The sequence below is a fragment of the Gorilla gorilla genome, chromosome 7 (genome assembly GCF_029281585.2).
Source record: "Gorilla gorilla gorilla isolate KB3781 chromosome 7, NHGRI_mGorGor1-v2.1_pri, whole genome shotgun sequence".
NCBI lineage: Eukaryota > Metazoa > Chordata > Mammalia > Primates > Hominidae > Gorilla > Gorilla gorilla.
In genome coordinates this window covers 74,099,976-74,244,154 of record NC_073231.2, presented here as the reverse complement: position 1 = coordinate 74,244,154, position 144,179 = coordinate 74,099,976, and the positions used below count along the sequence as shown (strand labels likewise).

At 40.4% G+C, this 144,179-nt stretch overlaps 2 long non-coding RNA genes and 1 pseudogene across 4 annotated transcripts; 1 reads left to right on the top strand and 2 right to left on the bottom strand.

The window, feature by feature from the left end:
* Positions 1–31,055: 31,055 nt before the first annotated feature.
* Positions 31,056–47,077, bottom strand: LOC101151828 (uncharacterized). The gene is made up of 4 exons (XR_010134993.1): positions 46,890–47,077; positions 45,293–45,415; positions 31,922–32,077; positions 31,056–31,394 (listed from the first exon to the last, which is right to left on the bottom strand). It is a non-coding gene; the product is annotated as an uncharacterized lncRNA (long non-coding RNA).
* Positions 47,078–47,457: 380 nt separating this feature from the next.
* On the bottom strand, positions 47,458–52,480 carry LOC134756414 (asparagine synthetase [glutamine-hydrolyzing]-like; annotated as a pseudogene).
* Positions 52,481–69,679: 17,199 nt separating this feature from the next.
* Positions 69,680–108,883, top strand: LOC109027948 (uncharacterized). 3 transcript variants are annotated; one of them, XR_010134992.1, is made up of 5 exons: positions 69,680–69,852; positions 93,835–93,941; positions 97,120–97,231; positions 98,874–98,920; positions 108,361–108,883. It is a non-coding gene; the product is annotated as an uncharacterized lncRNA (long non-coding RNA). The 3 variants fall into 3 exon arrangements; XR_010134991.1 differs by having other exon boundaries at positions 69,682–69,852; positions 93,835–94,123; XR_002006991.4 differs by lacking the exon at positions 69,680–69,852 and adding an exon at positions 93,578–93,725.
* Positions 108,884–144,179: the final 35,296 nt, after the last annotated feature.

Below are 144,179 nucleotides of genomic sequence, written 5' to 3'. Positions count from 1 at the left end.
TAAAAAATGTGAACTTCAGTATATATACAAGAGTGGTTATTCTGAAAACTTGAATGTGGGAGCACATAAAAAAGAAATTCATGTCCTGAAGAATAACACTCCTTTCAAAAGAGGAAACAAATAAAATAGAAATATTTTATAACAAATGTTTTATAAAGAAGGGCAAAACAACTAAATGAAATACAACCTAATGCTAGTAGCTGGCCTCGGAGTAGAAGATTAGAAGTGCTTGTTTTTTTCTTTTTTATACCTCTGCAGTTCCAAGTTATTTTACGGTAGACATATATTACTTTTATAATCAAAAAGATTTTTTAAAAAATGTTCAGACGGACTCACAAAAAATCAAAACATAATTGCAGCATACAAGACATACTTAAAGTGATTCAGAAAGGCTGAACATAAAGAGACAGTAAAGGTATACCAGGAAAATATAAACAAAAACTGGATACCAAAAAAGGTATACCAGGAAAATAAAAACAAAAACAAATACCTGGTAATGTAGAATTTAGACCAGAAAACATTATACCTGGTAATGTAGAATTTAATACCTGGTAATGTAGAATTTAGACCAGAAAACATTAAACAAGACAAAAAAAGGCTAGTATTAATGCTGAACGCTACAATTTACAAAAAGCTATAATATCCTATGCACCCAAATGACATAAAAACAAACTTCAAAACTCAGAAGCTACAAGACAAGCAAGAATAGACAAAAACTTACGTAATATCATTTTGTTTTCCAAGTAAACGTGGCACACTAATAAAAATTAATCATGTATTAACTCATAAAGAAAACCTTAGGCCAGGTGCGGTGGCTCACACCTGTAATCCCAGGACTTTGGAAGGCCGAGGAAGGTGGATTGCCTGAGGTCAGCAGTTGTAGACCAGCCCGGCCAACATGGAGAAACCCTGTCTCTATAAAAATACAAAAAGAATTAGGCGGGCATGGTGGCATGTGCCTGTAATCCCAGCTAATCGAGAGGCTGCGGCACGAGAATCACTTGAACCCAGGAGGCAGAGGTTGTAGTGAGCCGAGATTGAGCCACTGCACTCCAGCCTGGGAGACAGAGCAAGACACCATCTCAAAACAAACAAAGAAAAGCTTTATAAGTCTCATCATAGTAAGGATAATCAAAACTATTATCTAATTACAATGTAATAAACCAGAAGTTCATAATAAAATTTTAAAACACCCTTCTATCTGGAAATTTTATAACTTAATATTACATAATTCTTCGGTCAAAGTAGAAACAAACTGAAATTTCAGAATTTCTAAAAAATATTTATACAAATATGACATTTCAGAATCTATGGAACATAATTAAAAGTAACCAGAGGAAAATTAATAACATTAAATATCAATTAAGTCAATTAAATGAAAGAAAAATTAACTAGATATCCAACTCAAAAAGTTAGAAAAAGAACAAGAAAGCAACTACCTCAAAAAAGTAGAAGGCATAAATTGGTAAAAGCATAAAAACATTAGTATAAATAATTTTAAATGAAAGAAGGTTATGTGTAAGGATCAAAAAAATAGAAAAAGCACTAGCTCACCTCACTGAAAAAAAAAGACTCCAAGCACACATACTGAAAATAAAAAGTTCAATGAGAAAGTAACCATCAAATACAGAATATTAAAAATTATAACAGATTACTTGCATGCATGCCAAAAAACTAACAAACACATTGAAAACCTCAATGTAGTAAGTAATTTTCTAGGAAAACTTAATATACAGAAACCAACCCAGCAAAGACTATTAATCAAGTTGTGTAAGTATATCACATTTTACAGAAGCAATAGCAAAAATAGAAGACCTATCCCTACCCCTATGAGAGCACCAGGCCTACAAAACATCCCAAGGGAAATATACCAACTTCAAAGAGTGGATAATATCAATCTATTTAAAATGTTCTAAAGCATAAAGAAGAAAAAGAAAACTCCAAGAGTTTGAAGTGAGCATAACATTGACAACAAAATCTAATAAACATTGTTTATTTACACACACACAGAAGAAAATCATGGACCACTGGCACCTGCAGTGATGCAAAAACCTTAAATAGAATATTAGCAAGCAAAATACAAGAGCAGCCTTCTAAAAATATATCATGACCAAGTGGGGCTTATTGAGGAAATTAAAGAGAAAATTAATATTGAAAACCCATTAATATAAAATTCATCATATTCAGAGGTCAGGGGTGAAAAAAATCACTTGATCTTCCACAAAGATGCTAAAATTTATCCAACAAAAGTATAAAACTCTTCTAATAAAACTTAATGAACTATAAAGTGAAGCATATTTCCTTAACACGAATTTGTGTTTACATATATATTTCAAATGCAGTACATGTATCCTGGTTGGTTATGCCTTAAAAAAAAGGAATTTATAAAATCATTCTAGAAATTATGCAGAAATTTAAATACCTATAAAATATTAGATGATGTTAGTAAAATACTGCTAATTTTCTTAGTTTTGATAATAGTGTTATAGTTACTTAGGAGAATGTCCTTATTCTTAGGAAATGCATACTGAAGTATTTAGGAACCAAAGTATAATGATACCTGAAATTTAGTCTCAATTATCCTACAGAATAAAAGTATATATGAAAAATATTAATTGTCATATTTGGATAGTGGTTATAGAGGTGATCATAGCACAATTCTTGCAACTTTTCTGTGTTTGACAATTTTCATAATAAAATATCTGAGATTAAATAAAATGTATAAATATTGTAATGACAAAAGCTTTTCAGTATAGTTCCATTAACTATTCTAGTTAGACTCTTTTGTTTCCAAAGATCAAAATCCCACTCAAGTTAACTTAAGAAAATATTTTTAAAGATACAGGTGAATCGGACCTAAAATTGGAATCTGACACTCAAGGGACATTCAGGAGGCTCTAGGACCTGCATGTTCTCCCAGTGGCCACTAAGGGACCATTCATTGCTCTCACTGGGTCTTCACTTTCCCCAGTGCTTCTACTGCCTTCTCACTTCTCCCATTAGATTTCCTTTGCTATCTGCAATTTCAGCTGTCCTCACCTAGCAAAGTTATACATGGGCCCTTTCACCCATCAACCTCACTCCTGGAAATCTAGCTCTGACATGTTGGCAAAAAACACCAAATGATATCTATACAAAGCTATTCATTGTAACATCATTTGCATAAGCATAAAGGTGAAAACAACCCAACGTCCATCAAAAAGGGACTGATTGAGTAGACTATTATACATGCATATGATAGAAGACTGTGTATCCATAAAAAGTAATAAGAACAACATATACTGATAGGGAATGATCTTTAGGTTATATTGTAAAGGGAAAAAAGGCTTGTATAGTATCCTACTTCCAGTATTTTAATTTTTGTGTAAAAAGGAAAATAAAAATGTAAATATACATATTTATTTATATTTTCATAAAGAAATAATGAAATAAGTAAAAAATTAATTTTAAAAAATGCTTCACTATAGTGGGAGGGAGAAAAGAGGCTGGAGGAGCCAGGGACAGAAGCTTCCCTAGATGTAGATTTGGCCAGCATTCCTGGAGTCTGGGCCTGTAACTGGCTGTGAGCATTGCGCTGGCCAAGCAGAGCACAAGATTAAGCCCAGACTGAAGGGAGGAGAAAGAGACTCCAACTCTCCATGGGAAGTGTGACAAACAATGTATGGACAGATTTTCTAAAAGCAGGACAACCAGACTTGATGTGCTTCATAACAGGGCATACTAAAAAGTATACGACAGTAGCTACACAAAGTGATCTTGCCTAAAAATTTATACTTGAATGTCTAATCAAGCCTCTAACTCTCAGTTTCTAGGCAATATAAGGGATAGAAGGAAACGTTTAACTTTTAAAAGGTTAAAGAAGCAATCAGCCAAATTCAGAATGTGAGAAATTCTAGAGGACCAAACAACCAGAGAGAGCTGTCAGAGAATAACTGAATATAACATGAAGGTGTGGTTTGAATTCTAACTCAAACTAAAAAGACATAATTGAGACAATTGGAGAAATCTTAATGTGGACTGGGTATCAGACAATGTTTAAAAATTACTATTAGTTCTGTAAAAACATTTAAAAAATCTTTATCTGTTCAAGGTTCATCGCAAAATATTTAGAGATGAAATAACACGTTATCTAGGATTTGCTTTTAAAATGTAAGAGAAGAAAGCAGAGGTGGTGAATGAAGTAAAATGAGCAAAATGTTGAGGAAACTGCTCTTGAAAATATTTTTTTTGCATCCTTCTGCTACCACCATTAACTTTCCAAGCATCTTGATGTTACTTAGTTTAAACTCCCTGAAGAGTAAATACAAGTGAGTCAGCTAAGCCATAAGCCACTGGCTGGGGTCTGTGGTTGAGCTATCTTTGGGTTTACTGTTGGCTATGGACTGAATGTTTGCATATCCCCAAATTCATATGTTGACATCTAATTCCTAATGTAAAGGTATTAGGAGGTAGGGCCTTTGGTAGGTAATTAGGTCATAGGGGTGGAATCCTGAAGAAAAATGGGATTAGTATACTTATTAGGGGCTGTAGAGACCACAGTTGCCCCCTTCTACCATGTGAGGACACAGCTAGAAGGTTTATGAACCAGGAAACAGACCCTCTCTAGACACTGAATCTACCAGCACCTTGATCTTGAACCTCCAGCCTCCAGAACTGTGAGAAATAAATTTCTGTTGTTTATAAGCTACTCAGTCTATGGTATTTTGTTATAGCAGTCCAAACAGACATTGCCCACTCACCCTGGGTCCAAAAAACTCGGAAAAGTAGGTTACAAAGTAAAAAAACTTAATCCCCTGAGCCTGTTTCTTCAGCAGGGCTTGAAGACTAGGGCGATTCCATAGAGTAGAAGAAACAGAGGGGAGCAGACACACTAATCAGCACCTCTAGTGCTATCTTCCTGAGGATGGGAAGAGCCGATTCTTTAATGGATCAGTTTCACATGCATTTCAAAACCAACAATAACATCTTTTTGACTTATCAACTTCTCTTGAGTCCCACATCTATTTACCTACTATCTCCTTTGATTGCTCATTGTTTCAAGAAATAAATGAGAATCAGAAGTTACTATCATTTCTTTATAATCAAGGCAAGTGGCCAAGTGATTTACCCAATGCACAGAGCAATTGGTTCTAGGTGAAATAAATAAATTGCATTTTGTATATCAGCTACACTGCATCTTCAGGGAATTGTGCTGCATCGAAAACAATTTTCAAGCAACCTAATAATTATCTGTAAGCATCATCTCCCCTTTAAAAAATTTTTAAGACTTTCCTGTGGAAAATCTACATTGTCATCCCAGATGAGTGTTGGAATAGCAGGAAATAAGATGGAGAATCAGAGAAAAATCTGCTTATGAAAGTCCTTAAGAAGCAGACTAAGGGATTTAGAATTTGTGGCTTTGCTGAAAGGGATCACCATGAAGGTCAAATTCATAGAAAAGGAGGGTTAATTCAAAAGACAGAGAGTGACGAAGGCCAGGAGACCAGCTAGGAAGTTCGGTAATAAAAGCCTATTCTACAAAGTGGGAGCTGAAATGTAGAGGATGCACAACATCTGAAAGATATTCCAAAGGGAGAAATCATTTATTTTAATGGTCCTGGAGTTTAGGAGTGGAGCAGAATAAAAAGTCAAAGATGACTTAAATGTTTCTGATTTGGAAGACTAAAATGTATTGATATCCCAGACAGATGTGAATGATAAGAATGGGAATAACAGAAGGAAGGCAGCCATTTAATAAGTCCCTGATAAGTAGGAGTTGAAAGTACTTTTAGGGTAAGGAAGACACCTTGTAGCCAGCCATTGTGGCACTTGCCTGCAGTCCCAGCTAGTCAGGAACCCAAACTCCTAAGGCACTAAGGTGGGAGAATTGCTTGAACCTAAGAGTTGGAGACTGTAGTGCCTGGGCAACAGAGTGAGGCCCAATCTTAAAAATATAAAAATAAAAATCTTGAAAGCAATGCATATATACATACAAAATTCTCCAGTTCCTTTGTGATATGGTTTGGCTGTGTCCCCACCCAAATATCATCTTGAATTTTAGCTCCTATAATCCCCACATGTTGTAGGAGGGACCCAGTGGGAGGTAATTGAATCATGGGGCAGGTTTTCCCATACTGTTCTTGTGTTAGTGAATAAGTCTCAGGAGATCTGATGGTTTTACAAAGAGCAGTTCGCATGCTCACACTCTCTTGCCTGACGCCATGTAAGAGGTGACTTTGCTCTTCCTTCACCTTCCACCGTGATTGTGAGGCCTCCCCAGCCATGTGGAACTGTGAGTCCGTTAAACCTCTTTTTCTTTATAAATCACCCAGTCTTGGGTATTTCTTCATAGCAGTAAGAAAATGGACTAATATGCTTTGTACGTACCTATTTAATTGTAAAAAAGGTGGAATTCAGACAATTTTCATTGTTTTGTGAAGATAATCCTGGACACAGAAAATTAATGTTAAAGTTAATTTATTAATACCACATAGAGCTATATACTGGGTGGGCTGAGAGTTTAGAATATCTGTAGAGTTATTTAATCATTCTTGAATTTCCTTCATGTCACTGCTTCTAAAAGCTTTACTAGTTGTCTAATACTCTTAGCCATGGGAAATTTAATACAATTTCCTTTACTTTAAGTTATACTTATTGTTAAAGGTTTTAATTACCCCTACATGATAAAATTTAACTGATAATGGAAATCTTTTCCAGGTTTGAAAGCGCATATTTGACAGACAAGTTATTATCATGGTTGATACTAAAAAACAGCAATCTAAATCCACATGGAAGCCAATATATCATAACCTAGTGTCAGTATCTTCAAACAGTGATAATCCAAGGGAATTGTAGGCCATTTGCCAAGAGAAATCACCCTAAAGGTATACCTAGCTCTCTACTTTTGAAAACACATATATCTTGTTGTAATTTAACCATCATCTAAAAGTTAACGCCTTTAAATTGAGGATGGGTCTCTCTAATCCAGTAGCTTTCAATCTTAACTGCACACTGGAATCTCATGAAGAACTTTCAGAAGTATACTAATATCTAGCTCTCATCTTCTTCCTCTTTCTACTCTAATTGTTCTGGAGTGTGGTTTGAGGATCAAGATTTTTAGAAGCTCCCTGAGTGATTCTAATGGGTAGACAAGGTTGAGAATCTCTGCACCATTTTCCTAATGATTCTCTGAAAGTTCAGATTTCCTTTCACTTTTTAAACATTTCCTAAAGTTATAATAAAAGCCTTATTAGAATACACCACTGGTATGAAGAGAAATAATGTCAGAGGTAATCAAACAAAAAAATAAAGCAAGGGGTTATGAGGAATCATTTTTCTAGGAAGTAGGAGAGCACTTGAGGGAGAAAATTGTTATTCTGGGAAATTATTTAAAGGCTTTTTATGGTGAAGCATGGTGGCTCATGCCTTTAATCCCAGCACTTTGGGAGGCTGACGTGGACAGATTACCTGAGGTCAGGAGTTTGAGACCAGCCTGGCCAATATGGCAAAACCTCGTCTCCACTAAAAATACAAAAAAAAAAAAAAATAGCTGGTGTGGTGGCAAGTACCTGTAGTCGCAACTACTCAGGAGGCTAAGGCAGAAGAATTGCTTGAACCTGGGAGGTGGAGGCTGCAGTGAGCCAAGATTGTGCCACCCTACCCCAGCCTGGGCAACAGAGCAAGCCTTCATCTCTAAATAAATAAATAATTAATTAAATAAGGTTTTTAGATGGACAAACCAAGAACAAAAGACTAATTTGGGAAATACTGAGTCTCAAAGTGGTTGAAATTTTCCAGCATAATGAGGTAAAAGATGTTTCTTTTTGGCAGAAAAGCCATTTCCTATAGGTTTTGTTGTTGCTTGGTTCCTTGCTTGGCCAACAGGTATGGTATTCTTAAGTGCGAATTTTGGTGATTTCTTCTTACAGTGGAGAAATTGTTGTTTATTTGTTTGATTTCTTTGTTTACAGAAGGACTTTGGGAAAAGAGAAAGAAGATATAGGGAAACGGCCTTTGAATGGCTTCTAGATTCATGCCAGTGGGTCAAATCCTAAGATCTGGAGAGAAACTTCCATGGTAGGGTTTGGTTGCCTGAGCTTTCAAACAGCAAATTGAATTTCCTTCTTTTCCATGTTGGAATGCTCCCTTGATTGTACATTTAGGCTTTCAATAAATCTTTGCTAATAATCACTACTACCTATTGTCTAGCCTGTGTTGGTGTGGTCTTAGAGAATGAAGAAAGGGAGCCGTGCTCACGTTTATAGCAAATTGAGTCAGCCTGCAGTAGCAGATGCAAAACATCAAAAGCCAGGAACAGCTATTGGGTGGGAGGTGACAACCAGCAATCCTATAAAGACTTTATTGAAACTTTCTGCAGTTTTACAGGAAGAAAGCTTAAGGTGTTCTGTTTAGAGATGAAAGTAACCAATAACTCCAGAAAGTATAAATATTCAAGGAACATGTGCCTTTATCTCATAGCCTAGATCATAATTCTAAACTTATTACAGCTGAGAACACTGGCACTCCTCATTATCCATGTTGTTTCTCTTCTTCCTGAGAACTCCCCTAAAAAATATCTTCTGCTTGCCTTACTACTACTATGTTGGGCCATGTGATTGGAGTACAATTAATGGAAAGTGAGTAGAGGTATTGTAAAACACTTTCAAAATTGACTCCTAGAACTTCTTGTATAATCTTTCATGTTCTTTCTCTTTGCTCATTAGGCAGCTGAATGCAGAGGTTCCAGTGCAGAAATTTGAAAAGAACTTAGAGGATGATAAAGCCACTAAATGAAGGAGACTGAGTACCTCAATCATTAAAGAAACAGTTTCCCCTCACTATTTAGGCTGCGAAAAATATAAAACACTTATTATGTTAAGCCCTGAGATCTGTGGGTTTTTTGTTACAGCAGCACTAGCAGCTAGTTTTACTTAACCTTACAATATACTAAGTGACTACCCAAATCCAAAAGTCCCATTCTGTACAGCCATTCAAAAGAAAAGAAAAAACTATTTTAAAATTCATTTGGAACCAAAAAAGAGCCTCAATAGCCAAGGCAATCCTAAGCAAAAGAACAAAGCTGGAGGCATTACGCTACCTAACTTTATACTATAGGGCTACAGTAACCAAACAGCATTTTACTGGTACAAGAACAGACACATAGACAAATTGGTCCAAATAGAGAGCCCAGAAACAAGGCTACACACCCACAACCATCTGGTCTTTCACAAAGCTGACAAAAACAAACAATGAGGAAAGGACTTCCTATTCAATAAGTGATGTTGGTATAACTGGCTAGCCATAGGCAGAAGATTAAAACTGGACCCCTTTCTTACACCATATACAAAAATCAACTCAAGATGGATAAAAGACTTAAATGTAAAACCCAAAACTATAAAAACCCTGGAAGACAACCTAGACAGTATCATTCTGGACATAGGAATGGGCAAAGATTTCATGACAAAGATGCCAAAAGTAATTGTAACAAAAGCAAAAATTGACAAATGGGGTCTAATTAAACTAAAGAGCTTCAGCACAGCAAAAGAAACTGTCAATAAACAGAAAACCTACAAAATGGGAAAAATTTTTTGCAAACTATGCATCTGACAAAGGCCCAATATCCACTATCTATAAGAAACTTAAAAATTCAGCAAGCAAAAACAAATAACCCCATTAAAAAGTGGGCAAAAAACATGAACAGACACTTTTCAAAGGAAGACATATATATGTGGCCAACAAGCATAAGAAAAAAGTTCAGCATCACTGATCATTAGAGACATGCAAATCAAAAACACAATGAGGTGCCATCTCACACCTGTCACAATGGCAATTACTAAAAAGCCAAGAAACAACAGTTGCTGGTGAAGCTACAGAGAAAATAAAATGCATAGTTGGTGGGAAGGAAAATTAGTTCAGCCACTGGGAAAAGCAGTTTGGCAAATCCTCAAAAAGCTAAAAAAGACCTACCATTTGACCCAGTAATCCCATTACGGGGTACATACCCAAAGGAAAATAAATCCTTCTATCATAAAGATACATGGACATGCATGTTCATTGCAGCACTATTCACAATAGTAAAGACATGGAATCAACCTAAATGCCCATCAGTGGTAGACTAGATAAAGAAAATGTGGTATATACACAACACTGAATACTATGCAGCCATAAAAAAGAATGAGAATATGTTCTTTGCAACAATATGGATAAAAGTGGAGGCCATTATCCTCAGCAAACGAATACAGGAACAGAAAAACAAATGAGAACACATGGACACATAGAGGGGAACAACAGACACTGGGGTGTCTGGCCTACCAGAGGGTGGAGGATGGGAGGAGGGAGAAGATCAGAAAAAATAACTATTGGATACTAGGCTTAATACCTGGATGACAAAATAACCCTCATGACATGGGTTTACCTATATAACATACATGCACATGTACCCCTGAACTTAAAATGAAAGTTTAAAAAACTTAATAAACTTTTAATAATTCATACAAACAACGCTTTCTGACCGTAATAGAAATAAAATAGGAAATCAACAAATAAAGAAATGCTGGAAAATTCCCCAAATACTTGAAAACTAAATCACATACTTCTAAGAAACCCACAGGTCAAAGAAGAAATCAATAGGGAAATTGGGAAGTATTTTGAACAGGTGACAATAAAAATACATTTCAAAATTTATGAGATAATGTTAAAGAATTATTTAGGGAAACTTTTAGCACTTTAAATTATAGTTATTTCCTTAGGAGATCAATAGTGCATTTCTTCAACTCTGTTTCTCTCTTCCTCATTATTTTCTTTCTGCCCACATGAGGAAGGAAACTATGGTTTGATCTTTGTTCTCCTACTAGTTATAATTTGTCCACTAAATTAACATGTATTGAGAAACTACTGTCGGCCTATAGTGCTGGCTCAGAGTAGGAGCTTGACAAATATCTACTGAAAAAATAAATGAGGAAATTTCAATTGGGAGACAGGGAAATGAAAGAAATAAAGAGAACTTGCAGCTCCATTGTCTATTGCTAAATCAAAACATTTTATATTTAGATTCATACTACTCATAAGATTGATCTTTATTTTCCTTTCTTAACAGCCCTTTCAAAAGACTAACTCATAGAATCACAAATCTAATCTAACCACATCAAATGTGTAAGTCTCCTCTAGCATCTCCAATAAGATCTGTCCAACTTCCTCTGAACGCCTCCAATAAAACTATTCAGTATATGAATTGAATAGTCAATTCAGTCTATGAATTTTCTAGACTCATGGTAGCACAATGCTTTGCATTTACCTTTCCAAACTGAATTGTAATTCTGATAAAAATAGAAACATAATCTCTGGCACAGGGTTTGAGTTTTTCTAGCTCAAGTGACCTGCCTCTGTAACCCACAGTCATTTGTAAAAAGTCAGACCTACCTTCACTCAGTTACTTCAACCTCAGAAGATGGGATGTATCTCCAAAACTTTCATTTTCTCCCTTTTGAAACTTATTAGAAAACACCTTATTTAGATGCATCACCTTCAACATGTTCGCATTTTTATCTTCTACACACTCTTTATATGCAAATTCCATGAATACACACATCTGAAAGCATATATTAACCCCTTTAGAAGGTAAAGCAATTCCCAATGACCATGGAAAAAATGATTCTGATCACATTCCCATTTCCCCTTTATTGTTTGATGAAGACTCCTCTTTTGAGTCAACATTAACATGGTTCCTGTTCATTTCTTTTGACCATTTTAGTGTACTCTTCCCAGACTTCTGCATTTCCACTATATCTTCCTCAGATGTGCATACACTATCCAAGAACTTACATAACAGAAAAGTGGTGTTTGTAGTTGGATTTCCATTACCTTTTTGATGATTCCTTCCATTTGGACTGCATCATTTGTTGTCTGTATTCCAGGATATCTCTTGCCAGTGTCTGCAAAGAACAATCAACTACTACTGCCACATCCTGTTCTGGAGCTAAAACTTAGACAACAAAGTTTATTATATTTTAAGTATATTTTGGAATCTGATTTTCCACAACACATTACTTGATTTGGTAACAATAATCAAATTTTGTTCTTAAATCCTTGGCACTATTCAATATTTTGCATACTCAGGTGAAGTTAATTTCATAACTCTTTTGTGTTCCATGTCTGGTAAACTAATATTTTAAACGACATTGTATCAAACATATAAATTCAGTCCTCTCCCAAAAAGGCAGTGTGTGACTCTTACTAATTTTTATTAGAACACAATAAACACTGCCATTAATATAGCATTTGAGGCTCCTGGGTAAAATCAACACCTTGTATTTAGAATGACAAGTCAATAATCACTGCCATCTGCAGGCAACAAAAAAAAATCTGGTTTATACCAACTTGTTTCATCAAAGGCAATTTCAAGTGAACAAAATAATTATATTTCCAGGGAACAATGCACTCATAGATAAAAAGACACTTGTCTATTTCCTCCCCTCTACACTTCCATTGGTGCAAACAGCATCCAGAGCAATCAGAAGAATAATATTGAGCAAGAGCAGTTGCATTGGCAACCATGAGGTCACAATTTGTGCTAAAAAATACAGAATGAGAACTTGAGGAAATGCAAAATAGAGGTATCCCCAGTAGTATTTTTTAGCATCACAAGATTTTAACTACTCTCAGTTTATAAGTCCAATTAATTAATTCCAACCCCCTCTGCAACTCTTTCTGAGAAAATCAGTAATTTAACTTACCTGATAAGTCAAATTGATAACCAGTCACCTGTCTAGTGTCCATACACATCTCAAGACTGTTATCTTGACAGACTGGATAAAGCAATTTAAACCTTATTAAACAAAGGTTTCATGTATTCCAATCCACTACGTTTACATATATAAACACACTGTGGAAAAAATACTACCACATCTCAGCTGGAAATGTGTTTTGATGCAATGCTTTCAAAAAACAGTACTTTTTAAAGATGTCCTTGGGTAGTCTAACAGTTTTTCTCAATGGGAGCTGCTCCTGGCAGTCAGGAGGAACAACTCTTCATTGTTCTGTACATTGCTGGATGTTTAGCATTCCCGGATCCCACCCACTAAGTGGCAGTAGATTGTCCCAGTCATATATGTATGGGAACAAGAAATGCTCCCATATATTTCAGAACGGCCCCACAGGAAACAGTGCTGCCCTCTCTCCCAGTTAAGAACCTTTGGGAAGACTTCCCAAAAAAGTTGAAGGATTTCATCATTTCCCTATTGCATGGTCAAGTATTCTTTAGAGAAATTCTAAATCAAAGAAAAGAGAGCTAATTCTATAGGATAATTTCTAATGAGCCATAAAAATGCTCATCCTTGCTTCTACCTCTTTCTAAATGATGCCTAAATGATTTTCTAATCTAAAATTAGAAATTTAAAGGAAAAATACTTATCACAAAATAAGATAAATAAAATAAAAAGACTTATAAAATGTTAAATTTTGTATGACAAAAATAGAATACAAAATAAAATACAAATATGAAACTAGAAACATAATTGAAGGGTTTAATAACTTAAACATACAAAAAATTCCTATATAGCAATGAGAAAAAAGCTAATGTCCAATAAAAAACTGAACTGAGGAATTAGCTAGCAAACAATAAGAAAAATGGCTAATAACATAGAAAAACCATATTCAACCTCATTAGTAATCAAGTATAAATAATATGCATATAAACAATTAAATATAAATATATTCATATGTTTTACCTATGGTGAAAATATATTTAAATGAAAGTACTCAGTATTGGTGAGGATTCACAGAAGTGTGAGAACAGGGACAAAATTGATGTTGCCCTTATGAAGGAAATTTAGCCATAGCTAGCAAAGCCTTAAAATTTTGCAAGTCGTGTGTGTGTGTATAAATATATATATATATATATATATTTGAGACAGAGTTTCACTCTTGTCACCTAGGCTGGAGTGCAGTGGCATGATCTTGGCTCACTGCAACCTCCACCTCCCAGGTCCAAGAGATTCTCCTGCCTCAGCCTCCCGAGTAGTTGGGACTACAGGCTTGCACCACCACACCCGGCTAATTTTTTTTTTTGTATTTTTAGTAAAGACGGGGTTTCACCATGTCGGCCAGGATGGTCTCGATTTCTTGACCTTGTGATCTGCCCACCTCAGCCTCCCAAAGTGCTGAGATTACAGGTGTGAGCCACTGCATCCAGCCTTTGCAAGTCATGTAATTCATCAACCCCAACTTTGGGCATTTAGACTAGGAATATAATTGTGGCTGCAGGCAAAAATTTGGCTAAAACATTGTTCACTGAATCTCTTTTTCTTATATTTTGTGTACATAGTAGGTGTATGTATTTATGGAGTACATGAGATATTTTGATATAGGCATATGATGCGTAATAACTAAATCAGGGTAAATGGAAGTGTCCATCGTCTCAAGCATGTATCCTTTATGTTACAAACAATCCAATTATACTCTTAGTTACTTTGAAATGTACAATAAATTATTATTGACTGTAGCCATCCTGTTGTGCTATCAAATACTAGATCTTATTCATTCTGAGTATATTTTTATAGCCATGAATCATTTTTTATAGTAAAAAAGCAGATTTACACATATATTTTCAAGAATAGGGAAATTTAATGAATAAACTATGATATATCTAGAAAATAAAATATTATAAATTTAAAATAATGCCTTTCAAAATTATTTAATGACATGGAAAAATATTCTTCGTATATCATTAATGGAAAAAAGCAAGGCTCCGCATCCATGGAGATTGGTCCCAGGATCCCAGTGGATATCAAAATTCAAGAATGCTTAAGTCCCTGATATAAACTAGCATAGTATTTCCATCTAACCTACACACAATCTCTGAGATACATTAAATCTCCTCTAAATTACTTATAATATGTAACACATTGCAATTGCTATGTAAGTAGTTGTTATACTATATTGGGTTATATTTGTATTATTTTCTATTGTACTGTAAAAAAATTTGTCCAAATATTTTTGATCTGTGGTTCGTTGAACTCATGAATGCACAACAGCAGACACAGAGGGCCGACTGTTTGTAAAATATGACACTCTTTTTGTAAAACTTATATATGCATGTGTTTATATTATCAGAGATAGAGGGGATATATTTGTCTTATAGAGAAAGACTATCTATCTTGCTCTTTGCAAACTTAAAACCTGGCATGGTGCCTGGAACAGAGTGTACCAGGTCAATCACATGTATAAATAAATTGGTAATAAAGGACATTCCCTAAAATGCTATTGGTTATTGAGGCTGAGATTAATTATATTTTTCTTTCTTCTTTTTGTTTATATTTATTTTGGGGGTTTTATAGAATGAGCATGGACTACTTTTGTAACTTCAAAAAAAGCCTAAGTCCTACAGAAACCTTTAATTTGGTTGGAAAGAAATATGTGGATCTTAAAGGGAAGGATTTCAGTCATGCTACAGCAAGTTTGCCTCTGTTGGTCATGATCAACTCTTTCTTAGCCATACTTTGAGCTAATTTAAAAGCCTACTCACCTGCTGGTGTTTTTCTCCCATAGAAATGTGATTCCAGGTGAGGCATGGTGGCTCACACCTTTAATCCCAGCATTCTGAGAGGCCAAAGCAGAAGGGTAGCTTGAGCCCCAGAGTTTAAGACAAGCCTGGGAAACATGGTGGAACTCTGTCTCTATAAAAAATAAAATAATTAGCCGTGCATGGTGGTGCATACCTGTGGTCCCAGCTACTTAGGAAGCTGAGCTGGGAGAATCACTTGAGCCTTTGATGAAGGTCGAGCCTGCAGTGAGCCGTGATCGCACCACTGCACCGCAGCCTGGATGATGGAGGAAGGTACTGTCTCAAAAACAAACGAAGAAGAAGAAGGAGGAGGAGGGGGGGGGGAGGAGGAGGGGGAAGAGGAGGGGGAGGAGGAGGGGGAGAGAAGGAGCAGGGGAGGGGAAGGAGGAGGAGGGGAGGGGGAGGAGTAGGAGGAGGGGAGGGGGAGGAGGAGGAGGAGGGGAGGGGGAGGAGGAGGAGGAGGGGGAGAAGGAGGAAAGATGAAGATGACAAGGAAGAAAAAGAAGAAAAGTGAGTCCCCCCCAATAGACTTCAGAAGTAAGATAAGACAATAAAATTCTGAATCATCCCACCTTACACAGTAAGCAGGGACAGAGTAACTAAGGAGAAGAGCCCCTGGGGACACCTCAGAGAACAAGGTTCTAGTGCTAGCTGTCCAGTAACTGATGGTGAAATCATTATTTATAGACAACGACGTTAGGCTCTGATTTTCTCTTTCACTTTGCGTTTGCTTTAATACTTGTTTGAAGCAATGTGTGTATCTTACGTCAACTAACGACAATGTTATAATTTAAGGGACAGTTTAGTTGCTTTGACATTTCTGGCTCCATCACATCTCTTGTGTAGAAGGCAGTGGCCTACTACAACAAACAAGCAAGAGTGCCACCTCGTTGCAGCTCACTAAATATACACATGGTTCCTGAGCGCTGGAAAAACAATAAAAAGTTGAAAAGAGGTAATAATATTGCAGAGATTGGCCTAACATGCCTCAATAGCTTCAGTGCCCTGAATTGCAAAGGTTTCCTTCCACCTAGAATTTTAGCTTTCAGAAATGTGACAGTTTTGGTCAGCATAGAAAAAATATCAACCTGAATTGCCGTTATCGCTACCATAAATTACTAAACACGAGGCTCTTCTGGAGATTATTGATCTCTCATAACACCGTTTATAACATAACCCAAATTACCTGGTTTCGGGGAGCTATTGCACTTTCCTCATTACTTATTCTATTATGTAATTAATATTTATTGAACACCTTATTTTCCAGGAACTGCACTATACTTTGGGAACATAAATATGAGAAAGATACATTCTCCAGCTGGTGAAAAACTCACACTCTATGTTAAGTAAAATTTCTAGAAGGCCATTGGTTTGAATTGAGCTCTTGCCCTAGGCCCCAACAGACCAAAACAAAATGGAATAACCCATGCTAAAGTTCCACATCACCAAACTGAAACTAAGTTGTTTATCTGACCTTCTGAGCAATTAAGAGAAAAAAAAATAGCCAAATCTTCAAACAGGCCAGTTTTAGCCAATATGATAAGGAAGTCCCCTCTGCTTTAACCCTTACAAGGAAAGTAACCTGTTGTTAACCAATCTGCTTTTTGTATTATGTTGTTTCCAGGTTTATGCTCAAGCTTTTAAAAATGGACTCTTCCGGCTGGGCGCGGTGGCTCCCACCTGTAATCCCAGTACACTGGGAGGCCGACGCAGGTGGATCACGAGGTCAGGAGATGGAGACCATCCTTGCTAACACGGTGAAACCCCGTCTCTACTAAAAATAATTTAAAAAATTTAGCCAGGCATTCTGGCATGTGCCTGTAGTCCCAGCTGCTCAGGATGCTGAGACAGAAGAATCACTTGAACCCAGGAGGTGGAGGTTGCAGTGAGCTAAGATCGTGCCACTGCACTCCAGCCTGGGCAACAGAGTGAGACTCCATCTCAAAAACAAAAAGAAAAAGAAGACAAAACAAACAAACAAACAAAAAAACTGACTCTTCCATCACGCCCAACAGAGCACCACTCTATTTTTTAGATGAGATGCTACCTGACTCATAAATCACAAATAAAAGCCAATTTGACTATTGAACTAAATTTGTTGCAATTTTCTCTCTTAACATTTACCATGAGATACTAACCTGAATGATCTGTTTTCAACTGGGCATCACCATCATCCCTTTTAAGGTCTTCTCCAAGAATCCATTTACCTCGGACGTGGAACTGCCCATAGAAGTCACTCAAGATTTGGAAGACAGAAGAAAAAGAGAAGTTTTATCCTCTAGAGGCAAATTCATCCTGACTGAAGCAAATGAGAGCTTCAGAATGGCTCCCTGGTGAGCTCTTGAGAACCCATCTGTGTCACTGCTACACTCTGAGACAGTGGAGGACCTCTTAGAGATTCCTAAGACTTGCAGCAGCTTGCTGGTAAGTTCCTGAGGAGCCCCTGCCCTGTTGCTTCAGGATGAGATCTCCAATGTCTGCTTCCCTCCCCCTGGCTTCCCTGGCCTTCAGTACTCCCTCAGTTTTTCCAATAGTCAAGTAAGGCCTTAATTCCTAATAACAAACCCTTTCTGCCCCCAAAACATGGAGCGTCTTCTGTTTTCCTGACCTACCCTGACTGACTCAGACACATAGCTAGATAATTCACATAGCTATAGTGTCATGAAAACCAGACTAAATCAGATTTTATGAGAATTGAGTAGCAGGAAAGTATCCCAGCTTCAGAAGATTGAGGGAGGCTTCCCAGAGAAACTGGCATCTAAGGTAAGTCTCAAAGATGAAAATAAATTATCTGGGTGCAAAGAAAGATTCAGAAACTAATGTCTTTAGAAGAAAAGTTAGGTTTTAGAAGGACTGGATAACCCAAAATAAAACTCTATTTAAAGGGGAAAACACACAAGACTAAAAAGGTTACCAAACTTACAATTAGCGTGTTGGTGAAGAATGAAACGACAGGTTTCTTGAATGATTGCCATTCTTGTAAAGCTCATTACACATTTGTAGAAATCAGTGTGGCAAAACACAGTAATGCTGTTGGTGCTTCGTCCACCCTAAACCCTTACCAGATTGGTACACCAAGTTCCCCAGCTGCTGTGAGTGATAGCCACCAATGGCTCACAACTGTACACTTCTCTGAAGAATTGCTATTCACCTGGAAGTTTCTGGAGGACTTTGCCTTCCTCCAAAGGCATTCGCAACTGAGGGCTGATATACACGCCTGCAAAACCTGACCCCCTCACCTTAAGGTGATGCCAACTTTGTGATGCCATTCAAACTCTCTGGGGGAGCAGGCTGAGGCTGAACTACAGCAGAAACTTCATCTTTGCTTAACTTTTCCCCTGTCCTAACTATTTTCTGCTTTCCTCACTTTTTAAATTTGTTTTTGTTTTTTGGTTTTTGGGTTTTTTTTAGATGGAGTCTCTCTCTGTTTCCAAGGTTGGAGTGCAGTGGGGCAATCTCGGCTCATTGCAACCTCTGCATCCCGGGTTCAAGCGATTCTCCTGCCTCAGTCTCACTGAGTAGCTGGGACCACAGTCATGCACCACCACTCCCAGCTAATTTTTTTTTTTTTTTTTGCATTTTAGTAGAGATGGGGTTTTGCCATGTTGGTCAGGCTGATCTCGAACTCCTGACCTCAGGTGATCTGCCCACCTAGGCCTCCCAAAATGCTGGGATTACAGGCCTGAGCATCTGTGCCCAGCCTGCTTTCCTTACTTCTTGATGTGTGGCAGAACTGCAGACAGTTGGGAGTTGCCTGAGCATGCAAACAAAGCATGGTGAGTTATGAGCTGGAGAGATAGGCATTTAGCCAAATCATGCAAGGACTTATTGTAAGCTATGTGAAGAGAGTGTGAACTTTATCTATGAGTACTATGATCTTCCAACATTTGTCCACACCATCAGTAAAAAAATTTAGAGCATAATAGATATTCAATTATTAATGTACTGACATGTCATACATTTTGTAAATGATGTGCAGAAATAGAAATTTTAAAGGAAAAATGAAAATAGAAGTTCAGTTTTCCGTGCATATCAACAGATCACCTTGCACCCTGCCTTAGGTGACATGCACCACTGTGGGGACCATAGAGGCAGACAGGAGGGTTGGTCAGCTCTTTATTCCAGACCTATGATCCCATTAGGCTTCTTGTCTTTAAACTAGTAATATGGACTGGTCATTCTTTACTGAGATGGGTCTCTAATGCCTGCTCTTGTGGAGATTTCAGGTAATCTATTTCCTCTATTGATGGGCATCTTGCCTGAGAAACACACACACACACACACACACACACACACACACACACACGCATTTCAAGCAGTTCTTTACCAGGGATTTCAGTGATAAATACAGATGTAAGAGATGGGATTATCAGGTTCCCCCTGTCCCCTCACTGGCTTTTTCATTCCCCCCTTAAAAAGGCATTGATCTCACCACACCTTCTGAACAGGACAATAGAATATATCTGAGGCCATTGAAAACCATCCTGTTTGCATCTGTCTTCTCTGTTCCATGCCACTCCTTTCTCCACACTATCTCCAAGTCTTTATGTCCAGTCCCCATTCCCAATGCCCCCATTTTGCTAGACTACAACTCTTCCCTCAGAAGTAAGCAAGTCCCAAAATATCTCTTGGGTCACACACATTTTCACAGTCTCCTGTTCCATTTGTGAATCCTCACTCATCTGCTCATTTCTGCCACTAGGCAGAGGTGTGTGGGGAGCTTTTGAACCTCAGGGTAGCAGAGGACGGCCAGAAGGTAACCCTATTCCTGTTGTGTCTTCTTTTTTCTCTGGTTATCTCTTAGGATCTGACAAAGAAAGCCTCGGACATTTCTCACAACAGGCAGGAATCTCCCATCCGTAGTGCCACAGGGTCTAGGTAGGAAATTGTCACCCCTACCACCAGCATCGCCTTGACCTTACTAACAGTTGTGGGTACCAGTACAAGAGCACAAATGGAATCCCACATATCACATATCTAAATGAGCAAAAGTTACAAATCAAGCAAACGCAACTGCTCAGTAAAATATGTTCTATCCTACCACCTTGACAAATACATCGTCCTAATGACAAAATTGAAAAATATGAGCGATTTGTATGTGACTGGAAGTCAGTATGGTCCAAGGCTGCACTGTTTGTGTCTTTCTCAGACCTTGGGTTGCATTGCAAAGCCAGCTTTCTTTCATACTCCTGACATTAAAATACACCATGCCCAGTGCTCCTTCCTGATCTGTGACTCACCTGGCTGGTGGTGGGGAAGGTAGTCTCCCAGCTAAGATAGGGAATATAAGATAAATTGGGGTGTAGGAATGTGAGATCTGAGTTGAGCAGTAAAATTTGTGATAACAGCAGAGGACATATGGAGGTGCCCAATAGGAAGTCAGATATAAGTCTGAAGTGCTGACATTTTTTTTCACATTTAACACCAAACCATCTGATGAAGTTTTAGTTCTAGGGGCAAATAAAAATGGATGGGAGAATGAGATTGACTCTATTTCTATTGCTCTATCAGTTGTTCCACAGAATAAGAATGTCTTCCTGTCTCTTTCTGCAGAATAGAGACATAGTAGATGTCTTTTGAATAAGCACAAATGGTACATAAATCAACATCTTTATTCACAGCCTTTTACTCTCATGATTCCAAATTAAGCTCCATACTATTTTTAAGTCTAAAGCACCATGTTTCATGACCACTGGGAATTAAAAATTTAGTCAGAGCCAAGAGAATCAAGACACCTGTATATGACAGGGCATATACATAACATGGGGTTCAGGACATGCTATTCCAAAATATAACACCTTGGCACACTGAAAACTGTCAGAAACAGGGAAGTCTCTGAGTTTCCCCTGCCCCCCTTCTTCCCTGAAGTAGATCATAAAACCTAGGACGGATTTTTTTTTTTACCTTTCCCTGAAGTAGGACATAAGACCCTTATGGAAGAATTGTCCTCTACACCCAGAGGAAAGGAGTGTCCTTATATCTAAACATGAAAGATCACACAGGAATCTGAGCAAACAGCCTTTTAAGTTTTCCCCAGTTTGTCACCATCAGATCATATCCTCTTTGATCACATTTCTCAACTCTCCACTATTCATCAAACCTAACATAAAAATATACTGGCTTAACCATTTATTTGGGTCTTCATTTCTTATGAAGTATCTCATGTCACATAAAACTTACATTAAATAAATTTGGCTGGGCACAGTGGCTCATGCCTGTAACTCTAGCACTTTGGGAGGCCGAGGCAGGTGGATTGCCTGAGCTCAGAAGTTCAAGACAAGCCTGGGCAACATGGTGAAACCCCATCTCTACCAAAATACAAAAAATTAGCTGGACATGGTGGCACATGCCTGTATTCTCAGCTACCTGGGAGGTTGAGGCAGGAGAATCACTTGAACCTGGGAGGTAGAGGTTCCAGTGAGCTGAGATTGTGCCACTGCACTCCAGCTTGGGTGACAGAAAAAGAATCTGTCTCCTAAATAAATAAATAAACAAATAAATAAATGTGTATGCCTTTTTCTTGTTAATCTGTATTTTGTTGTAGGAGCCTCAGCCATGAACCTAGGGTGGATGAGGAAAATATATTTTCCTTCTTTACATGTACAGCCCTTATTCTCCAATGAGTAGAGCAATGCCTGACAAGAAGGCACTGAACACAGGATTGTTGAAGGAATGCCTCAATGCAGAAGTGAAATAAAACTGCACAAAATTCCTTCTGGTGTTTAACAATGTTCTGGTCCTTATATTAAGAATAGGAGTCAACAGAGGGCTACTGATTGTGTGAATTATAGAGTATGTGTAGATTAATCTATCTAGATTAATGTTAGCACCCAGGACGTGGTTTGTTTGACCTGAAAATTCTTAAACATTTTAATCAACATTTTCTCACAAAAATCTAGATTTCTGGATTCTCTCACAATAAAAGACCACCAGTGTTGCCACATGGCATCAAAATGTTGGATCTGAGCAGCGGACTGTGCCTGGGCTTCCTTTGCCATTGGCCACAGCTCCCCACCCCTGCCCAGGAGGCTTCACATGTCCACCTGCCTGGTTCTTTGCAGCATGTCAGTGTGTAATTTCTGTTTGGATGATAACGTATGACATTACATATCATATGGTCCATATGTCCACTGCTGTCATCACAAACTTTGCTGCCAGTTCTAGTCCTTTCTCATTGCTACAAAGAAATACCTGACACTGGGTAACTTATTTGGCTGACAGTTCTTCAGGCTGTACAAGCATGGCACCTGAATCTGCTGGGCTTCTGGGGAGACCTCAGGGAGATTTTGCTCATGGCAGAAGACAAAGGAAGAGCAGGCAGGTCACATGGCCAGAAAGGGAGCAAACAGTGGGGGTGGGGTGGGAGCAGAGCCTAGATTCTTTTAAACAACCAGATCTCATGTGAACTAACTCAGCAAGAACTCAATCAGCAAGGGGATGGCACTAAGCCATTCATAAGAGATCTACCCCCATGACCCAGATACATCCCACTAGGCCCACCTTCAACATTGGAGGTCACATTTCAACATAATTTTGGAGGGGACAAACATCTAAACCATATTGAGAAGTGACAGCATGCTGGCAGTCCTTGCAGCCCTCGCTTGCTCTCGGCGCCTCCTCTGCCTGGGCTCCCACTTTGGCGGCATTTGAGGAGCCTTTCAGCCCGCCGCTGCACTGTGGGAGCCCCTTTCTGGGCTGGCCAAGGCCGGAGCTGGCTCCCTCAGCTTGCAGGGAGGTGTGGAGGGAGAGGCGCCAGCGGGAACCGGGGCTGCGCGCGGCACTTGCGGGCCAGCTGGAGTTCCAGGTGGGTGTGCGCTTGGCAGGCCTGGCACTCGGAGCCGCCGGACTGCCCTGCTGGACCCGGGCAATGAGGGGCTTAGCACTCGGGCCAGCGGCTGCGGAGGGTGTACTGGGTCCCCCAGCAGTGCCGGCCCACCGGTGCTGTGCTCGATTTCTCGCTGGGCCTTAGCTGCCTCCCTGCGGGGCAGGGCTCGGGACCTGCAGCCCACCGTGCCTGAGCCTCCTCCACTCTGCGGGCTCCTGTGCCGGCCCAAGCCTCCCCGATGAGCCCCGCCACCTGCTCCACGGCGCCAAGTCCCATCCACCACCCAAGGGCTGAGGAGTGCGGGCACACGGCGCGGGTCTGGCAGGCAGCTCCACCTGCGGCCCCAGTGCGGGATCCACTGGGTGAAGCCAGCTGGGCTCCTGACTCTGGTGGGGACTTGGAGAATCTTTATGTCTAGCTAAGGGATTGTAAATACACCAATCAGCACTCTGTATCTAGCTCAGGGATTGTAAACGCACCAATCAGCACCCTGTGTCTAGCTCAGGGTTTGTAAAAGCACCAATTGACACTCTGTATCTAGCTACTCTGGTGGGGACTTGGAGAACCTTTGTGTGGACACTCTGTATCTAGCTACTCTGGTGGGGACTTGGAGAACATTTGTGTGGACACTCTGTATCTAGCTAATCTAGTGGGGACATGGAGAACCTTTGTGTCTAGCTCAAGGATTGTAAAAGCATCAATCAGCGCCCTGTCAAAACAGACCGCTAGGCTCTCTGTAAAATGGACCAATCAGCAGGATGAGGGTGAGGCCAGGTAAGAGAATAAAAGCAGGCTGCCAGAGCCAGCAGTGGCAACCCACTCGGGTCCCCTTCCACACTGTGAAAGCTTTGTTCTTTTGCTCTTTGCAATAAATCTTGCTGCTGCTCCTGTTCACTCTTTGGGTCCACACTGCCTTTATGAGCTGTAACACTCACCGCGAAGGTCTGCAGCTTCACTCCTGAAGCCAGCGAGACCATGAACCCACCAGAAGGAAGAAACTCCAAACACATTGCAGCATCAGAAGGAACAAACTCCGGACACGCCGCCTTTAACTGTGACACTCAGTGCGAGGGTCCGCGGCTTCATTCTTGAAGTCAGTGAGACCAAGAACCCACCAATTCCGGACACAATATTACTGCCCAAAGAGGAACTCACATTTCCCCCTCCTTCCACACTGGCCCTCCCCAACCCTTGCTTTCTCCTGTATTCCCTATCTCAGCTTGGGAGACCACCTCCGCCACCCCTATCCAAGATGAATCACAGTCAGGGTGAACCACTGGGCATAGTGTATTTCAATGTCAAGAAGATGGAAGAAGGCTGGCTTTGCAATGCAGTCCAAGGTCTGTGACATTACATATCACATAGCACAATACGACAAAGATGTGTACAAGGTTATTAGCTGGGGTTTTGGTTTTAATTTATGACCACAAAAAGTACTAAACTACAAATTAACAGATGCACAGGATTTAGATGTTAAAACTGACATAAAAATTCCCCAGTTTGTGGAAGTCAGTTGAGTATCATCTTGCCCCACCTTGTGGTCATTTGGGAGCATACAACCTAGATAACTCCCGTGCTAAATAGAACAGATAATGTCTTACATTATCCTTGCTCACAGGATAATGTAATAGCATTGCTATAATGTTGCCTTTGGTGTGTTGAGCAAAGCTCCCAAGCTAGCAGTTCACTGAATTTGATCTGGTCAGTTGGTACAGAGCCCCAGAAACCCAGCCACTTAATCCAATAATGAATCATTCTTTTTAACTGCGTTTTCTTCTCACTCCCTGAAATGGACCAACACATATGCTGGGTTCTTCCCTGCCCCTCCGCTTTCATACCTGCTGCTCCATTACTTCCAACTTTTCCACTAAAACTACTGCCTGTGAGTTCTTTACTGGTAGGAACTAAAGGCACTTCTTGCCCAGAAAGAAATGTCATCGTAATGGTGACTCACCAAGTTCTACGAGTCACCTATCTACATATAAAAATTGCCTTATAATATAGAACTATTTTCTGTGCTATCCATTATGATAGACGATTTCATTGGCCACATATTGACCATCTTGTTGTTTAATGTTTGGGCTACTTGTACATTGTTTCTTCAACCGTAGAACGGGGATGGTACCAACAGTGGGTGCCTCTCAGAATTGTCATAGAGACTGAGTATGGTCTTACACCAGTGTTAGGTGCACAGTAAGTCATCAGCACACTTTAGCTGATATTATGTGTAAACTAAGTGCTCAATACGCATTCTGTTTTTTAGCTACATTTGCATAAACTGTGACAAGTCAGGGTCAGTAGAGTGGGTGATTATGAAAATGAGTTTATGTAGATTTTTGCTACATTCAAAAAGCAAATAGCAGATTTGAGGTTGTTCACATCTTTCCTTACCTTCTGGAGTATAAAGGATCTCACTTATGTAAGAATACACATTGTGCAGGTATCTTTAGGCTAGTGGATCAAAGAAGAGGGAGACAAAAGGTTCACAAAAACAATACATATACAACTTCATAGTGGCCTGTACAACAGTCATATGATATCTACAAGTTAAAACTGCTCACCAAGTACCTATAGCAAATTATAGAACTTCTGTGCTTGGATGATTTTATGAAATAAAGATGTCATCTCTTCAATTTAGCATAAAATATTTTCCCCACACCACTACCTTTCAGAAAAGGCATAAAATTGCCTCCAGAGAAAAACATGTGTTGTGGCTGCCACTCTGTGGTTTTGTTTTATATTGTAGCCCTCAGATATTAAATAAACGTTTTATATAGCCACAACCAATTTCTAAAATATACTGACAATTTCTAGGTATGGCTTTCTTCCTAGTATTATTAAAAATTCACCAAGTTGCAAAGAGGACTATGAATTAATTTATTGGTATCAATTATTGACTAAGTGGGGCCTGAAATCAGGTAAAAACTCACAGAGATCAAAATCACAGCTAAGTCACAGAAGAGCTAAATTGCACCACTGATGCATACATATACATGCTCATGACAACTTTAAAAAATTAAAATAGTATCTTATGCTTAAATTTATGGGTGTGTTAAATAACTTATGAGCTACCCATAAAATAGACCACATACTCCCATTAACAAGACAAAAAAAATAAGGAGTTGTATTTTTTTCAATGTACATAATTATATTCTATAGTCTATCCCTTTGAAAGGTAACACAGAGTAGGGGTTAAGCATAAGGTGCTGAAAACCCTGAACCTGGGATCCAATATCCCACTTCTATTATGTGTTAGCTATGTAATCTCAGGCATGCAACGTAACACCACTGTATGCTGCTTTCCTCATCCACAAAACATGGATGAGCTCAAAGGAACAAACTTCAGAAGCTGTTGTGAAGACTGATTATAGCTTTTAGAGCAGTCCTTGGCACTCAGGAAGGGTATCCAATTAATGTTAACACTTACTCTGTATAACCAAAATTATAGTGGTATGAGCCAAATTGGCTTTATTGCTAGAAATCAGCCCTTCCCCTTCAAACTGTTCCATTTCTCACCTGTGATCAGACACTGATTCCCCCATTTCTTTAAATCTGCCTCCTTCTCCCAAAACACTGATGTCATGGCTGCTGGTGACCCCTGAAGGGCAATTTTCTGCTGGAGTTGGAAGCCCTCAAATGACTGACTTCAGGATGTCAAAATTGCTCCTGAGTAGGATTTCCTATATTTCTTCTGTTTTATTCTTTTTAAATATGTTTTGTTGTCGCAGTTATTCTATTCCTGCTAAATTATATATTGGACAGATGGGGAGCAGATTAATTTTTTCTTAGTTTATGAAGGGCCATCTCCAGCCCTGAAATAGACTTGCACATAAGTACATGACCCAAAGGTCCTAAACTCTGGGCTTGGTGTCCTTGCACAATGGAATTCCCCAGTTGTAACCCTCAAAAAGGGGTGAATATATTTCTTGCATAGGAGAGTGAATTCAATATTTTGTTACTGAAGAGCAGATTAGGGGAGTCACTAGTGCTGTTCTTCAAATATTTTATTTTCCTTTCTTGTACATGCTCCCTTGAAGTTAGGTGTGGCCAAATGACTTATATCTAATGTGAACAAAAGTGATGTGTCACTTCAGAGTGGAAGTTTTAGTTTCAGTAAATAATTCACCACTTTCTCCATCCCCTGCCTTGCTGATGGTGGAATTATGTCAAGGTTGTGCCTCCATCAGCCTGGGTTCCAGAGTAGGTAAAACTCCTTCAACAATGTGCAGCCCCCCTTTAGGCCAAGGGGGACATACAGTTTGAGCAAAAAAAAAAACCAAAAAAAACAAAAACAAACAAACAAACAAAAAACCCTTTTGTGGTAATGCACTGAAATTTGGGGATTGTTTCCTCAGTTCACCTAGCCTATGCCATTACAGAAAATGATTAGCCTCACTGCAGTCCCTGGGAGATTCCCTGAACTCCCTGTTCTTGCTCCCAATAAAAGCCTTTTCCCTTAGTCTCCTGATTCACACCAGAGACCCAGGCTATAGTTTCAGGCTGATATTGCAAGACAATATTTAGAAAAGAACAGCTCAAAGGCTCTGCAGTCAACCTACCTGGATAATTTGAGGTTCCACCACTTACTCATTAGCCAAGTGACTGAGCGACATATTTAATATGTGTAAAATGGCGGTAACAGTGTTTACCGGTTCCAGTTACTATGCCTGTGTAAGAAACTACAAAATTTAATGTTGTCAAACAAGCTTTTGTTTGTGAATGAAGAACTTGACAGAGCACACAGCAGGGATGGCTCATCTCTCCTTCCCATGCGTGGGCTCCCAGTAGAAGACTCAAAATTAGCAGCTGGAGTCATCTAGAGGCTCACTCCTGACAGCTGGCACCTGACACAGCTGGCAGTTGTTAGTGGCTATTGTTGACTGTCGACTGAGCCCTTTGCTAGGGCAGTCAGCCCAAACTCACATACAGCCTCTCCATGTAGTCTGGGCTTTTTTATAATATACATCAAAAGAGAGAAAGCAGAAGCCAGATCACCTTTTGTGACCTAATTTCAGAAGTCACATAGCATCACTTCGACTGTATTCTACTAGAAGGCAATTGCAAAATTCTGACCAGGCTCAAGGAGAGAGGAAATAGGCTGCTTCTTCAGAGGGGTAGCCAGGATCTGGAAAAGTTCATGGCACCAGGAACACTGCTATGGCTACTTTTAGAAAAGAAAATCTGCCACACTTCCTAAGATTGGAATGAGCTAAGACAATAAAAGTACTTAGAAAAGCTGCTAAGTACTTACTTGGTATTGTTTTTTCCACTGCACAGTCTAGAACCACATGTAACTGCCTCCCTGCGCAGCTTCCACTCTGCTTCCTCATAGCCAGACTTTCCCTTCCTAGGGACCTACTCCAAGGATCCTTTATCACTGATTCTAGACCAAACTAAGGCAATTCCAAGACAGGAGGCATTCAGGAGCATGCTCTGACTCTGTGGCCTCAAGATGGTCATATCACAGTCTAATTCAAGGTAATTTCCCACAAAGTATAATCATTTGGAGGCTGGGCTATGATAGGCTTAGGATTCACTCCTTTTTGTATTTTCCTTGTAAAGGACTTAAGATTTCTGGCCTTATGTTAACCAAAATAATCTACCCACAAATATACAATTGTCCCTTTATAGGAAGAGATCTTCAAGAAAATGTTAAAACTTTAAAAGTAGATTTTGGTGGATTTTACTTTTCATTTTTTTTTTAAATAGAAGTGTATCATTCTGTCAAAACTATATGGTACCTTTTAGCAGATTTTAAGAGAAAGTGAAATGAACCTCCAAAGGGCAGGTCATTCACAATAGTTCTCACATCAGACTGAAATGGCAGAATGACATCACCTAATAATCTTTTAATTTTGCTTAAAAGGACTGGACTATTGGTTGTTAGAGATGCTGTGTAGATTAGTGTCTCCTTGGCACTAAATTACCAATATCCAGGAAAACAGCCTTGGCCAGTAAGTGAGCTATTAAGTCATGTATACAACAACCCAAGGGCCACCATTTCTTTGAAACTTCTACAATTTAAATTGCAAAAGAAGAGAAAAAGCTATCTTTATTCTTTGTGCCAAAAACCTGTGTAAATCTTGTGTGTGGCTTGAAATTCAGGAAGTTGCTGCCATTATACTTGACCTGTAGTTTGCTGCTATGAAATTGCCTTAACTAAGTATCTTTACTATGAAACTTCTGGGTGGTAACTAAATATGCCAGATCTCAGTCACTAAAGTTAAAAATGTAGAGCCAAACCCCACTCCCTGGAAAACTGGCAGTCTGGGGTTCATGTTATACCTTAATCTTGTCGTATACACTGTGTAATCATTATCAACCAAATTTCCCAAGTATTTTCGATGTCATTTACCATGGCTGTCTGAGGCTCTACCAGGAATAAATGTGCCTAGAATCAAATCATTCTAGGTTTAGGCAATTTAAGCAACTGCAAACACAAGATAATCATTAAAAGTCATCTACTAGGGCTGGGTGCAGTGGGTAACATCTGTAATCCCAGCACTTTGGGAAGACAAGGTGGGTGGATCACTTGGGGCCAGGAGTTTGAGACCAGCCTGACCAACATGGCAAAACACCATCTCTACTTAATATACAAAAATTGGCCAGGCACAGTGGCACCTGCCTGTAATCCCAACTATTCGCTAGTCTGTGGCACAAGAATTGCTTGAACCCAGAAGGTGGAGGTTACAGTGAGCAAAGATAGTGCCACTGCACTCCAGCCTGGGTAACAGAGCAAGTCTATCTAAAACAAAACAAACAAACAAACAAACAAGCAAACCAAAATCATCTAATACTAATGACATTTCCTCAGTTTCTTAGAGATATTCTTAAATTGTAAAGGCCTACAGCTAGCAAAAAATACATTCTTCTTCCAATTTTATTTATCTGTACACCAGCAGTTCCCTTTTCGAAAGTTTTTAAGAGCTAAGTTCACCTTTATATTTCAAAATGTTGTCCCTAAACAACAAATTACCATTCAAATGAAAATCTTCTACCTGTTCTTTGAATGTGTTACTACGCTCTCTTTCAAGTAGGTTTAGACTTTTACCAGAAATGCTTAGTTAGCTTGGTTGTCCCTCTACAACAGCGATCAAGAAACTATGGCCCATGGACTGTATGTGGCCCACCATCTGCTTCTATAAGTAACTTTTAATAGAACATGGCCATGCTCATTTGTTTACACATTGTCTATGTAACTGCTTTTGCACTATAAGGGCAGAGCTGAACAGTTCCAAAAGAGGTCCACAAAGCCTAAAATATTTACTATCTGGCTCTTTATTTAAAAAAAAGCCTGACCCCTGCTCTAGGACAAGTCTCCAGAAGTGACTTTGGCTCAACATAAAAGAAAAAAATGAACTATTATCTTGCTAAATAGAGCTGTCATGAACTCCTATACAAGACTCAAGTCTCAAGTCTGCCTAGGCAGCTGTTAGGAATGCAGACAGAACAAAAATAGTGTAGTCCTTTGATGACTTCCCTAAGATGAGGCAAGGACTGGAAGGAAGCCATGTGGGCACACGACGCAAATGTCATCTAAAGCAACTCTGCCAGGAGAGTGCTGTGAGTTCTTGTAGACATCAGAGCATTTTCCCTTCTCCTAGCTTACCCTCTACTTTACTGTGATACAGCAAAAAATTTCTAGTTACCTCTTATGAGGAGACTGTATGAACATAAATGACTATAGCAATGTTTTAGATTTAGGACTTTTATTTTTTTCACATTCAAGTTAGCCTGAGTTGACTTTCATTGTGCCCCTATCTACCCATAGTCCCCATACAATAAGAAGAAATATTTGCTTTCATATTACAGCATAAAGAGCACCTAAGCTTTGGCAGCTGACTTGTAGTGGGTCAGTGTGTGGGCAGAAGGGTCAGTGGCATCGATCCACTTGGGCATCCAGTAATGGCTCAGCCAGTCAGCCTGGCCTGGGAAATGGTGTTCAAGGATTTGATGGTAGTAGTATCCTTTGGTTTTAGGAGTATTGAAGGGAAATTTCTGGGCTGCATTTGCCATCATTGCATCATCAACCTGTAAGAATAAAAATATAAGAGCAGAACAGTTTTTTTAAAATGGCATGGAAATACTTGTATTTACTCTAGTTTCACAGAACAGAAAACGTAAAGATATGACTGTAAATTGCATGAGACCCTTTGAATCACCCATCACTTAGAAAATGTTAAAGTATTCATAATATGCATAGCTGCAGTGACTTTTAAGAAACATTCATATGCATATTTTTAATTCTTGGTGGCTCTGTTTTTTAGTAATTTGTGCCTAACAAGATCTGGCACCCAGAAGGTGCCCAAAAATGTGTTAAATGAAGGTCAATGATGATTAGTAGTAAGTCTCCTCTCTCTTTCAATTCCAGATGGTACTTTATAATCCTTCATGCTACTTAATTCTGATATAATTCTTATAAAAGAGATAATTGTTTCCAGAGACTATGAATCTCTCTTACAGGGACAAAGCATTCAAACTAAATACAAAATGAACAGCAATGACAGCTCTGCATCCAAAGTGTCCTATTCCTGAAAATGTTTTTAAAGACAATATACCTGATGTTCAACATATTTCTGTAAAATCTTAAACCAGGAATTCTTAACTGAAGTTATTCCATCACTGAAGACTTCTTTTGGTCACCAGAGAATCTCTTTGAGTATCAGATTGGAGTCCTCAAATGTCTCTCTCAGGAGATGTTTTTCTATCTCATTCTGACATGAAAAAAAGGAGCATCAGTAAAAGTTACTGATTATTCTGATGGCAGTGGACAGTTTGTTGCGGGAAGCCAGGGACCACGAACAGAGGGACCCACTGAAGCCCTGGCAGAAGAACATAAATTGTGAAGATTTCATGGACATTTATCACTTCCCCAATTAATACTTTTATAATTTCTTAAGCCTATCTTATTTTAATCTCTTAATCCTGTCATCTTCATAAGCTGAGGATGTATGTCACCTCAGGACCCTGTGATGATTGTGTTAATTGTACAAATTGTTTGTAAAGCATGTGTGTTTGAACAATATGAAATCTGATTGTAAAACATGTGTGTTTGAACAATATGAAATCAGGGCACCCTGAAAAAGAACAGAATAACAGCGATTTTCAGAGAATGAGGAAAGATAACCGTAAGGTCTGACTGCCTGTGGTGCTGGGCAAAACAGAGTCATATTTTTCTTCTTGCAGAAAGCGAATAGGAGAAATATCACTGAATTATTTCCCAGTAAGGAATAACCCTGGGGAAAGAATGCATTCCCAGGGTTAGGCCTATAGATGACCACTCTGGGAGAGTCTGTCTTATGCGGTTGAGAGAAGGGATGAAATAAGCCCTGTTCTCCTGCAGTGCCCTCAGGCTTGCTGGGATTGGGAAATTCCAGCCTGGTGAATTCTAGTCAGACTGGTTCTCTGCTCTTGAACCCTGTTTCCTGTTAAAATGTTTATCAAGACAATGTGTGCCCAGCGGGACATGGACCTTCATCAATAATTCTAATTTTGCCCTTGTCTTGTGATCTTTATGGCCCTTTAAAGCATGTGATTGGCTGGGCGTGGTGGCTCACGCCTGTAATCCTAGCACTTTAGGAGGCTGAGGTGGGTGGATCACAAGGTCGGGAGATCAAGACCATCCTGGCTAACATGAAGAAACTGCATCTCTACTAAAAATACAAAAAATTATCCAGGCAAGGTCGCGGGTGCCTGTAGTCCCAGCTACTGGGGAAGCTGAGGCAGGAGAATGGCGTGAACCCAGGAAGCAGAGCTTGCAGTGAGCCGATATCACGCCATTGCACTCCAGCCTGGGCAACAGAGTGAGACTCCATCTCAAAATAAATAAATAAATAAATAAATAAAGCATGTGATCTTTGTTACTTACTCCCTGTTCATACCCCCTTCCCCTTTTGAAGTTCCTAATAAAAACTTGCTGGTTTTGTGGCTGAGGGGGCATCACAGAACCTACTGAAATGTGATGTCACCCCCGGTGGCCCAGCTGTAAAATTTCTTTCTTGTACTCTTTCTCTTTATTTCTCAGACTGGCTGACACTTAGGGAAAATAGAAAAGAACCTACGCTGAAATATTGGGGGCTGGTTCCCCCGATATCTGGCACCCAGCATGGTTTTTCTTTTTCCTAAGTGCATGTGGGAACCTGATTCCCTTTGGTAGGTGCAGAGAAACATTCATCGGTTCGGTCCACAGAAACGCGTGTTCGACTCCCTGACAATTGGTGAGTAGTCTGTGAATTTATCCGGGTTAACTTTGGGTCACACAGAGTCTAAACATTATACTTATCTCTTCTGTATTAAACTCCAGTTAAAACAGAAAAGGGTTCGAGTGCCCATGGAAAATATGGTCACTCTATTCAGGGCAGTGGGAAAACACTGTCCTTGGTTCCTGAAAAAGTAACCTTAGATGTAGACCTGTTAAAACAGGGAACTGTTCAAATGCCTGTGGAAAATATGGTCACTCTATTCAGGGCAGTGGAAAAATGCTGTCCTTGGTTTCCTAAAAAAAGGAACCTTACATGTAGAACTATGGGATCGTGTGGTGCAACATTCCAGGAATTGGTCTTGACAGGGAATTTTGTTCCCATCACTGTTTGGGGTGATTGGGCCTTGGTATGTGCTGTCCTAATGACATACCAATCCCGTTACCCCCTGCAGTTACCACAATTTTCTGAATCTGACGACCCTCCACCTCTTCCTCAACCTTCCTTTCCCACACGGCCTTCATTATCTGATCAGCCTCTCCCTTCGCCTACTCCTCCCCCACCTAACGATTCTGAGAATTCAATATCTAACTCTGGTGACTCTTGCTTAACGTCACCCCCTGATGATCTTATTTCTTTTCACAAAGAGCTGGTACCTGTAGCTCTCGCAGCCCTGACTCAGACAGCCCAGGACCATATATATGCTAATTCTTCCCTTTTCAAACCTTTGCAGCATTTGCCTCCAGAGTCAGCTAATGGCTCGGGGACCCAACTGCAATTTACCTATAATTCTGCAGGCCCTACCCCATCCACTGCAGCCCCCCACCCTCCTGTCATTTCGGTTCCTCAACTAGTCACTTTGCCATCCACTCAGCCTGCTTCTCTGTACCCTTCTTCACACATGGATGCCAGTAATCACCAGTATACTTCTGCTTTTTCTGCTCCCCCAATGCCCCTTTCTCACTCTCTCATTCCAGTCCAACCCCCTCACCTTCAGTTTCCCTTATCTACACATGCTTTTCCTGTCACTTCTATGCCAACTCCATCTCAGATGCCTACTCTTGAAACTTCAATGCAATGCTTAGTATGCCAAAACAAAGAAACAAGTGGATTAGATGCATGGGCTTATCCGGTCCCGCTAGAACCTCCTAACATCCAAGGGGTACAAATGGGTTATGTACCTCTCAATGTTACCTTTGTAAAACACTTTAAGGATGCTTGTACTCAGCATGGTCCTACTTCTCCTTATGTTAAAATGGTATTACAAACTTTTTGTACTGAGGTCATTTTGCTTCCTTTAGACTGTGACCTTTTGGCAAAAGCTGTTCTAACACCAGCTCAGCATTTACAATTCTGTACTTGGTGGTCAGAGCAGGCCTGTCTGCAGGCTCAGCTAAATCAGACTAATGGCATTTTTTTTTTCTGAGGCGGAGTCTCCCTCCATTGCCCAGGCTGGAGTGCAGTGGTGTGATCTTGGCTCACTGCAAGCTCCATCTCCTGGGTTCACGCCATTCTCCTGCCTCAGCCTCCTGAGTAGCTGGGACTATAGGTGCCTGCTAACATGACCGGCTGATTTTTTTTGTATTTTTAGTAGAGACAGGGTTACACCGTGTTAGCCAGGATGGTCTCCATCTTGCAACCTGGTGATCCGCCCATCTCAGCCTCCCAAAGTGCTGGGATTATAGGCATGAGCCGCCATGCCTGGCCTGGACTAATGGCATTCTAATTACTCAGGCTCAGCTCACAGGCTCTGATAGTTTGTCTGATACTTATGCCCAATTAGGCTTTGATGCTTTTACCATGTAACAAGTAACCAAGGTGTGTATGAGAGCTTGGGATAAATTATGTGCCCCAGGCCAAGCTCCTGTTTCTTTTACTACTGTTAAACAAGGTCACACTGAATTATACCCTGATTTTTTAGCTAAATTACAAGATGCTGTGGAAAAATCTATCTCTGATGAGTGCACTCAAGGTATTCTCCTTCGTATGTTAGCTTTTGAGAATGCGAACCATGAGTGTAAAATGGCCATGTGTTCCATCCAACAACAAAATTTACCTGATCACAAGATGTTGCCTGCATATATTAAAGCTTGTGAAGGCATTGGATCAGAGACCCACAAAACTATTCTGTGGGCACGGGCCATGAAAGACAGCAATCAGACTTGCTCGACTGATTCTTTTCTTGGAGCCTGCTATAATTGTGGTCAACTTGGTCATAATCAAAAAAAATCGCACTGTTAAAAACTTAAAAGCAGACAAGCCGGCTCAACAAACACAGCCAAATACTGCTGCTACTGTTTGCCCATGTTGTTGCAAAGGTAAACATTGGGCAAGTACTTGCTGCTCTAAGTATGATATAGATGTAAACCCCCTGCCACAGAACCAGAGAAACGGGAAGTGGGGCCAGTCCCAGGCCCCAATATCAAATGGGATTCTTCAGACTCAGACCAACGTTGTGTTTCCACTTCAGGCAGTCAAAACACAGCCCCCAGCACAAACAAATTTACCTACAGCCAACCCAGATGGGTCCCAGCCTCTTCTGCCTCAGTACAATGCTTGCCCACCTCCACAATAGGGGGCAGGGCAGTCGATCTCTGTAGTACTACTCCTCTAAATTTACTACCTAATTCTTTGCCTTTAATTGTCCCCACAGGGGTCACTAGCCTTTTACCTCAAGGTTCGGTGAGCCTGGTGTTTGGTAGGGCATCCAACTCTGCTAAAGGAATCACCATTCATACTGGTCTCATTAATTCTAATTCCTTTGACAACATTAAACTCATCGTGTCTGCCAAGGTTCCTGTTTCCATTCTGGCCAGTGAGTCAATTGCTCAATCGCTTTTACTACCTAATATCATTTTAAACAAAGGAGATGAGACACGTGTCCCTAGGATGGGCTCCGGCGGTGAAAAAGCTGCTTATTGGATTAATGTAATTTCTAAACAATGGCCCACCTGCATCATACACATGCAAGGAAAAATGTTTGAGGGCCTAGTAGATACTGGGGCTGATGTTTCTATTATTTCCTCTAATTTATGGCCTTCTTCCTGGCTTAAACATCCCACTAACATAGGACTAGTAGGTGTTGGAAAAACTGATGAAGTTTACCAGATCACATTTATCTTGGCTTGCACTGGCCCAGGTGGTCAAAAGGGTACAATTCAGCCTTGTATCACACCAATCCCCATTAATCTTTGGGGTAGAGATTTGCTAGCACATTGGGGGGCTGAAATTAATATTCCACATAACTCCTATACTGCTCCCAGTCAAAATATGATGGAAAACATGGGGTTTGTTCCCAGACTCAGTCTTGGCCCAAAACATGAAGGGATTACTGAACCCCTCCCAGTTACTGTAAAGGAAGACAGGGCTGGTTTAGGTTATCCTTTTTAATGGTGGCCACTGTCATGCCTCCTGATCCTATCCCTTTACAATGGAAATCTGACATATCTGTTTGGATTGAGCAGCCATCGCTCTCTAAAGAAAAACTAGAGGCTTTGACTCGATTGGTTTCTAAACAGTTACAACTTGGAAATGTGGAATCTTCTCTTTCCCCCTGAAATTCTCCTGTGTTTCTAGTAAAAAAGAAATCAGGCAAGTGGTGGATGGTAACTGATTTAAGGGCCATTAACGCTGTAATTAAACCTATGGGAGCCATCCAATCCAGCATGCCTGCCCCTGCTTTAATACCTAAAAATTGGCCTCTCATAGTTATTGATGTTAAAGATTTTTTTTCATATTGCTTTATATAAATTGGATTGTGAAAAATTTGCTTTTACTGTACCATCTATCAATAATCAGGAGCCTGCAGCTCATTATCAATGGAAAGTGCTTCCTCAGGGAATGCTAAATAGCCCTATAATCTGCCAGCTTTATGTTGGACAAGTGCTTTCACCAGTTCGAGCTCAATTTCCCCATGCCTATATTCTTCATTATACTGATGATATTTTCATTGCTGCCCCCAATGATAAAGAATTAATTGACTGTTATCAAATTTTGAGCCACTGTGTCACAGAGGCTGGATTATACATTGCTCAGGATAAAATACAACAGACTGCTCCTGTTCAATATTTAGGAATGGTGGTCGATAAACAATATACTCAACCCCAAAAAGTTCAGATTAGGAGAGATTCTTTAAAAACTTTAAATGACTTCCAAAAACTTTTGGGTGACATTAATTACTTAAGAGCTACTTTCAGCATTCCAACCTATGCGCTAACTTGTTTTCTACGCTGTGGGGAGATTCCAATCTCCACAGTCCCAGGACTTTGACCCCTGAGGTTTCACTAGAACTGTAATTTGTGGAAGAAAGAATCCAGACTGCCCAATTATCTAGAGTACAGCCATCTCAGCCTTTTCAGCTTTTGGTTTTTGCTTCATTGCACTCCCCTACTGGGCTAATAGTTCAACATAATGATTTAATGGAGTGATGTTTTCTTCCTCATTCTGTGTCAAAAACTTTGTCTGTTTATCTGGACCAAATTGACATCCTAACTGGACAAGCTTGGTGTAGAATACTTAAAATTTCTGGATTTGATCCGAATTTAATTGTAGTTCCTTTAAATCGGCTCAAAATTCAAGCCGCTTTTCAACATTACATACTGTGGCAAATTCACTTGGCTGATTTTATCAGCATTATGGACAATCATTATCCAAAAAACAAACTGTTTGATTTTATAAAAATGACTTCTTGGGTGGTCCCTTGATTAAGCAAAGATCAGCCCATTCCTGAGGCCATTACAGTGTTCACTGATGGCTACAGTAACGGAAATGCTGGTTATGTGGGTCCTACAGACAAGCTCATTTCTACCCTTTATACTTCTACTCAAAAGGCAGAGTTAATTTCTGTAATTACTGCCTTACAGGATTTCCCCAAACCTTTAAATATTGTCTCTGATTCTGCTTAACGTGGGAAAGAGGATATGCTTGTGTTTCACCAGGAGATCATCAATCCCCTGTCTGGGTGCCCACTACAAGACTTAAACTTTGTGTAAATACTAACAACGAAAACCACAGGGAAAAGATGTCCATGTCAGAGACTGCCCTCAGACATGGTGAGAACTGTGCCAACTCCTCAGAAGCTGGCACACCAAATCAAAATGGGTCTGGTTCAATCCTCCCTAATGGCAATGAAGACCCCTGCAACTAATCCCACTTCTCCTAATTACCTTTCTTTTTCCCCTTACAAACCTAAAAATCTCACCATTTCTATTAGCCTGAAAATAACATCCCTCTGTTCTCTTCCTCCTTCAGCACTGGATCTCTCTTACAATAGGTTTTATTTAATGATTCTCCTCCTTACACCTTCTGTCTCACCAGTTTACTCTCACACTGACTTACCTGCTATACAAAATTATCCTTATTGGGCTTATGTGCCTTTTCCTCCACTTACTCGACCTCTCACCTGGATGGATGCTCCTGCAGAAATCTATACTAATGATAGTGCGTGGATGCCTGGAGCTACAGATGACCATTGCCCCGCTCAACCAGGAGAAGAAGGCACTGCATTTAATGTTACTATGAGTTATAAATACCCCTCTCTGTGCCTCGGACATGCACCTGGTTGTATCCATCTAGAAACTCAAGTCTGGGCTGCTTATCTTCCAGAAAAATCAGCTACAGAGGAAACAGGACATTTGGTCTCCGGCCTCTCCCTTTCTCCTTTAAGACAAATGAAAGGGGGAGTAATGGGAGATACCCCATACTTTCAATATAAACCTGCAGGAAAACCATGCCCTAAAAATTTTGAGGGCCCATCTAAAACTTTAATTTGGGATGACTGTGTTAACTCACATGCAGTAATATTAAAAAATGACTCATATGGTTTCGTAACAGACTGGGCACCAAAGGACTATTTAAAAACAATTGCTCCTCTGGCAGAAGGGAATGCCTGAGGCTACTTATTTTATTTCTTATACGGAGAACGAGAATCTTCCTTCTACTTTGCGCAGGAGGTTCAGCTCATTCTTTCTCTTAAAATGGGAAGATAAAGGCATTACCCCCTGAGGCCTCGTATGATATTCCCCATTCTGAGCCCAGAAAACCCAGAACTTTGGAAATTGGCTATTGCCATGTCTGGACTGTGAGTATAGGAAGGTGAAACTTTTCTGTCTGCTGTCCCCACCACCATGACCCTCCCTCAGTATCAACATAGATTCAGACATTCTGCTTTGTTTCCCTCCAATCTGACTATTCCCATACAGAGTTGTGTTAAGCCACCTTACGTGCTGTTAGTGGGAAATATCAAAATTTGGATGAACAATCAATCCAATAAATTAATTGTCATTTATACACTTGTATTAACTCCCATTTTGACTCCAGGAAAAGTGTAATGTTGGTTCGAGCTCAAGAAGGAATCTGGATTCCAGTAACTTTGCCCAGGCCTTGGGAATCCTCCTCCTCAATACATTTGATTAATGAAGTGTTACAGTGAATTCCAAAAAGATCTAAGAGATTTGTTTTCACTTTAATGGCTGTGATCATGGGCCTAATTACAGTCACTGCAATGGCCATCACTGCTGGAATGGTGTTACATCAATCTATTCAAATGGCTCATTTTGTTAATGATTGGCAAGCCAATTCCACCCAAATGTGGAATTCTCAACAAGGCATTGATCAAAAATTGGCTAATCAAATTAATGTTTTAAGACAGTCTGTTATTTGACTTGGAGATCGGGTAGTGAGTCTCAAACATCGCATGCAAATGCAGTGCGATTGGAACACTTCTGATTTCTGTATCATACCATATTCCTAAAATGAGACTGATAATTCACGGGAAATGGTCAAAGGACACCTTCTGGGTAGGGAAGATAATTTACAATTATACTAAATTAAAGAATCAAATTTTTGAAGCCTCTCAAGCTCATTTATCCATTGTGCCTGGAGCTGAGGCGTTAGATCAGGTGGCAGAAAATCTTTCTGGATTAAAACCCATGACTTGGATTAAGTCTACTGGGGGCTCCACTGTAGTAAATTTTGGAATTATGTTTATCTGTTTAATTGGCTTGTATTTAGTATGCTGGACCAGTCAAAGAATCCTGCATCAAAATCGAGAGAATGAACAAGCCTTCATTGCCATGGCACATTTATATAAAAAGAAAGGGAGATATGTTGTGGGAAGTCAGGGACCCTGAATGGAGGGACCGGCTGAAGACGTGGCAGAAGAAGATAAATCGTGAAGATTTCATGGACATTTATCACTTCCCCAATTTATAATTTCTTAAGCCTGTCTTACATGAAATCTGATTGTAAAACATGTGTGTTTGAAAAATATGAAATCAGGGCAACCTGAAAAAGAACAGAATAACAGCGATTTTCAGGGAACAAGGAAAGATAACCATAAGGTCTGACTGCCTGCAGGGCTGGGCAGAACAGAGTCATATTTTTCTTTTTGCAGAAGGGGAATAGGAGAAATATTGCTGAATTCTTTTCCCAGCAAGGAATAACCCTGGGGAAAGAATGCATTCCAGGGTTAGGCCTATAGATGACTGCTCTGGGAGTGTCTGTCTTATGCGGTTGAGAGTAGGGATGAAATATGCCCTGGTCTCCTGCAGTGCCCTCAGGCTTGCTAGGATTGGGAAATTCCAGCCTGGTGAATTCTAGTCAGACTGGTTCTCTGCTCTTGAACCCTGTTTCCTGTTAAAATGTTTATCAAGACAATGTGTGCCCAGTAGGACATGGACCTCCATCACTAATTCTAATTTTTGCCCTTGCTTTGTGATCTTTATGGCCCTTTAAAGCATGTGATTGGCTGGGCACGGCGGCTCATGCCTGTAATCCTAGCACTTTGGGAGGCTGAGGTGGGTGGATCATGAGGTCAGGAGATCGAGAGCATCCTGGCTAAAACGATGAAACCCTGTCTCTACTGAAAATACAAAAAAATTAGCCAGGCGAGGTGGCGGGCGCCTGTAGTCCTAGCTACTGGGGAGGCTGAGGCAGGAGAATGGCATCAACCCAGGAGGCAGAGCTTGCAGTGAGCTGAGATCACGCCACTACACTCCAGCCTGGGCAACAGAGTGAGACTCTGTCTCAGATAAATAAATAAATAAATAAATAAATAAATAAATAAATAAATAAAGCATGTGATCTTTGTGACTTACTCCCTGTTCCCACCCGCCTCCCCTTTTGAAATCCCTAATAATAACTTGCTGGTTTTGCGGCTCGGGGGCATCACAGAACCTATCAAAATGTGATGTCAACCCTGGAGGCCCAGTTGTAAAATTTCTTTCTTGTACTCTTTCTCTTTATTTCTCAGACTGGCTGACACTTAGGGAAAATAGAAAAGAACCTATGTTGAAATATTGGGGGCTGGTTCCCCCAATAACAGTTTTATCTTGAGTTGATTTACTACCTTTGGAATTCTCATTTCTGTTGACAGATACAAGTAATAGGAAGAAAACTGATGATCTAGAAATGGGACTCTCAGTTCAAGGCTTAAAGGAGAAAATAAGAAAATCTAAATTAAAATGGGTGTTTAGTGCCCAACAGTTTAGGTTCTGATTCAGTTTCCCATCAATTCAACCAGATCCTAAGAAATGTTAAGGTCATAAAGTCACAAGCCTTCTAATGACTGCCCTACACTAATGAATGAATACAAAAAAATCATCATTTAAAATAATATATATATCATGTCATCTAGGAAGTAAAACTAACTGAGACTATTACTTTTACTTTCCTTTCTAGGAATAGTTAAATGAATATTTCAAAAAAGCAGAAAAAGTTACAAATCATGAGTGACCTAATCATTAAGTAAATACCTTGACTGGACCTTTCTAACTCAGTGTTTTCTAGGTGAGGCCATCTCTTCTAACAATTGTGATGACAACACAGTATTTTTTTACCACTGGTTAATAATTCACATCCAATATGCAATATAAACCAGCATTCTGCTGTATTTCATCAAATGCCATATAACCAGTTTCCTGAAGCCTAGTGACTCTAGTTAAGACAAGCATAAGATAATAACCGAATTCAGTTCATGCCCCAAACCCATATTTAATTATATCCAAATCTAAGTGTGATTCAGCAGAGAGAACTAAAACATTTAATGTTAGCTGTTTATCCTATACAGTAAAAGTCTTCAGTTCCTCAACATAACTTTAGACAACCAGAAATGATACCAAAGAAACCTAGTTCTTTATAATGAAATCAAACCCCTTGCATCTTCACAACCCTATCCCCTCAGGGTCACTACAGCACCAAACACGCATGGTGGGCACTCAATACTTGTCACATAATGTTTACAATCTTTACCTCTCTTTAAAACACTTAACAATGCTGTAACAACTTTCCCTCTTCCCTCTTGGTTGTTCAGATGTGAGTAGAATGTTGTTACCCTTTAAGGTGAAAATTCCACCTCAAACAACCTGTGGAAGAAGACGTCTCTACATGTACCACAACAACACTTTGAAATGTGGCCTAATTCTTTTGGGACTAAGTTAAGAAACAGCTTCATTTTTTCTATAAAAGTCTCACTTGGTAACATATAGCCAACTCTATGTAACATATAGCCAATTAGCTATTTTTTTTTTTTTCAGGGTATTGGGCTTTATTTTTTTTTTGGTGTTTTTGTTTGTTTGTTTTTGTTTTTGTTTTACAATAGCTTCTGTTACCTGTGGGCAGCAGTAGTTTGATCTGCATGGAGAACATCAGACAAATAGAGTTCCCTCAGAAGCCTCTCACTCTCCTCCTTGGCTTTTTCAGAAGGAGCCCATTTCACAAACAAAAGCACCATGAGTTTTGCTTTTGGCCCATAAAGCAGTTTTTATTTCTCCCTCTCTAATCGTAAAGGTGGATAAGACAAAAAGCAAAACAAATTTAGGGAAGGGAGTAATAACTGAACAGAGGAAGGCAATGCTTTACAAAACATACCTTCCTCCCCACCAAACTGCTAGTATTAGAATAAAATGAACACACTGGACAATGGTCATAATTCCACAGGGGGCTAAGAAACAGCAGAAAGGTGATTCTTAAGCTTAACTAGCTTTATTTATTTATTTTTAACTTTTTTTTTCTTTTTGTAGAGACGGACTCTGCTCTATCAACCAGGCAGCAGTGCAGTGGTGCAATCACAGCTCGCTGCAGCCTCGACCTCCTGAGTTCAGGTGATCCTCCCACCTCAGCCTCCTGAGTAGCTGTGAGTATAAGCATGGGCCACCATACCCGGCTGTAACTACTTTTAAAGAATAAAAATTATCTGACGCTATTAAAATTTCTTTCTTCCCCAAGAGATAGAAAACAAACACTATCAGATTCCCTTTTGTAACCTCACAGGAGACTCAAAAATATTACTGTCATACTGAAAGATGATATAAAATAGTCAAATAATTCATACTTTTCTTAATATAGCACGAACATCCTTCCACTTCAGAGTGCTTACATTGTGAAAATATATGTAACCCTGAATAAGTTCATCTGATCCCTCTCCAGAAAAGATCACCACGCTATCTGTGTTCTTCCGAATATACTTGGAAATTAAATACATACCTTAAATGAGAGAGAGAAATTAACTTTAATGCCAACATAACCTTCCACCAAAAATGCCCTTGATTTGATTTTTGGAAACAATTGAAAACTTTACTACTATACTGGACTTCATATTAATATAAAGTAGTTTCCACAATAATGACCTTATATTTACAAGCAATTTATATGTACTTAATCCAAAAGTACTACTGTAAAATAACCCAGAACCATTCTGTCATTTTATAAATAGGTTTTAAATTTCTAATATTTTAGACCAAGAATGTCCACCTCAAAACTTTGCTGAGCTGAACAATGACTCAAATACCTAAAAATCATGCCTTTTATGGTGGTATTACAACACAAAAATAAGAAGAAGCATTTTGGTGGTTTAGTGTTAATTTTGTTAGGTATTTTGCCCCTGTCACTCCCCATTCACCAGACTTCACATGAAGTTGGGGAGACTATATAAGTTACTAAACCTAACTCCTTGGTTCTGCACCACATCTCTCTAAACCAGTGTTTCTTTTCAACCTTGCTTGTATCATCACCACAGCTAGAGAGACTTTTTAGACATTTATTTTCCTAACCCCACCTCAGCCCCATGAAATTCCAATACCAGAACTATCCTGTCTATCCGTTTATTTATTGTGATGCTTTGGAGGGCCATAAACCATTGTAATACCTAAGATATTTTTGCCCTCCAAGGCAAGTTTCTTGGAGAGAGAGGCAGTAGCATATAAAGGCTCAATAACATTGGATCAGTCTGATTTGGAGTATACTTCCAATCTCAGTAGATATATTATCTATAAGATAAAATTAGTATTGTTTGCAGAGAAAGGATAGCTAATGGCTGGCAAGTTGTGTGATGCAATATTTACCAAAATTTATCTAAAATGAGTATTTCTTATCAAAATTGCATTACCAAATAGACCTATTTCCTACAGACTGTACCCCAAGAAACTATAAGAGAAATGGGAGGTAGAGGGCAGAAAATATGTATCTACTTCCTGGGAAAGCACCAACAGTGATACCAAAAATGTGGAGGTTGAACTATATATTTATCATTCCCTTTACTCCAAAAGAGATTCAGAGAATTCTTAAGTGGTCTTAAATAATCAGTAACATAGGGATTTAATTTGCATTCATCCTTAAATAACTATTATTTTAAATAACTAAATATTTTAAATTATTGCCTGAAATTTTTTTAAACCTTACATTTTTTCAGTATTAAAAAACCTGTTTATTTAATAATCATAATACCTTACTTACTGAAGCATGAGCTGTTGTAATGTTGTAAGTTTCCAAGGAAAATATGACTTCATCCAGAGCCTGAATGCCTTCCTCAGAGTTAAAGAGAACTTCATGATGTTCACTTCCAATATGATTTGCCACCTTATTATATAAATACCCATTTACTTGTTAAAGAAAATAACTTCCCTTGAAAATCAAACATGACAAGAGTTCACAAAGCTTTATGAATTAACAACGGTGAAAATTAAACAAGGAAAAAAGGGAAAAATGATCTTACAGGCCACTACATACAACCCCACCCAGGCCCTGCTTCAACTCCACCACCAGGAAGTAAGTCTCCCCTCAGCTCCTCTGGTGCCAAGACTTTAACCATTCTCCCAGTTGGCGCCTCCCTCCCCACCTATTCTACCTAACCCACCTCATCTCTCTCTAGTCCAACATGGTGCCACACTAAGCTTGGTCTTTTTTGGTCCTTCGGCAATGCCTAATTTTATATCCAGGATGTTACTGCTACATAGAATGGCTCCTCCCCTTATTCTACTTTCCTTGGCTATTTTGGATTCTCTAAGCATTGCTCACCTTGCATTGAGAGCGCTCTCTAGCTCTTTCTCATCCATGCTACAAAAGTTCTCCATAGTGGGAACAAGGTTTCCTGCTCACTGAATACAGACAAGCTGCCCTCTGCCCACAGTATTCTAAATACAGCACTTTTTAAAATAATAATAACAGCTAACACTTACTAAGTACTTACTACATACTAAGTTCTACCCTACTTACTTTACATGAATTATGCCATTTCACCTTAAAACTACCCCACAGAAGACACTATTTTTTTTTACATAAATGAGTAGAGCCAGGCTTTCAAACCACAATTCAGGCTCCAAAACCTGCAGTCTTCATCACGATACCAAGCCTTTACGTTATTTTTTAAAAAACAAAAAACAAATAAACAAATGAAAAACCTCTTTTTTGAATTTTTCAAGATGGGGTCTTGCTATGTTGCCCAGGCTGGACTTGAACTCCTGAGCTCAGACCTCCCACTACAGCCTCCCAAGTATCTGGGACTATAGGTGTGTGCCACTGCACCTGACTTACGCCTTTTCTTTTTTTTTTTCTTTCTTTCTTTCTTCTTTCTTCTTTTTTTTTTCACAAGGTCTCACTCTGTCACCCAGGCTCCCACAAACCCAAGACTACAGGCATGCACAACCAAGCCTGGCTAATTTTTGTATTTTTTTGTACAGATGGAGTTTCACTACATTGCTCATGCTGGTTTCAAACTCCTGACCTCAAGTAATCCACCTCCCTTGGCCTCCTAAAGTGCTGGGATTACAGGTGTAGTCACCATGCTCAGACACCTTTACTTTCAAAAGAGCATAATTATCATCATAGGGTCTTTGTGAGAATTGTATGGGTCATAATAGATAAAAGTACATAGAGGACAATGTACAACACAGGGCATATTCAACAGCCATTTCCTTCCATTTTAATACATTTAATTTAAAACAACTGCCCCAGTCAATACAGTAGCAGAAGTAGAGTCATCCATTATTGACTCCACTTTCATTCTAATAACAAGCCTACTCTAACTACACAAGGGAAAGAGACAATACCTTACCTTTCTAGCAGCCAGTAAATCAGGGCTGTCTTCCATGCCAATTACAAATGTCTGGAGAGGATACTGTACTTGGGCCTCTTTGAGCTGCTTCAACAGGGTAGCAGCAACAAGCTGGAGTCCAAGCCCTCTACATGCAAAAGAGGAAGTGGAAGTGTCCTAGTTATGTGTCTTGCATAAGACAGGGACAGAGGATGTACAATCCTGATAAACACCAACATAATAGTTTTACCATTTAAAATCCCCAAGCTTTATAAACTGAAATCAACTTCAAGAAGAGAAAAATATATAAACTGTGATAATAGAAGTATTTGAATTGGTTAAAAATCACTACACAGAATTCTAAAGAACGTTCACTGGCTCACTCTTACACCAATAATATAGCTATAGTGTAACTCAGGTTGGGGTATTACTATGACTATTAAATGCAGCTTATAAAAAATTGTTTCCATCCTATAATGAAGGAAAGATTAAATCATATAATAAATATTTTATAGTAAAAACCAAAGGGATGGCTACACATCATTTCAATTAAACATGCACGAAGTATAATTAGGTTTCTTAATTGACTTCACCTGATAAAAGGCAACCTGTCTGTCATCAAACGCCTCCTTATAGCATCATTAAAAAGGATCTGGAGTTTGTTCTTCACAGTTTCTGTCTCAAAACCTATAAACATGGCAAATAAATCAAACAGCTCCAGAAAATCTTGGGCTGGATGAGTTACTGAAATAAAATACACAATCATCAACATCTATCATGATGGCATTTACTCAATGCTGGAGTCTGCCAAATCTTTATGTATTCCCTCCAAACAAAATAGGAAGTAGGTCTTGAAACTAAAATAATTCAAATGATGTGAAAGTACAGCTTATAACTTTTTCCCTTAGAGAAGGATGGGGAATAGGTGGGTGGGTGGGTGTCTGCTACCTGGAAAGAGTTTCTCCACATTGTAATAGAGCACGTGTGGGGGTTCATCCCGACAGTGATGATATTTAACCATTACCACGGATGCAACTTGGCCATTTGGCTTTAAATCAAAAACTTCATAGTGTCCAGGAAGAAAGGGCTCCACTTTTAAAAAGGGAGTTTTGAAGTGCTTCAATGTAACAAGACCTACAAATTCAAAATGATACATTTATTCATATTAGGTAACCCTTCCCAATAACTTTCACGATTAGTTAACATCCTCTACATTCCTATTTATTTTCCCTTTTTTAATACAAACACATGTCAATTCAATAAGCAAAATAGGAAAAAAATTTTAATCACCCAAAGCCCAACCATCTACTTACCAGAGAGAAAATAATGACACAGGGATATACTGCCAAATTACACTAACTTTTAGTAATTTAAAGCAATAGAAAAATCTCCAGTATTCAATTTCTTCTTAGATAGATTTCTAATCAAGAAAACCTATTTTCTATACTAAAGCAAATATACACAAAAGGAAAAAACACACTTATGAAGCAAAGGGATGAACTGGAGTCCTAATGTTATGATAGGCTGGCAGTCATTTATTTGTCATCCCTGAGGTATTTTCAGGAAATAGCCATGGTTCCCAGACCTTTAACAATCACAATGATCCATTCTTAGCTACTTTAAAGTCAGATAAGAAGACATCTAACCATTAACTAGTTGTTATACATATATGTAAATAAAACCATATAATTTAAATTTCCTCAATTAAGTCTCACAGACAGTACCCAACATCACATCACCATGATCTTTGATACAAACATCAATGTTTTATTGTAAATCGTAACAGACTACCTACATGGAATACTCGTGATTTACAATTTGAGATTGTCAACCCAGCCAGTAACCTGTGTAACACTGAATTCAAATACCAGGAAAAGGACCCAGATTCCCTCACCAGCTAGCAGAGCTCAAGTGAGCCACACAGGCCGGGTAGGGAATGGGGAGTAATTAAAAAGTTTTAAGCAGGCAGTACTATAATCAGATGAGTTTATGACAGGTTATTCTAAAAGCACTGAGAAAGGAAAATTGTTGCAGTATTTCAGATAAGATCATTTGGTCTGGAATAGGACAGTGTCAAGGATATAAAAAAGAACAATCAAGGAATTTCAGAGGGTAAACTGGATGTGATTATAGTTCCATATCAAGTGATCATCAGGCTCAGAGAAGGTACAGGGAGCAGGTGGCTGCTTTTCCTCAGTGTTCTCTTTGCCAGGCTTGCCCAGCAGTCCTGGCAACTGACAAATATATGATATACATATTCATATACATATACATATATACACTAAATAATCTTGGCACCCTTGTCAAAAATCAGTTGATTATTTATGTATAAGTTCATATCTGACTCTCAATTCTATCCCACTGGTCTATACATCTATCCTGCCAGTATTATGCTGTCCTTATTACCATTGTCTTGTAGTAAGTTTTAAAGCCGTAAGTATGAGTTCTCCTACTTTGTTCCTCATTTTCAAAAGATTATTTTGGCTATTCTTAGTCCATTGCAATTCCATATGAATTTGAGAGTCAGCTTGTCGATTTTACAAAAAACTCATCTGGCATTCTGATAGGGATGAAGTTAAATCTGTAGATCAGTTTAGGGAGGACTGCCATCTTAACAATGTTCAGCCTTCGTCCATGATCATGGGATACTTTTCCATTTATTTAGATCTTCTTTCATTTCTTTCAACAATGTTTTATGGTTTTCAGAGTACATGTTTTATACTTCTTAAATTGATTTCTAAGTATTTTATTCTTTTTGATACTATGATAAATGAAGTTGCTTTCTTTTTTTTCTTTTTTCTTTTTTTTTTTTTTGAGATGGAGTCTCACTCTGTCGCCCAGGCTGGAGTCCAGTGGCAGGATCTCGGCTCACTGCAAGCTCTGCCTCCCAGGTTCATGCCATTCTCCTGCCTCAGCCTCCTGAGTAGCTGGGACTACAGGTGCCCGCCACAACACCTGGCTAATTTTTTGTATTTTTAGTAGAGACAGGGTTTCACCGTGTTAGACAGGAAGGTCTAGATCTCCTGACCTCATGATCCACCCTCCTCGGCCTCCCAAAGTGCTGGGATTACAGGCATGAGCCACTGCACCTGGCCATGAAGTTGCTTTCTTAATTTCATTTTCAGATTGCTCATTGCAAGTATGTAGTACTCAGTTAAAGTGTGTCAAATACCACTGATTTTTGTATATTGATTTTGTATTCTGCAACCCTGATGAACACAAGGGATTTGTACCTAGAATACATAAGGAACTATTACAGTTCAGTAATAAAAAGACAAAATAACCCAATTAGGGATTGATAATTCAAGAATGGATAAACAAACTGCAGTACATGCCAACAAATGGAATATCATTCAGCAATTTAAAAAATGAGGTATCAAGCCATGAAAAAACACAGAAGAACCCTAAGTGTATACTGCTAGGTGAAAGAAGCCAGTCTGAAAAGGCTCCATACTATGTGACTACAACTATTATATGACATTTTGGGAAAGCAAAATTAGAAAAGTAAAAAGATCAGTAATGACTGGGGGTTTAGGAGGAAGAGGGAGAGGAATGAATCAGTGGATCACAGGAGATTTTTAGGGCAATGAAACTGTTCTACATAATACTTTAATGGTGGGTACATGACATTATACATTTGTCAAATCCAAAAATCTATAAAACACATAGAGTGAACCCTAATGTAAACTATGAACTTCAGTTAATATATAAGTATCAGTTCATCAAATATAATAAATGTAGCAGAGTAATGCAAGATGTTAAGAGTTGGGAAAATTAGGCAGGGGCACTGTAGTGGAAGCATATGTGAACTCTCTGCACTTTTCTCTCAATTTTTTCTAAAACGGCTCTAAAAAAATAAAGTCTATTATGTTTCCAAAATAAAATGATCCCTAGCAGGAAAAAAATATGGCAAAGGATCTGAAGAAATATTTCTCCAAAGAAGTTATACAAATGGCCAATAAGCATGAGATAAGATGCTGGACATCATTGTAAACAGGAAAATACAAATCAAAACCACAATGAGATACCACTTCACATACATTAGAAAGGCTAGAATTAAAAAGTGACACAGTAAGTGTTTGTGAAGATGTAGAGAAACTGAAATTTTAATAAACTGCTGGAGGGAATAAAAAATAATGTAGCCATTTCAAAAGTAGTCTGGCAGTTCCTCAATTATACATAGTTATCATGTGTCCCAGAAATTCTACTACTAGATATACATCCAAGGGAAATGTCTACACAAAAACTTGTACACGAATGTTTATAGCAGCATTATTTGTAATAGCCAAAAGGGGTAAACAATGTCCTCAATATCCATCAACTGTCAAGTGGATAAACAAAATCCAGTGTATCCATGTAGTGGAATATCATTTGGCCATAAAGTAAGTACTGATACATGTCACAGCATAGACAAATTTTGAAAGCATTATGCCAAGTGAAAGAATCCAGTCACAAAAGCCCATATGATATATAATCCCATTTATATGAAACATACAGAATAGGGAATCCAGAGGCAGAAAGATTGGTGATTGCCAGGGCTACAACTTCGGGAGTGCAGATGATGGATATAGAGAGATGGAATTGAAAGCTAAAGGGCACAGGAGGCAGGGAGTTCTGGTGAGTGCCTGCACTCCTAGCTACTAGGCAGGCTGAGGTGGGAGGATTGATTGAGCCCAAAATTTCAAGTCTGCACTAAGCTATGATCACACCACTGCACTGCAGCCTGGGCTGGGCAACTGAGCAAGACACCATCTCAAAAAAAATAATAATAAAAAACCCTGGTTGACTCTTCCAGTAAAAAATAAGGTAAAGGGCATAGGATTTGGTGGAAAAACAATTCTAAAACTGATTGGAGTGTTGGTTACCAACATCTGTGAATATACTAAAATCCACTGAACTGTATACTTCAAGTGAGTGAATTACATGGTATGTGAATTACCAATAAAGCTGTTTTTGAAATCCTAATATTTGCTGTGCTATAACTGCAGCAAAGTACTGCAGTGCAATAATTGCAGAGCCAACCCTTCCATTACAGTATGGCACAGGAAAACTTAAAACTGCACTTAGGATCAAGCTAGATGCAGAGCATCTATTAGCACATCAAAAAATAAATGATTGCACTAAAAACTCATCCTTCAGGGATTACAGAATTGAAGTGCTGAAAAGGAGAGTACAACTCCTCTGTTATTTTTAAAAAAGGTAAAGACTCATAACTTAATTAGTTGCTGGTAAGCTTCTGGATTGCTCTCTAAGAGATTTTCAAATATAATTTAAAAGAAAACACACAACCAAGATAATAATGAAAATCTATAGAAAAATTTATTATTACCTTTAGCTTCTGAACATACAGCCAAAAATCCGTCTTCTGTCATTGCTTTAAACAAAGGTCTGAATCCTTATGTATCTCTGCCCAGGAACACTTTCTTATTGGCAGTATCCAGTAAAAAAATTGCAAACACACCATCCAAAACACAAATTGTTTGCTCATTTCCTCTTTTGTCATAAAGATGAAAAATTATCTCACCATCCATTTTGGTCTGATATTCAAATTCAAAATGCTGTTGTACCTTAAGAACCACTAGCAAAACCAAAATATTACACTCCTTGTACATTCACTAATAATATTTTTATTGCAAAGTTGCTTCAGTATTTCTGAGCTCTATAATCATTTCATGCACTTTGGTGATTTAGGAGAATCACAGCAATATCAAACTAGGGTTTGCTTCAACTCATAATTCTGCAAATTCGGTTCAACACAAAGCTGAACCCATGAAAATTGTAGTTGCAGTCTGACAAACAGAATATAATGGGAACGTATCAGAACCTGTAACCTGTAAATGTAACCTGTGGAAGAATGGAAATGCATATAATATGCATACTATGAATGTAATACATATATGTTTATGTATATGCAGATTGAGTATCCCTTATCTGAAATGTTTGAAACCAGAAAGGTTTTGGGTTTTTATTTATTTATTTTTGGATTTTGGAATATTTGCATATATGTGAGATATCTGGGGGATAAGACCCAGTTCTAAACATGAAATTCATTTATGTTTCATATATCTTATACATATACCCTAAAGGTAATTTTATATAATATTTCAAATAAATTTGTGCATGAAACAAAGTTTGTGTACATGGAACCATCAGAAAGCAAAGGTGTCACTATCTCAGCTACCATGGGAAAACCTATGGCTGTTTGACATCATTGACCATGATTCCTGTCTCTGAATTTATATGCTACTGATGAGCAATCATTTTCATACACTTATTCGCACATAAGTAAAAAATGTGACATACCATTAATACAGTAAAAAATAATAAGCAGCATAGTAGCTCACCAGAATACCTGCATCAGCTGTTAAAACAGCTGTACAAACAATGGCAGGCATTCAAACTCTACCTACAATTCTGTGTTTTTTGATTAAAATGTTACTATACACTGTATTTTTTTTCTTTTTTTTAGATAAGAAGAAATATCAGAAGACTTGAGTGACTAGGAGGCAAGTCCTCTGAGGTTGAGGAGCCATTCTGCCACATGGCTTTTTAAAATGTTTCTCCAGAGTCATCTGCCTCATTAACAATGGCTTTTGTCTTGGAAATCTTTGATTTGCCTGTTCACTCTGATGGTAGTTTCTTTTGCTGTGCAGAAGCTCTTTAGTTTAATTAGATCCCATTTGTCAATTTTGTCTTTTGTTGCCATTGCTTTTGGTGTTTTAGACATGAAGTCCTTGCCCATGCCTATGTCCTGAATGGTAATGCCTAGGTTTTCTTCTAGGGTTTTTATGGTTTTAGGTCTAACGTTTAAGTCTTTAATCCATCTTGAATTAATTTTTGTATAAGGTGTAAGGAAGGGATCCAGTTTCAGCTTTCTACATATGGCTAGCCAGTTTTCCCAGCACCATTTATTAAATAGGGAATCCTTTCCCCACTGCTTTTCTCAGGTTTGTCAAAGATCAGATGGTTGTAGATAGGCGGCATTATTTCTGAGGGCTCTGTTCTGTTCCATTGATCTATATCTCTGTTTTGGTACCAGTACCATGCTGTTTTGGTTACTGTAGCCTTGTAGTATAGTTTGAAGTCAGGTAGTGTGATGCCTCCAGCTTTGTTCTTTTGGCTTAGGATTGACTTGGTGAGGCGGGCTCCTTTTTGGTTCCATATGAACTTTAAAGCAGTTTTTTCCAATTCTGTGAAGAAAGGCATTGGTAGCTTGATGGGGATGGCATTGAATCTATAAATTACCTTGGGCAGTATGGCCATTTTCACAATATTCATTCTTCCTACCCATGAGCATGGAATGTTCTTCCATTTGTTTGTATCCTCTTTTATTTCATTGAGCAGTGGTTTGTAGTTCTCCTTGAAGAGGTCCTTCACATCCCTTGTAAGTTGCATTCCTAGGTATTTTATTCTCTTTGAAGCAATTGTGAATGGGAGTTCACTCATGATTTGGCTCTCTGTTTGTCTGTTGTTGGTGTATAAGAATGCTTGTGAATTTTTGTACATTGATTTTGTATCCTGAGACTTTGCTGAAGTTGCTTATCAGCTTAAGGAGATTTTGGGCTGAGACAGTGGGGTTTTCTAGATATACAATCATGTCGTCTGCAAACAGGGACAATTTGACTTCCTCTTCTCCTAACTGAATACCCTTTATTTCTTTCTCCTGCCTAATTGCCCTGGCCAGAACTTCCAACACTATGTTGAATAGGAGTGGTGAGAGAGGGCATCCCTGTCTTGTGCCAGTTTTCAAAGGGAATGCTTCCAGTTTTTGCCCATTCAGTATGATATTGGCTGTGGGTTTGTCATAGATAGCTCTTATTATTTTGAAATACGTCCCATCAATACCTAATTTATTGAGAGTTTTTAGCATGAAGGGTTGCTGAATTTTGTCAAAGGCTTTTTCTGCATCTATTGAGATAATCATGTGGTTTTTGTCTTTGGCTCTGTTTATATGCTGGATTACATTTATTGATTTGTGTATATTGAACGAGCCTTGCATCCGAGGGATGAAGCCCACTTGATCATGGTGGATAAGCTTTTTGATGTGCTGCTGGATTCGTTTTGCCAGTATTTTATTGAGGATTTTTGCATCAATGTTCATCAAGGATATTGGTCTAAAATTCTCTTTTTTTGTTGTGTCTCTGCCTGGCTTTGGTATCAGAATGATGCTGGCTTCATAAAATGAATTAGGGAGGATTCCCTCTTTTTCTATTGATTGGAATAGTTTCAGAAGGAATGGTACCAGTTCCTCCTTGTACCTCTGGTAGAATTCGGCTGTGAATCCATCTGGTCCTGGACTCTTTTTCGTTGGTAAGCTACTGATTATTGCCACAATTTCAGATCCTGTTATTGGTCTATTCAGAGAATCAACTTCTTCCTGGTTTAGTCTTGGGAGAGTGTATGTGTCGAGGAATTTATCCATTTCTTCTAGATTTTGTAGTTTATTTGCGTAGAGGTGTTTGTAGTATTCTCTGATGGTAGTTTGTATTTCTGTGGGATCGGTGGTGCTATCCCCTTTATCATTTTTTATTCCGTCTATTTGAGTCTTCTTTCTTTTTTTCTTTATTAGTCTTGCTAGCAGTCTATCAATTTTGTTGATCCTTTCAAAAGAAAATTTTCACAACCTACTCATCTGACAAAGGGCTAATATCCAGAATCTACAATGAACTCAAACAAATTTACAAGAAAAAAACAAACAACCCCATCAAAAAGTGGGCAAAGGACATGAACAGACACTTCTCAAAAGAAGACATTTATGCAGCCAAAAAACACATGAAAAAATGCTCATCATCACTAGCCATCAGAGAAATGCAAATCAAAACCACAATGAGATACCATCTCACACCAGTTAGAATGGCAATCATTAAAAAGTCAGGAAACAACAGGTGCTTGAGAGGATGTGGAGAAATAAGAACACTTTTACACTGTTGGTGGGACTGTAAACTAGTTCAACCATTGTGGAAGTCAGTGTGGCGATTCCTCAGTGATCTAGAACTGGAAATACCATTTGACCCAGCCATCCCATTACTGGGTATATACCCAAAGGAATATAAATCATGCTGCTATAAAGACACATGCACACGTATGTTTACTGCAGCATTATTCACAACAGCAAAGACTTGGAACCAACCCAAATGTCCAACAATGATAGACTGGATTAAGAAAATGTGGCACATATACACCATGGAATACTATGCAGCCATAAAAAATGATGAGTTCATGTCCTTTGTAGGGACATGGATGAAATTGGAAATCATCATTCTCAGTAAACTATCGCAAGAACAAAAAACCAAACACCGCATATTCTCACTCATCGGTGGGAATTGAACAATGAGATCACATGGACACAGGAAGGGGAATATCACACTCTGGGGACTGTTGTGGGGTAGGGGGAGGGGGGAGGGATAGCATTGGGAGATGTACCTAATGCTAGATGACGAGATAGTGGGTGCAGTGCACCAGCATGGCACATGTATACATATGTAACTAACCTGCACATTGTGCACATGTACCCTAAAACTTAAAGTATAATAATAAAAATAAATAAATTAATAAATAAATAAATAAAAAGGAAATCTTTGATTTTATAAACTGACATGACCTCTTGTTATGTTATGAATGCAGGTAGCTCTAGTCCTTCAAAATCTCTATCACACATTTTCACCATGTCATCTATACATTTAAACTATAGTCCAATTTCTCCAACAGCTTAACTTTCTGTGTTATAAATGTTTCTACTTTTCCTTATCATTGCTGCTCATAGGGATATCTACAGGCCTTGTTGACATTTTCAGTATCTTAACACCACAGAGCAGAGAATAAGCAAAAATACACAACGGGTAATGCACATAGGTCCCATCTGTGGGGATCCTGCCATTGGCGTGTCCTGCTTGCACATGAGCCATTCTATTACCCTTTGTGGACGTGCTTGCATGGGGAAATCTGAGCATGTGTAGAAAAGTTATACTGCAGCTGAAGCAGGATGAGAGGGTCTTTTTTCCCTAGAGAATGCCAAATAAACTGTGTGTTGTAGACCTGCATTTTGACTGTGACATCAAAATGCACATGTAGTGTCATGTCAGTGCTCAAAAAGTTTCACAGTTTGGAGCATTTCAAATTTCAGATTTTCAGATTAGGGATGCTCAACCCCTAAATTTAAGTTAAGACAATAGGTTGCCTGGTTGCCATGACACTAAAAAACATGACTTCTGCAACTGTAAACTTTTGGTTTGAGAAAATAGTATTGGCTAAGAAGTTTCTCCAGTTCAGCTTTGAAGACCTAGCTATAAAAATGTAAAGCAAAGGGACAAACATCATTTGGCATCATTCCCTGAAAAATAAATAGCTCCATCAAAATAAAAGATACATGATCCAAAACAAAGCTGCTGGTCCCCAGAGGTGGATGACAACACCCAGTGCTTCCACCAATGCAGTAGCATTAAAGCTACACCTCACTGACAGATAAAATGATGGTGGTGCTTTATTAGTCAGCATGCCCCAAAGGGACAGCAAAGGGACTGCCACTGCATGCAGAGTAAGAAGGTTTGATTAGGCTACTCCCCAATTCTGACACTCTCCACCATCACTGGCAAACTATGAGGACAAAAAGGTCCTTGATGTATTCCTCTTTGTATATTGTACATTTCTGGCTGACATTAGAGAAAGAAGAGGTTTAAATCAGGTGGAAGTCCTAGATAAGTTTAAAACATGTTTTTGAATTTCAAAAAGTAAACCTATTATTTATTGCATGACCCATAAATACACTTCACACTCCATCCGGCTCACTCCATAATTTGTGAAACTTCTGTCTATAAGCCCTCACTGAACTGTCCAAAAATGGGCTTTGTCTGCAGTGACTATAAAGCCACTACCTGGTCACCCCTCTCTGCTGTATGAGGAATGATCCTATAACTAGCAGTTGGGGTCTGGAAACAATCTTCTGCTGACTGTTCTGGGCTAAACTCCCTGAAGCATAAGTGACCATCAAGCATTCGGTGATATTAGCAAGCAACAGCTTCCCAAATCTACCTTGCCCATCTCTTTGGCCTAATCTTTGCAAGTAATTTATTTTAAAAAGAGAAGGGTCTTTTGAGTAATGGATGTATCATGTCCTACTCTCTTAAACCAAACTCCAATGCTGCATCTTAGATAGAAGCCCTCTAATCTTGCTTCCTGAAGTGATGCTGTCATTTGACTTGGCTGCAGGCCCCTGATACCTCCCTGCAGGGAGAGGGCCTGCTCTTTGCCCCAGCCTTTACCCCATTCCTCCTTTCTTTCATTCAGTCTCCCTCCACTCCCAGCACACCTCTGGCTGTATTTTATTGTGGTGGTAAACTTTATTTTTATCAAAACGGTGGTGGGGGGATTTTTGAGCTTATGTTGCAGAATACTTTATATAAGCCTAAAATATACATTTTGCTAATTAGACAGATTTCTAGCTTCCCCAAGTACACAATCTTAGATGCTTGGTAGAAGCAATGGAACGAACTTCTCTACTTTTTACAAATATAACATTTGACGAATTTAGAATAGAAATTATTTTCAAAATATTTAACTTCTTATAACTTTTTAACAAAAGAAACAACACTGTTCAAGTAAAACAGGGCACTTCCTATTTCATTTAAGGGAAAGCCAAGCTGATAATGCCATAATACCACCTAGTATTCTCTTGTATATGACACTGACTTGACTTAGAAAGAAAAAAATTTTCATACTTTCTCCTTCTATTTTCCACTAGCAGGAAATTCCATTCTTGCCTTTCCTTTTCACCATTTCATCTCCAATCACCTAGAAAAATGATGTCTAGTGCATGGCAGGCTCTTAATAAGGAATAAAGAAATGTGTGAATGAAATTTCATGAATAAATATTTTAACTTTTTAAATGAGACTATTATTAAGAGTGTTCCTATGAGCAGGCAACAATGACAAAAGCTATTGTTTGAGATAAAAATGTCCAAAACGTGGTTAGAATATAAATCTCTATCAATGCATGACAGGTATGTATCAAGAAGTCTCAAAAAATACCATGAAACATCACAACCAAATGCATGAAACTTGAATGACATCTGGCTCAAAACAAACAAAAACCAGCTATAAAGATAATCTTGGTAGCAATTTGAGAGGACAAGGTGGGCAGATTGACTGAGCTTAGGAGTTCCAGACCACCCTGGGCAACATGGTGAAAATCCGTCTTTACTAAAATACAAAAAATTAGCTGGGCATGGTGGCAGGTGCCTGTACTCCCAGCTACTCAGGAGGCTGAGGCAGGAGAATCGCTTGAACCTGGGAGGCAGAGGTTGCAGTGAGCCGAGATTGCACCACTGTACTCCAGCCTGGATGAGTGAGACACTGTCAAAAAAAAAAAAAAAAAAAAAAAAAAAAGATAATCTCCGGACACTTAGGGAAATTTAAGTATAAACTGAATATGAGGTGGTATTATGGATTCTTAGGTTTAATAAGGGTATCAATGTTATGTAGAAGAATGTCCTTATTCTTAGGAGATAAATGCTTATATATTTAGGAGTAAGTGTCATAATATCTGCACCATAGTCTCAAATGATTCAGCAAAAAAGATGTGCGTGCATGTAGGGGGCGGGGTAGAAAGAAAAATCAAGCAAATATGACAAAACATTAATGAGTATTCAATCTGGGTGCTTCTGTTATTTTCTGTATGTTAGAATTTTTTTCAAAATGAAAATCTGGGGAGAGGCCGGGCGCGGTGGCTCACGCCTGTAATCCCAGCACTTTGGGAGGCCGAGGCGGGTGGATCATGAGGTCAGGAGATCGAGACCATCCTGGCTAACATGGTGAAACCCCCGTCTCTACTAAAAATACAAAAAAATTAGCTGGGCAAGGTGGCAGGCACCTGTAGTCCCAGCTACTCAGGAGGGTGAGGCAGGAGAATGGTGTGAACCCTGGGGGGCGGAGCATGCGGTGAGCCGAGATCGCGCCACTGCACTCCAGCCTGGGTGACAGTGAGACTCCATCTCAAAAAATAAATAAATAAATAAATAAAGTCTGGGGAGAAAGAGAAAAAATCCTAAGAGTTGGAGGCTGGCATGATGGCTGAATAGGAAGAGCTCTGGTCTGCAGCTCCCAGCAAGGTTGACGCAGAAGGTGGGTGATTTTTGCATTTCCAACTGAGATACCTGGTTCATCTCATTGGGACTGGTTGGACAATGGGTGCTGCCCATGGAGGGAGAGCTGAAGCAGGGTGGAGTGTTGCCTCACCTGGGAATGGCAAGGGGTTAGGGAATTTTCTCCTCTACCCAAGAGAAGCCGTGAGAGACTGAGCCTGAGGAACTCTGGCACAGACACTGCACTTGTCCCATGGTCTTCGCAACCTGCAAACCGGGAGGTTTCCTCCTGTTCCTACCCCACAAGCGCCCTGGGTTTCAAGCTGGGCAGCCATTTGGGCAGACACCAAACTAGCTGCAGGAGTTCTTTTTTTCCATACCCCAGTGGCGCCTGGAATGCCAGAGAGACAGAAACGTTCACTCCCCTGGAAAGGGGTGCTGAAGCCAGGAAGCCAAGTGGTCTGGCTCGGCAGGTCCCACTCCCATGGACCCCAGCAAACTAGCTTGAAATTCTTGCTACCAGCACAGCAGCAGTCTGAGATCCACCCAGGAACTTCCAGGTTGATGCAGGGAGGGGCATCTGCCATTGCTGAGCCTTGAGTAGGCAGTTTTACCCTCAGAGTGTAAACAAAGCTGCTGAGAAGTTCAAACTGGGCAGAGCCCACAGCAGCTCAGCAAGGCTGCTGTGCCCAGACTGCCAGATTTCTCCTCCAGCCAAGGCATCTCTGAAAAAAAGGCAGCAGCCCCAGTCAGGGACTTATAGTTAAAACTGCCATCTCCCTGGGACAGAGCACCTGGGGAAAGGGGCGGCTGTGGGTGAAGCTTCAGCAGATTTAAACATCCCTGCCTGACAGCTCTGATGAGAGCAGTGGACCTCACAACACAGCAGTTGATCCCTGCTAAGGGTCAGATTGCCTCTGCAAGTTGGTCCCTGACCCGTGTGTATCCTGACTGAAAGACACCTCCCAGTAGGGGTTGACAGACATCTCATACAGGAGACCTCTGCTGGCATCTGGCAGGTGCCCCTCTGGGATAAAGCTTCCAGAGAAAAGATCAGTCAGCAATCTTTGCTGTTCTGCAGCCTCCACTGGTAATACCCAGGCAAAGAGGGTCAGGATTGGACCTCCAGCAAACTCCAGCAGACCGGCAGCAGAGGGGCCTGTCAGAAGGAAAACTAACAAACAGAAAGGAATAGCACATGCACTCAAAGACCCCATCCGAAGGTCACCAACATCAAAGACCAAAGGTACATAAATCTACAAAGATGGGGAGAAACCAGCACAAAAAAAGCTGAAAATTCCAGAAACCAGAATGCCTCTTCTCCAACAAAGAATCACAACTCCTCGCCAGCAAGGGAATAAAACCGGACAGATAATGAGTTTGACAAATTGACAGAAGGAGGCTTCAGAAGGTGGGTAATAACAAACTCCTCTGAGCTAAAGGAGCATGTTCTAACTCAATGCAAGGAAGCTAAGAACCTTGAAAAAAGGTTAGACAAATTACTAACTACAATAACCAGTGTAGAGAAGAACATAAATGACCTGATGGAGCTGAAAAACAGCACAAGAACTTCATGAGGCATACACAAGTACCAATAGCCAAATCGATCAAGTAGAAGTAAGGATATCCGTGATTGAAGATCAAGTTAATGAAATAAAGACAGAAGACAAGATTAGAGAAAAAAGAACAAAAGGGAACAAACAAAGCCTTCAAGAAATATGGGATTATGGGAAAGACCAAATCTACGTTTGATTGGTATACCTGAAAGTGAAGAGAAGAATGGAACCAAGTTGGAAAATACTCTTCAGGAGATTATCCAGGAGAACTTCCCAACCAAGCAAGACAGGCCAACATTCAAATTCAGGAAGTAGACAGAATACCACAAAGATATTCCTCAAGAAGAGCAACCTCAAGACACATAATTGTTAAGATTCACCAAGGTTGAAATGAAGGAAAAAAATGTTAAGGGCAGCCAGAGAGAAAGGTCGGGTTACCCACAAAAGGAATCCCATTAGACTAACAATGGATCTCTCTGCAGAAACCCTACAAGCCAGAAGAGACTGGGGGCCAATATTCAACATTCTTAAAAAAAAGAATTTTCAACCCGGAATTTCATATCCAGCCAAACTAAACTTCATAAGCAAAGGAGAAATAAAATACTTTACAGACAAGAAAATGCTGACAGATTTTGTCACCACCAGGACTGCCTTACAAGATCTCCTGAATTCCTTCAGGAACAACAGGTACCAGCCACTGCAAAAACATACCCAATTGTAAAGAATGTCAACACTATGAAGAAACTGCATCAACTAATGGGCAAAACAACCAGTTAGCATCATAATGACAGGAACAAATTCACATGTAACAATATTAACCTTAAATGTAAATAGGCTAAATGCTGTTTACAGACTGGTAAATTGGAAGAAGAGTAAAGACCCATCAGTGTGCTGTATTCAGGAGACCCATCTCACATGCAAAGACACACATAGGTTCAAAATAAAGGGATGGAGAAATATTTACCAAGCAAATGGAAAGCAAAAAAAAAAAAAAAAGCAGGAGTTGCAATCCTAATCTCTGATAAAACATAATTTAAACCAACAAAAATCAAGAGACAAGAAGGGCATTATATAATGGTGAGGGGATCAACGCAGTAAGAAGAACTAACTATCCTAAATATATATGCATCCAATACAGGAGCACCCAGATTCATAAAGCAAGTTCTTAAGAGACCTACAAAGAGACTTAGACTCCCACACAATAATAGTGGGAGACTTTAACACCCCACTGTCAATATTCTACAGATCTATAAGACAGAAACTTAACAAGATTATTCAGGACTTGAACTCAGCACTGGACCAGGCAGACCTAATAGACATCTATAGAACTCTCCACCCCAAATCAAAAGAATATACATTCTTTTCAGCACCTCATCACATTTATTCTAATATTGACCACATAATTGAAAGCAAAATATTCCTCAGCAAATGTAAAAGAATGGAAATCATAACAAAAAGTCTCTCAGACCACAGTGCAATCAAATTAGAAATCAGGGTTAAGAAACTCACTCAAAACCACACAACTACTGGAAACTGAACAACCTGCTACTGAATGACTACTGGGTGAATAATGTAATGAAGGCAGCAGTAAGATGTTCTTTGAAACCAATAAGAACAAAGACACAATGTACCAGAATCTCTGGGACACATTTAAAGCAGGGTGTAGAGGGAAAATTATAGCACTAAATGCCCACAAGAGAAAGCAGGAAAGATCTAAAATTGACATCCTAACATCAAAATTACAAGAAATAGAGAAACAACAGCAAACAAATTCAAAATCTAGCAGAAGACAAGAAATAACTTACATCAGAGCAGAACTGAAGGAGACAGAGTCATGAAAAAATCCTTCAAAAAAATCAGTGAATCCAGGAGGTGGTTTTATAAAAAGATCAACAAAATAGATATACCACTAGCCAGACAAATAAAGAAGAAAAGAGAGAAGAATCAAATAGATGCAATAAAAAATGATAAAGGGATATCACCACTGATCCCACAGAAATACAAACTATCATCAGAAAATACTATAAACACCTCCACACAAACTAAAATCTAGAAGAAATAGATAAATTCCTGGACACATACACCCTCCCAAGACAATACCAGAAAGAAGTCGAATCCCTTAATAGACCACTAACAAGTGCTGAAATTGAGGCAGTAATTAACAGCCTACCAAACAAAAAAAGTTCAGCACCAGACAGATTCACAGCTGAATTTTACCTGAGGTACAAAGAGGAGCTGGTACCATTACTTCTGAAACTATTCCAAACAATAGAAAAAGAGGGAATCCTCCCTAACTCATTCTATGAGGCCACCATCATCCTGATACCAAAACCTGGCAGAGATAAAACAAACAAACAAAAAATTTCAGGCCAATATCCCTGATGAACATCAATGCAAAAATCCTCAACAACATACTGGCAAACTGAAGCCAGCAGCACAGCAAAAAGCTTATCCACCAAGATCAAGTCAGCTTCATCCCTGGGATGCAAGGCTGGTTTAACATATGCAAATCAATAAACATAATTCATCACATAAACAGAACCAATGACAAAAACCACATGATTATCTCAATAGATGCAGAAAAGGCCTTCGACAAAATTCAACACCCTTCATGCTAAAAACTCTCAATAAACTAGGTATCAATGGAACATATCTCAAAATAATAAGAGCTATTTATGACAAACCCACAGCCAATATCATACTGAATGGGCAAAAACTAGAAGCATTTTCTTTGAAAACTGGTACAAGACACCACTCCTATTCAACATGCCTTCTGTCACCACTCCCATTCAACATACTATTGGAAGTTCTGGCCAGGGCAATCAGGCAAGAGAAAGAAATAAAGGGTATTCAAATAGAAAGAGAGGAAGTCGAATTGTCTCTGTTTGCAGATGACATGATTATCTATTTAGAAAACCCCATCCTCTCAGCCCAAAATCTCCTTAAGCTGATAAGCAAATTCAGCAAAGTCTCAGGATACAAAATCAATGTGCAAAAATTACAAGCATTCCTATACACCAATATCAGACAAACAGAGACACAAATCATGAGTGAACTCCCATTCATAATTGCTACAAAGAGATTGAAATACCTAGGAATACAACTTACATGGGATGTAAAGGACCTCTTCAAGGAGAACTACAAACCACTGCTCAAGGAAATAAGAGAGGACACAAACAAATGGAAAAATATTCCATGATTATGATTAGGAACAATCAATATCATGAAAATGGTCATACTGCCCAAAGTAATTTAAAGATTTAATGCTATCCCCATCAAGCTACCAATGACTTTCTTCACAGAATTGGAAAAAACTACTTTAAACTGCATATGGAACCAAAAAAGTGCCTGCATAGCCAAGACAATCCTGGGTAAGAAGAACAAAGCTGGAGGCATCACGCTACCTGACTTCAAAGTATACTACAAGGCTATAGTAACCAAAACAGCATGGTACTGGTACCAAAACAGATATATAGACCAATGGAACAGAACAGAGGCCTCAGAAACAAAACCACACATCTACAACAATCTGATTTTTGACAAACCTGACAAAAATAAGCAATGGGGAAAAGATTCCCTATTTAATAAATGTTTTTCGGAGAACTGGCTAACCATATGCAGAAAACTGAAACTGGACCCCTTCCTTATACCTTATACAAAAATCAACTGAAGATGGATCAAAGACTTAAACTTAAGACCTATGACCATAAAAATCCTGGAAGAAAACCTGGGCAATACCATTCAGGACACAGGCATCGGCAAAGACTTCATGTCTAAAACACCAAAAGCTATGGCAACAAAAGCCAAAATTGGCAAATGCGATCTAACTTAACTAAAGAGCTTCTGCACTGCAAAAGAAACTATCATCAGAGTGAACAGCCAACCTACAGAATGGGAGAAAATTTTTGCAATCTATCCATCTGACAAAGGGCTAATATCCAGAATTTACAATGAACTCAATCAAATTTACAAGAAAAAACCAAACAACACCATCAAAAAGTGGGCGAAGTATATGAACAGACACTTCTCAAAAGAAGACATTTATGCAGCCAACAGACATATGGAAAAATGCTCATCATTAGTGGTCATTAGAGAAATGCCAATCAAAACCACAATGAGATACAATCTCATGCCAGTTAGAATGGCGATTATTAAAAAGTCAGGAAACAACAGATGCTAGAGAGGATGTGGAGAAATAGGGGTGTTTTCACACTGTTAGTGGGAATGTAAATTAGTTCTACCATTGTGGAAGACACTGTGGTGATTCCTCAAGGATCTAAAACTAGAAATACCATTTCACCCAGCAATCCCATTACTGGGTATATACCCAAAGGATTATAAATCATGCTGCTATAAAGACACATGCACACTTATGTTTACTGCAGCACTATTCACAATATCAAAGACTTGGAACCAACCTAAATGTCCATCAATAATAGATTGGATAAAGAAAATGTGGCACATATACACCATGGAACACTATGCAGCCATAAAAAAGGATGAGTTCATGTCCTTTGCAGGGACATGGATAAAGCTGGAAATCATCATTCTTAGCAAACTATTACAAGAACAGAAAACCAAACACTGCATGTTCTCACTCATAAGTGGGAGTTGAACAATGAGAATGCATGGACATAGGGAGGGGAACATCATCCACCGGGGCCTGTCAGGGGGTGGTGGGCTAGGGGAGGGATAACATTAGGAGAAATACCTGACGTAGATGACGGGTTGATGGGTGCAGGAAGCCACCATGGCACGTGTATACCTATGTAACAAAACTGCACATTCTGCACATGTACCCAAGAACTTATAGTATAATAAAAATAAAAAAAATTAAGAGTCAAAGAAACTGAACTGTAATCCCCATTTTTATCACTTTTTTGGTGATCAAGTCATTTCACTCACCATTTCATTCATCAGTTCCCTATCTACATACTTGAGCAAATGAGATAGTGGACATAGTGTGCTTTGCAAAGTAAAAAGCATGATACAGAATATATAATATCATCATTACCAACAAGATCTTAAGTTTAATCACATCTAGACATCTGGTGTCTTTTTCCTTACCTTCTTATGGTTGTAGATTTCACCACTGTAACAGAGCCACAAATATGGATATTTCTTCACTTGAATTGGCTGCATTCCAAACAGCGGTTCTGGTGAAATCCAAAGCAGCTGTTGGTGTATCCACTGGCATTCTCAAAACAGAATGCATCTGGACCCCTGTGTGCAATCTACATAGCACTCAGATGCTGAACAGAAAGGTAGTCATCACTGCCAAACAGGGCCAAAAGCCACACGTGGTGGAATGAAGCTATAAGCTCTCTATGGAGAGAAAAGCAGACAAATAAAAAATATTCAATATCCAATCCAAGTCTGCATTCAATCTTGATTCCAGAAATGTGCTTAAACCACTTCAAAGACTAAAATTTAAACCATCTTTTCTGTAGCGATTTCCCATTAGGGTGGTAGACACACAGGAGTAGAGAATAATTTAATTTACTTAACTAGTATTCAGAAAAGATAGTGACCTCTACATTCAACCAGCTATAGCAGCTTAGCACCCAGCCAAAGCCTGCATCTCTCCCACCTTAGGATTCAGTGGTTGGCTGGAGCTGGCAGCATCCAGGCCACATCTGTCTCTGCATTCTAAGTCTGCTTCCAAGATACAGATATAAATGCAGGCTGGCTCCAACCTAGCCAGAGATCCCAGCCCCACTCTCTCCATCCCCAAATCCCTCAAAGATCCAAGAGACTTTCCAGATTACTAGAGTCTCCTCTCAGATTCTCTTGACAGTTAAATGCCCTCTCTTTACTGAACTAGCTGCAGGTAGAATATAATGGGTACAACAGAAAATCATACTGCTGTAAATGCAATACTAAGATACACAGGTCTTTTAAGTATTTCACTATATTACATCTAGCTTACCTCTAAGTGATTTATTCAGGTGTGATTGAAGAAAGTCTAAAGGGAAAATAAAGCAATTTAATTTGATATCAGATATCCTGGCTATAACAAATAAAACATTCTAAGTTGACAGAAGATACAAAATGTTTGCTATCAAAATGTTCTAACTGACAAAAATTTTCTCAAATATTTCTGTCTGAAAGTTGCATTGTTTAGGAAGGAAGCAAAGTAGGTGGGACATATACAGCAACAACATTTCTAAAAAAAAAAAAAAAAAAAAAAAAAAAAAACTGGGCTCCTTCCTATAAACCTGGAAGCAAATAAACCATCCTTACATACATCAATTAACTTCCAATTTCAAACTCTCAACTGTGAAATAAAGGGCTGTTTTATTTGGCTGCTGCCAGCTCAAAATGACTGCTTTTACTAAAACATCTCTAACTTGAAAAACAACTATTTTTTTTAACTGCAAATTGCAGCAAATAGCCAGATAATTTGGGATAAACACCCTAAGGAAAAAATATATATTCAAGCTGCATAAGTCACTTTGAGCAATCCTTTGAAGATATTTCATTTATATCTAAATAAAACAAAGGTTTAGCTGGCTTTTCCGGAAAACCAGAACCAAATAATATATGATTATAATGAAAATCATCTCAAGTAATTTGGAAATGAACTACCACATGTCCTAATGCTGTCCCTTCTGTGCACTTGACCAAATAGCCTATAATAGCCTATAACAAATTACTTACTTCGAGATTTAGTGGGAAAATTCTGTGAGATTTAAATGAGATGACTACTAATAAGCCATCTGTCTTTGACTCTGTACCAATTAAAAATGGGTTAGGAAAGTGCTTTGAAAATCAAGTGTGGTCATCAGGGAATCATTTACCTAAGTCTTCTTAACGCTGCTTAGTGAATATTTAGCGTGCTATAGTAAATACACGCTAACCACTAAATTGGAGGGGAAGGAGGGAGAACAAAGAGGCATGTAAAATATACTTATTTTTTCTAGTAGGAAAAAGCCAGTTAAAACTGTCACCTATTTTTATTGTAATCAGTCTTAAAGGTTGGCAAACTTCCTACTGCCGCTACCTGTTTTCAATATTTTTCTTATTTCTTCCTAAACTTCTGGAGCAGGGCTGTCTAATAAATATGTGAGTCACGTATGTAATTTTAAATATACTAGTAGCCCCATTAAAAAAAGGTGAAATTAATTTTAAGTATACTTAATATGTCCCAAATAGTATCACTTTAACATGTAATCAATATAAAAAATTATCAAGCAGATATTTTGCACTGTTCTTCCTACTCCAACGACAAAATCCAATGTATTTAACACAACACATCTCAATTAGGACTAGCCACCATTTCAAGTGCTCAACAGTTACAGGTGGCTAGCGCCTACCAAATTGGACTTCGCACTTACAGTGCATTTAATTTCTATTCCACTTAGCGCTACTTAAAACTTCACCCTCTCACCTTACTTTTTTTATGTTAAGATCTCAGTAAGTAACGAACTACAGACAGGTTCAAGCCCTACTTTACCTCTAATTACTCTTACAGCAATGCAATGAATCGTGATTTAAAATTAAAAAAAAAACTGCTGTTAAATTATTAGTCAAGCGCCCAGGGCAACGGACAGTAAAGAAATAATGTAGGCCATGGGCCGAGACGAAAACTATCCTTTTATTTAAAGCTATAACAATAATCTACAGCCAGTCCTGTAAAATAGACATCCATTGAAAAAGCCATGCTAATTCTTTTGCTTTTTCTGTACTTGGCTTCCTGTGTCCCTAAACACACCTCTTCTCTCAGGGTTTGCTCAGCAAGTCACTTGTTGAGTCTTGCAGTCTACAGAGAGGGTGGGTACTGGGGTGGCAGAGGAGTGAGAGGAAAGGAAGCATGGTGAGGGAGTCCAGGTGAGGACGGAGGCAGTTTAAGGGGAAAGCACAGACACCGAGGTGGTGATAAAGCTGGAGTCTCTGCTTCCTAGATCAGGACCACAGACACCTCAGTGTGCCCTAGCCACGTGCACGCTCCGACCCGTCCGAAACAGAGGCTCTGGACTGGGAAAATGTCCACAGGCTTCGATGCCACATAGTAAAAAAAGTACATATATAACATTTACAGGGGCTCAGGCCGCCGCTGCCTTCTCTCTGGAGTAGCTCTGCCTCCCGGCCATGGTTCCCTTCATGCCTCAGTGTACCAGGACAGAGAGGTCCTTCCGCACCCTCTTGCTGCCAGGTGCGCAACAAGAGCTGGGCGTCCGCCCCGCCCTCTCTACCGCAGGAGCCACAGCGTCCGCCGTCGCCCCCAAACCGCGTCTGCTGGGTGCCAGGCTGAAGAGCGCATCCTCGCCTGCTTCCTCCTGGGGCAGCCCCAGAGCACGCGAAGAGGGTGCTGCGCGGGACGCCGGGGTCGGCTCACCAGGGCGCAAACAGGTCAGGGCGATGTGGGCAGCGGAGGCCAGGGCTGTGGACAGCATGCCGGCGGCGGGGCTGCTGGCGCTTATACCGGCTGGGCTGCCGTAATGCGTGCGGGAAGTTTCATCATGCCTGCGAGGATCAACCAGCGCGTGCAGAGGCGGGGCTCGCGGGGCGGCTGGGGCGGGGCGGGGCGGGGCGGGACTAAGAGGGGCGGCGGGAGGGAGCAAGAAGGCATTCTTTTGTTTCCATCGCCTTCTGTTTCTCAGTGCGCGTGTTAAAGGACAGCCTCAGAGATCTGCCCAGGTTACCCGCTGTTCTGACAATTAGGGAGTCTTCTGCACTTGGTTTGTTCTTAGGGAAATCGTCACCGTTTTTTGTTGCACTACCGTGTGATTTATTATGGAGTGCAAAGAAAAGCTTGTCCTCAGAAACTGATGCGTAAGGCCTAAAATGTCCTTATAAAATATATTAATAAATCGGAGTCAGGAGTGGTGGCTCACGCCCATAATCCCAACACTTTGCGAGGCCAAGGCAAGAGGATCACTTGAAACCAGGAGTTCAAGACCAGCCTGGGAAACACAGCGAGATCACACATCTACAAAAAAATGGTGGCACACCCTTTAGTCCCAGCAACTCAGAAGGCTGGGGCAGAAGGATAACTTGAGCCCAAGAGTTTAAGGCTGCGGTGAGCTCCACTCCAGCGAGGGTGACAAAGTGAGACTCCCATCTCTAAAACAATAAAATAAAATCTAAATCTAATTGATTCATGAAGCCAAAACACATCAGTGGTCCCTAAACATTTTAAGTACAAAGATTCCTTTTACAATCTCAAAAAGGATTTTGTCAACCTACATCCACAGATAATTATGTGCTTTTAAGTGCCTCTTTGATGAACAAAAGACATCACAATTTTTAAAAAGTATCATAACACTCTTAAATCATATTTTACTAATTACATCAGCACCAAAATAAATTGAGAAATAGTAAAATTATATGTGCACGACCCACTAAGATCAGACTACAGTCAATGCTTGGAGAGAATGCAGGTTTGATATCCCCATACAATGCATTCCCCACTAAATAAAAAATGCCAACGATGTAAAATCCCTAAGCACAGAAGATGGAGTAGATTTTGGTAGTTATAGGCAAGAGTAAAGATAAGAGATGACTTGTTCTAAGGTTCATTCTTGCTGGAAAGTTTTCAGCATCAAACAGATTTTGCTGTATCCTAATTGATGTATTTTAAACCTGAGAGCAATGTGGGAAAGTAGGTCTTCTATCTACATTTAAAGATGAGAAAACAAGACTCAGATAAGTTGAGGGATTTATCCAAACACAGTTTCACAACAGTAAAGAACTGTGCCATAATCTGTGTAAACCCATTTCCAAGGTGTCCGTTTCCCGTAGCACCTTGCCTATGTAGTGGAAGATGGGTTCTCCTACTTGATGTGTTATCTAGTGTGGTTGGTTGTGCTGCTTATCTCCTGCTTGTCCCTCCAGAGCTCTACTGTTCTCCACCTCACTTTCTGTCCTGGCTCCCTTGCCCTCCTCTTTCAGGGAGAGTGTGTGAAAGAAGACATTTCAAGGAGATGCAAAAGGTGGGATGGAGTAGTCTCAGGACATTTAGTCGCCTGGCTCCCTGACCTCAAAGCTCATCTCAAGAAGACCACAGTTCCTGTTACCTGACCCTTCCCACACGTCCTTTTCTTCAGATTTTAGGAACTGCTTCCTATTCAGCTACTCTATCACAATGCTACTTGCTTTCTCGCTCTAGGATCTGTTAAAACAAAATTGAGGCTGGGTGCAGTGTTTCACGCCTATAATTCCAGCACTTTGGGAGCCCAAGGCAAGAGGGTGGCCTGAGGCCAGGAGTTCAAGACCAGCCTGAGCAGCATAGTGAGACCCACCCCCATCCCTGGTCTCACACACATACATACATGCACAAATTAATTTAAAAATTAAAAATTTGTTTTAAAAGTGAAATATTTACATGGATTATGTATGTATTCATTTTGGAGAACTATAGATCCCATAGAACTGGGAACTCTTTACTCTTCGAACAAAACATTTATTTAGCCACAAATAAACGAAGACCAGTGATTTAGCCTGCACACACACACACACACACACACACACACACACACACACAAAAGAAAACACTGGTTAGGCTGGGGCAGGGGTTGGAGGAAGAGATCTAAAACATTAAAATGTTATTGGGAAAGACCACTAATTAGAATCAGAATAATTACTGCTTTAAAGTATTTAAGAATAGAGCACAATGAACCCAGAGAAGAATTAGATACGATTCAGAGTAGAGCTCACAGAGCAGAAGGTATCTGAGCTGAGACTGATAGAATAACACTAATAAGGACACTTGCTGTCATTTATTATCTCTTAACCGCAGTGCGTTTTGTATATGTTATTTCCACTCTTCACATCAACCGTGGAAAATAATAATTATTCTTCTCTTGTGAAGTTAAGGAAGTGGTAAGTGGTCTAAGAAGATAAATTAACATACCAATACCAAACAGCTCAAGTTCCGTGACTCAGGACTGCCCGTGTCTTCCCAAGAGGTTCCGTAGCATGCAAAACAGGTAGAGAGAGCCCTTCCAAGAAGTGACAGTGAGATGTGAAAGGTCTCAGTGTGTCTCTGAGAACAACAGAAACCAGTAAGTAGACCAGGCAGAAAAAGCCAAGGAATGGGCAAGGATTTCTTCTTAAGAGAGCAAGAAGAATAAACAGAGCAGGACTGAGAGAAGCCATGGGAAATGGGCAGAATACCATGCATTTAGCGAGAAAAAATAACTTTTACTTTAGAACAGAAAAGAGGGAAAGAATGGTAGTGGTCTCGGTAAACCTAGAAAAGGAAAGGGAAAAAATAAACAAGGTGTAATAGTCAGGGTTCTCCAGAGGGACAGAACCAATAGGATACACGTATATGTGAAAGGGAGTTTACTAGAGAGAATTGGCTCACAAGATTACAAGGCAAAGTCTCACAATAGGTTGTCTGCCAGCTGGGGAAAGAGACAAGCTAGTAGTGGCTCAGTTCAAGTCCAGAAGCCTCAAAACCAGGGAAGTCCACAGTGCAGTCTTCAGTCTGAGGCTGAGGGCCTGAGAGCCCTGGGGAAGCTGCTGGTGCAAGTCCCAGAGTCCAAAGGCAGAAGAACCTGGAGTCTGATGTCTAAGGGCAGAAGGAACAGAAGCAAGCATCCTGCATGGGAAGAAGGAAAAAGGACAGCCAGAAGCCTCAGCTAGTAAGGTTATCCCAGCTTCCTCCACTTGCTTTGTTCTAGCGGCTCTGACATGTGATTGACTGGTGCCCACCCACCTTGAGGGTGGGTCTTCCTTCCCAGTCCACCAACACAAAAGTCAATCTCCTCTGGCAACACCCTCACGAACACACTCAGGAACAATACTCTAGGCAGTTCTCAGTCCAATCAAGTTGACACCTAATATTTACCATCATACAAGATTTATAAGCTAATTATGTCGATGATGATAAATAAGTGCCGTGGAGAAAAACAGCAGAGAGGAGAAAAGAAATGCGAAGGAGAGTTTACAAGTTTTAGAATAATTCATACTTATAGGCCACTGTTTTTCATAAAAAACAAGAGGCTCATCTTCTGCAGGTACTGAAGGGTTTGAGATGTTGTGAGGGTGAACTTGAAAATAACAGGCAAATATCAGAGTTAATGAGGGGAAAAGGAAAAGATGGGTGGGCATCATGGTGGTCCAGCAAAGGAGGAAAACCCAAGCATGAATGTGGACTGGTGACGTCGGGGAGGGCAGAGCCTCCAACAACACAATGCAGTCTGAGAGCCAGTGTCAAGACATGGAGGGAATGGATCCAGGTTCTGTGTTTGAAACAGTGTGTGTGGAAGAAGGATAAGAGGGCTCAGGAGCACAGGTGCAGTGAGTGTGCTTCTGCAGGGATACACTTTTGGTGTGTTCTATTATTGCTCAAAAATATGCAATGCACCTCTCTGGGGGAGGATTATACTATATCTAACCCATTGATATCAGCATAGCCAGGTGACTTGCTATTGCCAATGAAACATGAGCAGAAGTGACAGGTGTCACTGGTAAGCAGAAATTATAAGAACCATGATGTAGCTCAACACCATCTCTTTTTCCTCTGCCAGCATTCCAGGTAGGAGCAACTCCACCAACCAAGGGCCCAGAATGAGAATTATGTTGAGAAGGGTCACAGCCTACCCATGATCAATATGTAGCTGAAGTGAGCAAACAAACTTTTCTGGTTGTATGTGTCTGAGACTTGGGAGTCATTTGTAACCGCAGCATAACCCAATCTAAACTGGCTAATAGAGCTTAAATATTTTAAGTTGGAAGGGAAATAAGTAAAGCCAGAAGTGACCTAATTTGTTGAAAGTGTAACAGGGGCTGATGATTAGAGGCTTGGTTGCAGGCTAGAGAAGTATAGGGGTGAAAAAGACAGATGAACTGGACATTTTCATGGGCAAGGAATGTATAATTTTATAGTGTTAGATAAAATGGTGAATGTAAGATTATCGAGCCCAGGTTCCTGAATATAATGTGTGTTAAATAAACAAAAGCCTTCCTCTAACAGAATTCCCCTAAGCATTTCCAGGTTATGCCCTGTCCAGCCACAGATATGCCCAGTCCAGTCATAGATACTGTTTATAGCTTCTGAACTAGGAATCAGGAGCCCTGAAGTAACAGGCCCCAACAAAATCGGAGTCGAATTGTGAGCCCAAAAGCTTAACAAATATCCACCTTCATTGTCTTCCAACTGTATCTCTTACTTCCCTCTCCCTAGTTCATTGCATCCCAGTCATATTGATCTCTTGGCTGTTCTTGAACACAACAAGCAGAGGTGAACATGGTTTTTAGCTGCTGAAAGTTACACTTGTGGCTAGAGACCAGACTAACCCTTTTTCCTTCTTTTGGAGGTTATGATTAGGATTGTCAGAGGACAAAGCGTTTAATTTTTTCATTAAACTAACAACATGTTTTGAGCATGTATTATGTTCTGGGGCATGGAGCTTATTGCATTCATGGTGCAGGGGAACAGGAGAAATTAATGAGACACATAAATTACATGTATAAATGAAGATAAGTGCTATGGAGAAAAATAAAGGAGAAAATATTATAATGGGGCCTGGGTATTGCATTACGTAATATCCTATATAGTCTGCTATAGTCTGAATAGTCTGCTATTATTTGGTTTTCTCATTGAATAAAATGTTGTGAACATCTCTCTGGGATGAAACAAAAACATTCTGCATTGCTGTAGTGAAAGATCCTCAGAAGGGAATCATCTAGTCATTCCTGAGGCTTGTTAGATATGACCAACCCATCCACTGCATCTCAGTCATAACTACTCTAAACAACACCCACCAAAGGGGAAAAGGGCTTGCTGGAATCCAGCCATCAGTACGTCCTTGAAGCAGCTGAAGACTCATTTCACTTTTACCCTAATTTGGCCATCGTGACAGCACCCAGCCCAATATTCCAAAGCTAGGTTCTTAACACCATAATGGGGATCAGTGCTTCCTAGCAGGTACTGAAGGGTTTCAAAGACTGCAGATACAAATTATACTCACTGCTATATCTGCAGTGCAGAAAGCTGAGAGCAAAAATGATGAGATATCAAGGCTGCCTCTATGTTCTGAATGCTTCCTTTAAAAAACTGGCACCTAATGTAGGCTATATGCAGACTGTCCAGATCAATTGTGGCAGACCTCAAAATAACAATCATAGATACTGTTTATTGAGAGCATTTTGGGTCACCTTTTCAAAGTGATTTATTTTTGTCTACTGCTAAGTAACCGTCTTAGAAGCTGAACTCACAGGGTATGGCACGGTCAGTCTCAACCTCAGGAAATCCTTCAGACCAGGCATGTCTAAGCCATCAGGCCCCAGCATAGACAGAAAAACACATCTCTCCACAGCATTTGGCTGTGATCCAGAATATCTGGTGACAGAACAAAGGTGAGAAGACTGAGAGGAATTTATCAGAGCAAGCAAATAACAGTCTGAAATTTGGGCTTCTCTGTGAGGCTACCTCTGTCCATTTATATCTCTGAACATAGTATGTAGAGGAGTTGATACAGTAGTTGAATGGTGGCCCCACAGAAATATATACACATGCTCCAGAACCTGTGACTGTGACTTTATTTGGAAAAAAGCATTTTTGCAGATGTAATTAAGTGAAGGACTTCAGGATGAGATCATCCTGGATTATTCAGTTGGACCTTAAATCCAAGGACAAGTGTTCTTAAAGAGACACACAGGAGGGAAACAGAGAAGGCCATGTGAAGGTAGAGATTGGAGTCATGCAGTCACAAGCCAAGGAACATCTGGAGCCACCAGAAGATGGAAAAGGCAAGGAAAGTATCTTCCCTAGATGCTTCTTAGGAAATGTGGTTCTGCTGACACCCTGAAGAGAGACTTCTGGTCCCTAGAACTTCAAGAAAATAAACTTATGTTGTTTTAAGCCACTCGGTTTGTGGTAATTCATTACAGTAGTCCTAGGAAACTAATACACTTGATGACTCTTTAGCTTGACCTTTGATGCCTACCACCAAGACAAGAAGCAGCCCAGGCAGCAGCACCACTGCCAATTCTAAATGCCTCTCCAATTGTCATGGCCTCCGTTTCAGATGCACTGCCTGCCATATTTAAATTAAGGGATCTCTTGCACCTCCATCCACCCAACAACCACCCAGGTTGGAGCAAACTACATAATCATTAAAGAGATTCTCCATCTTCATGGACTATTCAGCCAGTCGGCCTCCAACCTTCCATTCCAATGGATGCCCACACTTTGCAAGAAGCCATTCAAAACTGCCCATGCAATTACCAGATGGCCTTCTGGTACACCCTTCCAGACACCTTGGTTCTTTTACCTGCTCAGACTACATAGAAATGGCTACAGTGAATCAGTAAATTGCTGTTTTCCTCTTACAGAATAGCCATTTCTCTGAAAGGTATCATTTCCTCCTCTACCCTTTTTCAGGTCTCTGCTGCTCTTGACACCTTTCAAAGCCAAGCACAATGCCTGGCACATAGGAAGCACCCAATAAATGCTTGCCAAGTGAATAACTAGAGGCCAGGCAGCTTAGGAACACCCAGGAGGGTAACCTAGAACCCACAAAAACGTCAGAGAATGCTCTAAACACTTTCCCACAGGCACTGCTACCACTGGCTTCCTAATACATTTCACCACTCTTCTTAGCTTGACCCTATTTTTGATGCCTGTCACCTGGTGATGGTGTAAACCTATTCTGGCCTCCCCTCAGTGGACACATTGAGCTTGCTTCAGGCAAACTCTTCCTGCCAAAGGAAGAGGAGTTTACCAGGTGAACAAGCAAAACTTCAAGCACAACCTCTACTTTCTGGCTAGCATTCTGCCCCTGCCTCTTTTCTGTTTTGGCCTCCCTGGTTCCATGCATTGGGTTCAGACACCTAGAAGTCTTGTCTCTTAGTGTTTGAATCAGCTTCTCTACTTAATGTTAGACTCACAAGTTCTCATGCTGTGTTTTGGGAGTGTGATAGTAAGAAATATGTAGTTGGTCTTTGTCTTTGGTTTCTCACACAGAGCTTTAAAATAATAATAATAATAATAATTTTTAAGAGACATGGTCTCACCAGTGGCATGATCATAGTTCACTGCAGCCTTAAACTCCTGGGCCCAAGTGATCCTCCTGCCTCAGTGTCCTGAGTAGCTAAAATGACAGGTGCTTGCCACCATGCTGACTCCTGACAGAGTTCTAAAACCCTTGGAATTCCCTGAGTGACAGGGGTAATAGGAGCATCTTTTGTTACTCATAGTAAGCACCGTTCAACCATATCTGAGTTTATGCTAACAACGTGACTCTTGGAGCATAAGGAGTCCTTTTTCTAGAAACCAATGAAATGATTAGAGAGTTGGAACTTTCTGCTTCACCCCTCAACATCCTGGGAGGAGAGTGGGGCTGGAGATTGAGTTAATCAGCAATGGCCAATTGTTTAATCAATCATGCCTATGTAATGAAAGCTTCATAAAACACCTAAATTATGGGTCCCAGAATGCCTCTGGATTGGTAAACACAGCCAGGGACTGAGTGTGTGGTGCACCTAGAGAGGGCATGGAAGCTCCATGTACCCCTATACCTTACACTATGCATCTTTTCCATTTGGCTGTTTCTGAGTCATATCCTTTAAAACAAATTGGTAATATTAGGTAAAGTGACTTTCTGTGTTCTGTAAGCTGTTCTAGCAAATTATCAAACATGAAGAGGGAGTCCTGTGAACCCCAGTTTGCAACCAATCAGTCAGAAGTATGGGAGGCCTGGGACTTGGGATTCGTTTCTGAAATGAGGGCAGTCTTGTGGGACTGAGCCGTTAACCTTTGGGGTTCATGCTTACTCTAGGTAAATGGTTAGAATGCAACTGAATGCTTGGACACCCAGTTGGAATCCAGAGAGTTCAGGGAGTGAGGATCTGGGCTATGGTATCATACAGATCAAATATGGAAACCTCAGCTACATTACTTTTAAACTATATGACCTTGAGCAAGTCCCCTCAGATTCTCAGTTTCTTCACTTGCCAAGCGGAAAAAAGATAAGAACTAGGCAGCCTTGTTGGGAGATTTAGGAATAATGTGAAGATTTGCAAACTTGCAGGATAGTTGGAACACAATAAAATTTCAAAATGTATCAGCTTTTGTTATCATTGGACTATATTCATATTTGGCCTCCAAATTCATAGCATTTAATCCAGAAAGGAGTTCTTGCTGAACCCTAGGCAGCCTTGCTCACTCTTTCAGATCTGAAGAGGTGAACAGAACACTCCCAATATTCCAAGAGATTTCTACAATTCTATCTCACTGAACTGGGGATGGAAATAACAAAAACCATTAGAAAATAATAGTTTGAAAAAATTAACTTTCTTAGTGTTTAATTTTATCTCTTGCAAATGTAACTTTCTAGTTTTACACAATATAAGCAGATGTAACTGAAAATTTCTTACGAGAATACCTCAGTCACACAATGTTGTGATGTATTACATATCACTGAATTGTACACTTTAAAATGGTGAATTTTACCTCAATTTAAAAAATTGTTTAAATGCAGTTGATACAAGAGTTAGGAAGAAATTACTTAGGCACATAGTGAGAGTACAGAAGTCCTTGGTAACATTTTCCTTTTAATGAAAGGCAACCCTAAATTATTTTCCTTTCTAACAAAGAGCAGCCTGTAAAATCAAGCTGCAGATGATGCTGCCAGTTTATACCAATCATGTTCAAGATGGCAGCTCCATCTTCCCTTCTCTTTGTCAGCCAGGTGTACAGTAAGGAGCAGACAAGATGGTGCCACCAATGGGAAAGTTCATTTGCATAATAAGATTAGGGTGGGGCAGCCAGCTCCCCCATGTCATACCTGTTTGAGCCAATTTGTGAGCCCTGTGTAAATTAGACACCGCCTCCTCAAGCCTGTCTATAAAATCCAGCATATCTGCCACAGGCAAATCTTTTCCTCAGAAGTCTCCCCCTCTCACTAGAGAGAGAGCTGTTTTCCTTTCTCTTTATTTCTTTTTCTTTTGCCTATTAAACCTCCACTCCTAAACTCCTCGTGTGTGTCCATGTACTAAATTTTCCTGGCGTGAGATAAAGAACCCCGGGTATTTACCTCACACAATGTAGCTGCTGCACAGTGACTGATGTTGTCTCCAGAAATAGAATGTTGTCCTGGGGTTCATTTTAAGAAGTTTCTTGAGATTCTGATTCTCTAGGTCAAGGTAGAGCATGGTCATCCCTGCCTTGTAAAAACTCCCTTAGAGATTCACATGAGCCAGAGTTAAGAACCAATGATTCACGATTTAAAATATCACAAAATTGGGCAAAGGATATGAATAGAGTAGAAACTGCATACACACACACAAAGACATGTTATCTGGCTAAGATGGTTGGACTCTGGGGGCATTCTTTTCTCTATCATTTCTATTATTTGAGTTATGATAAAGTTTGTGTTTTCTTGTTGTTGTTGTTGTTTTGGGTTTTTCTTTTTTTTTTTTTTTTTTTTTGAGACAAGGTCTCACTCTCATTTCCCAGGCTGCAGTGCAGTGGTGTGATCCTGGCTCACAGCAGCCTCAACCTCCTTGGCTCAGGTAATTCTCTCACCTCAGCCTCCCGAATAGCTGAGACTACAGCCACACACCAACATGCCTGGCTTTTTTTTTTTTTCTAATTTTTATAGAGATGGGGTTTTACCATGTGGCCCAGGCTGGGCTTATGAATCCAGGGCAGATTACTCATGGGCTCAAGCAATCCACTCACCTGAGCCTCCCAAAGTGCTGGGATTATAGGTATGAGCCACCATGCCCGGTCTACGATAAAGTTTGACCAATGCATTTAACTATGTAAATTACACTTTTCTGTAAACCATGGTCACTATAGCACCACCTGGATTCTCCTCATCCAGGAGACAATGAGACAAGCTGGGGCAACATAGCAAGACTCCATCTCTACGTTGAACGTCTTCCATTCAAAAGGGTCCCAACACCAAAAGCAATTTCAACAAAAGCAAGATTTGATAAATGGGACCTAATTAAACTAAAGAGCTTCTGCACAGCAAAAGAAACTATCAACAGAGTAAACAGAGAACCTACAGAATGGGAGAAAATATCTGCAAACTATGCATCCAACAAAGGTCTAATATCCAGAATTTATGATGAGCTCAAACAAATCAATAGGCAAATAACATGAATACTTTTCAACAGAAGACATTCAAGTGGATAATGAGCATATGAAAAAACGTTCAACATTACTAATCATTAGAGAAATGCAAATCAAACTACAGTAAGATACAATCTCACACCCATCACAATGGTTATTATTATTATTATTTTATTATCATTATTTTTAGACAGAGTCTCTGTCACCCAGGCTGGAGTGCAGTGGTGCTATCTCGGCTCACTGCAACCTCCACCTCCCAGGTTCAAGCAATTCTCATCCCTCAGCCTCCTAAGTTGCTGGGACTACAGGTGTGTTCCACCATACCTGGCTAATTTTTGTATTTTTAGTAGAGATGGGGTTTTGCCACATTGGCAGGCTGGTCTCCAACTACTGACCTCAAGTAATCTGCCCACCTTGACCTCCCAAAGTGCTGAGATAACAGGCATGAGCCACCATGCCCAGCAGCAACAGCTATTACTAAAAAGCCAAAAAACTACAGATGCTGGTGCAGCTACACAGAAAAGGGAATGCTTATACATTGTTGGTGGGAAGTTAAATTAGTTCAGCCACTGTGGAAAGCAGTTTGGTGATTTCTCAAAGAACTTAAATCAGAATTACCATTTGACCCAGCAATCTCCTTATTGGGTATATACCCAAAGGAATATAGATCATTCTACCATAAAAACATATGCACACCTATGTTCATTGCAGCACTATTCACAATAGCAAAAGCCTGGAATCAACCTGAATGTCCATCAATGATAGGCTGTATAAAGCTAATGTGGTACATATATACCATGGAATACTATGCAACCATAAAAATAATGAAGTATGTTCTTTGTAGCAACATGGATCAACATGGATGCAGCTGGAGTCCATTATCCTAAGCAAACTAACACAGACGGGGACAGAAAACCAATTACCCCACATTCTCACTTATAAGTGGAAATTAAACATTGAGTACATATGAATACAAAGAGAGTAAAAACAGACACCAGGAACTAAATGAGGGTGGAGGGTGAGAGGAGGGTGAAAATTGAAAAACTACCTATCAGTTACTATGCTCATTACCTGGGTGATGAAATAATTTGTACGCCAACCACCCCTCCATTGCAACACACAATTTACCTATTTAACAAACGTGCATGTGTACCCCTCAACCTAAAATAAAAGTTTAAAAAATAAAATGAAGTTGGATTCCTAGGTATTTTATTCTCTTTGAAGCAATTGTGAATGGGAGTTCACTCATGATTTGGCTCTCTGTTTGTCTGTTATTGGTGTATAAGAATGATTGTGATTTTTGTACATTGATTTTGTATCCTGAGACTTTGCTGAAGTTGCTTATCAGCTTAAGGAGATTTTGGGCTGAGACAATGGGATTTTCTAGATATACAATCATGTCATCTGCAAACAGGGACAATTTGACTTCCTCTTTTCCTAATCGAATACCCTTTATTTCTTTCTCCTGCCTAATTGCCCTGGCCAGAACTTCCAACACTATGTTGAATAGGAGTGGTGAGAGAGGACATCCCTGTCTTGTGCCAGTTTTCAAAGGGAATGCTTCCAGTTTTTGCCCATTCAGTATGATATTGGCTGTGGGTTTGTCTTAGATAGCTCTTATTATTTTGAGATACGTCCCATCAATACCTAATTTATTGAGAGTTTTTAGCATGAAGGGTTGTTGAATTTTGTCGAAGGCCTTTTCTGCATCTATTGAGATAATCATGTGGTTTTTGTCTTTGGCTCTGTTCATATGCTGGATTACATTTATTGATTTGCATATATTCAACCAGCCTTGCATCCGAGGGATGAAACCCACTTGATCATGGTGGATAAGCTTTTTGATGTGCTGCTGGATTCGGTTTGCCAGTATTTTATTAAGGATTTTTGCATCAATGTTCATCAAAGATATTGGTCTAAAATTCTCTTTTTTGGTTTTGTCTCTGGCCCGCTTTGGTATCAGGATGATGCTGGCCTCATAAAATGAGTTAGGGAGGATTCCCTCTTTTTCTATTGATTGGAATAGTTTCAGAAGGAACGGTAACAGCTCCTCCTTGTACCTCTGGTAGAATTCGGCTGTGAATCCATCTGGTCCTGGACTCTTTTTGGTTGGTAAGCTATTGATTATTGCCACAATTTCAGATCCTGTTATTGGTCTATTCAGAGAGTCAACTTCTTCCTGGTTTAGTCTTGGGAGGGTGTATGTGTCGAGGAATTTATCCATTTCTTCTAGATTTTGTAGTTTATTTGCATAGAGGTGTTTGTAGTATTCTCTGATGGTAGTTTGTATTTCTGTGGGATCGGTGGTGATATCCCCTTTATCATTTTTTATTGCATCTATTTGATTCTTCTCTCTTCTTCTTTATTAGTCTTGCTAGTGGTCTATCAATTTTGTTGATCCTTTCAAAAAACCAGCTCCTGGATTCATTAATTTTTTGAAGGGTTTTTTGTGTCTCCATTTCCTTCAGTTCTGCACTGATTTTAGTTATTTCTTGCCTTCTGCTAGCTTTTGAATGTGTTTGCTCTTGCTTTTCTAGTTCTTTTAATTGTGATGTTAGGTTGTCAATTTTGGATCTTTCCTGCTTTCTCTTGTGGGCATTTAGTGATATACATTTCCCTCTATACACTGCTTTGAATGTGTCCCAGAGATTCTGGTATGTTGTGTCTTTGTTCTTGTTGGTTTCAAAGAACATCTTTATTTCTGCCTTCATTTCGTTATGTACCCAGTAGTCATTCAGAAGCAGGTTGTTCAGTTTCTATGTAGTTGAGCGGTTTTGAGTGAGTTTCTTAATCCTGAGTTCTAGTTTGATTGCACTGTGGTCTGAGAGACAGTTTGTTATAATTTCTGATCTTTTACATTTGCTGAGGAGTACTTTACTTCCAACTATGTGGTCAGTTTTGGAATAGGTGTGGTGTGATGCTGAAAAAAATGTATATTCTGTTGATTTTGGGTGGAGAGTTCTGTGGATGTCTATTAGGTCCGCTTGATGCAGAGCTGAGTTCAATTCCTGTGTATCCTTGTTAACTTTCTGTCTCGTTGATCTGTCTAATGTTGACAGCAGGGTGTTAAAGTCTCCCATTATTATTGTGTGGGAGTCTAAGTCTCTTTGTAGGTCACTCAGGACTTGCTTTATGAATCTGGGTGCTCCTGTATTGGGTGCATATATATTTAGGATAGTTAGCTCTTCTTGTTGAATTGATCCCTTTACCATTATGTAATGGCTTTCTTTGTCTCTTTTGATCTTTGTTGGTTTAAAGTCTGTTTTATCAGAGACTAGGATTGCAACCCCTGCCTTTTTTTGTTTTCCATTTGCTTGGTAGATCTTCCTCCGTCCTTTTATTTTGAGCCTATGTGTGTCTCTGCACATGAGATGGGTTTCCTGAATACAGCACACTGATGGGTCTTGACTCTATAACCAATTTGCCAGTCTGTGTCTTTTAATTGGAGCATTTAGTCCATTTACATTTAAAGTTAATATTGTTATGTGTGAATTTGATCCTATCATTATGATATTAGCTGGTTATTTTGCTCATTAGTTGATGCAGTTTCTTCCTAGCCTCGATGGTCTTTACAATTTGGCATGATTTTGCAGTGGCTGGTACCAGTTGTTCCTTTCCATGTTTAGTGCTTCCTTCAGGAGCTCTTTTAGGGCAGGCCTGGTGGTGACAAAATCTCTCAGCATTTGCTTGTCTGTAAAGTATTTTATTTCTCCTTCACTTATGAAGCTTAGTTTGGCTGGATATGAAATGCCGGGTTGAAAATTCTTTTCTTTAAGAATGTTGAATATTGGCCCCCCCCCCTCTTCTGGCTTGTAGAGTTTCTGCTGAGAGATCAGCTGTTAGTCTGATGGGCTTCCCTTTGTGGGTAACCCGACCTTTCTGTCTGGCTGCCCTTAACATTTTTTCCTTCATTTCAACTTTGGTGAATCTGACAATTATGTGTCTTGGAGTTGCTCTTCTCGAGGAGTATCTGTGTGGCGTTCTCTGTATTTCCTGAATCTGAATGTTGGCCTGCCTTGCTAGATTGGGGAAGTTCTCCTAGATGGTCCTCTTCAAGGAGAACTACAAACCACTGCTCAATGAAATAAAAGAGGATACAAACAAATGGAAGAACATTCCATGCTCATGGGTAGGAAGAATCAATATCATGAAAATGGCCATACTGCCCAAGGTAATTTATAGATTCAGTGCCATCCCCATCAAGCTACCAATGACTTTCTTCACAGAATTGGAGAAAACTACTTTAAAGTTCATATGGAACCAAAAAGAGCCTGCATCGCCAAGTCAATCCTAAGCCAAAAGAACAAAGCTGGAGGCATCATGCTACCTGACTTCAAACTGTACTACAATGCTACAGTGACCAAAACAGCATGGTACTGGTACCAAAACAGAGATATAGATCAATGGAACAGAACAGAGCCCTCAGAAATAACACCGCTTATCTACAACTATCTGATCTTTGACAAACCTGAGAAAAACAAGCAATGGGGAAAGGATTCCCTATTTAATAAATGGTGCTGGGAAAACTGGCTAGCCATATGTAGAAAGCTGAAACTGGATCCCTTCCTTACACCTTATACAAAAATTAATTCAAGATGGATTAAAGACTTAAACGTTAGACCTAAAACCATAAAAACCCTAGAAGAAAACCTAGGCATTACCATTCAGGACATAGGCATGGGCAAGGACTTCATGTCTAAAACACCAAAAGCAATGGCAACAAAAGCCAAAATGGACAAATGGGATCTAATTAAACTGAAGAGCTTCTGCACAGCAAAGGAGACTACCATCAGAGTGAACAGGCAACCTACAAAATGGGAGAAAATTTTCACAATCTACTCATCTGACAAAGGGCTAATATCCAGAATTAACAATGAACTCAATCAGATTTACAAGAAAAAAACAAACAACCCCATCAAAAAGTGGGCGAAGGACATGAACAGACACTTCTCAAAAGAAGACATTTATGCAGCCAAAAAACACATGAAAAAATGCTCACCATCACTGGCCATCAGAGAAATGCAAATGAAAACCACAATGAGATACCATCTCACACCAGTTAGAATGGCAATCATTAAAAAGTCAGGAAACAACAGGTGCTGGAGAGGATGTGGAGAAATAAGAACACTTTTACACTGTTGGTCGACTGTAAACTAGTTCAACCCTTGTGGAAGTCAGTGTGGCGATTCCTCAGGGATCTAGAACTAGAAATACCATTTGACCCAGCCATCCCATTACTGGGTATATACCCAAAGGACTATAAATTATGCTACTATAAAGACACATGCACACGTATGTTTATTGCAGCTCTATTCACAATAGCAAAGACTTCAAACCAACCCAAATGTCCAACAATGATAGACTGGATTAAGAAAATGTGGCACATATACACCATGGAATACTATGCAGCCATAAAAAATGATGAGTTCATGTCTTTTGTAGGGACATGGATGAAATTGGAAATCATCATTCTCCATAAACTGTCACAAGGACAAAAAACCAAACACCGCATATTCTCACTCATAGGTGGGAATTGAACAATGAGAACACATGGCCACAGGAAGGGGAACATCACACTCTGGGGACTGTTGTGGGGTGGGGGAAGAGGGGAGGGATAGCATTAGGAGATATACCTAATGCTAAATGATGAGTTAATGTGTGCAGCACACCAGCATGGCACATGTATACATATGTAACAAACCTGCCCATTGTGCACATGTACCCTAAAACTTAAAGTATGGTAATAATAAAATAAAGTAAAATAAAATAAAAAGAAGCCATAGAGACTGGAACAAAGTGGCAGTTTTTCAGGTGCTGAAAGAAATGAACAGTTAACTCAAAATTTAATGCCCAGTAAAGTGATCCTTCAGAACAAGGAAAAAAATCAAGACATTCTCAGATGGAAAACTAAGAAAATGTCTCCCCAGCAGACCCACAATAAAATAATGACTGATTGAAGTTCTAAACAGAAAGAAAAGGATAAAAGAAGGAAGCCTGGAAAATTAGAGGGAAGGAAAAACACTATAAGCAAAATCATGGGTACAAGCAGTAAGCTTCTCTTCTCAGTTTTTAAAATTGTCTGATAGTTGAAATAAAAATTAAAACACTGAAAAAAAAAAGCCCTTGGGTGGTAGAGAGAGTTTCATGACAGGGACCAGCAAAAAGTTCATATTGGGACTCTATTACACCCCCAGGTGAAGCAAATGTTGTCACCATCCCATGTGTCCAAAGCCTACTGTTAAGGGCCTGAGTCTAACAAGTGAATACAGTGCAAAGTTGGAATTGTGATCTTCATATGTGGATCTGGCCACAGGTGGGATGGTGGTCCATTTCTGGATCTAGCTCATAGGCATAATAATGAGCCTCATCCCTGAACCCAGCCTACGAAAGACAACTGGGTTTAAGGCAATATGCAAGATCATGAATCCAAAGAAGCATGTAGGCTTCAGAGTGGCTTGCAACTCTCATATATGCAGTATAAATCCTTCAAATGTTGTAGTGTCATACAACATGTCAGGAAACATGTTAGATTGTGACTCTCATATACACATCCAGCTCACAGTTAATGGTGTCACACTCAAAGACAAGGAAATTTGGCCTATTACTAGGCTTAGCACCCAGGTGTTGAGACTTTTTGGGTTAAATTCCTTACCATGGGTACATTGTGACATATGGCTGGGTTAGAATCAAAATAATGTAACTATTCTGCCTGGACGCTGCCAACAGGGAATATTATCATGTATCTGTGGGCCTATAAGCTAGTTGATTTGTCTCTTCTGCCTCTGCCCTGTCCCCGGAGGACATTGTGAAATATCATTTGACTTAACATCTAGGTCATGTGATTCTCCTCTCCTGCCTGGGTCCTGCTCACCAAAGAAATTGTGACATATCGCTAATTGCAAAATCTAGGTGATGTGACTTTCATTCATATTCTAGGTTCTTCCAGGAGAGGGGATTATTACATATTGCAGAGCCTAGCACTCAGGTAGAGTGGCTCTCCTCTTTTTTTTTCTTCCCTGTCTGTGGTCGGCTTAGTGACATACTATTTGAGGCTGTACCCAGGTGATGTGACTCTTCTGACTAGGCCCAGCCTGCATATGAGATTATGCTGTATCACTGGCTAAGCACCCAGATGATGTGACTCTCCTGCCTTGTCCCTGCTCACAGGTGAAATTGTGACATATATGTGGGTTAATCACACATGTGCAATAATAAGTCTCATACCTGGATCCAGTCAGTAGTGGTATTTTGACTCTCATAGCCAGTCTCATGGCTATGGGTGAAGTCCTGGATTTTTCACTTGCATAAAGTTCACGAAGAATTATAGCACTCAGGTATATCATATAAAGCCGTAATGTTACAAAGAGTGTCATAACAGAGACCAGCAACCAGGTGAGAATGTGAGTCTTATGTGCACACCTAGCTGACACGATTGTCATTCTTGCACATGAACAGGGCCTTGGAATGAGGTACTGAATCTCACACATATAAAGCAATCGAAGGTTGAAATAACTACTCTCATACAGGGATCTTGTTCACAGGTGGCTTGGTAACATTTGAACCATGATTCAGCACACCTGTGGTGCTGTGACTCCCCTACTGGAACACAGTCTTCAAGTGGGATTGGGGCTGTTATACATGGATCTTGTGCATTGTTGAGACTGTGACTCCTCTACTTAGACCCAACTCATAGAAAGAGTTTACTCACATGCACGAAACCAGGGCTTGTGTGGGGTGTGAAACTTGTATCCAAACCTTTCTGAGAGTGTGATTGGGACAGGTAACTTTCCCCAGCACATTAATAATTTCACTCTCTTTTCTAGGCCCAGACCACAGAGAAAATTGTGCCATACATAGAACAAGCACCTAAGCAATATATAATGGCTTCCTTGGCTCTGCCTATAAAGGGCACTTTTATATATACTGGGACCTCACCCAGGTGATGTGAATTATCTGCGAAAAGCCTGTCTACAAAGAGAACTGTGTCTTATATCTAGGTCCATCACATAAGTGATGTAACTCCCTTCTACTGCATTGGCGAGGCATTTACAATGCATTGTGACACATAACTGGGTACTTCACCCAGGCGATGCGATTCTCCTTTTGGGTTCTGCCAACAGGAAGCATTGTAACATATCACTTGGCTCAGCACCTGGGTGATGTTTTTTCACTTTTGCCTGCATCCTGGCCACAGGGAAATTGTGACATATTGCTGGGCCCAGCAACAACATGAGGTCACTCTCCAGCTTTGGTATTGCCCATTAGTACCATTGTGACATATATCTAGGGCAATTGCATAGGTGAAGTGAGTCTCTTGCCAAAGTCCTGCCCATAAAGGAGGTTTTGATATGTCACTGAAATCAGGATCCAGATTATGTGAGTCTTCTGCCAGTGTCCTGTCCACAAGGTGGATTGTGACATCTCACTGGACCTGAACCCACATAGGTGATGTGACTTTCTTGCCTTCTCTCTGGCCACAGGTGATATTGTGTCATATACCTGAGACCATAACAAAAGCCTAATAACAACTCATATGCCTGAAGCCAGGACATGTGCAGGATGGTGACTCTTATTCTTAAACCTTTTCGCAAGTGTAATTGTGACATATATATTTGCCCAGCTCCTGAGTGATTTAATAATTATGCCTAGGTATAGCCCACAAATGAGATTTTGACAAATACCTGGGCCAAGCACCTTGATGATTTGATGGTGCTATCTTAACAGTGTCCTCTGGGGGGATTGTAACATATTGCTGGACCCATCATCTAGGTTACATGACACTCCTCTCCTGCCTGTACCCTGCTTCCTTTGGCAATTGTAGCCTTTCTAAACACTGCATCCAAATGATATGACTCTCTTGCCTGGGCCCTGTCAACAGGCAGCATTGTGAAATATTTTTTGGCCCATCATTAGGTAATATGACTCTCCTCTCCTGCCTAGACACTGCCAACAAAGAACATTGTGCCACAGAGCTGGACCTAGCACACAAGTTATGTGATGTTTCTGACAGGACCCAGCCTACAAAGAGAATATTGGAATATTTCTGGTCCAGCATTTAGGTGATGTGGCTGTTCTGCCTGCTTCATAACCACAGAGGGAATTGTAATATATACCTAGGCACAGCTCACAGGAATGATAATGGCTTTCATATGTGGACTCAGCCAATAGAGGATATTGTGACTCTTATAACTAGGTTTAGGGACATGTGTGATGTCCTGGATCACCTTCTTGTGCAAATGCCACAAAAGAATACAACACTCACACATATTTTACAAAGTCTTTGGGTTATACAGAGTTAAATCAGTGCTCAGCATACAGGTGAAATTGTGAGTCTTGTACGCACTCCCAGCTGACAGTAAGGATTGTCATCATCTCACATGGATGAAGCCAACTGTCACACATGAAAACAGGACATATGCGGTATTGTAAATCTCATCTTTGGAATTTTCTGGCAGTGTGATTGTGATATAAATTTTTGCCAAGCACCTGTGTAATTTGACTCTCCAGACTTATTCCAGCCCATACATGGGATCGTGATACCTACCTAGCCCAAGCTTTAGGTGATGTGACTCTCCTGCCTGGGCCCTTCACTCAGTAAGGATTGTGACATATCACTGGATCTAGCGCCCAGGTGATGTTACATTTTTACCGGCGCCATTCCCACCAAAATTATTATGACATATTTCTGTGTTCATCTCATAGGTGATGTAACTCTCCTCTCTGAAATGGGCTGTGCATAAGGGAATGATAGTGAAATATTGCAAGGCCAGGCACACAGGTGAGGGTACTCTTTTTCCAGAGCCGTGCCCAAAGGAGAGCATTGTGATGTATCTCTGGGCCTATCATCTAAGTTATGTGGCTCTCCTGCTTGGGCCCAGCAAACCTGGAGAGTGACATATTTCTAGGTCAGGCACACAAGTGATGGTACTCATTGTCAGGGCTATGCTTCATAGAGGACATTGTGACATATTTCTGGGCCTATCACCTAGATGAAGTGACTCCCTCCTTGGGCCCTACCCACATGGTGAATTGTGGCATAAGCAGATAACCTGCACCTAGGTGATGTAACACTCTTGCCTGGGTGTTGTCCTAAGAGATCCTTGTGACATATCTCAGGACTCAGCTCCCGAGTGATGTGGCTCTTCTGCCTGGTTTCTGCCCACACGTTTCATTGCGACATGTTCCTAGGGAAGCACCTAGGTGATATGACTCTCTTCATCTGCCAGAGCCCTGCCTGGTGGAGACATTGGGACATATCTCTGAGCCCATGACCTAAGTGATGTGACTCTGTTTTTCTGCCTGGGCCTTCACAGTAGGAGGATTTTGACACATAGCTGAGCCCAGCACTCAGGATATGTGACTCTCCTCTTTTTCCCAAACCATGCCCACAAAAAAGGAATTTTGACCTATTGCAGGGCCCATCACCCAGATGATTTTACTCTTCTGCCCGAATTCTTCACAAAGAGAAAATTATGGCATATTTCATATTGCTGGGCCCAGCACCCTTATGATGTGACTCTCCTATGCTGAAGCCCTCGAAGGTATTTTTCTATTTCTTGGGCCCATTGGGTAGGTGTTTTGGGGCTCCCATAACTTGTCTGGGTTTTTTCCTCATGTGGAATGGTGTCATATTGTTGGGTCCAGCACCCAGTTAATGTGGCCCAATTTCCCAGCCCTGCCTAGAGTAGGCATTGTGACATATTGCTTGTCACAGCACTTAAGTGATGTTATCCTCCTGCCTAGTTTTTTGCCAACAAATGAGATTATGACATATACCTTGTTTAAGTTCACAGGCATGATGATCAAACTTATATCAGGATTAAGCCAACAGGAGATATTTTCCCTCAATTGCTAGACTTAGGACAATAGGTAAGGTCCTGGGTTGCATATTTATACCAAGCTCACAGAAGCTTACACCACTAACTTATATTGTATAAACTCTTTTGTGGTAGAGAGTTTCATAACAGGAAACAGTAAAAAGTTCAGATTGGGATTCTTGATTACACCCCCAGGTGAAATTAAAAGTTGTCACCATCCTACATTTACAAAGCCTGCTGTTGAGGTCCTGAGTCTAACAAAGTAATAAAGCAAAAAGTTGGAATTTTGACTTTTATATGTGGATCTGGCCACAGGTGGGATGGTGACTCATTTATGGACCCAGCCCACAGGCTTAATAATGGGTCTTCTCCCTTAACCCTGCCTATAGGAGAGATGTTGACTATCAAACCTGGATTTAGGGCAATATGTAAATTGTGAGTCCATAAGCCTCAGAGAGGTTTGCAACTCTCAAGCATGTTTTATAAAGCCCTTGGATATTGTAGACAGTGTCATACATTGGCCCAGCACATATGTGTGATTGTGACTCTAATATACACACTCAACTAAAAGTTAAAGGTGTCACCCTTAAAGATCAGGAGATTGTGTCATATCACTGGGCCCTAGTACTCAGGTGTTGAGACTTTTTGGCTCAAATTCCTTTCCATGGGTGCATTGTTACATATCGCTGGGTCAGAATCATAATACTGTGACTCTTCTGCCTGGGCCCTGTCAACAGGGGATATTATCACATGTCTCTGATCCTATTAGCTAAGTGATGTGTCTCTCTTCCCAGTGCCCTCCTACAGGGGACACTATGACATATCACTAGATACAGTATCTAGGTAATGAGACTCTCCTCTCCTGCCTTGATCCTGCCCACTGAAGAATTTGTGACATACCACTGAGTGCAAAACTTAGGTGATGTGACCCTCCTCTTTGTGCTGGACTCTGCTAAGAGAGGGAATTTTTACATATTGCTGAGCCCAGCACCTACGGGGTGTGACTATCCACTATTTTTTCAACCCTGTTTTCATTGGGCATGATGACATATTATTTGAGACTGTACCCAGGTGATACGACTCTTCTGCCTGGGTCCTGTCTACAGAGGAGATTATAATATATTCCTGGCTCAGCACCCAGATGATGTGACTCTTCTGTCTTTTCTCTATGCAAAAGTGAAATTGTGACATACACCTGGATTCAGCTCATATGCACAATAATAACTCTCATACATAGACTCAGCCAGGGAGATATTTCAACTCACAGGCAGTCTTATGGCCATGGGTAAAGTCCTAGATATCCCACCTGTAAGAATTCACAGAAAAGTATGCTACTCAGGCATATCATATAAAGCCTGAGTGGTATGAAGAGTGTCATAAAATGCACCAGAAACCAGGTACTGTTGTGACTCTTGGATGCACACCCAGCTTATACGATTGTCATTCTCACACATGAACAGAGCCTATGAATGAGGTGCTAAATCTCATGCATATAAGCAGTTCACACTTGAAATTGTTACTCTCATACATAAATCTGATCCACAGGTGGTTTGGTGACGTTTGAGCCATGATTCAGCCGACCTCTTGGGCTTTGACTCTCCTACTGGAACACAATCTTCAAGTGGGATTGGGGCTCTTATACATGAATTTTTCCCATTGTTGAGATTGTGACTCCTGTGTTTTGACCCAACTCATAGGAGGTGTTGACTCTCATACCTGAAGCCAGGTCTTGTGTGGGACTGTGAAACTTATTTCTGAACATTTTTGAGTGTGTGATTGAGAAGTATGACTTTGCCAAGCATCTGAGTGTTTTGACTCTCCTTTCTAGGCTCAGAGTTGAAATTGTGACATATGTGCACCAAGCACCTAAGTGATGTGTAACACCTTCTTTGGCAATGCAACAAAGTGCACTTTTACATATCACTGGGACCAGCACCCAGCTAATGTGAAATCTTGACCTGAACCCTGCCTACAAACAGCATTGTGTCTTTTATCTAGGTCCATCACATAAGTGATATGACTTCCTTCTACTGCCTTGGCCCTGCACTTATGGTGCATTGTGACACGTAACTTGGTACTGCACCCAGGAGGTGTGATTCTTTTTTGGGGTGGGGGGTGATTCTGCCAATAGGAAGCTTTGTAACATATCACTTGTCTCAGCAACTAGGTGATGTTTCTTCTCTCTTGCCTGGGCCCTAACCATGAGAGAGATTGTGACATATTGTTGAACCCAGCACCAAGGTGAGGTCACTCTCTTACCTTGGTCCTGTGACATATAGCCATGCCAATTGCCTAGGTGAAGTTTGTCTCCTCTCTTGCCTAAGCCCTTTCTACAGTGGGGATTTAGATGTATCACCGAAACCAGCCTCCAGGTGATGTGACTCTTCTTCCAGAGTCCTGCCCACAAGGAGGATTATGACATTTCACTGGACCAGCGCCTGCTCAGATGATGTGACTTTCCTTTCTTCTCTCTGCCCACAGGTGATATTTTGCCATGTACCTGAGACCATATCAAAGACCTAATAACAACTCTTGTACCTGGAGCCAGGACATGTGCAGGATGGTGACTCTCATCCCTGAACCTTTCCGTAGGTGTTATTGTGACATATACCTTTGCCCAACTCCTGAGTGATTTAATAATCCTGCCTAGTTACAGCATACAGATGACATTTTGACATATACCTGGGCCGAGAACCTTGCTGATTTGACCCTCCTCTCTTAACAGCCTCCTCAGAAGGGATCATAACATTTCTCTGGACCCATTGTCTAGGTAATGTGACTCTCCTCTCCTGCCTGTACCCTGCTTCCAGTGAAGAGTGTAGCATTTCTAAGCACTGCATTCAAATGACATGACACTCTTGCCTGAGCCCTTTAAACAGGAGGCATTGTGACATATATCTAGGCCCATCATTTAGATGATATGACTCTCATCTCCTGCCTGGACGCTCCCCACAGGGGACATTATGCCATTGAGCTGTGCCTAGCACCCAAGTTTTGTGACTTTTCTGTTAGGGCCCTGCCTACAAAGGGAATATTTGATTATTTCTTGCTTAGGATTTAGGTGATACAGTTGTCATGCCTATTTAATAACCACAGAGGGGATCATGACATATACCTAGGTACAGGCATGATAATGACTCTCATATGTGGACCCCACTAATGGGAGAAATTTTGACTCTTATAACTAGGATTAGGGACATGAGTGATGTCCAGGATCTCCTTCTGGCAAAAAGATCACAGAAGCTTACAACACTCACACATATTTTATAACATCCTTGGGTTGTATAGGGAGTGTCATAACAGGGCCTAGCACACAGAGGAAATTGTATCATATGCACACCCAGCTGACAGTAAGGACTTTCACAATCACGGATGGATAAAGGCAAGTGTCATACATGAAAACAGGACATGTGTGGTTTTGTAAATCTAATCCCTAGAACTTTATTGCATCGTGACTGTGATATAAATTTTTGCTAAGCACCTGTGTGATTTCACTCTTCAGACTGGTTCCAGCCTACATATGGCATTTTGATATCCACCTGGGTCAACTTGGAAGTGATGTGACTCTTCTGCCTGGGCCCTGCTCTCAGTAAGAATTGTGACATCACTAGATCCAGCACCCAGGTGACATACATTCTGCCTGCACCATGCCCACAGATATCATTGTAACATATCACTGTGTCCATCAATTAGAAGATGTAACTTTCCTCTCTGGAATGGGCCCTGCACACAGGGCAGAATAGTGACATATTCCTAGGCCAGGCACACAGGTGATGATACTCTTTTGCCAGAGCCATGCACAGAAGAGGGCGTTTTAACATATCACAGGGCCTATCATGTAGGTGATATGGCTCTTCTGCTTGGGACATGCCCACTTGAATAGTGACATATGGCTAAGCCAGCCACAAAGGTGATGGTACTCTTTTGCCAGGGCCATGCTTTAAGGAAGGCTTTGTGACATATCTCTGGGCCTATCACCTAGGTGATGTGACTTCCTGCTTGGCCCTGCCCACATGGAGCATTGTGACATAAGGGTGGAACCTGAACCTAGGTGATGTAACTCTCTTGCCTGGGTCATTTTCTAAGGGGGACTTGTGAATATCTCAGGACCCACAATCAAATGATGTGGCTCTTCAGCCTGGTTTCTGCCCACATATTAACTTTTGACATATACCTAAAGAAGCACCTAGGTGATATGACTCTCTTTTTCTGCCTGAGCCCAGCCTACTGGTGACATTGGACGAAATTTGTGAGCCGATAGCCTAAGTAATGTCATTCTCTTCTGTCTGGGCCTTTACAATGGGAAGATTGTGACATATTGATGAGCCCATAATTTGGGTCATGTGACTCTTGTCTTGTTGCTGAACAATGCCTATGAACAGCACTTTTGCCATATTTCAGGGCCCAGCACATGGATGATGTCACTCTTCTGCCTAGGTCATGCATAAAAAGGAAATTATAGCACCTTTCTCGGCCAAGAATCCTAATGATGTGATTCTCCTGCTTGTGCCAGAGCCACAGAATGTATTTTGACATGTTGTTGGCCCATTCTGTAGCTGTTTTTGCTCTCATCATTTTGCTGGGTTTCTTCCACGTATGGTTTTATCATATTGCTGGCTCAGGCCATCAGTTAAGGTGAGCCTCTTTCCTAGGCCCTGCCTAGAGAGGGCATGGTGACATATTGCTTGGCACAGCACCTAAGTAATGTTAACCTTCTGCCTTGTTTTTTTGCCACAAATGGGATTATGACATATAACTTGCTTCAGTTCAAAGGCATAATGATCAAACTTATATTGGGATTCAGACAATAGGAGATATTTTGCCTCTCACCAGTAGGTTTAGGTCAATAGATAAGGTCCTTCATTCCGTATTTGTACAAAGCTCACAGAAGTTACAACAATAACTCATATCATAAAAACTTCTTGGGTGGTACAGAAAGTTTCATAACAGGGCCCAGCAAAAAGTTAAGATTGTTACTCTTGACTACACACTCCAGTGATAGTAAAAGTTGTTACCATCCTACATTTACAAAGTCCATTGTTGAAGTCCTGAGTCTAACAAATGAATACAGCACAAAGTTGGAATTGTGAATTTCATAAGTGAACCTGGCCACAGGTGTGATGCTGACTCATTTCTGGACCCAGCTCATAGGCATAATAGTGGTCTTATCCCTGAATCCAGCCTATAGAGAATTGTTGACCGTCATACCTGGGTTTAGGACAATATGTAAGATCATGAGTCCATATAAGCATGTAGGCCTCGGAGAGGTTTGCGGCTCTCATGCATGTTTTATAAAGTTCTCAGATGTTGTAGAAAGCATCATACAATGGCCAGCACGCATGTGAGATTGTGACTCTCATATACACAACTAGCTAACAGTTAATGGTGTCACCTTTAAGGATGAGAAGATTGTGTCATATCCCTTGGACTAGTACCCCAGTGTTGAGACTTTTTGGTTTAAATTCCTTTCCATAAGGGCATTGTTAACATATCACTGGGTCAGAATCACGATAATTAGACTCTTCTGCCTGGGCCCTGCAAACGGGATATTTTCAGGTATCTCTGGGCCTACAGGCTAGGTGATATGTCTCTCTTCCCTGTGTCCTGCTCACAGGGGACACTGTGACATATCGTTAGATATAGCATCTAGATAATGTGACTCTCCTCTCCTGCCTGAATCATGCCCACTAAAAATACTGTGAAATACCACTGAGTGGAAATCCTAGGTGACATGACTCTCTTCTTTGTCCTAAACTCTGCCAACAGAGGAAATTATTATGTATTGCTGAGCCCAGTACCCAGCTGGTGTGATTCTCTTTTTCTTCTTCAAACCTGTCTACAATGGTCATGGTGACACATTACTTCAGGCTGTACCCAGGTAAGGTGGCCCTTCTGTCTGTTTCTGCCCACATGTTAAATTATGACATATAACTAGGGAAGCACCTAGGTGATATGACTCTCCTTTTCTGCCTTGGCCCTCCCTACTGGGGACACTGGAATGTATCACTGAGCCCATGACCTAAGTGAAGTGACTCTCTTCTTCTGCTTGGTCTTTAAAATGGGTTATTGTGCCATATTGCTAAGCCCAACACTCAGGTTATTTGACTCTCTTTTTTTTCTCAAACCATGCCCACGAACAGAAATATTGACCTATTGCAGGGCCCAGCACCCAGATAATGTTACCCTTTTGTGTGGGTCCTGCATATAGAAGGAATTATGGCATATTGCTGGGCCCAGCATCCTGATAATATGAATTTCATACCTGTCCCAACACCACAAAAGGTATTTTGACATATCCTGGGCACATTATGTAGGTGTTTTGGCTCTCATCCCTTGGCTAGGTTTTTTCTACATGTAGGATGGAGTCCTATTGCTGAGTGCAGCACCTAGTTAATGTGACACTAATTCTTATACCCTGCCTAGAGAGGGCATTGTGACATGTTGCTTGGCACAGCACCTAACTGATGTTACCCTCCTGCCTAGATTTTTGCCCACAAGTGGGACTATGACATATACCTTACTACAGTTCACAGGCATGATGGTCAAACTTATGCTGGGATTCAGCCAACAGGAGATATTTTGTCTTTCATCACCAGGCTTAGGGCAATAGGTAAGGTCCTGGGTTGCATATTTGTACCAAGCTTACAGAACTTTACAACACTAACTCATAATGTAGAAACTCCTTGGGTGGTACAGAGAGTTTCATGACAGGGACCAGCAAAAAGTTCAGACTGGGACTCTCAATTACACTCCCAGGTGAATGCAAATGTTGTCACCATCCCACATGTCAAAAGCCCACTGTTAAGGTCCTGAGTCTAACAAGTGAGTACAGTAAAAAGTTGGAATTGTGATCTTCATATGTGGATCTGGCCACAGGTGGGGTGGTGACTCATTTCTGGATCTAGCTCATAGGCATAATGATGGGTCTCATCCATGAACCCAGCCTACAAAAGACACGTTGACTATTATACCTGGGTTTAAGGCAATATGTAAGATCTTGAATCCATATGAGCATGAAGGCCTCAGAGTGGTTTTCAACTCTTCTGTATGCTGTATAAAGCTTTTGAATGTTTTAGAGTGTCATACAGCAGCCCAGGAAACATGGGAGATTGTGACTCATATATACACCCAGCTCACAGTTAATGTTGTCAACCTCAAAGACAAGGAGATTTGGCCTATTATTAGGCCTAGCACCCAGGTGTTGAGACTTTTTGGTTCAAATTTTTTTCCCATTGGTGCATTGTGGCATATCGCTGGGTTAGAATCATAATAATATGACTCTTCTGCCTGGACACTGCCAATGAGAGATTTTATCACATATCTCTGGGCCTATTAGCTAGGTAATTTGTCTCTTCTGCCTCTGCCCTGTCCCCAGAGGACATTGTGACATTGTGAAATATCATGACTTAACATCTAGGTCATGTGACTCTCCTCTCCTGCCTGGGTCCTGCTCACCAAAGAAATTGTGACATATCGCTGACTGCAAAACCTAGGTGATGTGACTCTCTTTCATTTTCTAGACTCTGCCAAGAGGGGATTATTACATACTGCAGAGCCCAGCACCCAGGTAGAGTGACTTTCCTCTTTTTCTTCTTGTCTGTAGGGGGCTTGGTGACATACTGTTTGAGGCTGTACCCAGGTTATGTGACTCTTCTGACTAGGCCCAGCCTACAAATGAGATTATACTGTATAATCTCAGGTGATGTGACTCTCCTGCCTTGTCCCTGCTCACAGGTGAAATTGTGACATATACCTGGGTTAATCACACGTGTGCAACAATAACTCTCATACCTGGACCCAGCCAGTAGAGATATTTTGATGCTCATAGCCTGTCTCAAGGCCATGGCTAAAGTCCTGGGTTATTCACTTGTATAAAGTTCACGAAGGATTATAACACTCAGGTATATCATATAAATGTGTTAATGTTACAGAGAGTGTCATAACAGAGACCAGCAGTGAGGTGAGAGTGTGACTTTTATATGCACACCTAGCTTACGTGATTGTCACTTTCATACATGAACAGGGCCTTGGAATGAGGTACTAAATCTCACACATAAAAGGCAGTCAAAGGTTGAAATAATTTCTCTCATACATGGATCTGATTCACAGGTGGTTTGGTAACATTTGAACCATGATTCAGCACACCTGTGGTGCTGTGACTCCCTTAATGGAACACAATCTTCAAGTGTGTTTGGGCATCTTATACATGGAACTTGCCCATTGTGGAGACTGTGACTCCTCTACTTCAATCCAACTCATAGAAAATGTTGACTAACATACACGAAACCAGGACTCATGTCGGATGTGAAACTTATTTCTGAACTTTTCAGAGTGTGATTGGGACAGGTAACTTTGCCCAGCACATGAATAATTTGACTCTCTTTTCTAGGCCTAGACCATAGATTTAATTGTGCCATGTTTGGAACAAGCACCTAAGCAATATATAACACTTCCATGGCTTTGCCTACAAAGAGCACTTTCATATATCACTGGACCCATCACCGAGGTGATAGGAATTATCTGCAAAAAACCTTCCTAAAAAGAAAATTATGTCTTTTACATTTATGCAGCCAACAGACACATGAAAAAATGCTAATCACTGGCCATCAGAGAAAAGCAAATCAAAACCACAATGAGATACCATCTCACACCAGTTAGAATGGCAATCATTAAAAAGTCAGGAAACAACAGGTGCTGGAGAGGATGTGGAGAAATAGGAACGCTTTTACACTGTTGGTGGGACTGTAAACTAGTTCAACCATTGTGGAAGACAATGTGGTGATTCCTCAAGGATCTAGAACTAGAAATACCATTTGACACAGCCATCCCATTACTGGGCATATACCCAAAGGATTATGAATCAGGCTGCCATAAAGACACATGCACACGTATGTTTATTGTGGCACTATTCACAATAGCAAAGACTTGGAACCAACCCAAATGTCCATCAATGATAGGCTGGATTAAGAAAATGTGGCACATATACACCGTGGAATACTATGCAGCCATAAAAAAGGATGAGTTCATGTCCTTTGTAGGGACATGGATGAAGCTGGAAACCATCATTCTGAGCAAACTATCGCAATGACAGAAGACCAAACACCACATGTTCTCACTCATAGGTGGGAATTGAACAGTGTGAGCACTTGGACACAGGGTGGGGAATATCACACACTGGGGCCTGTCATGGGGTGGGGGGAGGGAGGAGGGATAGCATTAGGAGATATACCTAATGTAAATAACGAGTTAACGGGTACAGCACACCAACATGGCACATGTATACATATGTAACAAACCTGCACGTTGTGTACATGTACCCTAGAACTTACTCTTGTACAAAGGTCACAAAAGATTATAACACTCGCAAATATTTTATAAAGTCTGTGGGTTATACAAGGTCAAAGCAGGGCTCACCACACAGGTGAAATTGTGAGCCTTGTATGAACATCTAGCTGACAGTAAGAACTGTCATCATCTCACACGGATGAAGACAACTGTCACACCTGAAAACAGGACATGTGTGGTATTGTAAATCTCACCTATGGAATTTTCTGACAGAAAGAAAGAAAGAGAAAGAGAAAGAAAAAAAGAAAGAAAGAAAGAAAGAAAGAAAGAAAGAAAGAAAGAAAGAAAGAAAGAAAGAGAAAGAAAAGAAAGAAAGAAAGGAAAGAAAAAGAAAGAGAGAAAGAAAGAAGGAAGAAAGAAGGAATGAAAGAAAGAGAAAGAAAGAAAGAAAGAGAAAAAGAAAATTATGTCTTCTATCTAGTTCTGTCATGTAAGTGATGTGGGTCCCTTCTGTTGCCTTGGCCCTGCACTTACAGTGCATTGTGACACAAAACTGGGCTCTGCACCCAGGTGATGTGATTCTCCTTTTTGGGTTCTGCCAAAAGAAAGCACTGAAACATATCACTTGGCTCAACATCTAGGTGATGTTTGTTCGCCTTTGACTGTGCCCTGACCACGGGGAGATTGTGACATATTGCTGGGTCCAGCACCAATGTGAGGTCAGTCTCCAGCTTTGGTACTGGGCAGAAGAGACATTGTCACATATACCTAGGCCAATTGCCTAGGTGAAGTAAGTCTCCTCTCTTTCCAAAGTTCTGCCCACATAGGAATTTGTCATGTCACTGAAACCAACATCCAGGTAATGTAACTCTTCTGCCAGTGTCCTGCCCACAACGTGGGTTTCGACATCTCACTGGACCTGCACCCATGTGGGCGATGTGACTTTATGGCCTTGTTTCTGGCCACAGGTGATATTGTGCCGTATACCTGAGACCATAACAAAAGCCTAATAACAACCTATGCCTAGAGCCAGGACATGTTCAGGATGGTGACTCTTATTCTTAAAACTTTGCACAAGTGTAATTTTGACATATACCTTTGCCCAGCTCTTGAGTGATTTAATAATTCTCCCTAAGTATAACCCACAAATCAGATTTTGACAAATATCTGGGCCAAGCACCTTGATGATTTGATGGTGCTATCTCAACAATGTCCTCAGGAGGGGTTGTAACATATTGCTGGACCCATTATCCAGGTTACATGACTATCCTCTTTCGCCTGTACCCTTCTTCCTTTGGTAAATGTAACATTTCTAAACACTGCACCAAATGATATGACTCTCTTGCCTGGGCCCTGTCAACAGGCAGCATTGTGACATATTTTTGGGCCCATCATTTAGGCGATATGACTCTCCTCTCTGCCTGGACACTGCCCACACGGGATATTGTGTCACAGAGCTGGACCTAGCACACAAGTTATGTGATGTTTCTGACAGGACCATGCCTACAAAGAGAATATTGGAATATTTCCGGGCTGTTCTACCTGCTTCATAACTACAGGCGGAATTGTAACATATACCTAGGCATGGCTCACAGGAATGATAATGGCTCTCATATGTGGACTCAGCCAATAGAGGATGTTATGACTCTTATAACTAGGTTTAGAGACATGCATGATGTCCTGCATCACCTTCTTGTACAAAGGTCACAAAAGATTATAACACTCACAAATATTTTACAAAGTCTTTGGATTATACAGGGTCAAAGCAGGGCTCACCACACAGGTGAAATTGTGAGCCTTGTATGAACATCTAGCTGACAGTAAGAACTGTCATCATCTCACATGGATGAAGACAACTGTCACACCTGAAAACAGGACATGTGTGGTATTGTAAATCTCACCTGTGGAGTTTTCTGACAGTGTGATACAAATCTTTGCCAAGCATCTGTGTAATTAGACTCTCCAGATTTGTTCAAGCCCATATATGGGATTGTGATATCCACCTAGGACAACCTCATGGCCATGTGACTCTCCTGCCTGGGCCCTTCTCTCAGTAAGGATTGTATGTGACATAATACTGGATCTAGCACCCAGGTGATGTTACATTCTTGCCTGCACCATGCCCACCAAAATTATTGTGACATATTTCTGTGTTCACCTTATAGGTGTTGTAACTCTCCTCTCTGTAATGGGCCCTGCACAAAGGAAGGGTAGTGACATCTTGCAAGTACAGACACACAGTCGAGGGTACTCTTTTGCCAGAGCCATGCCCAAAGGAGGGCATTGTGACATGTCTCAGGAGCCAGCACCTAGGTGTTGTAACTCTTTTTGCTGGGTGTTGTCCTAAGAGAGCCTTGTAACATATCTCAGGACCCAGCACCCAAGTGTTGTGGCTCTTCTGCCTGATTTCTGCCCACATGTTACATTGTGACATATTCCTAGGGAAGCATCTGGGTGATATGACTCTCTTCATCTGCCTGATCCCTGCCTACTGGTGTCATTGCAACATATCTCTGAGCCCATGACCTAAATGATGTGACTGTTTTTCTGCCTGGGCCTTCACCATAGGAGGATTTTGACACATTGCTGAGCCCAGCACTCAGGATATGTGACTCTACTCTTTTTTCCAAACCATTCCCATAAAAAAAAGCTCTTTTGACCATTGCAGGGCCCAGCACCCAGATGATATTACTCTTCTGCCCGGGTTCTTCATAAAAAGAAAATTATGGCATATTTCATATTGCTGGGCCCGGCACCCTTATGATGTGACTCTTCTGCCTGTGCTGGAGCCACCGAAGGTATTTGGAAATATCTTGGGCTGGTTATGTACATGTTTTGGCTCTCATAACTTGACTGGGTTTTTTCCACATGTGGGATAGTGTCATATTGCTGGATTAGAATTATAATAATGTGACTCTTCTGCCTGAGCCCTGCAACGGGATACTATCACATATCTCTGGACCTAACAGCTAGGTGATATGTCTCTCCAGCCTGTACCCTGCCCCCAGAGGACATTTTGAAATATCACTAACACTAGCTTCTAGGTAATGTAACTCTCCTCTCCTGCCTCAGTGTAGGAGATTGGTCAGGGTGGTGGAAAAAACTGTAGAAAGATGCAAATCTTCTTTGAAGGCCAGAAGTTTTTATACAAAACCTTCAGAATAGGATTTGGCTTGAAGCAGGCAGATTCTCTTATCCGGTGCCTGAAAGCTTAAGTTAGATAACAAGGGGATGTTAAGAAACTGATCTAGATAAGTTAGTTTACTTAGGCCTCGGAACCTGGCCTTCAGTCTTTGGCAAAACTGCTCTCTTCAGGGTGGGCAACCATGTTAATTATCCCCAAGTGTGTTGACTCAAGGCCTTTGTCATTAAATCTATACTGCATAAATGCCCGCAGTGCCAGCTTGTGAGGGCCATGGCTGCTGACTCTTTACAGCACCCTCCTCAGGGTCTGTAAGTGGCCTGGTCCCCTAGCGTGCTCTTTCACTAGATACCTGTGTCTGAGTGCATTCCTTCATATGTCGTTCAGCCAGGGTCTGTGGGTCAGACCCAGCAGGTGGTGCCCCATGTGAGGAATACTGCAACAAATCACCACAGAACTCTCAAAAATGAAGGTAAATAGACTGCACAGTCAGTAAGTCAGTCTTTGGTGCCCGCTCAGGATTTCCAAGTTCGAGGGCATTGTCAGGCTAGGGTTTCATCATGGGACAACAGTTATCAGGACAATAGAAGCAGTATATAAAAGTATTGAAACAGCTGCTTAAAGCTAGTGGAGGCTTGATTTCACAAGCTCAATTAAGGGACCTAATGCAAACTGTTGTATCCCATAACCCATGGTTCCTGGAAGAAGGTATGCTAGATGTAGAGCTCTGGGAACAGGTGCGGAGAAATCTTAAACAACATCATGTGCAAGGGCAATGGGTCCCAGTAACATCTTTAACGTTATGGGCTTTAGGGCAGTTCTGGTCCTGCTGTACACAGAAGAGCCTAAAAAGGGAAGGGAGGAAGAACCATCACCTACCTTACTGCCTCCTTATCCCTCAGCCCCGCCATCACTGGGCCAAAATAACAAAGAGGAAATGGAGGTTGTGCCTGAGCCTGCTCCTCCAATAGACTGAATAAAAGACAAGGGATACACTACAGCTATGGGACCCTGTCTTTGGCAAGTGGCATTAGAAGGGGAGCTCTTACCCTGTCCGGTAATGCAAGATCAACAAGGCAATCAGGTACATAAAGAGATAAGGAAAAGCATTAAAGATAACAAAGCTGCTAGCCCATTTACAAAAAGGATTAATTAAAGCTATAGCAAATAACTCCCGTATGACTCCACGGACTGGTCAGTGCTCACTAAAACAACTTTAAACACCAGTCAATACCTCTTCTGGAGGGCAGAAATTGATGAATTATGTCAACAGTAAACCTCTTTCTAATAATGGCCACTGTTTTTCCTCCTCTACCCCTCTTGTGGCTCTCTCAAAATCCTATTTGGGTAGAACAGTAGCCTTTAAAGGTAGGGAAATTACAAAGAGCCCAAGAGTTAGTTGAGGAGCAATTAAAAGCCAGCCATATAGAACCACCAAACAGCCCTTGGAATTCACCCATTTTCATCATTCCAAAAAGTCTGGTAAATGGAGACTTTTGTATGACTTATGTACCATTAATGCTAATTTGCAAGCTTTGGGGCCCCTTCAGCAGGGACTCCCCTCCCCCACAGTGATTCCTTGAGATTGGCCTATAATCGTTATTGACTTAAAAGACTGCTTTTGTAATATTCCCCTAGCAGAAGAGGACAGAGAAAAATTTGCATTTACAATACCAGCTATCAATAATGAAAGGCCAGCTCACCAATTTCATTAGAAAGTGCTTCCTCAAGGAATGCTGAACAGTTCTACCATGTGTCAGTATCATGTAAATCAGGCTTTGCTCCCCAGTAGAAAATAATTCTTAATTGCAAGATTATTCATTTTATGGATGATATTTTACTAGCAGCCCCAACAGAGCCAGTACTTTTAAAGTTACATGCCTCTGTAGTAAAGAATACACAGTTAAGAAGTTTAATCATAGCACCTGAAAAAGTACAGATGTCTTCTCCTTGGAAATATCTTGGGTACATACTAACTTCTCGATCAGTAAGACCTCAAAAGGTTAAATACTAGCAACTTATACACCTTAAATGATTATCAGAAATTACTAGGCGATATTAACTGGCTTTTCCCCACCTTAGGCATAACTACTGATAAGTTACAGAACCTGTTTTCTGTCTTAAAAGGCAAAGCTACCCTAGATTCTCCTAGGCATTTAACTCCTGCAGCACAAAGGGAAATTGAAGAGATAGAGCAAACTATTTCTCATAGGCAACTAGATCGCATAGATCCATGGTATTCAGTTCAATTGTTTGTTTTTCCCACTAAACACTCTCCTACATGGTTAACAGGACAGATGGTCCCAGAGCTATGCTTTCTAGAATGGGTTTTTTGCTCACATACTGGGACTAAAACACTCTCTCCCTATATCCAGTTAGTCAGTAAAGTCATCTATTCAGGCCATGGATTATGCAATCTGACCCTGATATCATCATAATTCCTTTAAGTAAAAAGCAATTTGAAGTAGTGATGCCCTTATCTATGGACCTGCAAACGGCAGTCTCTGATTACACAGGCCATACAGAGCATGCCCTCCCTGCTGTCAAACTCCTTAAGTTCTTATCTTGTACTTCTGTGGTTCAGCCTACAAAAATAGTTCAATCCGCCACAACTAAAGTTTTTTTTGTTTGTTTGTTTGTTTTTTGAGACGGGGTCTCGCTCTGTCGCCCAGGCTGGAGTGCAGTGGCGCGATCTCCGCTCACTGCAAGCTCCGTCTCCCAGGTTTACGCCATTCTCCTGCCTCAGTCTCCTGAGTAGCTGGGACCACAGGCGGGCGCCCACCACCACGCCAGGCTTTTTTTTTTTTTTGTATTTTTAGTAGAGACGGGGTTTCACCGTGTTAGCCAGGATGGTCTCAATCTCCTGACCTCGTGATCTGCCCGCCCGGCCTCCCAAAGTGCTGGGATTACAGGCATGAGCCACCGTGCCCAGCCTACCTAACATTTTAATACTGTTTAGTAATGTCTCTGGTAAACATGGAAAAGCAGCGGTTTGGTAGAGACCACATAATTCCCTCACTCGTTCTGGATTTACTAGCACTCAGAGAGCTGAGGTTGGAGCCTTAATATTTTGCCTTGGAAACTTTTTCCCCTCAGCCGGTTCATACTGTTAGTGACTCTGCTTACTCTATTTATTGCAGAACCTTGAGACAGCCCTTATTAAGTCCACTCTGGAGCCCACCCTGTGTGCACTTTTCTCCGACTTCAGCAATTGCTAGATCAATGCACACATCCTATTTTTATTGCACACATCCTGTTTTTATTACACACATTCAGGGCCACAGCTCACTGCCTGGCCCATTGGCTTATGGCAATGATCAAGCAGACCGACAGGTTATGACATCACTGCTTGACCAAGCTACCCAATCACATCAATTTTTCCACCAAAACTGGAGAAAATTATCTAAACAATTTCAACTTACCCAAAGACTAGCTAAACAAATTATCCTACAATGCCCAGATTGCCAGCTCACAGGCACATCCCCTCCTTCAACAAGTGTTAACCCTAGAGGACTAGAACCTGATCATTTATGGCAAATGGATTTTACACACATCCCTGAATCTGGAAAGGTTAAATATGTACATGTATCTGTTGATACCAATTCTCATTTAATATAGCACTCAAGCTCTTCCTGGAGAGTTCATCCTGTATGTCATTAAACATCTTCTTCTAACTTTTGCATTTATGGGGCAGCCCACAAAAATTAAAACTAATAATGGTCTGGCTGATGCCAGCCCACAATTTCAATAATTTTGTCACACGTGGAATATCCAACATTCCACGGGCATCCCATATAGCCCTCAAGGACAGGCCATAGTAGAACGGGTCCACTCCACCCTTAAAAATATTCTCAGAAAACAAAAACAGGGGACTATGAGTAAGGACCCTGCAACACTATTGGCACAAGCCTTATTTACCCTTAATTTTTTAAAATTTAGATGATAAATTTCAATCAGCTTTAGAAAAGCACTTTGCTAAAACCTCTCAAGACATAAAACTCGCAGTTTTTTGGAAAGATGTAAACAGTAATATATGGTGTGGGCCAAATGAATTGAAGAGGATATGCTTATGTTCACACCCCCTCAGGTTCTCTTTGAATTCCAGCATGATGCATCGAACCATACCATGACATGGCTAGGACCCAACCTGGTACCAGAAATGAAGAAAATGACCCTACAGGACCCACAGCCCTGGACAATGTGGCTTCCTTGGACAACACAGGCCCCAGACATTATGCTGAAGAAGCAGAAGGCTTAGCAAATCCTGCTCCAAGCCGAAATGCCAGTCACTCCAAATAATTTGTTCCGTTTTTATTCTCTCACTCTGCCTACAACTGGTACCTGCTACACTCTATTGGGCTCATCTCTTAAATCCATCTTTCTTCTGCCCTGTTACTTAGACAAACACCCACTTCCCAGCTTCTAACAACGTGACTGCTTGGCTAAAAGGGATTAATATACTTTCAGTGGGGTTCCGTAGCAATGGCACACATCAGACTAAGGTACCAGGTCACTCCTTGATTGGAAAATAATGTTGCTAATAATACTCATGTTTGTCTTATGTTATTTACTAATTCTAGGATGAAAAGCCAGAATACAAGCAGTGACCACCACACCTGACAGACCTGTTGCTGCACATATCTGTACTCTCCAATCAACAAAACCTGATGCTAAAAACAGAAAAGGGGAGATGTAGGAGATTGGTCAGGGTGATGGGAAAAATTGTAGAAAGATGCAAACCTTGGAAGGCTGGAAGATTTTACAAAAGCTTCAGAATAGGATTTGGCTGAAGGCAGCCAGATTCTCTTATCCTGTGCCTTAAAGCTTAAGTTAGATAACAAGGGGATATAAAGAAACTGATCTAGGTAAGTTAGTTTACTTAGGCCTTGGAACCTGGCCTTTAATCATCTGCAGGACTGCTCTCCAGGGAGGGCGACTATGTTAATTATCCACAAGTGTGTTAACTCAAAGCCTTTGTTATTAAATTTATACTGAATAAATGCCTGCAGTGCCAGCATGTCAGGGCCATGGCTGCTGACTCTTTATGGCACCCTCCTCAGTGTATGTAAGCTGCCTGGTCTGTTAGCTCGCTGTTTCACTGGATATCTGTGTCTGAGTGCATTTCTTCATCTGTCACTCGGTCAGTGTCTGTGGGTTGGACCAGGTAGGAACTGAAAACCAAACACCGCATGTTCTCACTCATAAGTGGAAGCTGAACAAGGAGAGCACATGGAGACAGGGAGGGAAACATCACACACTGGGGCCTTTTGGGGGTTTAAGGGCTAGAGGAGAGATAGCATTAAGAGAAATACCTGATGTAGATGACGGGTTGATGGGTGCAGCAAACCACCATGGCACTTGTATACCTATATAAGAAACCTGCAGGTTCTGTGTATGTATCCCAGAACTTCAACTATAATAAATAATCTTTTTAATAAAAGAAAGAAAAGAAACAGGCTTAGGCTGCGTGTGGTGGCTCACACCTGTAATCCCAGCACTTTGGGAGGCCGAGGCGGGCAGATCCCCTGAGGTCAGGAGTTCAAGACCAGCCTGGCCAACATGGTGAAACCCCATCTCTATTAAAAATACAGAATTAGCCGGGCATAGTGGCGCAAGCCTGTAATCCCAGCTACTTGGGAGGTTAAGGCAGGAGAATCACTTGAACCTGGGAGGCGGAGGTTGCAGTGAGCCGAGATCGTGCCGTTGCACTCCAGCCTGGGATAAAAGAGTAAAACTCCATGTAAAAAAAAAAAAGAAAAGAAAGAAACAGATTAACAGATTACAAAAAGCGCTGCTGAGTTTCTGAGAAGTAATATGTTAGGCAAATTATTCTTTATCTTTGTGTAACATCATTTTAAAATCAACACATTATGTACACAGGAAAATGCAGAGATTTTAATGAGTTTTACCAACATTTAAATCCAGAAAGTTTCCTCAGGCCCATTTCAAGTAGGTTTTCTCATCCTAATGAAAAACACTGTTCAAATTCCTCTTGCCCTGGAATAACTTTGCCTATTCTTAAGTTTCACATGAATGAAATAAAAAAGTACAGACAATTTTGTGTCTGGCTTTTTCTACTCAGTATCTTGACTTTGAGATTCATCCACTTTGTTTCATGTATAAGTAACTGCTTCTCCATTGCTGACTAGTATTCTTTGAATAAATACACCACAGATTGTTTATCACCCTCTTCTTGGACATGTTGTTTCTATTTTTAGGCTATTTTGATTAAGGTGCTATTAACATTCTTATATGTCTTTTTGTGGACATATGCTTTCATTTACATTGAATAGATAGTTAGGAATGTAATTTCTGGGTTATATAGTAACTGCATGTTAATTAAAAATACTAAACAGAGGCCAGGTGTGGTGGCTCATGCCTGTAATTTCAGCACTATGGGAGGCCAAGGCAGGACGATTGCCTTAGCCCAGGAGTTTGAAACCAGCATGGCCAACATGATGAGACTGTGTCTCTACTAAAAATAATAAAATTAGCCAGGTGTGGTGTCCTGTGCCTGTAATCCCAGTAAGACTATCTCTCAGAATCCCCAACACTCCCCCAGAAAGCCCAAAACTACTGAAGAGTTGTTTTTATTTTTTTATTTTTTGAGATGGAGTCTTGCTCTGTTGCCCAGGCTGAAGTGCAGTGGCACAATCTCGGCTCACTGGAATCTCTGCCTCCTTGGTCCAAGCAATTCTCCTGCCTCAGGCTCCTGAGTAGCTGGGATTACAGGCACCCGCCACCATGGTTGGCTAATTTTGTATTTTTTTTTTTTTAGTAGAGATAGGGCTTCACCATGTTGGCCAGGCTGGTCTTGAACTCCTGACCTCAAGTGATCCACCTGCCTTGGCCTCCCAAAGTGCTGGGATTACAGGTGTGGGCCACCATGCCCAGCCTCCAAGGGCACCATTTTGAGAGCAAGCACTTGCCGGACTGCATCCTGCCCCAGGGCCCAAAAGCTCCAGGGCCTCCACATCCCTGGAGCCCCACTGACATCCCCTTCATGTCCTCCTGGACAGCTGCAGTGATGCAACACCAGCTGGACCCAACTGTGCAGCCAGGTCCCCAGCACTGTAGCCCATACTGTAGCCCATACCATGTACTACACTTCAGGGAATGGGGGAAGCTGCCTTTGGGACACAGGCAGCTGAAGCATGCACTCCAAGCTGGCTTCTAGGGGTGCTGCCACTGACAGCAACGCTGCTCCCCAACCCCCTGCAACAGAACTGCTGCATACTGCATAAAGCATACAGCATACAGCCTGGGTACCAGCAGGCACAGATGCCATCCCAGGCTCAGAAGACAGGCTCTATTTGCCTACCACAGCTGCAGCTGTTGCCACCCAAGCACACCACCCGGAGACCATCTTGGGGGCCACCTAGGGGTTGCTTACTCATCTATTGCCCTGGGCACACGTGCACACCATCAGTAGGTCTGACAATTGACCCAGCTGGCCTGCAGATGGTGCTGGAGCATGCAGTCCCAGAGCCCGGGGATCACATTGCCCCACACACCATAGTCTGCACCCATGGGCACCATGGCGGGGCCTGAGGAATGGCCTGCAACAGCTGATGCCATTGCCCCTGTGCCCAAGTGCACTTTCCAAGGGCCTGGGGATTGCCTTCCCACGCCTACCCCCTCTGGCATCTGTGCACTTCTATCAGGGGACAGAAGACAGGCCTGCTACCCTGCCACCACTCCCACTGTGGGCGCTCACCCTCACATGCCACCTGGGGGCCTACAGAGTGCATGTCCAGCTCATTGTCACTGAAGCTAACACCAGTGATTGCTGCCAGTGAGCTCAAGGGTTGGCTCACCCCCTCTACTGCCAATGTCACGCATGCTGCCCAGGGACCCGAGGACCTGCCCATCTGCTTGGGCCACCACTGCCACTGTCTGTGCTCAAGCAAGCCACCTGTGGGCCAAGAATTGGCTTGCCTGGATCTGCTAACAATGGTGTCCGTGTAGGCTACCCAAGTCAAGATCTTTAACCTTAATCATAATCTCCCCAGCTCAAGATCTTTAACCTTAATCATATCTGCAAACTGTCTTTTGCCAAGTAAGATAAAATGCTCATAGGTTCTGGGGATTTAGATGTGATCATCTTTGGGGGTGATGGGCATTATTTTGTCTGCCGAGCTCTGAATCCTATAACCCAGAAACTGAGCTAGTAAACATTGGCTCCATAACGTCAAATTTAAGAATAACTGAAGTTTCCAATTATGCTGTGGTAACAATGAGTACAGATTCTTTATTTTTTTTATTTTTATATATTTTTTGAGACAGAGTCTCACACTGCTGCCCAGACTGGTGTGCAGTGGCATGATCTCGGCTTGCTGCAACTTCCACCTCCCTGATTCAAGTGATTCTCCTGCCTCAGCCTCCTGAGTAGCTAGGACTACAGGCGCCTGCCACCACACCTAGCTAATTTTCTGTATTTTTAGTAGAGACGGGGTTTCACTATGTTGGCCAGGCTGGTCTCGACTTCCTGATCTCGTGATCAACCCACCTCAGCCTCCCAAAGTGCTGGGAAACAGGTATGAGCCACCACATCTGGCCACAATGATTATAGATTTTTATTGAACCTATGCAGATAATTATAAGGCCATGAAAATAAGAGTTTTCAATTTCTGGAGAAGCCAGGCAGGGAAAATAAGATAAGAAAAATAAACGTTTCACTTCTGTTTACAAAATCATAGACTATTAAATTTTTATATGTCATAGATATCTTAAGAGAAAAAAGAGGTTTCTTATATATGCAAAAACTAGAACATTAGAACATCAGCAATAGTCCAAAAGTCATTCCTCATCAGCTCACTCATTACTGTGCAATTAATTCTTCTTCAGCTCTATCTTGAATTTAGTTGACTCCAGAACCAATCTGCTTCTTAACTAGAATTCTGGAATTTGTGACTCGGTTTACTGGTAGGGTCTCAAATTTGTTTAAGTGATGCTGTCAGAAGCTGGTACCCCAAAGTACCTGGTATAATCCTTTCCCATTGAGCTCTGAGACAATGCATTTTTTTTTTTTTTTTTTGAGATGGTGTCTTGCTCTGTCACACAGGTGGGAGTGCAGTGGCATGATCTCGGCTCACTGCAACCTATGCCTCCTGGGCTCAAGCAATTCTCCTGCCTCAGCCTCCCAAGTAGCTGGGATTACAGGTGTGTGCCACCACATCTGGCTAATTTTTGTAGTTTTAGTAGAGACGGGGTTTCGCCATGTTGGTCAGGCTGGTCTCAAACTCCTGACCTCAGGTTATCCATCCCGCCTCAGCTTCCCAAAGCGCTGGGATTACAAGCATGAGCCATGACACCTGGCCAATAGTGCTTCTTTGTTTAAGATGAAGTGCCACAGCCTGTAGCTGATGACAAGTGCTTTCAGAGTCAGACAAAAAGCTACTGGTAGACTACAAGAGACTAAAAATGGCTGTGGTTAACTTACACCTGTATGTAATGATGGCAGTGGCATCAGTGCCCAAGGTGCAAATGGCCTTGTTGCTGTATTGGTAATAATGTGTGGGCTGGGTGTGATAGCTCACACCTGTAATCCCAGCACTTTGGGAGGCTGAGGCAGGCAGATCACACAAGGTCAGGAGTTCAAGACCAGCCTGGCCAACATGGTGAAATCCCGTCTCTACTAAAAATACATAAAAATTAACTGGGCATGGTTGTGCACACCTGTAATCCCAGCAACTCGAGAGACTGAAGAAGGAGAATTGCTTTGAACCTGGGAAGCAGAGGTTGCAGTGAGCCAAGAACACGCCACTGGACTTCAGTCTGGGTGACAGAGTGAGAGTCTGTCAAAACAAAAAAAAGTGTGTGAAGCGTAGGTGCTTACAGACTGGATATGGAAACAGGATCTGGAACACAGGCATGCACAGAGTTACTGCTTCTCTTGGGACTGTAGTGCAGACACACACCTGCTGTAGCAGATAACTCCAGTGTCAATGGTACATGTACTTATGGAGTATCTGAAGAGCTGGGGTCTAGAACATAGGCAAGGCTGGGCATGGTAGCTCACACCTGTAGTCCCAGCACTTTGGGAGGCTGAGGCAGGCGGATTGCCTGAGGTCAGGAGTTCGAGACCAGTCTGGCCAACATGGTGAAACCCCATCTCTACTAAAAATACAAAAAAAGTAGCCAGACATGGGTCACAAACGCCTATAATCCCAGCTACTAGGGAGGCTGAGGCACATGAATCTCTTGAAACCGGGAGGTGGAGGTTGTACAAAGCCAAGATTGCACCACAGCACTCTAGCCTGGGTGACAGAATGAGACTCTGCATCCAAAAAATAAAAAAGAAAAAAGAAAAGAAAAGAAAAAGAAAAGAAAAGAATCCAAAAAATAAAACATAGGCGTGCATGGAGTGACAATGAGTCCAGGGTCCACAGTGCAGGCTAGCTCACTGTAGAGGTGGTTCTGATGTCTGAGACGTGGGCACTCATGGAGCAGTCGTGGAACTGAACTCTGGAGCACAGATAGGCAGAATGGTCATGCTTTCATGAGCTGGGGTAGGGCTAGCCAGCTGTGGTTGTAGTTTTGATGCCTTGGTTGTGGGTATGCATGGTGCAGCCACAGAGCTTGAGACTGGAGTGTGGGCACACATGGGGCATCTTTATCTCTAGTATGGAGATGGTTAGGGTTGTGGGTGTTGGTGACTCCAGCCAGGGTGGTATGACAGTGGATTTCTGGTGGGAACAGTAGCAGCTTTCTCTCCAGGAGGTGTGCGGTGGCAATGGCTTTTAGTTACTTCAATGGCAACGCTGGTGTCCTCTGCAGAACAGGCCACTGTTCTGGTGGAACCCAATTTGTGGCTGATACTGATAGCTTCTGCCCTTCTTCATTCCTAGCCACCCTCAGACATCTCAGATATGTCAATCTCCCCAGCAATTCTTTCTGTGTGATTTTATTATTCATTTTTGGCTGTGCAGTGTTGCTGCAGGTTTTTAAATGGACATGTGAGCCCTCTTGAAGCTATTTGCATTCATGGCCAGCCCTGTAATTTTTTTTTATATTTCCAACTTTTATTTTAAGTACATGTGCAGGATGTGCAGGTTTGTTTTATAGGTAAATGTGTGCCACAGCGTTTTGCTGCACAGATCATCCCATTACCTAGGTATTCAGCCCAGCATCCATTAGCTGTTCTTCCTGATGCTCTCCCTCCTCCCACCTCCCACCCTCTGACAGGACCCAGTGTGTGTTGTTCCCCACCATGTGTCCATATGTTCTCATCATTCAGCTCACACTTGTAAGTGAGAACACATGGTATTTGATTTTCTGTTACTGTGTTAGTTTGCTGAAGATGATGGCTTCCAGCTCCATCCATGTCCCTGCAAAGGACATGATCTTGTTCCTTTTTATGGCTGCGTAGTATTCCATGGTATATCTATACCAAATCTTCTTTATCCAATCTATTATTGATGGGCATTTAGGCTAATTCTGTTATTGTGAATAGTGCTGCAGTGATCATACAAGTGCATGTATCTTTACAATAGAATCATTTATATTCCTCCGAGTATATACCCAGTAATGGGATTGCTGGGTCAAATGGTATTCCTGCCTCTAGATCTTTGAGGAATCATCACACTGTCTTCCACAATGGCTGAACTAATTTACACTCCCACCAACAGTGTAAAAGTATTCCTTTTTCTCCACAACATCACCAGCATCTGTTGTTTTTTGACTTTTTAATAATCATTATTTTGACTGGTGTGAGATGGTATCTCATTGTGGTTTTGATTTGCATTTCTCTGATGATTAGTGATGCTGGGCATTTTTCTATATATTTGCTGGGTGCTTGTATGTCTTCTTTTGAGAGGCGTCTGCTCATGTCCTTTGCCCATTTTTTAATCGTGTTTTTTTTTTCTTATACAGTTGTTTAAGGTCCTTATAGATTCTGGATATCAGACATTTGTTAGATGCATAGATTTCAAAAATTTTCTTCCATTGTCTAGGTTTTCTATTTATTCTGTTAATGATTTCTTTTACTGTGCAGAGGCTCTTTAGTTTAATTAGATCCCATGTGTCAGTTAGTACTTTTGTTGCAATTGCTCTGGCCTCTTTGTTCTGAAATCTTTGCCCATGTCCATGTCTTGAATGGTATTGCCTAGGTTTTCTTCTAGGGTTTTTATAGCTTTGGGTTTTACATTTAAGTCTGTAACCCATCTTGCATTGATTTTTGTGTATGGTGTAAGGAAGGCATCCATTTTCGATTTTCTGCATATGGTTAGCCAGCTCTCCCAGCAGCTCTGTAATTTTTTAGAGACACGGTCTTTCTCTGTTGCCAAGGCTGGAGTGCAGTGGCACAATCCTAGCTCACTGCAATCTCAAATTCCAGGCTACTTTTTAGTTTTCAAAAAGTTATTTATGTAATCTAGATTCAAGTTCAGCATTAAATGTGTGGTTTGAAAATATTTTCCCCCAGTCTGTAGCCTGTCTTTTCACCCTTTACACAGAATTTTCATGTGCAAATATTTTTAATTTTTAAGTCTTGGTGATATTTAATTTACCAGTTTTTTTCTTGTATGTATTGTCTTTATTGTCAAGTCTAAGAATTTTTCACCAGTGCCAGGTACTGAAATTTTTCTCCTTAAGTTTTTTCAAAACTTTTATAGGGGCCAGGTGCAGTGGCTCACACCTGTAATCCTAGCACTCAGGGCAGATCTCCTGAGATCAGGAGTTTGAGACCAGCCTGGCCAACATGGTGAAACCCCACCTCTACTAAAAATAAAAAAATTGGCTGGGCATGGTGGCTCACGCCTGTAATCCCAGTGCTTTGGGAGGCCAAGGTGGGTGGATCACCTGAGGTCAGGAGTTTGAGACCAGCCTGGCCAAAATGGTGAAACATCGTCTCTACTAAGAAAATGCAAAAATTAGTCTGGTGTGGTGGTGCGTGTCTGTAGTCCCAGCTACTTGGGAGGCTGAGGCAGGAGAATCATTTGAACCTGGGAGGTGGCAGTTTCAGTGAGCCAAGATTGCGCCACTGTACTCCAGCCTCACACACAGAGTGAGACTCAGTCTAAAAACATAAAAATAAAGATACAAAAATTAGCTGGGTATGGTGGCACATGCCTGTAATCCCAGCTATGTGGGAGGCTAAGGTGGGAGAATCACTTGAACCTGGGGGCAGAGATCAGGCCACTGCACTCCAGCCTGGGTGACAGAGTAAGACCCTGTCTCAAAACAAACAAACAAAAAACACAATGATATAGGACTTCACACCTGTAAACCAAAAACAAAATTCTAAGCCTTCCCAACCATCTGAATGGACCCCTCCTTTCAGCCAAGGGCATTTTAAGGTTAACCTGAAAAACTAGTTCAGGTCAGACATGCCTCATTACACCCTCCTCCTTTTTGGAATTTAGGAAAAACTGATCTGCATTAACATCAACACAGACCTTAAATCTGATAAGAAACATTTACAATCTATTCTCTCTGAAGCCTGCTACTTGGAGGCTTCATCGGCATGATAAAACCTTGGTCTCCAGAACCGCTTATTGTAACCCAGACTTTCCTTTCTATTGATAATAATTCTTTCAACTGAATGCCAATCAGAATATTTAAAAATCTACTTATGACCATGCCAGGCGAGGTAGCTCACACCTGTAATCCCTGCACTTTGGGAGGCTGAGGTGGGCAGATTACCTGAGGTTGGGAGTTCAAGACTAGCCTGACCAATATGGAGAAACCCTGTCTCTACTAAAAATAAAAAATTAGCCAGGCGTGATGGCACATACCTGTAATCCCAGCTACTGGGGATGCTGAGGCAGGAGAATCACTTGAACCTGGGAGGCAGAGGAAGAAGTGAGCCAAGATTGCACCACTGCACTGCAGTCTTGGCAACAAGAGAAAAACTCTGTCTCAAAAAAAAATCTACTTATGACCTTGAACCTCCCCTCCCCTCACCACTTCAAGTTGTCTGACCCTTCCAGATCAAACCAATGTAAATCTTACACATATTGATTGATGTATATTATGTCTCTCTAACATACAAAAACAAACTGTAGGCAGGGTGCAGTGGCTCACACCTGTAATCCCAGCACATTGGAAGGCTGAGGCAGGTGGATCACCTGAGGTCAGTTTGAGACCATCCTGGCCAACGTGGTGAAACCCATCTCTACTAAAAATACAAATAATTAGCTGGGTGTGGTGGCAGGTGCCTATAATCCCAGGTACTCAGGAGGCTGAGGGAGGAAAATCGCTTGAACCCAGGAGGCGGAGGTTGCAGTGAGCTGAGAAGACACCATTGGACTCCAGCTGGGCAAAACTCCATCTCAAAAAAAAAAAAAGGCAAACTGTACCCCTGACCACTTTGGGCACATATCATTGGGACCTCCTGATGCTGTGTCACAGGAACTTCATTAACCTTGGCAAAATAAACTTTCTAAATTGATTGAGACCTGTCTCAGATACTTTTGGGTTCACACACACATTAGGATGGCTGCTATCCAAAACCGGACAGTAGCATGTGCTGGTGAAGGCATGGAGAAGATGGCACCCTGTGCGTGACTGGTGGGAATGTAAAATGGTGCAGCTGCTCTGTTTGGGTTTTCTTCAAAAATTAAACATAGAGGCTGGATGCGGTGGCTCATGCCTGTAATCCGAGCATTTAGGAAGGCTGAGGCAGGAGGATCATTTGAGGCCAGAAGTTTGAGACCAGCCTGGCCAAGATGGCAAAACCCCGCCTCTACTAAAAATACAAAAATTAGCCAGGCATGGAGGTGGGTGCCTCTAATCCCAGCTATTTGGGAGGCTGAGGCAGGAGAATCGCTTGAACCCGGGAGGTGGAGTTTGCAGTGAGCCAAGATCACGCCATTGGACTCCAGGCTGGGCGACAGAATGAGATTCAGTCTCAAACTACAACAACAGCAGCAAAATTAAACATAGAATTGCTATATGATTAACCAGTTCCACCTCAGGGTATATGCCCAAAAGAACAGAAGGCAGCTTCTAGAAAAGACATTTGCACTCTTACATTTACAGCAGCATTATTCACAATTGCCAACAGGTGGAAGTACCCAAATGTCCACTGTCCACTGATGAATGAATGGATAAGCAATATATGGTATGTATGTACAATGGAATATCATTTAGCACTAAAAAGGAATGAAATTCTGACACATGTTACAACAGAGAGGAACCTTGAAGGCATTATGCTAAGTGAAATAATTCAGTCACAAAGGGACAAATATTACATAGTTCCATTTGTATGAGGTACCTAAAGTAGTGAAGTTCATAGAGACAGAAAGTACAATTGTGAGTCCCAGAAATAGGGGAGGAAGGGTAGTTATTGTTTATGGATATAAAGTTTTAGTTTGGGAAGATTTTTTAAAGTTCTGGACGTGGAGGGTGGTGGTGGTTGCACAAGAATGTGAATATATACAGAATGCCACTGAACTTTCCCTTAAAAATCATTAAGATGGCACATTTTATGTTATGTCTATTTTACCACAATAAAAAAGTACAAAGACAAAAAGAGAGCTGAATTCTTACATCTGCTTCTACATTTAGTCTCTTGAAATATGTTGTTTTGCTTAATGTTTCTGAAGAAAATCTGGCTTCATACAGATTCATAGTTGGTAAAAGGAATCACTTAGTAATCTTCCAACATGATTGTGAATATTATTCTTTCATACTCCACCAAAATTGGACAAGATTAGTTGCAATGTGAAATCTGAAACTATTTTCACACACTTTTGTTACATTTAAATTAATATGGCAAAGACAAGTCTGCACGCCCATGTTTATTGCAGCACTATTTACAAAAATGAAGTTATAGAATCGTCGTAAGTGTCCATAAATGTATAAATGGAGAGAGAAAATGTGTGTATACACCATGGAATACTATTCAGCCTTTAAAAAGTAAGAGATTCTGTCATTTGCAACAACATGGATGACATCAGAGAATGTTCTGTTAAGTGAAATAAGGCAAATTCAGAAAGACAAATACCACATGTTCTCATGTAAAGATGGAAAGTAAAACACTAATTGTTTTACTTCTGAGTTTAATACTCAGAAGCAGAGTGTATCCTGGTGGGAGTGGGGAAATGATAATCGAAGGGTACAGGGCCTCAATTAAATAGCAAAATTATGTTTGGACTTTTTGAGATCTATTACACAGGTTGTTGAATATACTTAATAATTATTCACTGTCCATTTCAAAATTACTAAGACAGTACATTTCAAATGTTCTTAGCAAAAAAATCAAATATTTCAGGTTATGAGTATGTTCATTTGATTAATTTAGTTATTTCATATTATGCTAAAAATTTATGACATCACTTTGTACCCATAAATATATACAATGATAATTTGTCAACGTATAATACAATTTAAAAAAAAATCTAGTCTGACTCTTCAAATGGATCCTGAACTCATGTATACCTTTGTAATGTCAAGCATTGGTCACTCAAAAAACATCTGTTGGCCAGGTGCAGTGACTCACACTTGTAATCAATCCTAGCACTTTGGGAGGCCCAGGTGGGTGGATCAGCTGAGGTCAGGAGTTCAAGACCAGCCTGGCCAAAATGGTGAAACTCCATCTCTACTAAACACACAAAAATTAGCTGGGTGTGGTGGTGCATGACTGTAGTCCCAGCTACTCCAGAGACTGAGGCAGGAGAATCGCTTGAACCCGGGAGGTAGAGGTTTCAGTGAGCTGAGATTGAGCCACTGCACTCCAGCCTGGGCGACAAAGTGAGAATCCATCTCAATAAAACAAAAAAGAAAGAAGGAAAGAAAGAAAAACATCTGTTTACTGAGTTATCTAATTTAGTAGTTCTTAGCTCAGAGTTATTTTGCTCTCCAATTTGGCCAATGTCTGGAGATGTCAGTTGCCACACTTGGGGGTTGCTAGTGACATCTAGTGGGTAGAGAACAGATATGCAGCTAAGCACTCTAGTGCATTAAACAGTCTTCAGAACAAAGAATTATACAGACCAATATATTAACAGTGTGGAGGTTGGGAAACTTCCACACTGTTAACAATTAACAGTTAATAATTAAATAAACTTAATCTATTTAATGTCACATTTCATTATACAATATCAAACATTTGCATTGTTAATATCACCACCAATGTTTTTAGAAAACTTTTTAGAAAAGTTTTTAAATGTTGGAAAGCTGTCAAGATCATGATGATTGATACAAGTTCTCTAAAAACTATTTTAGCAGTAAACCTCATATCACAAAATCGACAAAAATGTAAATTTTATCATTTAAAAAGTACATTTTCAGTTAGTTTTCTTTTCATTCTTTTTTTTTTTTTTTTTTTTTTTGGACAGGGTCTCTGTTGCCCTGGCTGGAGTGCAGTGGCGCAATCATAGCTCACTGCAGCCTCAAACTCTGGGGCTCCAGCAATCTTTCTGCCTCAGCCTGCTGAGTAACTGCGACTACAGACACACACTACCATGCCTGGCTAATTTTTAAATTTTTCTTTGGTAGAGACCAGCTCCTACTATGCAGACCAGCCTGGTTTCAGACTCCTGGGCTCAAGCAGTTCCCCTGCTTCAGCCTCCCAAAGTGCTGGGATTACAGGATCCACCTCGTTCTTTTTCTTTTTCTTTTTCTTTTTTTTTTTTTTTTTTCTTTTTTTTTTTTGAGACGGAGTGTCGCTCTGTTGCCCAGGCTGGAGTGCAGGGGTACAATCTCGGCTCACTGCAAGCTCTGCCTCCTGGGTTCACGCCATTCTCCTGCCTCAGCCTCCCGAGTAGCTGGGACTACAGGCGCCTGCCACCACGCCCGGCTAATGTTTTGTATTTTCAGTAGAGAGGGGTTCCACCGTGTTAGCCAGGATGGTCTTGATCTCTTGACCTCGTGATCCGCCCGCCCCGGCCTCCCAAAGTGCTGGGCTTACAGGCGTGAGCCACCGTGCCTGGCCCGCCTTGTTATTTTTCTTAATGTTACAAACCACGCCTCATTCATTTTCAAGAAACTATCTTAGAAATCCCCAAGCTTAAGTCATCTGTGTTTTTCAATTGTACTTGAAATTAATAATGTTCCATGAAAAAAGGAGTTCCTATTTCTCACAACACAATCAATCACAGAGCTTGTTTTCCTCAAGACAACCATCATACTTCTATACAGTATAAATACTTAATGGCTATTTACTGTTTTTTGTTGTTGTTGTGAATGTGTGAGGTGAATAATGCAATAACTAATAATACAATTTGGTGCCATTTTCTTATGAAGGTAGCAGTAGATTTTTGTTTGTTTGTTTTTGAGACAGTGTCTCCCTCTTGTTGCCCAGGCTGGAGTGCAGTGGAGCCATCTCGGCTCACTGCAACCTCCGCCTCCCGGGCTCAAGCGATTCTCCTGCCTCAGCCTCCCGAGTAGCTGGGATTACAGGTACCTGCCACCATGCCCAGCTATTTTTTTCTGTTTTTAGGAGAGACGGGGTTTCACCATGTTGGCCAGGCTGGTCTCGAACTCCTGACCTTAGGCGATCCACCTGTATCGGCCTCCCAAAGTGCTGGGATTACAGGCATGAGCCGACGTGCCCAGCCAAAGGTAGCAGTAGTTTTAACCCCCATTGTTTTTGAACCATCAGGGTAAATATCAACAGAATGGAAAGGCAAATTAAACCCTAGTATTGGCCAAGTGCAGAGGGCATACTACTCACACTTGTAATCACAACACTTTGGGAGGCCAGGCAGGAGAATTGCTTGAGTTTAGGAGTTCAAGATCAGCCTGGGCAACATGGCAAAACCCTGTCTCTACAAAAAATACAAAAATTAGCAGGGTGTGATGGCAGATGCCTGTAATCCCATCTACTTGGGAGGCTGAGGTGGGGAGGATCACTTGAGCTTGGGAGGTCAAGACTGCGGTCAGTTGTGATTGCGCCTCTGCGCTCCAGCGTTGGTGACAGAGTGAGACCCTATCTCAAAATGAAAGCAAAAAAACAAAAAACCCTAGTGTTATTAGAAAAAAAAAATTGAACCCATGGGCCCCCCAAAAGAGTCTCAGGAATCCTCAAGGCCCAGTGATTGTAATTTGAGAACTTCTGCTCTAGACTTATGTGAAAGAAATAAATCCCTCTTTGTCTGAGACACTTAATTAGGCTTTTAAATAAGACAAGTTGTGTCTCTAGTTCTTAAATGAATTTTGGCAGATTTGCCAAAAATTCAGCCATTATACAGAGATAGAGACTTATGAATTTGTGGTAATTTACTTCAAATTACTACAATATTTCAAAAACAATATTATTGTTGATTTAAATAAACATTGTTATTTATTTATTTATTTATTTATTTATTTATTTATTTATTTATTTGAGTCAGAGTCTTGTTCTGTCACCCAGGCTGGAGTGCATGGTGGGATCTTGGCTCACTGCAGCCTCCACCTTCTGGGTCCAAGCAATACACATGCCTCAGCCTCCTGAGTAGCTGGGATTACAGGCCTGTGCCACTATGCCCGGCTAAGTTTTGTATTTTTAGTAGAGACGGGATTTTGCCCTGTTGGCCAGTCTGGTTTCAAACTTCTGGCCTCAAGTGATCTTCCTGCCTTGGCATCCCAAAGTGCTGGGATTATAGGCACGAGCCACTGTGCCCAGCCAAACATTGTTGACTTAAATCAACAATGCTTATTGCTGATTTCTATTAAAGGGTGGAAATTACTGCAACGTCCACCATTAAGTTTCTGATAAACAAATTAAAAAACCTTTACATATACTGGAATAGAGTAAACCATACAACAAAACAGAACTCTGCCTATATCAGGAAACCTTGTTTAATTTTAGGGAAAATGATATTCATTTGAATACTAAAGTGCAATAATCCTCAAGATAGAGCAAGTGAAGAGATTATGGCACAGAGCCATTCTTTGATTCTGTTTGCTTCTCAAATATTTCAAATATTTGTTTTATGAATATATAATATTTCCTTTTGAAACATGCCTCATATTTTTAGTATCTTTGCGCTGTGTTCAAAAGTAGGGTAGCATGGCCTTCTCAGGCAGTTCTGTTTGGAGATGAGCACAGCACGCTGTCTTGTACCTCTCCTCCCTGTTCCCAACTGTTACAAACACAGTGAATATTTATTTGGTCCACAACTTGGGACAGTGGAAAGGAGACCAGCTTGGAATCAGTTCGGACCTGTGTCTGCTGCACAGCTGAATCCCTGAGAAAGTAAGTTACTTAATCATTCTGAGTTCGAATTTTTTCACCTGGCATATGGCAATGAAAATACGTACATCTCAGATCTACTATGAGGACTTGCGGAGGTAAATAAAGCACATAAACCCTTAGCACAATGCTAGGTGCATAATAGATGCTTCATAAGTGAGAATTATCATTATTTTAGTTCAGTGTCTATAGGACCCTTTTAGATTTTATAAGGTCTGCTTTCACAATTTCCTTTCAATGGGTAGACTCGAATACCCAAGCCTCCTCTGGAATGCTACTCTGGAAAGTTAAGCGCTTATGAGTGTCTTACTTTTTTTTTTTAACCATTTTTAAAGCAAGAATTTCTACTTTCCTTTCTTATGACCAAAGAGTCATTTAAAGAAGAAGAGTGCTCTTATCCTCTTGATTTCCAAAGAGAGTTTAAGATGCTTTTTGTGTGCTTATGGACAAATGTATTACTCTACATTATAAGTTGAATATTACATATTATTCATTATATAGAACCCCATCTAGCAAGACAGGCACAGTTTAAAACAGATCAATAGTGTGAACTAAAAACTAAAACTTATAAAAATACCTATATTATGCCCCCAAATTGATCTAAATTTTATAGCAAGGATATAGTCTTTGTAAGTAATTTTTTAAAATGTTCATTTTTTTTTTTTTATTTTCAGCTCTTTCAGTGTGGCATGGCAGAAAGAACAATGCATATGCCCACACAAATACCTGCTGATGGAGATACAGTTAAGTATATCTTTCAAATATAACTCTGCGTTTTGTACTTCAACAAGATTACATACCTTCAAAATATTGACTTGTTAAACTGATGTAGGCATAGATGATGAGGTCTTCTTTGTTATGTTTGGGCATGAATTAGCTTTTATGCTAATTGGAGTTAAATATCAATGGTGATTTAGATAATTGGTTACATGTTTTTTGAGTCTGACAACCTTGTTAGTAGTGCAAAAGACTATTTCTGTTTAACACCAAAAATACTCAAAGTAAAACTTCTGAATCTCCCAATTAGTGAGAACAACAGTACTGTTTTGATGGATATATTTTCAGAACATATGCATTGACGACAAATAATTTTTTAGTGAAGTTATTTAGCAAATGGTTGGATGGCTGCGAAGTTGGACCAGGTTTTTGTTTTGTTTTTTTTTTTTTAGATGGAATCTTGCTCTGTCACCCAGGCTGGAGTGCAGTGGTGCGATCTCAGCTCACTGCAACCTCCACCTCCTGGGCTTAAGTGATTCTCCTGCCTCAGCCTCCCTAGTAGCTGGGATTACAGGCACGTGCCATCATGCCTGGCCAATTTTTGTATTTTTAGTAAGAGATGGGGTTTCACCATGTTGACCAGGCTGGTCTCGGACTCCTGATCTCAGCTGACCTACCCTTCTCAGCCTCCCAAAGTGTTAGGATTACAGGCGTGAGCTACTGCCTCTAGCCTAGGTTGGACCAAGTTTTATTTTAAGATTAGCCTCTGTACTAGAGAAAAAATATGGTAATTCACATGAATACATATTAAGCAAGAGGGAAGTATGTTTGAATAGGTGAAATTTAACTTTCATAATTCTTTACAGTATATACATTTGACATGCAGCTATGTTAAACAGTGTTTGTTTATGTCAGTAAATAACGGCTTTTTTCTTGTAGTTTTCTGTTCTTTCACACATGCATTTTATTTATTTATTAGTTTGAATCAGCGAACTACTGTATATGTTTTTCTTCCTCTTCTCATTGTTACTCCTCTGGAGTGAATAGTTTATCTCACCTTTACTTTTTTTTTTTTAATTGTTTAAATTTTATTTATTTGTTTATTTATTGATTTCTTTAGATGGAGTTTTGCTCTTGTTTCCCAGGCTGGAGTGCAGTGGTACAGTCTTAGCTCACTGCAACCTCCACCTCCCGGATTCAAGCAAAATCACTTGAACCCAGAGTTTCACCATGTTGTCCAGGCTGGTCCTGCCTCAGCCTCCCGAGTAGCTGGGATTATAGTCATGTGTCACCATGCCCAGTTAATTTTGTATTTTCAGTACAGACAGGGTTTCACCATGTTGGCCAGGCTGGTCCTGAACTCCTGACCTCAGATCATCCACCTGCCTTGGCCTCCCAAAGTGCTGGGATTACAGACATGAGCCACTGCGCCTAGCCACTTACCTTTACTTTTAATCAGCCAGTTTCAAATTCACATTTAATTCCCCTCTTGTTGTCATTGCTTTTCTTTTTTTTTTTTTAGACAGAGTCTGGCTCTGTTGCTCAGGCTGGAGTGCAGTGGCACGACCTCAGCTCACTGTGACCTCTGCCTCCCAGGTTCAAGTGATTCTCCTGCCTCAGCCTCCTGAGTAGCTGGGATTACAGGCCTGGATAATTTTGTACTTTTAGTAGAGATGGGGTCTTGCCATGTTGGCCAGGCTGGTTTCAAACTCCTGACCTCAGGCGATCCACCCACCTCAGCCTCCCAAAGTGCTGGGATTACAGGCATGAGCCACTGTGCCTGGCTCCAAATAGTATTTAAATGTGTATATATACAACTTTTTAATGCATGTATCTGTTGATGGACACTTAGGTTGATTCCATGTTTTTGCTGTGGTGAATACTGCTTCAATAAGCACAGGGATGCAGAGATCTCTTCTACATACTGATTTTTTTTTTCCTTTGGGTATATGCCCAGTAATGGGATTGCTGGATTGTATGGTAGTTCCATTTATAGTGGAAATAAAGGATGAGAGAACTAGAGGGAGGAAGGGAGAGAGGGATAAAAGAGTGAAGGGAGGGATTGAAAAAAGAGTGAATAGAATCATAATATGACTTAAGTTTCCATATCTTGGCTATTGTAAATAATGTTGCAATGAACACAGAGCATCACACTTCCTGATTTAAAATTATATTACAAAGCTATAGTAATCAATATACTGTGGTACCATCATAGAAACAGAAACATAGACCAGTGAAACACAATAGGACTCCCAGAAATAAATCCAAACATTCATGGTTAGCTAATTTTTGAAAAGGGCACCAAGACATAATGAGAAAAAAATAATCTCTTCACTAAATGGTTCCAGAAAAACTGAATTTCTATATGCAAAAGAATGATATTGGACCATTATCTTACACTATACCAAAAAGCCAACTCAAAATAGATAAAAGACCTAAAAGTAAGACCTGAAACCATAAATTCCGAGAAGAGAATATAGGGGAAAATATCCTTGACATTGGTCTTGACAATTTTTTTTTTTGGAAACAAAGTTTCACTCTTGTTGCCCAGGCTGGAGTGCAGTGGCCCAATCTTGGCTCACCACAACCTCCACCTCCCGGGTTCAAGCGATTCTCCTGCCTCAGCCTCCCGAGTAGCTGGGATTACATGCACCAACATGCCTGGCTAATTGTATTTTTAGTAGAGACGGGATTTTGCCATGTTGATCAGGCTGGTCTCGAACTCTTGACCTCAAGTGGTCCACCTGCCTCGGCCTCCGAAAGTGCTGGGATTACAGGCATGAGCCACCATGCCCAACAATAATAATTTTTTGAATATAACTCCAAGAGCTCAAGCTATAAAAGCAAAGTTAAATAAATTGGACTGTGTAAAACTAAAAATTTCTGAACAGCAAATGACATAATTTTATTCTTTTTTATGGCCAGATAGTATTCCCTAATGTAGATGCACCATATTTTCTTTCTTTCTTTTTTTTCTTTTCTTTTTCTTTTTTTTTTTTTTTTTTTGAGACAGAGTCTTGCTCTGTTGCTCAGGCTGGAGTGCAGTGGCATGATCTCAGCTCACTGCAGTCCTCACCTCCTGGGTTCAAGCGTTTCTCGTGCCTCAGCCTCCCAGGTAGCTGGGATTACAGGCGAATGCCACCATGCCCAGCTGATTTTTGTATAAAATGCCTTTTTTTCTGAAACTCCAAATCTTTAATTTTTTTCACATAATGTTTTAACTTAAGTTCTGTTATGACCCTAGTCACTCTTCTTTGAGTCCCTTCCTTCACTTCTTTTCTCCCTCTCTCCCTCCCTTCCTCTCTTCCTCTCATTCTTTTTTTTCTACTATAAATAGAACTATCAATTATGTGATACAGAAATCCCACTACTGGGTCTATATCCAAAGGAAAGAAAATCAGTATGCAGAATAGATATCTGCACCCTCATGGTTATTGCGACACTATTCACAATAGCAAAGATACGGAATCAACCTAAGCGTCCATCAATGGGTAAATAGATTTTTTAAAAAGTATGTATACACAATGGAATACTACTTGGCTACAAAAAGAATGGAATTATGTCATTTGCAGCAACATAAATGGAACTGAAGGTCATTATGTTAAGTGAAATAAAACAGGTGCAGAAAGGCAAATATCACATGTTCTCACTCATATGTGGACGATATCAAAATTGATCTTGCGGAGGTAGAGAGTAGAATGACAGCTACCAGAGGCTGAGAAGGGTGGTGGGGGAATGAAGAGAGGTTGGTTAATGGGTGCAAACATACAGTTAGGTGGAAGAAATGCGTTCTAATGTTGGATAGCAGAGCATGAAGATCATAGTTAATAACAGTTTATTGTATATTTCAAAATAGCTAGAAGAGAGGACTTGAAATGTTCCCAACACTAGAAGTGAGAAACACATGAGGTGATGGACACCCCAAATACCCTGACTTGATCATTAGACCTTCCATGCATGTAACAAAATACCACATGTACCCCACAAATATGTATAAATATTATTTAACAATAAAAATACATTGCTCAAGTTTCTTCTAGCTTGGAGATTTCTGAATAGAAACAGTGTAATGATGATTTTTGCTCCTCCATATTTAATGTATATTTTTTTCTCTGTTTAGCTTTAACATTTTATCTTTGCCTTCTGGTCTTACCAGTTTGAACATAGTGTCTTGTTGCTTTTGTTGTTATTGTTGTTTTTATTCATCCCGATTTGATTTTCTCTGAACTGGTATTTGTGGTTTGGTGTTTGTTATTAATCCTTCCTAAATTATTGATCATTATTTACAAATATTTCTTCTGCCTTGTTCTGTCTCTTTACTCCCTCTGAGATTCTAACAATGCTTATCTTAGCATGTTTGATTATATCACAGAACTCTTGGATATTGTGTTCTATTCTTTTTTTATTATTATTATACTTCAAGTTTTAGGGTACATGTACACAACGTGCAGGTTAGTTACATATGTATACATGTGCCATGTTGGTGTGCTGCACCCATTAACTCGTCATTTAGCATTAGTTATGTCACCTAATGCTATCCCTCCCCCCTCCCTCCACCCCACAACAGTCCCTGGTGTGTGATGTTCCCCTTCCGTGTCCATGTGTTCTCACTGTTCAATTCCCACCTATGAGTGAGAACATGCGGTGTTTGGTTTTTTGTCCTTGCAATAGTTTGCTGAGAATGATGGTTTACAGCTTCATCCATATCCCTACAAAGGACATGAACTCATCATTTTCTATTCTTTTTTTAAATTTTTTTATTTCAATAGTTTTTGGGATACAGGTGTTTTTTGGTTACTTGAATAAGTTCTTTAGTGGTGATTCCTGAGATTTTAGCATACCCCTCACCTGAGTAGTGTACAATGTACACAATATGTAGTCTTTTAGCCCTCACCGCCCCACATGTCCTCTCCCAAAAGTTCATTATATCACTTTTATTCGTTTGCATCCTCATAGCTTAGCTCCCACTTATAAGTGAGAACATATGATATTTGGTTTTCCATTCCTTAGTTACTTAACTTAGAATAATTACTTCGATTCCATCTAATTAGCTGCAAAAGGCATTATTTCATTCCATTTGATGGCTGAGTAGTATTCCATGGTGTATACATACCATATTTTCTTTATCCACTCATTGGTTGATAAGCACTTAGGTTGGTTCCGTATCTTTGCAATTGTGAATTGTGCTGCTGTAAACACGTATGTGCATGTGTCATTTTCATAGAATCACTTCTTTTGCTTTGAGTAGATACCTGGCAGTGGGATTGCTGGATCAAATGGTAGTTCTACTTTTAATTCTTTAAGAAATCTCCATACTGTTCTCCATAGTGGTTGTATTAATTTACATTCCCACCAACAGTGTAAAAGGGTACACTTTTTGCCACATCCATGCCAACATCTATTGTTTTTTGACTTTTAAATTATGGCCACTCTTGCAGGTGTAAGGTGGTATCTCTTTGCAGTTTTAATTTGCATTTCCCTGATGATTAGTGATGTTGAGCTTTTTTTCATGTTTATTGGCTGTTTGTATATCTTCTTTTGAGAAATGTCTATTCATGATATTCATGTCCTTTGACCACTTTTGGATGGGGTTGTTTGTTTGTTTGTTTGTTTGTTTTTTCTTGCTGATTTGAATTCCTTGTAGATTCTGGATACTAGTCCTTTGTCAGATAAAAAGTTTGTGGATATTTTCTCCCACTGTGTGGACTGTCTGTTTACTCCGCTGATTATTTCTTTTGCTGTGCAGAAGGTTTTCAGTTTAATTAGGTCCCATTATTCATTTTTGTTTTTGTTGCATTTGCTTTGGGGGTGGGTCTCTTAGTCATGAATTTTTTGCCTAAGCCAATGTCCAGAAGAGTTTTTCTGACATTATCATCTGGAATTTTTATGGTTTTAAGTCTTTGATTCATCTTGTGTTGATTTTTATATAAGGTGAGAGATGGGAAACCTATTTCATTGTTCTACTTGTGTCAGTTTTCCCAGCACTATTTATTGAATAGAATGTCCTTTCCCCAATTTATGTTTTTGTATGCTTTGTCAAAGATCAGTTGGCTGTAAGTATTTGGCTTTATTTCTGAATTCTCTATTTTGTTCCATTGGTCTACATGCCTATTTTTATACCAATACCTTGCTGTTTTGATAACTATAGACTTGTAGTATAATTTGAAGTCAGGTAATGTGATGCCTCCAGATTGGTTATTTTTGCCTAGTATTGCTTTGGCTATGTGGGCTCTTTTTTTGTTCCATATGAATTTTAAGATTGTTTTTTCTAGTTCTGTGAAGAATGATGATGGTATTTTGATGGGAATTGCATTGAATCTGTAGATTGCTTTGGGCAGTATGGTCATTTCCACAATACTGATTCTTCTCACCCATGAATGGAATGTGTTTTCTTTTGTTTATGTCATCTGTGATGTCTTTTAGCAGTGTTTTTTTGTAGTTTTCTTTGTAGAGATCTTTCACCTTCTTGGATAAGTGTATTTAGGTATTTTTGTTGTTGTTTTTGCAGCTATTGTAAGGGGGATTGAGTTCTTGATTTTATTCTTGGCTTGGTTGTTGTTGGTGTATAACAGTGCTACTGATTTGTGTACATTGATTTTGTAACCTGAGACTTTACTGAATCCATTTATCAGATCTAGGGGCTTTTTAGATGAGTCTTGAGGGTGTTCTAGGTACATAACCATGTCAGCGAACAGCAACAGTTTGACTTCCTTTTTTCCAATTTTGATGTCGTTTATTTGTTTTTTCTCTCTGATTGCTCTGGCTAGGACTTCCAGCACTATGTTGAATAGAAGTGGTAAAAGTGGGCATCCTTGTCTTATTCCATTTCTCAGGGAGAATGCTTTCAATTTTTCCCCATTTGGTATGATGTTGGCTGTGAGTTTGTCTTATATGCCTTTTATTACTTTGAGGTAAGTCCCTTCTGTGCCCATTTTCTTGAGGGTTTTTATCATAAAGGGATGCTAGATTTTAGCAAATGCTTTTTCTGCATCTATTGTGGATGATCATATGGTTTTTGTTTTTAATTGTTTATGTGATGTATCCCATCTATTGACTTTTGTATGTTGAACTAACCCTGCATCCCTGAGATGAAACCCACCTGATCATGATGTATTATCTTTTTGATGTGCTATTTGATTTGATTAGCTAGTATTTTTTGAAGATTTTTGCATCTATATTCAGCACATTTACTGGTTCGTGGGTTTTTTTTTCTTATGTCCTTTCCTCGTTTTGGTATTAGAGTTATCCTGGCCTACTAGAGTGATTTAGGGATAATTCCCCTTTCTCTACCTTTTGGAATAGTTTCAGTAATATTGGTACAAATTCCTTTTTAATGTCTTGTAGAATTTAGCTCTGAATCCATCTGATCCTGACTTTTTTTGTTGGTAATTTTTAAATTACTGATTCAACTTTGCTGCTTATTATTGGTCTGTTCAGGGTTTCTATTTCTTCCTGATTTAATCTGGGAGGGTTGCATATGTCCAAGAATTTATCCATTTTCTCTAGATTTTCTAGTTTGTGTGTATAAAGGTGTTCATAGGAGCCTTGAATGATCTTTCGTATTTCTGTGGTATTGGTTATAATATCTTCAGTTTCATTTCTAACTGAGCTTATTTGGATCTCTCTTCTTTTCTTGGTTAGTCTCACTAATAGTGTATCATTTTTGTTTATCTTCTCAAATAACAAGCTTTTTTCTTTCATTTATCTTTTGTTTTTTTTTTGTTTCAATTTCATTTAGTTCTGCTCTGATTTTTGTTACTTCTTTTCTTCTGCTGGGTTTATTCTTGTTTCTCTTGTTCCTTGAGGTGTGACATTAGTTTGTCAATTTGTGCTCTTTCAGACTGTTTGATGTAGGCATTTAATGCTATGAACCTTCTTCTTAGCACTGCTTTTGCTGTATCCCAGAGGTTTTGATAAGTTGTGTCACTACTATCATTCATTTCAAAGAATTTTTAAATTCCCATCTTGATTTCATTGCTAAACATCATTCTAGGCCGGGTGCAGTGGCTCATGGTTGTAATCCCAGCACTTTGGGAGGCCAAGGCAGGTGGATCCCTGAAGTCAGGATTTCAAGACCAGTGTGGCCAACATGGTGAAACCCCATCTCTACTAAAAATACAAAAAAAAATTTGCTGGCTTTGGTCGTAGGCACCTGTAACCCCAGCTACTCAGGAGGCAGAGGCAGGAGAATCACTTGAACCCGGGAGGCATAAGTTGCAGTGAGCTAAGACCATGCCATTGCACTCCAGCCTGAGCAACAAGAGCAAAACTCCATCTCAAATAACAAAAATCATTCTGGAGTAGATTATTTAATTTTCATGTATTCATATAGGTTTGAGGGTTCCTTTTGGAGTTGATTTCCAGTTTTATTCCACTGTGGTCTGAAAAGATTCTTGATATAATATCAGTTTTTTTAATGTATTGAGACTTGTTTTGTGGCCTATCATATGTTCTATCTTGGAGAATGTTCCATGTGCTGATGAGAAGAATATGTAGTCTGCTGTTGTTGGGGACAATGTTCTGTAAATATCTGTTAAGTCCATTTGTTCTAGGGTATAGTTTAAGTTCATTGTTTCTTTGTTGATTTTCTCTCTTGATGATCTTTCTAGTGCTGCCAGTGGAGTATTGAAGTCCCCCACTATTATTATTGTGCTTTTGTCTATCTCACTTCTTAGGTCTAGTAGTAATTGTTTTATAAATCTGAGAGCCCAATGCATATAAGTTGAGGGTTCATATAAATATGGGTGCATATCAATCTAGGATTGTAATATCTTCTTGTTGGACTAACTTTTTATCATTATGTACTGTCCTTCTTTGTCATTTTTTACTTGTGTTGCTTTAAAATTTGTTTTGTGTGACATAAGAATAGCTACTCCTGCTTGCTTTGGGTTTCCATTTGTGTGGAATGTGTTTTTCCAGCCCTTTACCTGAAGTTTATGAGTTCTTATGTGTTAGGTGAGTCTCTTGAAGACAGCAGATATTTGGTTGGTAGTTTTTCATCCATTTTACCATTCTGTATCTACTAAGCAGAGCATTTAGGCCATTTACATTCAATGTTAATATTGAAATGTGGGGTACTGTTTTATTCATCATATTAGTTGTTACCTAGATACTTTGTTTTTTTCGTTGTGTTATTGTTTTATAGGCCCTGTGAAATTTATGCTTTAGGAAGGTTCTATTTTGATGCATATCAAACTTTTGTTTCAAGATTTAGAAGCCTTTTCCATCTCTTATAGTGCTGGTTTGGCAGTCACAAATTCCCTCAGCATTTGTTTGTCTGAAAAAGAATTTATCTCTCCTTCATTTATGAAGCTTAATTTTGCTGGATGCAAAATTCTTGGCTGACAATTATTTTATTTAAGGAGGCTAAAGATAGGACCCTAATCTCTTCTGGCTTATAAGGTTTCTGCTAATAAATCTGCTGTTAGTCCAATAGGCTTTCCTTTATAAGTTACCCGATGCTTTTGTCTCAGTTCTTAAAACTATTATCTTCATTCTGACTTTAGATAGCCTGATGACTACGTGTCTTGGTGATAATCTTCTTGCAATGAATTTCCCAGGAGTTCTTGGAGCTTCTTGTATTTGGATATCTAAATCTCTAGCAGGGCCAGAAAAGTTTTTCTCAATTATTCCCTCAAATAAGTTTTTCAAACTTTAGGCTTCTCTTCTCCCTCAGTAACACCAATTATTCTTAGGTTTGTCCATTTTACATAATCCTATATTCTTTGAGACTGTTTTCCTTTGATTCTTTTTCTTTATCTTTTCTGATTGGGCTAATTTGAAAGCCTTGTCTTTGAGCTCTCAAATTCTTTTTTCTATTTGTTCTAGTCTATTGTTGAAATTTTCACTGCATTTGGTATTTCTCTGAGTGTGTCTTTCATTTCCATAAGGTCTGATTGGTTTTTCTTTATGATACCTATCTCTCTGGAAAATTTTTCATTCATATTCTGGATTTCTTTGTTTCTTTATGTTGTTTTCACCTTTCCCTGGTATCTCCTCAAGTAGCTTAACAACCTTATGAATTCTTTGTCTGGTGTTTCAAAGATTTAATCTTGGTTTGAATCCATTGCTGAGGAGCTCATGTGGTCTTCTGGGGGTGTTACAGAACCCTGTTTTGTCATATTACCAGACTGACTTTTCTGGCTTTTTCTCATTTGGGTAGATGATTTCTTCAAATTGTTCTTGAATTCATTTTTTATTTGACTGTGTTTTTTAAAAAAATTATTTTTCCCTCTTAAGGATCTGACTTTAATGTTTGTAGTTTTTTATAGCCTAAATTGTTCTTGGTGCTTTTATGGGTAAAGACTCCATATGAGTTCCTTAGTTATAGAGAGTCTTCGTGCACTGGCTTTCCTAGATGATGATTATGTACTTGGTGTGTGGGCAAGTTTACTACCTCCTATGGGGTTGAAATGTCAAGGATCTCTTGAAACTTCTCTTATTCTCCTATGGTGTACACTTTTTGAATTTACCTAATTTTCCCACATTATTTTATTTACTGAGTTGATGATTCAGGCTTCAGACCAGCAGGGGAGGTATCCCTGGGTAGGGAGTGGTTGTAGCTAAAGTAGGTGGGTAGATGTAATACACAATGGAGGGCAGAGGTCCCAGCCTTGATGAAGGTGGCTAGGGGAGCTCTCAATTAGACATGCGGAGGTTTTATCAGGGTAAAGGATGGGAGCTACCTCAATTCGCCTTCCAGAAAGCTATACTTTCCCAGTGTTCTAGCTATTCATATCTGACAGGCACCATGTTTCATCTCCAGGAATGTTGATATTCCAAGTAGGGAGGAATTGTGGCTCTGCCTCTTGTGCAAGCCGGGGTGTGCTCCTCCTGTGGGGATGCAATCACCCCAAATTGTTTCAGGAAGGCTGTCTATAGGTGTATCTGTGCTGTATTCCCACGGGAGCAGCCCCAGCTTTGTCTGCAGTGGTGTACCAGGGGCAAACAAGGACCCCTTCTCCCAGACCCTTTAAGATCACAGAGGCTGCCTGCCTATTGGAGTAGAGATGCAGACTTTCAATACTGCGCTCAGCAATGCAATTGTGTTTCTGCTGTAAAAGCCTTCTTACCAGTGAAAATATCTGGGACTCAAGGCCTGCCATTCAGATGTTTTCATCCCATGGGGTGGTACCTTAATATGGTGCTCTCCCCCTTCTCCTAGGAATGGGAGTTCCTGAGAGCCAGACAACAGTGATTGTTATTGCTCCTCTGGGTCTAACAACCCAGTGGTGCTACCAGACTCTGGGCTTGTGCTGGAGACTGTCTGCAAGGAATCCATTGATGTGACCTGTCTTCAGGTCTCCCAGCAGTGGATACCAGTGCCAGTTCTGATGGAGGTGTCAGGGCAGTGATGTAGACTCTGAGATTCCTTGGTTGTAGATAGGCTTAGTGTGCTGGCTTTCATGAATTCTGATTATAGTTGTAATGAACTTGTCACATGGATAGACTCAGGACCTCTGGTTAGCCAGGGTGTTGTACCCAGTGGTGATAGCTGAGGTCATGTAGCCATTGTCTCCTTCCTTGGTGCAGTGTTAGTCTACTTAGAGGGACTGTAAAGGATTGTGTTGGTTGGCCTCCAGCCAGGAGGGGGCACTTGCAAAAGAGCACCAGCTGTGGCAGTAGCAGTGAGATTTGACCTTGTCCTAAGTTGTCCAGGGGAAGTATTCTGATGTCTTAGGTGATGGGCAGGGCTATTAAGCTTCCAAAAGTTTATGTCCTTTGTGTTAAGCTACTAGGGTGGGGGAAGGGGTACCACCAGGTTGGGGGCAGGGTTAGGTGGGTCTACACTCTGACTCTCCTTGGGCAGGGCGGACATCAGCCCTGTGATGGTTGGAGTGTGATTCTCAGGCTGCTGGGGCAATGTTCCAGAGGGGAGTAATACTGTCTCTGCTGCACTGAAGAGTTGGCAAAGGGAGTGGGGAGTAGTGGGTGTCAGTAAGCCTCACCCAGCTCCCATGCAGTTGGCAAGGCTGATCTCACTCCCACAGTGTTCTGATGATAATGCAGGGTTTGGATCCAGGTAGTCTGTGCACAGAGCTCAGACCTACCCTAGGCCATAAGCTTCCCCACAGAGATAGCAAGCATGGTGTTTAAGCCATGCCCCTTCCCATCTGCCCACAAAACCAGGTGCCTACTTCCTGCACTAGTATCTGCAGCTCAATACTCACCCCTAACACCCTTTTGCTGCTTTCTGATCAGGGTAGTTTATCTCTATTGGAGATTATGCCACAAAATTCTGTTGGGAGCTTCTTTCACCCTGTGACCCCTCCCTGAGCTTCTTAGCTGATTTCCCTGATGGCTCCTGTTAGATACAGTCAGGAATGGCTTCCCTTCATTTATCCTGGAGACTGGGAATGCCTGCAGGGCACTTCCCACTGCCACTTCTACTTTTTCTTTTCTTTTCTTTTCTTTTTCTTTTCTTCTCTTTTCTTTTCTTTTATTTTCTGAGACAGGGTCTTGCTTTGTCACCCAGGCTGGAGTGCCATAGTGCAATCTCAGCTCACTGCAACCTCTGCCTCCTGGACTCAGGTGATTGACCTTCCTCAGCCTCCTGAGTAGCTGGGACTACAGTCATGAACCACTTTGCCTGGCTAACTTTTGTATTTTTTGTAGACACATGGTTTCACCATGTTGCCCAGGCTGAACTGCTACTTCTACTTTTATATTTCACACTGCTCCCTGAAGCCATTCGAGTTCTGGGTAGGGTAAAGGCCTCTTCCATGGCCTGGAATTTTGGATTCCCCAGTGGGGATGTGTACTGGAGGCAGACTCTCTTCTTCTCACACTCTAGGGACTTACAGTTTTTTGCCTCTCTCAGGGAGTAGGCTGCAACCTGCTGCTTCTTTCAAAGGGTCTGTGGATTCTTTCAGTTTTTCTATTAAGTTCCTGCATTGGTTCTTGGAAAGAAAATTCACAGTGTGAATCTCTACACACTATTCTGTCCTTCCAAGTGGAAGAGGCATGCTAACACTGCCTCCAATCAGCCATTTAGAATAGAATTCTTCTGTCTTTTTCTCCACTCTTTCTATTCTGTGTGTTTTTTTTCTAATTCTATAGACTTACCTTCAAGTTCACTGATACTTTCAAGCAGTTGAGTCTACTGATGAGCTCATAAAAGGTATTATTTATATCTGTCAACTTATTTCATTTCTAGCATTTTCACATGATTTTCTTATAGTTTCCATGTCTCTGCTGAAATTAGTCATCTGTTCTTGCACATTGCACATATTTTCTATTAGGATTTTAACATATTAATCATAGATATTTTAGGTTCCTTATAAGATTGTTGCAACATCTGTTTCACATGTGAGCCTGGTTTCACAACTGCTTTCACAATTGCTTTCATTTTTATCTTCTTTTGTCTCCCAAGATATCTTTATTCCCCTCTTTTTAAGCTTTGTAATTTTGGGGCTGAAAACTGGACATCTTATGTAGAACCAAAGAAACTGAGATAAGTAGATTTTATGTCTGAAAACTGAGATGCATTTTTTTTGACTAGGGCTTTAGTGCAGAGGTTTGTGTTTCTCTGAGTAAAGCTGGGTATGAGATTTGATGTTGCTATAGTGTGATTCTTATTACCCTATGGGCTGGGTTTTTTTTTTCCTTTTTTTTTTCTTTGTTGTTGTTATTGAGGTGGAGCTTCACCCTTGTTGCCCAGGTTGGAGTGCAATGGCATAATCTTGGCTCACCACAACCTCTGCTTCCCAAATTCAAGTGATTCTCCTGTCTCAGCCTCCTGAGTTGCTGGGATTGCAGGCATGTGCCACCACCCCTGGCTAATTTTGTATTTTTCATAGAGATGGGGTTTCTCTATGTTGATCAGGCTGGTCTCGAACTTCCATCCTCAGGTGATCAACCTGCCTTGTCCTCCCAAAGTACTGGGATTACAGGCATGAGCCACCACACCTGGCCTCTCCTATGGGCTTTGAATGCCTCTGGTGATACCTTGTGTTGAGGGTAGGGGTTGGCTTGCCAGAGGATGTTTCTCTGATGATGATTTCATCCTCAACCTTAAGTTTTCCTTTTGTGCTATGCCTCAGAAACAGCATGTCTCTTGCAATATCTCTTGCAAATAATATGTATCTTGACAGCAGTTAGCCTGGTGCTGGGGGGTAGGTGAGAATACTTTTTTATCTGGTTGGCAGTCTTAGGCAAGCTCTCTGCCTCTGGGCCCCAGGGGTATGAACTTCTCTTTCTCTTCTTCTGACATGGTTCTGAATCCATTGTGAATTTCTGCACATCTTCTAGGACTTCAAGCATTTTTTGTGTGTTCCCTACTTCCAGCAGTAATGTACTTTCACCAGCACTCTAAGAGAGTGCTTCTTGGCTCTTCCCCCACAGATGAAGGCGTTTTTATTCTGTAGAGGAGAAAGGTCTCAGTGGAGCTTCTTGCCAGCATTGCTGCTGTTGCATCTCCCAGTTCTGTACCTTGGGAGAGATTTTTTTCTTCAGAGTTAGTTCTATCAATCTTTCACTGAATGTCTAGTTGGGTTTGAGGAGAAAAATTCTTCCAGGAGCTACAGATTATATTTTGTTCTACAAAAAACTACATGCACACTTGTTTGCTTTTTTAAAAAAAAATTTGAGATGGAGTTTTTTCTCTCTCACCCAGCCTGGAGTGCAGTGGCATAATCTCAGCTTACTGCAACCTCCGCCTCCTGGGTTCAAGTGATTCTTGGGTCTCAGCCTGCTGAGTAGCTGGGATTACAGGCATTCACCACCATACCCAGCTAATGTTTGTTTTTTTAGTAGAGACTGGTTTTCACCATGTTGGTCAGGCTGGTCTCAAACTCCTGACCTCAAGTGATCCACCCACCTTAGCCTCCCAAAGTGTTGGGGTTATGGGCATGAGCCACCATGGACCTGGCCGGCACTTGTTTTTATCTCAGTGCTATATTAAATAGCTAAGACATGGAATCAACCTAGGTGTCCATCAATGGCAGATTAGATTTAAAAATGTGGTACATATACACTGTGGAATACTATGCAGCCATAAAAAATGAAATATGTTATTTGCAACAACACAGATGCTGCTGGGGGCCATTATCCTAAGTAAATTAATGCAGGAACAGAAAACCAAATACCACATGTTCTCATTCATAAGTGGGGGTAAACATTGGGTACTCATAGACTTATGAGTATGAGACTCACGCCATAGATGGCAACAGTGGACACTGAGGCTTACTAGAGGGTGAGGGAGGGAGGGGTTGAGGGCAGAAAATCTACCCATTGAGTATTATGCTTGGTACCTGGGTGATGGGATCGTTCACACCCCCAAACCTCAGTATCATGGCAGTATTCCTGCACATGTACGCCCTGAATCTAAAAGTTGAAATTACAAATAAAAATTAAATACACATATTAAATCAAAGCTTATTAAATTAAAAAATATAATTAATATACCCTGTATTCTCTAGTTAGAATTACAAATTTCCAAATAAGGACAGATAAAAAAAAAACAAAAAAAGCAGCTACAGATGATTTCTGTTTATGGCTCAAAGTTTTTACTCTTCTGCCAAGACATGTTCTAGCAATTTGCTCCTTGCTTTAGAACTCTTCTTACTGATGTCTGCATGTTTCTTGCCTAGAAATGTTGACACTCCCATCTTGTCTTTTCCTGTGGGTTCCTGTCTCTCCATCGATTCTGGAACAATTGGTTGACCTGAAACATCAGTACTAGGATGAGTTAAAAAAGAAGTTGTGACCTCGCCTTAGTCCATTATTTTATTCCCGTAGTGTTAGTAGTGATGTCTTGTTTTCTGGTCTCCACATCTCTGAGTAGAAATTAGAAATGAATATAACTGATTTTTGTATATTGACTTCATATCTTGTAATTTTGATATATTCTCAGTAGTTCTGCTGGATGCTCTGTAGATTCTTGTATATTTTCTACCTTTTTTTCCAATATAAGATAACAAACTCTTTTGAATATTTATGCTTTTCATTTGCCCTATTGACTGTAAGAACCTCCAGTATAAATGTATAAAAATGTCAAGATCTGACATTTCTGCTTTATTTTCAATCTTGTGAGGAAAGTACCCAGATGTTTACTAGTAAGTATGACATTAGATTTAAATTTTTTTGTAATATAGTTTTTATCAGATTGAGGAAGTTCTCTGTAATAGATTTTAAAAATCACAAATGGGTATTCAATTCAATTTGTCAAATATAATATTTTTCATTTATTGAGTCAGTCATATGGTGATTTTCCTTTATACCATTAATATGGTTAAACACATTTGTTAATTTATTAATTTTTAATTTTTTTGAGACAGGGTTTTACTTTGTTACCCACGTTGCACTGCAGTGGCACAATCATAGCTCACCTCAAACTCTAACTCCTGGGCTTAACTGATCCTTCCACCTCAGCCTTCAGAATAGCTGGGACTATGAGCATGCACCACCACATCCAGCTATTTTTTTAATTTTTATTTTCAGTACAGGCAAGGTTTCACTATGTTGCCCAGGCTGGTCTCAAACTCCTGAGCTCAAGTGATCTCCTAGCCTCAGCCTTCCAAAGTTCTGGGATTACAGGCGTGAGCCACCATGCTCAGCCCCTAATTTTTAATTTTTATGGATACATAGTAGGTCTGTATATTTTAGGGGCAGATGAGATATTTTCATATAGGCATCCAATGTGTAATAATCATATCAGAATAAATGGGGTATCCACTACCTTAAGTATTTTTCATTTCTTTGTGTTACAAACATTTCAATTGTATTCTTCATTCTTCTACAATGTACAATTTACTGTTGACTATAGTCACCCTGTTGTGCTATCAAATACTGGGCCTTATTCAGTCTATCTAACTATGTCCTTGTACCCATTAACCATTCCCTCACTACCCCCACTACCTTTCTTAGCCTCCGGTAACCATCCTTCCACTCTCTATCTCCATGAGTTCAGTTGTTTTAATTTTAGCTTCAACAAGCAAGTGAGAACATGTGAAGTTTGTCTTTCTGTGCCTTGCTTATTTCACTTAACATAATGTTAGGTTCCATTCATGTTATTGGAAATGACAGGATCTCATTCTTCTTTATTTTTTTGAGACAGAGTCTCCCTCTGTCGCCTAGGCTGGAGTGCAATGGCGTGATCTCAGCTCATTGCAACCTCTGCCTCCTAGGTTCAAGCAATTCTCCTGCCTCAGCCTCCTGAGTAGCTGGGATTATAGGCACCCGCCACTACACCTGGCTAATTTTGTATTTCTCGTAGAGACAGGGTTTTACCATATTAGTCAGGCTGGTCTTAAACTCCTGACCTCCGGTGATCCACCTGCTTTGGCCTCCCGAAGTGCTGGGATTACAAGCATGAGTCATCGGGCCCAGCCAGGATCTCATTCTTTTTAATGGTTGAATAGTACACCATTGTGTGTATGTACCACATTTTGTTTGTCCGTTTGTCTGTTGATGGACACTTAAGTTGCTTCCAAATCTTGGCTATTGTGAATAGTGCTGCAATAAGCATGAGAGTGTAGATATCTCTTTGATATACTAATTTATTTCTTTTGGGTATATACCTAGCAGTGGGATTGTGGGATCATATGGTAGTTCTATTTTTAGTTTTTTGAGGTACCTCTATACTGTTCTCCTTACGAATTCACTTCTCTCCAACAGTGTAAGATGGTTCTCTTTTTTCTACATTCTCACCAGCACTTGTTATTGCCTGTCTTTTGGGTAAAAACCACTTTAACTCAGGTGAGATGACATATCATTGCAGGTTTGATTGGAATTTCTCTGATGGTCAGTGATGTTGACTTTTTATATACTTGTTTGCCATTCGTATGTCTTCTTTTGAGAAATGTCTATACTGATCATTAGCCAGTTTTTAATTGGATTATTAGATTTTTTCCTATTGAGCTATTTTAGCTTCTTATATACTCTGGTTATTAATCCCTTATCAGGTGGATAGTTTGCAAATATTTTCTCACATTCAGTGGGTTGTCTTCTCACTTTGTTGATTGCTGTCTTTGCTGTGCAAAAGCTTTTTAATTTGATACGGTCTCATTTGTCCATTTTTGCTTTGGTTTCTTGTGCTTGTGGGGCATTGCCCAAGAAATACTTGTCCAGGTCAGTGTCCTGGAGAGTTTCCACAATGTATTCTTTTAGTAGGTTCATAGTTTCACGACTTAGATTTATGTCTTTAATCCATTTTTATTTGATTTTTTTTCTTCTTTTTTTTTATTATACTTTAAGTTTTAGGGTACATGTGCACAACGTGCAGGTTTGTTACATATGTATACATGTGCCATGTTGGTGTGCTGCATCCATTAACTCATCATTTAACATTAGGTAGATATCCTAATGCTATCCCTCCCCCTTCCCCCACCCCACAACAAGCCCCAGTGTGTGATATTCCCCTTCCTGTGTCCGTGTATTCTCATTGTTCAATTCCCACCTACGAGTAAGAAAATGCAGTGTTTGGTTTTTTGTAACTGCAATAGTTTGCTGAGAATGATGGTTTCCAGCTTCATCCATGTCCCTACAAAGGACATGAACTCATCATTTTTTATGGCTGCATAGTATTCCATGGTGTATATGTGCCACATTTTCTTAATCCAGTCTATCATTGTTGGACATTTGGGTTGGTTCCAAGTCTTTGCTATTGTGAATAGTGCCGCAATAAACATACGTGTGCATGTGTTTTTATAGCAGCATGATTTATAGTCCTTTGGGTATATACCCAGTAACGGGATGGCTGGGTCAAATGGTATTTCTAGATCTAGATCCCTGAGGAATCGCCACACTGACTTCCACAATGGTTGAACTAGTTTACAGTCCCACCAACAGTGTAAAAGTGTTCCTATTTCTCCGCATCCACTCCAGCACCTGTTGTTTCCTGAGTTTTTAATGATCGCCCTTCTAACTGGTGTGAGATGGCATCTCATTGTGGTTTTGATTTGCATTTCTCTGATGGCCAGTGATGGTGAGCATTTTTTCATGTGTTTTTTGGCTGCATAAATGTCTTCTTTTGAGAAGTGTCTGTTCATATCCTTTGACCACTTTTTGATGGGGTTGTTTGTTTTTTCTCTTGTAAATTTGTTTGAGTTCATTGTAGATTCTGGATATTAGCCCTTTGTCAGATGAGTAGATTGCAAAAATTTTCTCCCATTCTGTAGGTTGCCTGTTCACTCTGATGGTAGTTTCTTTTGCTGTGCAGAAGCTCTTTAGTTTAATTAGATCCAATTTGTCAATTCTGGCTTTTGTGGCCATTGCTTTTGGTGTTTTAGACATGAATTCCTTGCCCATGCCTATGTCCTGAATGGTATTGCCTAGGTTTTCTTCTAGGGTTTTTATGGTTTTAGGTTTTTATGATTTTATGGTTTAAGTCTTTAATCCATCTTGAATTAATTTTTGTATAAGGTGTAAGGAAGGGATCCAGTTTCAGCTTTCTACATATGGCTAGCCAGTTTTCCTAGCACCATTTACTAAATGCCAAGATGGCCAAATAGAAACAGCTCCAGTCTACAGCTCCCAGTGTGAACAGTGCAGAAGACTGGTGATTTCTGCATTTCCAACTGAGGTACTGGGTTCATCTCACTGGGGAGTGTCGGAAAGTGGGTG